Source organism: Telmatherina bonti (genome assembly GCF_933228915.1).
Source record: "Telmatherina bonti genome assembly, chromosome: 21".
NCBI classification, from domain to species: Eukaryota; Metazoa; Chordata; class Actinopteri; order Atheriniformes; family Telmatherinidae; genus Telmatherina; species Telmatherina bonti.
The window spans coordinates 17,064,765-17,185,800 of NC_136630.1; the positions used below are offsets into that span (position 1 = coordinate 17,064,765).

At 38.6% G+C, this 121,036-nt stretch overlaps 9 protein-coding genes across 11 annotated transcripts; 5 read left to right on the forward strand and 4 right to left on the reverse strand.

Moving 5' to 3' along the window:
• Positions 1-2,549: 2,549 nt before the first annotated feature.
• On the forward strand, positions 2,550-5,318 carry LOC306771924 (progestin and adipoQ receptor family member 4-like; the record flags this gene model as incomplete). The annotated part of the gene is made up of 3 exons (XM_079261257.1): positions 2,550-2,982; positions 4,023-4,241; positions 4,885-5,318. The coding sequence occupies exons 1-3, from the start codon at positions 2,814-2,816 to the stop codon at positions 5,316-5,318; spliced, it is 822 nt and encodes a 273-aa protein (XP_079117383.1). The 5' UTR covers positions 2,550-2,813.
• Positions 5,319-5,518: 200 nt separating this feature from the next.
• Positions 5,519-12,927, reverse strand: pelo (pelota mRNA surveillance and ribosome rescue factor). Its single transcript, XM_079261481.1, has 13 exons — positions 12,613-12,927; positions 12,165-12,257; positions 11,374-11,524; positions 10,530-10,620; positions 9,931-10,094; positions 8,940-9,000; positions 8,532-8,693; positions 8,411-8,457; positions 7,959-8,032; positions 7,808-7,879; positions 7,477-7,551; positions 7,137-7,168; positions 5,519-6,216 (listed from the first exon to the last, which is right to left on the reverse strand). Exons 1-13 carry the CDS (start codon positions 12,651-12,653, stop codon positions 6,122-6,124), a joined length of 1,158 nt encoding a protein of 385 aa, XP_079117607.1. The 5' UTR covers positions 12,654-12,927; the 3' UTR covers positions 5,519-6,121.
• Positions 12,928-13,190: 263 nt separating this feature from the next.
• Positions 13,191-20,152, forward strand: ppp1cab (protein phosphatase 1, catalytic subunit, alpha isozyme b). The gene is made up of 7 exons (XM_079261482.1): positions 13,191-13,573; positions 14,638-14,769; positions 15,725-15,955; positions 16,595-16,699; positions 17,893-18,116; positions 18,867-19,001; positions 19,075-20,152. The coding sequence occupies exons 1-7, from the start codon at positions 13,519-13,521 to the stop codon at positions 19,168-19,170; spliced, it is 978 nt and encodes a 325-aa protein (XP_079117608.1). The 5' UTR covers positions 13,191-13,518; the 3' UTR covers positions 19,171-20,152.
• Positions 20,153-28,250: 8,098 nt separating this feature from the next.
• atp2a1l (ATPase sarcoplasmic/endoplasmic reticulum Ca2+ transporting 1, like) lies at positions 28,251-39,212 on the forward strand. The gene is made up of 23 exons (XM_079261014.1): positions 28,251-28,532; positions 29,308-29,325; positions 29,650-29,732; positions 30,723-30,827; positions 31,693-31,831; positions 32,625-32,705; positions 32,804-32,889; positions 32,986-33,283; positions 33,378-33,544; positions 33,639-33,727; positions 33,824-33,926; positions 34,014-34,145; positions 34,275-34,391; positions 34,471-34,689; positions 34,785-34,896; positions 35,153-35,376; positions 35,470-35,690; positions 35,796-35,998; positions 36,094-36,179; positions 36,265-36,398; positions 36,505-36,622; positions 36,777-36,894; positions 38,894-39,212. The coding sequence occupies exons 1-23, from the start codon at positions 28,415-28,417 to the stop codon at positions 38,911-38,913; spliced, it is 2,991 nt and encodes a 996-aa protein (XP_079117140.1). The 5' UTR covers positions 28,251-28,414; the 3' UTR covers positions 38,914-39,212.
• Positions 39,213-39,353: 141 nt separating this feature from the next.
• sult1st6 (sulfotransferase family 1, cytosolic sulfotransferase 6) lies at positions 39,354-50,509 on the reverse strand. The gene is made up of 7 exons (XM_079261015.1): positions 49,870-50,509; positions 48,971-49,099; positions 46,227-46,324; positions 45,883-46,009; positions 42,389-42,483; positions 40,636-40,816; positions 39,354-39,940 (listed from the first exon to the last, which is right to left on the reverse strand). Exons 1-7 carry the CDS (start codon positions 50,054-50,056, stop codon positions 39,828-39,830), a joined length of 930 nt encoding a protein of 309 aa, XP_079117141.1. The 5' UTR covers positions 50,057-50,509; the 3' UTR covers positions 39,354-39,827.
• A 9,196-nt stretch (positions 50,510-59,705) lies between these two features.
• LOC306771388 (tectonic-3-like) lies at positions 59,706-66,009 on the forward strand (the record flags this gene model as incomplete). Its single annotated transcript, XM_079260555.1, has 15 exons — positions 59,706-59,757; positions 60,091-60,333; positions 61,084-61,198; positions 61,287-61,384; positions 61,499-61,611; positions 61,719-61,827; positions 63,774-63,886; positions 63,960-63,998; positions 64,176-64,250; positions 64,339-64,458; positions 64,550-64,645; positions 64,753-64,856; positions 64,984-65,131; positions 65,537-65,671; positions 65,764-66,009. 15 exons carry the CDS (start codon positions 59,706-59,708, stop codon positions 66,007-66,009), a joined length of 1,806 nt encoding a protein of 601 aa, XP_079116681.1.
• A 215-nt stretch (positions 66,010-66,224) lies between these two features.
• mto1 (mitochondrial tRNA translation optimization 1) lies at positions 66,225-71,738 on the reverse strand. Its single transcript, XM_079260827.1, has 13 exons — positions 71,458-71,738; positions 70,161-70,363; positions 69,893-70,092; positions 69,685-69,802; positions 69,165-69,463; positions 68,943-69,055; positions 68,670-68,860; positions 68,375-68,505; positions 67,432-67,636; positions 67,058-67,226; positions 66,841-66,950; positions 66,521-66,678; positions 66,225-66,424 (listed from the first exon to the last, which is right to left on the reverse strand). Exons 2-13 carry the CDS (start codon positions 70,357-70,359, stop codon positions 66,254-66,256), a joined length of 2,064 nt encoding a protein of 687 aa, XP_079116953.1. The 5' UTR covers positions 70,360-70,363; positions 71,458-71,738; the 3' UTR covers positions 66,225-66,253.
• A 265-nt stretch (positions 71,739-72,003) lies between these two features.
• LOC306771730 (ataxin-2-like protein) lies at positions 72,004-86,310 on the forward strand. 2 transcript variants are annotated; one of them, XM_079261018.1, is made up of 24 exons: positions 72,004-72,199; positions 72,591-72,700; positions 73,467-73,506; positions 73,870-73,926; positions 74,393-74,464; positions 74,650-74,809; positions 75,905-76,026; positions 76,188-76,279; positions 77,063-77,311; positions 78,266-78,711; positions 78,784-78,870; positions 78,975-79,088; positions 79,346-79,426; positions 79,611-79,672; positions 80,412-80,752; positions 80,861-80,930; positions 81,128-81,262; positions 81,482-81,545; positions 81,751-81,932; positions 82,133-82,271; positions 82,615-82,724; positions 85,110-85,289; positions 85,431-85,599; positions 85,674-86,310. In XM_079261018.1, exons 2-24 carry the CDS (start codon positions 72,648-72,650, stop codon positions 85,721-85,723), a joined length of 3,075 nt encoding a protein of 1,024 aa, XP_079117144.1. In that variant the 5' UTR covers positions 72,004-72,199; positions 72,591-72,647; the 3' UTR covers positions 85,724-86,310. The 2 variants fall into 2 exon arrangements, with proteins under 2 accessions (XP_079117144.1, XP_079117143.1); XM_079261017.1 differs by having other exon boundaries at positions 72,004-72,700.
• An 84-nt stretch (positions 86,311-86,394) lies between these two features.
• Positions 86,395-93,314, reverse strand: adprh (ADP-ribosylarginine hydrolase). 2 transcript variants are annotated; one of them, XM_079261021.1, is made up of 9 exons: positions 92,938-93,314; positions 92,448-92,562; positions 92,182-92,290; positions 91,772-91,870; positions 91,592-91,697; positions 89,917-90,183; positions 89,362-89,576; positions 86,849-87,029; positions 86,395-86,665 (listed from the first exon to the last, which is right to left on the reverse strand). In XM_079261021.1, exons 1-8 carry the CDS (start codon positions 92,943-92,945, stop codon positions 86,881-86,883), a joined length of 1,068 nt encoding a protein of 355 aa, XP_079117147.1. In that variant the 5' UTR covers positions 92,946-93,314; the 3' UTR covers positions 86,395-86,665; positions 86,849-86,880. The 2 variants fall into 2 exon arrangements, with proteins under 2 accessions (XP_079117147.1, XP_079117146.1); XM_079261020.1 differs by having other exon boundaries at positions 86,446-87,029.
• Between the last annotated feature and the right edge of the window lie 27,722 nt (positions 93,315-121,036).

Consider the following 121,036-nt stretch of genomic DNA (forward strand, 5'->3'; position numbering starts at 1 on the left):
TCTGCATATACTGTTATCCAGAACTAACTGGGTCGCCATATCAGCCTCAACCTGGACATAATGCAAAGTCAACAGGAATTTATGGTGATTGACCAAAACTTCACAATCTTTTTACTGTCAATTTTTCATGTATCAAACTGAATGCGACATCTTCATGTGGTTTCCCACATTAGGAGGTGGTGAAGCTCCATATGCACCACAGACTGTTGGATTTGGGGGTGAAATAAAATCTGGAAAATATGGTACAGAATATCACATGTGTTTTAATTCTGCTCCATGGCTTTATCCTTCTGTATTTTTAAGAAGTTTCTTTAATCCCGTAACAGATAAGCAGGGACCTTACCAGTCACAGCTTCTTGGGTCTGAAAGTGAAGGTAAAGCTGGTGGGAAAATATGCTACTTAACAGTCTGGATAGTAATGTACAGGTAAATTGGACGTCTTTTTATGTGCCTTGTACAGATACAGCTGGGTTAACATACGAGTCTCAGCCTCTTGAGTCAGATTCAGCTGGAAAACCCTACGGTGAGTCAGGAAAATTGTTTTCTTTTTGGAAAATCCAAGAAATAGAAAGAATCCTCCTGCTAAGGTTTCTCCTCTCGTCTCCCAGTAAAGGGAGTGATGCCGACTCCTGCACTTGCAACTCAAGGCGAAGGGATGCCCATTGATAGATATGGTAAGTATACATATTTCTGCATGTTTATATGTTGAAGCTTGACTGCATTCAATTAAGTATTTATCTTTTATTTTCAGAAAATGTGGGCTACATAAATGGGCAAATACAGCCAGACGGTAAACTAAAAAATATTAATTAAAAGAGTGGAAAGTAAAGATAACATTTATTAAAAGTTTAGACATACAAACAATTTTTCCCCTTTCCTATCTAGCTGCTCTATTTCCTCCAGCACCCACTCCCAGTTCCACCTTGGCCTTCCCATCTGACCATGCAGAGTCTTTCACACCTGAGGGGTTACCTGCAGAGGGTGCTGAGGACTTATCTGACACGGAGGGCACAGCCAGTCTCCTTGAATCTGCACCTTCTACAGAAACACAGGGCGAATCTCAAGTACCTGAGCAACCTGATGACGTACACCAACTACCACGTCAGATCCATATTCAGCAACATCTCAAACTGCAATTCCATCCACAAGGTTAGTCCTGGAAGGGTTCAAATTAGTGTTGGACATGCAAGATTTTAACAAAGGAAGTAAAAACAGGAATTATATAAATAACCAGAAGCACTCTGAGAGCACAGAGCCCTGCCAAGTCATAGGATCTCTGAAAACACCCCTAAAAGGCCCAACAGCTCTCCCAGTTAAAAACACTCTTATGTGTACTTCAAGCTAATATTACTATCTATCCATCATCAGGATAGATGCTACATCTTTCGACTCTGTGACCCTGAAAACATACCCTTTGAAACCAAAATGAAGAACATGGCTATTAAGTTATTGAAGAATTGTGCATTTTCTATAATGGCCGCCATCTGGGTTAGCTGATGCCACCTTCTATCTATTAACTTTGCCAATGATTCTGGGCATTATGTGATAAATTAGACGTACAGACATCCAATCTCATCGGCATACAAATATTGTCGGCCAGTCGTGACATTCACTCATTTATTCATTCATTTTCCAAACTGCCTAATCCAATTCAAATATTTCGATGGTCTCATAATGCTGAATGTCTTTTCCTTTAGGAGCAAAGAACAGTAAATATGACTTAAATGGCTTTTTTGGGAACAGTGGCTATCAAGGTAAAAAAGACTGATCGAATATGAAATGTTTTCTGTGTACTTATTTCTCCGTTGCCATAGTCACTTTTCTTCCTTTTCCCTTACAGGTTAACTCTTCAGCAGGATCATTGGAGCCCAATTTCACCTTTAATTGGTGTTTGTTACTTCATTGTATATTTTTAATTTTCCTCTGTCAAATAGTGCTGGTAGGTTTATGTTTGTAAGTATATAGATTAAATATTTCAAGATTTTTAGTTCCCGTTTTCTGTTTCCCTGTGTACTTTTGTCCTGCACTTACTGTTCACTGTATGCGAAGAAATTGTTGGAGAAATGTAGTATATCTGACACATGGTCAATATTTTTTACTAAAGCGGTTATGTCAGGAAATCAAAATATTTCTTCAAAATATGGAAATAATAAATCAGTCTTATTTATTTTACATGGCAAAGGGTTTTTTACTACTTGATGCAACAATCTGTTTATTATTGTACAGTATTTGTTTGATTAAAACCACCAAAGAATCCCAAAATGTGTGTGATTTTATATATTTGGTATCTTCAGAATCGAAAAACCATGTTGTTTTTCCAGATTTTTAGATGTCTATGAAGGAATGTTTAAGAAAACCACCACATTAACTATCTAAATTCCCTGTCTATACTGACCACAGGAGACTTTCAGACAGGCTTGTATGCAAACTATTTCAGGTCAACAAAACAGGAATTACTTCTGTACCTTTATTCTGCATTAAATGAACCGTGAACTTTACGTGCAAGTTAGTAATTGGCAGTGACAAGGAGAAGCTGCAGTAGTGCACATGCTGTTTTGTCGGGATTACCCCAGATTAAGAATAAAAACTGTCTCCTGATTGGTCCTCTGTAAACCATGCCACTTAGTTCAGCTCAACAGGTTGCTTGCTTTGAATTTCACCTGTCCCATGATGGATCTCATGGCTAAGATTTGTTGGCCGGTCATGGACATAGCCATGTCGGAGAATCCCGAGTGTGGGATTTATTAGGATGTAAATGTAGATGTGGAACCTGTAGTGTCAAATAAATGTAAGTGCACTGGCTGCAGGAAATCATGACGATGCTTTACCAAGGACCGCGACTGCTGGACTTTGCGAAGACTCCGCCGCACCTGCAGTTCAACAAGTATGTCTTGACGGGTTACAGGCCTGTTTCCACAGCTCAGGAGTGCCTCAGGAGTCTTTTTTACATGCACAATGAGCTGGGGAACATTTATACCCACGGTGAGTACAGATATAACCATGGATTGTCTTTTCTTTCAAGAACTGCTCTTCCTTTAGTGCTTATTGGAGGAGAATTTCTATTCTGTAAACTAACGTTCATAGCACATCTGAATTATATTTAAAATATTTGTCTATCAAATCTAAAAACAAAGAGCTGTTGATCCTATTAAACAATATGAGGGACATACAAACAAAACAGGTCACCGCATGCCAACTACTCTCACTTATGCCTGGTTCCAAGAATCTTTGGCAAGACTGTAATGAGGAATGGGGTATTATCTGTAATCTGCCCAGGGAATCCCTGTGTTGGAAATATCTGACAGTTAACTGGGCCTTTAAAGGTGGTTGATGCTTTTCAAAAGTAAATTCCTGTGTTTATTGGCAGAAAATATTCTTGAAAATGCTTGTGCATGCACACATATTTGCAATTTAGAATTACTGTTAAATCATTAAAAATCGAGCCCTTCATGCTACATTTATAAACTGAAGCTATTTGGAATGATTTCAAGTCAGTAATAATAAAATGTTTGCCACAAAAACTGTAAAGCCTTGAACTTCTGAAGGCGTTTTCTTATTGTCCCATTTTCGCTTTCGGCTATCCCTTAAGTTCATTAAGTCTAACACTCTTAGTAAGGGGAAGTGAAGGGTATTAACATTGAAGTATTACACAAGTTCCTCAATGCATCCTCACTAACTACCACATTTCTTTGTTTTGGATTTTAAAAAATAATTTTAAAAAAAAGGAACAACTCTTTGACCATTCAATTGCTTTTTTGTTCTGCATCAGGAAATGTTTCAATACTGTATTGTGCAAAAATACCAGGCCTGAAAAATACCTAAAAAAAAAAAAAAAAAAAAAAAAAAGTTAAACCAGCAGCAGTCAAATCCAGTTGTAAGTTCATTTTAAGTCTCTATTTTTGTGTTAATAAACTCAAGTTGCACAGCTCTGAGCTGAAATGTAGATTTCAAACCTTTTTTTTTTTCTTAATCTATTCTACAATCTAATATAGTTCAATTTCTCCTCTTTCCTACCACCTCAGGCATTCCTTTCTTCCTTTTCTTGGTGCTCCTTCCTTTGAGTATCCCCTGGATGGAGGTGGAGTGCCCCTGGATTTGTGTTGTGCATTACCTGGCCTGCCTCTGCCCCACTGTTGGCTCAGTGGTCTACCATGTGTTTATGAACCATGTGGGAGGAGAACATGTGTATGACACCCTGCTCTCTCTGGACATGTTTGGAGTCTGCTTAGTTAACACACTGGGTATGTTGCAGAAAGAAAGTCAATGACTGAATTCTTACATTTCTTTAAACATGTATTGCTGAGTAATGTTGCAGGTTTACATGTAGCCAAGTCCACTGTTGATACTACCAGACATCAACTTTTCTTCTTCAGTTAGCTTTTAGTAATCTTAATAGTGGGATATGTTTAAAATTACTTATAATCAAAAGACTTAATCCACCATAAAGTCAGAGAGAGTTTGAGAATGATCGTAATGATTACAAAATCAATCTTGCTCTTGTCTGGATTCAGTCTAATCAAACCTATTAATTATTTAACCTGCAGTGGAGGAGGATGAGGCAGCACTTAGAAGCATTAGATAGGATCCATGCCTCAGCAGGTTTTGGCCAGTTAGAAAAAAAACAATGTGCATTTGGGTGGAAGGATTTTAAGAGAAGTCAGGTGGCTTTTGTTGGACAGATGAACAGCAGTAGAAAAGGGAACAGTATGTAACATATAAAAAGAATTCATTTAAGGTCTGAGTTCCAGAATAAAATGAATATCTCAGGTCTCTTTTAATGCTCAAGTCTTGAGCAAGTTAAGTTTCAAGGATGTCTCATAAATCTAGACCAGGAATATCATGAAATCAAAACAGTATCAATAACAAGATCCTTTCTCTCTGCAGGGGCGCTTCCAATCATTTACATCACCCTTCTTTGCTACCCCATGGTCCAACAGGCTGCCTTGCTAGCTTACATCGTCCTATCAGCCTATGGGATCTACTGTGCCACCACAGCCCGCACAAACGTCCTGCGCCTGCGTGCGTTCGTCTGGCAGGCTCTGTTTCGCTTCACCCTCTTTCTGTTCCGGGTTTACGGAACTGGGGTGGGCAGCCCAAACTCCCTGCGCCTCTTCGTCATCATGGACACTCTAGCCATACTGGGAGGACTAGTCAACATCATCCAGATTCCTGAGCGCTTCAGCCCGGGCCTGTTTGACAACTGGGGCAATAGCCACCAGATAATGCACGTAATGGTTATCTGTTCAATTATCTACCTGCACTGGGGCACGATGGAAGATTTAGCCTGGATTAAGAGCTACCAGTGTCCTGATGAGTGATGCCAATTCCATCTAGTCCACACGGGCTTACACTCAGCGCTGCCCTACAAGCAGGGATGGTGACTGAAAATGCACTTTAGTTCTAGCTGCTGTGAATAAACAAAAGTTTATAATTGATGCACTGCCGCAGAATAACAAACTGTGTAACTGTGGAACTCAGTTAACACTAAAAATAAAAAAACCTGAGCATACTTGATTCATAGTTTAACATGCAGTGGTTTTTGGATTGTATGATCCATCACCAAGAGTATGGAAATTAAATAAATATGTAATAAATTATATATTTTTGTATATTTGTCCAGCTTGCACTTAATTAATGTATGAATGCAATTGTTTATGTGAAAATGAGAAATGATAGCAGTGTTTGCATGACTCTGTTGTTTAATTGCAAGAAAAATAAGTTGTATATTTACACTTGAAAAATAAACAAAAAAAAAAATCACTGATGTTGCAGCCTATAAAGTTTATCATTTGGCAATGAACATTACATTCTTATTGTAAGATAGTTGTTGAAAATTTCTTTTATTTTTCATTCAAGCTTAACTTGCACCTCTGACAGACAAAGTCACCTCCAAGCCAAAACCATCAAAGCACCTAAAACTGCATCAAATTATGAGAAAGTATGGCCAAATTTCAAAAACAATTCATTTTAAAGAGGTGCAGATGTTGCACAGGTAGAATACCTCCACCACAGCCCAGTAGCATCATCATTTAATAATACAGAATCACTGCAGTGTTGTGTAATGGTGAACCTTCCTGCTCTTTTCTCCCCGCACGTTAAAAGTCCAGTCCACTCGTGTGGATTAGTCTTCATCTGAGCTGCTCTCCTCCTCACCCTCAGATAGGTCGGCGATAGGAAACCGTAAGATGGCAGCCACTCCACTCAGCTGAGTCAGTTCTGAGGAGGTGGAAGAAAAGTGAGAATAGGTTCTTAACATATTAAATAATTAGGAATAAAAACTGAGTCAGGCTATAGCTTAATGTCTGATGCTGAGTATCTTTAGTTGACAGAGCATAATGTTACTGTTCCTACACAGTTTCAAACCATTTTATATGGATATTCATGATATTGGAGATCTTTGGCATCACTTTTCATAAAAAGGTCCATTAAGCACTAAAAAAAAAAAAAAAAAAAAAAAAAAAGCCCTCATGAGTGACATTCTTAACATTATCACATCATGTTGTAATGTTTTTACATAATAGTACAGACAAACGTACTGCCTTAATCTGTTAAACTGATGATACTCAGTCATTTTCACATCAGTCACTTTACCAAGAATGGTTCTCTTCATTCACACATCCCAAAGAAAAAGTGACAGGAAAAGTCAGAGTGTAAGTGATATTTGCAATCAAATACACTCTCAATCTCTGTTTTGGTCTACAAACTGTGTCCATCTTCTGACCGGTGCTAAGAAAGTTAGATATGATGAATTGCAGAGCTGTTTCACTCTTGTGGATGAATATATGGCATTGTCAAGTCAAGTTTATTTATAAAATATATTTATAAACACTCTCAATTGACCAAAGTGTTGTATAAAATAAAGCAGACAAAATTCCTAAGTCAACATTAAAATAAAATAAACCAAAATATCTTATTAAAAAAAGAGACCAGGGAACCACAGAAAGGACACAAATGCAATAATATAATAAGACAAGAACATCATTAAGCTCCTTAAAGCCTGATGAAGCTGTACAATGATATAAAAAAAATGACTAGATGCATCTGGATCAACAATGAAATGCTGCTAATTGTGTTAATAAATAATTATGAAGTGTTTATAGAAGACATATCTTAAATTTAAGTGATGTGTAACTTACGTTCACCAGACACGTGAAGGCTTGAGAATATTCTACATAAAAAAGATTAAGAAAGAAAAATTTGTCTGAACATTTGGGAGATTTTTTTTTTCACAACTGCTCAAATAACATTCAAACCAATCATATGATGCATTTTTGCTGGCCATGAAACTGACTTAAAAACAAGCATTGAGTGAGACCCAGGATAAGTCTGGGCCATCACTGTGTTAGAAAAACATAAAGCTCAAAACATTTACACAAAAATGCTAACATACCATACATTTCTGTATTCACTAACTTGCATTTTATAAGGGCATCTTCCAAAAGTTTCAGCCTTCAAACACTCAATTTCCAAAGTTACCTGACATTGCCGCCGTTGTCTCTGACGTTGTCTACCAACCTAACATAGCGACTCCTCGTTGGAACATCCTGATGTCTGGACGCACATACAAACAGAAAGAGGTCAAATTCCAAATGGATTTAGTTGTTGGTTGTTGGATCACTACGAACTATGATGCATTCAACCACAGATGATTGATAAATCACATATTGAGCTCTAAAAACAACGTGTAATTCCATTCGTTTAATACTCTACATTTTTCTGATGGTTTTCTGCTGCAGATTAAAATTGTCTGTTTTAGTTAAATACAAATTTCAACACCAAACCGTTTAACCAATAGTTCTGCGTTTACCTAAACAATACATCACTTATCAGCAGGGTGTCGATGGCGAGGGCATCAGCAGCTTTCTCCACATGAGCAAGTCTGCAAAAATGTAAACATACCATTATTGTTACCTTTAAGTGTGAATAAGTGAGGCCTATCTTAATCCATCATCTCTCACCCGTAGAAAGCTCTGTCAGGCTCATGCTGAAGCATCTTATAGAAGTCTTCCAGGGCTTTTACCTCTCCAGCTGCCTGAAAGTTGCAGAAAAATGTTAGTTTAAACTATAACATGCGGAGTCACCGGGGGTCACAATATTTATGTGTAAATACATGATTCATAAAATTTGATACAATCAGTTGGTTTCTATTATAAGACATGTCTGAATTGGCTGGAAATTATGTGTATGTGAAGTGCCCTGTGACAACATTGTTGTGAAGTGGCGCTCTACAAATATAGCTGAATTTAATTGAATTGAATTAAATGCTGTGCATGGATTAATAAGCTTTGGGAATCATGTTCCTATCCACTGCCCACAGACACATTACAGGCACGAGAAAACAAATATCTTATTTACTTCACTTGGGATCATTTGATAACAAGAAGATGAATGAACCTGATTGTTTAGTCACCTTGGTATCAGAGAGCCTACTTGTCACTGTGGGATCACAAAGGATTTCTGCAAAGAACAAACATTTTACTAAGTTTTCAGCTTATGTGACTGTTTTACTCAAAGAGTGCAGATGTTCCTACCTTTGAGTGAATACTTATGACCTGATGAAGAGTGGACCAGCATGAATTTGGGACGATTTTCCAGCAGGACCTTGTTGTCCTGTCGCACCGCCTCTTTAAAGAGGTAAGTGATAAACTGGTCCTTCACAAACCCTGGACTGCCCACCAGGATGCATTTCACCACTTAAAGAAAATGAAGAAAAGACATAATTTAAACTTAAATTACATTGAATTTTATGTGATTTTCTTAAACAAAGACAAAACATAAAACTGAAACTAGTGAACCACAAAATGAACATAAAATGTTAGACAGCAAAAACTATAAATGCAAAAGTAGCAACAAATCATATTAGTAGAAGTAGGAGGTGCCAAGAGGAACATAACGTACATGTGTAAGTGTAATTGTGTGTGGCTACCATGTTGCCTTACCATCAAAATTGATGTGGCGAAGAATTGCTTGCATCACAGCCTCATAGAACCTCTCCAAAGCCTGAAAATGAAGAACTTTTTCATCAAAAAATGCACAGCAACCACATCATCTCATCTCCTCATTCAATTTTAATTACCCTAAAATATAAAATTAAAAAAACAACAGCACCTGTTTAAGTCCTATCATAATACTCTTACAATTAACCGTGTATGCTAGGATCTGGACTACATCGCTCTTTTAAGTACCGGTACTGAATATGTACAAAACTACCAGTCCAACATTCAGACACACCTGCCCGTGAAATTCAATGTGTGTTCAAACTTTTGACCTTCACGGTTCATTAATATCCATTTCAGTTTGACGGATTTCTTTTTACAACGACAGGAAAAAAGAAAACTGTCCATGATTTCAACAGATTAGTACACAAAGGAGCCAAAACATAACTTCATGTAACTCATATTAATACTGTTGGTAACTACAAGCAGACCACCTCCAGAAAATTTCCTCCCCGAAATTATGAATGTAATATCTATTAGATATTACGTTCATGTGGGTGTCATCGCCCACATAAACACCGTTCTTATAGAGATAAAAGCAATAAAGCTACAACTTGTGTTTTAATGTTGATTCACCTCCAACATTCTGGTAGACAAAGGATGACACACAATAGTTAAAATGACTGATGGTATAATCAATCATATTTATATCCCACTGTACACATTTAAATTGTTGCCAAATTAAACTAGCAACATTCTTTACTATCTATTATATTTCCTAATGCACAAAAACCCATATCATCCATATCTGCATCTATACACCATCAACATGATGACTCCAACCAGGCAGAGAAGTTGCATGACTTTCTGATGACATATAAACAAAAAAATATGTTGCTTTATCTGTACCTGTGAATTTTCATCAGGAATGATTTTAAGAAAAGCTGTCTATGCTTTTTAAATTTCCTCTCGTACACTGCTGCAGGCAGCTCACCTTTTCGTGCTGGGTGCAGCTTCCCTTTCTCTTACGAGGAATAGTGACTTCCACCTTGGCACGAAGTAGGGTCATGGCTGGGGTCACCAGCACCACGTTAGCCAGACCTTCCTGCATTACCACAGCTGCCACATCTGCCCTCTGGCTTGGATCACATGCCTGCTCTAAAGAGCAGACAATAGCACAAGAAATGGATCATCTGTGGCGGTTATGCACAACTTGTTATTTCATTTTTGTTTCTGAAGAAGTACTTAATATATATTAACATTTAATACCTACAATTACAGTGTGTCTTCCCTTAGGAAGTCCACTATTAAATCACTTCCTACTGCTAACTTATAAGCAGAAACTATGTGATACATCAAGGAAATAAATACTGAGTCTATGACAGCTAAGTGAACAGCTGCCAAAGATCACGACCTTCTGTCTGAAAAACAGTCAGTGTGATTCCTGTTTACAATTGTCAGTTATTGTACAAGTGCATGGTTTACCAAGAATGATGCAGACTGTGTACATCTTCTGTGACTTCCTCAACCAAATGAAACAAGTGGTTTCACTTGTGGTGTTATTTAGAGTTTAACTATAGTTAAACTGCTTACCGATTCGATCCAGCACAACGCTGTCCCAGCTCTTTTTGGCAAGAGTGAACTTCCTGTTAAGCTCAAGCTCAATAGTGTGGTAAGCCCCCATCTGCAGAATGAAAAACACATCATAACATCAGCTTTTATTTCCAGGCAGGCATCTGTTGTCATAGCAACATGAGACAAGACTACACTTTGGACTGGGCAACACACTGACTTATTTTTCACATTGTGAATGATTCCTCTCAGCTGTCGATTAAACAACACCAGCAACACTGATATTAAAAAAATGCTTGTCTGGTGTCTCAACAAAATTGCATGCTGTTGACATTGTCTGGAAGACAGCTGCATGAGTGAGATTTACCCATCAAATACAGTGAAATAGCAGAAGCAGCACTTCACAGTAACAACATAAGAAGGAAGAAAGGTTGCCAAACAGAGACCTCAGTTGCCAAAGTGTGCCACAAGCCCAACAATACAGTGACCTATACCGAACACCACGGTAGAAAATAAAGCCAGCCAAAATGCTTTTAATATGAGCTGCATTTTTTTTCTAAGTGTCTCAAGACACAGCACTGTGGGAAGAAATTTACAGAAACTTCTGTGTGTTATATAAGTAAAGACACAATACTCAGTGAAAATACTGCCTGTTTTAGGATACTACAAAGTTTAAATCACTGAACATTGAATATTTTTATAGCAATAACAATGCCTGATAATGATCCATAAAAGATTTAAACTTGTGAAATGGGAATACTGAAGAAACGCATGGTCATTTAACAAGATTGCATATAAACAAAAGAATACAGGACTACATATTCAGCATCAAATCCATATATAAAACGGCCATTATATTGCTGACCTTCACATACTGGTTCTCCTCAATGTTGGTGCCTTTAACTCTCAGCTGACAGGCCTGAGTGTCAAAGTCAATAGCCTCCACACTTAATGTCAGAGTCGTCCGAACTCTTGAACTACCCACGCTTCCTGTGGTAGACTCTGTCTGCACCTTTCTGCATGAACAGAAGCAAGGGCTTTAGTTTTGAGGGAGATGTTCAGTTATGCATTTTCAGTAGATCAGAACATAAAATCCAGTTACTCACAGGCAGAACAAATTAGATGCAAAGTTAGAAACCATCACAATCATAAACTGACAAAGAACAATGGGACTATGACAGTGCAATATAATAAAATTCTGCCTAATTTTTAATTATGTCTATGTTCCCAAGACTCTTTGGCACAAAAAAACAACAACAAAAAAAAAAACAAAAAGCCAAAACATAAAATACTTGTTAGTTATGTGCATTTTTTTATTGTTTTTCATTGATGTCATTACAACCTTCAAGTGAACAGTTAGCTCTATTACACTGTGGCAGAAAAGGGAAACAAGATAAAAACAGCAACAGCTAAACCTTTGTCAGTATCAGTTATGCAATTACTGTGGGGTGTGTACATAACTATGCATGAAATGTAAAATGGACAAATACCACTCTTTATCCAACAAGAAGAAACTAAACAGGATTTACAGGGGTTAAACAAGGGTCATACTGTGAGCTTTCAGAGTCAGATTATCACAAGCCCAACTTTCTTTATCAGCTATGTATACCCAACAAGGCTTCAACACACACCTCTGAGATAAAAATGCAATGTTACCTGATGGTTGAAGCTCTCAAGCTATCCCCCACTTGGAGCAGGTTATAGGTGTGCCACATATCCTCCGCCTCCTCTGGCACAAGAGTCACCTGACTGAAAAAGTGTGTACGCTTGTTCAGACAGCTTCTGCACCAGACCATACTTAGAAAACAAAGCTAAAATGCATATGCACGAAATCCATGTTCCATGTTTATTTGATGATACGCGTGCTGGAGTGATGCATAAGTATTCGTGTTCAAACAGCTAATGTGGGTATTGTCATTTACCTACTTTGGTGTGCATGTCCAGTCATGGAAACTATACAAATGTTGAATTTAAGTTTATCTATTAAGATTGACGCATACATATAAGCTCATATGTGGGAAAAACTACAACATGGTTGACATATACAGTCAGCTACAATACAGCATGCTGGTTAGCTTGCCATTAGCTATGATCACCCACTCACCCGGCATTATCTTTCTCAATGTCTTTATGAAGCAACTTCATTGTTGGGTGGGTATATGAAATAAACAGGAGTATTAGTGTATAATCAAAAGCCTGAAGTTTGACTGATTAATCGACATGGTTACTTTCTGTTAAAACGCTATTAATGCTAAGCTAAACCCATGTCTCAACTTTAGAATGAATCAGTCGGTTCGTGTTGCCAGGCGCTGAGACATTGCGTCATGCCAAAATACGTCGTCAATTCACTTCCGTGGGTGTCGCTTTACTGCGCAACAAATACAAAGCAACACAAACCAAAACATTTAATTGTATCTAAAGGCATGTAGCTTATCATGAATTGTTTAGGGACAAAAATATAAAATTCCCTGCGATAAACACTTGACACACATCCGAGAATGATTGCCCTTTTTTACAGTGAGATTTTGAGACGAATAAATGCTGACAGACGCTAATGACAGCCAATCCTAGAGGAGATTGTATGTCTGTAAACCCGTCTATTGGTGAAATCGACCAATGGCAACGCAGAAACAGCCAGACCACTTCCGTTCAACCTCGCTTTGCGCTAGCGCTCTTGCCTTTCTTTTTGTCGATGGCATGGCGCAAGTGGATACGGTAGAGACACTGTTGTAACGACTAAATACGAACATCCCAAAGTAAATCTAATGCAAAATCGTTAATTATTTAGAATTTCTGCAGCACATGTCAACCACCACATCTTCAACAATTCAGCTCCCACCCTCAAAAATTGAGGTTGCCGATTATTCCCCAAGGTTAGCTAGCTAGCGGGCTAACGATAGCCGATTAGCGCTAAACTAGTTGAGCTAACGGTAACTCGGTAGCCCATTAACACTCACTACTTTTGGATTTCGTACAAGTGATAAAAAGACGACCAGAACCGAGGAATAGTATGGCGGAAGCCGACAAGTTGAACATCGACTCGATCATACAACGCCTGCTGGAAGGTAAGACAGTATTTCGCCAGATACTTATGTACCGAGGTGCCATTTTAGCTAACGGGGAGGACGACGACTGCCGCCAGGGCTCAGATAGCGCGTATCAATCTTTACACATGTAGCTCAAGATTTTTATTTAATTGGTCAGTATCGTTTTCTATTTGGTCATTTTTCTCACTGTGGTAACATAATTATTATTCCCACATGGCTAAAGTATCGCTGAAATGGCTTATTTAATGTCTTAACACCGCACCGGAAAAAAATATACTTGCCATATTTGACACAGTGATGTTTGTATTTGACACTTGGACCGATGGGACGATGTCTGTCTCCAAAATATCTTTCCAAGGCTAACTTTTGCTACAAAATAAATGTCCTCTTCTCTCTCTTTGTTTCTTTCTGACTGTAAGTGAATCTTTGTACAGTTCGGCAACACTGAACTTCAACTGAGCTGCAAATGAAAATCTTATAGTCCACCTAATGCAGTGTGTAGTCATGAAGGGGTCCTGTGGGATTTGTTGTCATTCAGTGATCTTTATAGAGAATACTTAATGCAGCAGCTATTAGACAGTCATAAGTTGTTTCGATAACCACTAGATATAGATATGCGTTTTTATTCTTGCCTTTTTTTTTTCTTTGACTTTTGGACTTGAAAGATTTTACTTTAGATTTTCTTTTGACAAAAAATCTTTTTTATGTATAACTTGCTATCATTGGTGTTATACATCAATGATAAATGTGAAATACATCTAAATCTTTAAGTCAGATCTGTTTGTTTTAACAATGATTATGATGGCCCAGTTCATTCAAAGCATGTTATTGGACAGTGAGTTGTGTGCACAGCACTCTAATATGCATTGAATTTTGAAAGTGTTTTATATTTTTCTAGAGCTGACTTTTACAGCAAATTAAAATGTTTATAATTTTTCTGTTTGTCTCTTCCAAAAACTTCAAACTAAACCTCGGCATCTTTGCCCACTCTGTTGTAATTATTCATGCTTCTTAGAAAAGTAAAGTACATCATCTGCTCTCAACGAATTGTCACTTCTTTAACTTATTTTGTTTCCTCAAAGTGAAAGGTTCAAGACCTGGGAAAAATGTTCAGCTGACAGAGAATGAAATCCGTGGTCTCTGCCTCAAATCCCGAGAGATCTTCCTCAGCCAGCCAATCCTGCTTGAACTTGAGGCGCCCCTCAAGATTTGTGGTGAGATTTAGTTGTGTTCTTTGGAGTCGAGAGAATTTTAAATTGTGGTCACAAACTTGTAGTGATGGCTGCTGGAGCTTAGAAAAAAAAGGTGAGATGGCTTACATTCACATTGTGCTGCTAATTCAAATTTCCAAATTATAGTTAATTTTTAAAAAGACAAAAATACTAAATATTACATGCTACAAAACAGAATATGGTTTATGGCTGTCATCATAAAGATTTATGTAAATATAGGTATATATTTGGTGCTGCTGCCATTTAATGGTCAATATGCCATTCCTGAATTAAGAAACTGGACAAGTTTGTGAAATGTTTATATTACAGTGATTTCACACTATCATCATCTCTATAGGTTATGATAATAGGTTTCATGTAAAATAATACATCTTAATTCATGGGGTAAAGTAGTATTGATGCGCTAGCTTATGGTTTTTGGGTATGTGCCTCTAGCCAAGTCGCTTTACCCTTTGCTGTGATTTTCTTTTTTAACTCATCATGAATCACATCTTTAGCCAACTGTACTGTTTTCACTTTAAAATTAAATTGACTGGGAACATCAGATTGACCATGTTGTAGCCATTTACCCAACACTGTGACCTGCACTGTAGCATCGAGTGCATAATTGTGTCTGATTATATTAGGTCTGCTCATATTGCTCACAAAAGGAGACCCTATTTTGCCTGCACCACATTGCTCTTTTCATACTAATATAATAGCCTAATAAACTATTTCCTCCTTTTGATTTTCTTTGCAGCAGAAAATTGGTTAAAGTGACTCAACTTGTATTACATCCTCTTAAACTGAAGCTTGTAATTTTTCCATTTTCACTGTTTGTAGTAAGACACACTGTTGCAGAGAGACACACATTCACAATGTGCTCTGATACCTTTCAGGCCCTTCCTCAGTCTAACAGATGACCATAAACTAAGCCTAATTCTGCTTGTCTCTCCAGGTGACGTTCATGGGCAGTACTATGATCTTCTGCGGCTGTTTGAATATGGGGGCTTTCCACCTGAAAGCAATTACTTGTTCCTGGGCGACTATGTAGACAGAGGCAAGCAGTCTCTGGAGACCATTTGCCTGTTGCTGGCCTACAAGATCAAATACCCAGAAAACTTTTTTCTGCTGAGAGGAAACCATGAGTGCGCCTCAATTAACAGAATATACGGCTTTTATGATGAGTGTAAGTAATGTGGAATGCACACTGACATAAACTATAATCTTACAGTCTCACCACTCCCGTCTGGAGCTGTTTGAATAGACATGTCAGACATGCCCTAGACTTTGGTGTGGTCAAGATATTGTAAGGCGTTTCAATAATTGTTTTGATCTTTGTGTTTATGCTGAGTGTTACACGTATGCAATATTTGTTCCTGTGAAATTTATCTACACTCTAATAATGATAAATTATGTCTCTGGATTCTGTTAAACTTGACAGTGAAAGTAACTTTTCCATATTCTATTCTACAGTCATTAAGGAGACGCTTTTATCTGAAGCGACTTACATATAGAACAACACAAGCACAAAATCAAGCAGTAATGGACATCTTAGGAAGGTGCTATTGGACTGCTGCGAATCCAGTTGGACGCAAGTGTTGACATATTAAAAGCGTAATTAGATTAAGAAGCGCTTCAGTACAACTGGTCTTCTGGCTGAGGAGTGTGCTCAGGCTGTATGGGCTGCAATTAATCACATGCCTCTTCTGTTCAGAACCACGATCATGTAAAAGGTGTTTCTAATCTGGTACAATAGGTGCTGCTTGTTTTATGACTCCCAAGATAAGATTATTAGCAAGACATTGTGTTTTTTGTTGTGTCGTAGGTAAGAGGCGATACAACATAAAGCTGTGGAAGACTTTCACCGACTGCTTCAACTGTTTGCCCGTTGCGGCCATTGTTGATGAGAAGATCTTCTGTTGCCATGGAGGTATTCTCATCAAATACTTAATTTGGCTTGTATCCAGACTGCACACACAAATTCGTCTGCTCTGTCGTTTCTGTCAACATCATGGTCAAAGGACTGTATGAACAACTGTTTAGAAATCCTTTCTCCCTATTTGTGGACATAAAGGTACAACTTATCACAGTGGCCATAGCTTGGACTATTCAGGAGCATTTTAGTTGATTTTTCTGCAATGTATTTTGTGTCCACAAGTCTCATGAATTAATTGAGATGGTTTCAAACCATTGAACATGAAAAGAATTGTATAAGTAATCATAAAAAACTTCGCGTTTCATGTTAAAAAAGATTTTACGGTCAAATAATGTAATACAATTTTCAAAAGTTGTAAAAAAAAAAAACCACAAAAAAACTCATTATGCGACGAAATTTCTTTTTTTTAATCATCTCTCAGCTGTTCATTTTTTTATATTGTTATAGAGAAAATGGCACTGGTTTGAAAATGGACTCTAATGGTTCAGACAAAATGACACTTACAGTGAGCCACAGTCACAGCGTGTCTTTTGAGAACAGCTAGTCCAAATGTGTAAACAAGCACTGATAATCATGAGGGTAAATTCCACCTCCTGCTTCAAACATAAAAAGTTACATAAGTCTGAGCGCACGGAGTTGATATGGTGAGTTTGTGAGTCATTTATTGAGGTGAAGTAAAAGTTGCAATAAAGCCTCAACTGACATGCGAATGTAGTTGTCCAATATAAAGAATTTTTAAACATGAGAAAGATTAGCGAGACAGTATTTCTCCACTTTGTGAACTTTACTTTATTTGGCTTCCAGTAAAGAATGTTTTTCATAATTTCTTGCCATTGATGTTTTCAGTTTTTGTGTTATTAAAGATACTGGGACTTTCCATCAACTCTAAAAGAGCCAGTTATAACTGGTAAACGCGAAACAAAATAGACCAACAAGGCATAAAAAAGCCCCAATTTTTAAAAACCAGCCCCAAATACTGAGATTTTTTCCTTTGTAAATATGAAATATTTGGCATATCTGACATTACTGCAGGTATTTTCTTTCACGTCATACTGCTGTTTCTGTTTATTTATTTATTCATTGTAAAATGTTCTGACTTGCTGTCAACAAAGAACATCCAATGAACATTCATTATAGATGTTTAAACTCTGGTATCTTATGTTAAACCGTCCATTTATGTCCTTCAGGCCTGTCCCCTGACCTCCAGTCTATGGAGCAGGTGCGCAGGGTCATGCGACCCACGGATGTGCCTGACCAGGGCCTCCTCTGCGACCTGTTGTGGGCAGACCCGGATAAGGACGTGCTGGGCTGGGGCGAGAACGACCGTGGCGTTTCCTTCACTTTTGGTGCGGATGTGGTCACCAAGTTCCTCCACAAACATGACATGGACCTCATTTGTCGAGCCCATCAGGTCAGTTTGAGAACTTAATTCAGAGCTTAAAGGCTGTTGAAAAACAAACATATGTTGACTGGCAGGATTTGAATCTGGAAGTGATGGCTAATTGTTTTGGAGTTATCGTACCTATGAACCCTTGGAAGTTGAGGATGATGTTCAGCTTTACCCTCAAGTTGCAGTAAAGTTGTATTGTGTAGTTTTTAAGTAGATCAAATCATTTTAATTGCATTTTAGTTTGTGTAGACTCGTTTGAGGAGTAATGGTGCTTAGAGGGCTGTTTGCAAACTACTTTTTACAGCTGAAAGGGCATTTTTAAAACTTATGTTTAAATTGCTCTACAACATTCCTTAGTTATGACTCTTTGAAACAACGAACTCTTACCTTACAGGAAACGTGGGAGTTTACACCTAGCTAATATTTCAAGAAGAGTTTAGGGAAGTGCTCTTGGTGGAAGTACACGGACGAGAGCCGCAACTAAATTTCTGAGCATTGTTTTGTGCCAGCGTTTCTGCATAAATATAACTGATTATATTGTTAGACTGAAACAAGAAAAACATTTTAACAGTAATCTTAGTTTACTTTCGATCTCTTAAAAAAAATTCTTTCTTGCCAAGTGATTGAAGTGAACAGATGATGGCTTCTGTCATAATTGGTAATTACTACATTTATATTCAAGTCACATTAATTTCATAGTCAAAAAGTCTTCTGAAAAATGTCTGGATGTACTCTTCCTGAAGAAAATGTTGAGCTGCTGTACGTTTTCAGGTGGTTGAGGACGGATATGAGTTCTTTGCAAAGAGGCAGTTGGTTACACTCTTCTCAGCCCCAAACTACTGCGGGGAGTTTGACAACGCCGGCGCAATGATGAGTGTAGACGAGACCCTAATGTGCTCATTCCAGGTCAGCAGTCTGTGTAAATGATATCGCTTTGGTTTTTGTTCTTTGCTAATTCTGTTGTTGTTCCCCCGTCTAGATTCTGAAACCGGCAGACAAGAAGCTCTTCTATGGTGGTGGAGGAGGCATGGGCTCCGGCCGTCCAGTCACTCCTCCCAGGAAAGCTAAGAAATGACAGCAGTAGTTTGCCCTGGACCTCCAGCCCATCCCTCCTGCCCTCTCTACCTCTCTTCTCCTCTCTTTCACCAAACAGCCAGAAATCAAACCTTTACCCAGGGCTTTTTTTTCCTTTTTTATCTGTACTTCTTAAAACATTTAATGTAATGAATTGTCTGAGTGAGTGCGTGTGTGCGTGTGCAGGTGACAAACATGTCCTGTCTGCAGGTGAGCATTAAAATCATGTGTGCACGTGTACATTTTGTGCGAGAGTATTAGAGATTTATACTTTCCCCTTTTTCTGACCACTTTTCCCGTGGACAGGTAAATAACCACAGCATCAGTCTGTATAGTAATTTGACTGAAAGAGCATGTTTTGGGAGACGGTGGGGAGCTTGCTGACTTGATGGATTTGGCAGCAAACTCCTGCCTGCAGGTGTGCTTGTACCTAAGGAGGGGGGGGGGGAGTATTTTGTTTTCCCTGTCCTCTGTACTGTAAAATTTGAAAACAAAAGGTGTGTCTGTGCGCGTATGTGGTGTCTTGTCCATTTGAGTTAGTGTCTCAGTATCTTTGAACAGGGAGGAGTTGCACCTTTTCAAAGCAAGCTCACAAGCGCGCACACACATACACAAACACAAATTACTTCAGATTCATGAGCCAGAGCTGTAAAAACCCCATGCAGTTTAGGTTTGTACAGATTTGATTACTTGAAAGAGATTTTTTGTGAATTCGTTTTGTAGTCTTTCATCAAGTTGACCAATAAAGCGAGAATCTGAACTTTGTCTTATGTTTTTTTGCTAAACTTCTGTCCAGAAGTAAAGATGTTCTTCTTAATAACACAACTGTTTGTATGTTCCTCACATTACAATGAGTTACTTTTATCCCCTGAGATCTCCAGTAGGGGAGACCTCAAGTGTTTGCTATTATAAACGTGACAAAATTGTTGGTACATTTCGGGTCATTGAAAGAAAAAGTCATAATCATCACAGAAATAACTTGAATCTGACAAAAGCAATAATACAAACAATTTTATGAAATGTAACCAGTGAAAGTCAGACATTGCTTTTCAACCATGCTTCAACAGAATAAACTCATGAAACGCACCTGGACAAAAATGATGGTATCCTTAATATTTTGTTGCACAGCCTTTTGAGACAATAACTGCAATCAAACGTTTCCTGTATCTATCAATGAGACTCCTGCACCTCTCAGCAGGTATTTTGGTCCACTCTTGAGCAAACTGCTCCAGTTGTCTCATGTTTGAAGGCTACCTTTTCCAGACGGCATGTTTTGGCTCCTTCCAAAGATGCTCAATAGGATTTAGGTCATTCAATAATGAATCTTTATGGGATTGGTGTGGTTGCATTCTGTACCATTTAACGTTTAATACCTCAAATCATAGGACGATTTTCCACTTTGGTTTATTTTAATTAAGCTTTGTTCTGAACCAGGAAACATCTTTATTTTATTGTCTTTTATATATAAGCCCACAGCTGTAACTAAACTGTTGTTCAGTGTCTAAGCTGCTGTCCACATGGGGGTAGTGTTGAGTTCCTTTAACTCTGGATAAATGCTTATTAAACAAAAACGGAACAATTTTGTTAAGAAAATGCTTTACATTTTTTCTTAAGGCTCAACATTTAAGTGCTCCTTTAATTCAGTTCCCTACAGAACTGCGATGATCTGCTTTTTTAAATAAAAATATTTGATGTAGACATCACATCACCATCAGAAGGGTCGATATAATGTGCAATGTGTTTTGTTTTTTTTGCACATGGACTATTTGAAAACTGTTTTCAGTCTTTCTATATTTATCAATTAAGGTCTTGTGCCCTTCTTAGGCATTTCTTGCACTCGTTGCATTCATTCATCTTCCTGTCATGAACATCAAGACATGCTGTCCATCATCTTGCCTGCCTTTTAGAGGAACCAGGAGGTGACAAAGTGTATCGCTGATGAGGAGCGTACTTCAAACTTCTGTCTTAAAACACACACATAAATATATATATATATACTGTCTACTTTCTCTGTCAAGCACCATGACAGGATTAATGATTTCCTTGTCGCTTTAAATTTGGTATGATGGAGACTTGAGGTCACCCTTGGTGGTCACAATCTGTCAGTGAGTATGTGGTTTCAAGTTCTAACAGTGGTGCTTCTGTGGGATTATGTTTCTGAATTCTGTTGGTCAGGGAGTCTTGCGGACTGAAATGTGACCATGACTGATGTGTTAAGGTAGGTTTACTAGATTAAGTTGTGTTGAAAATGATCAAACTAAACTATATGAGTGAAGTGCGTCTTTGTGGCCACTGCAGTCACATCACTTACAGCCCAGAAATAGTCTTGGTTGGATAAGAGTAGCCTACTCAAAATAGACAAGACACTGAAGAAGTTGTATATTTTCTAGAGTTCATCTTTCAGATGATACCAAATACTGTACATACTCGTTCATACAGCTATGCTGGTCTGACATGGTAAGCCTTTTAATTTATGGCTGCTATTATGAAGCTCAAGAAGTGTTTGGTTTATGACACATCCGTCACAGTGTGTCAATTATGAAATATTAGTCACTAATTGTATGCAGGAGTTCCAGTAAATTTACTGTGAGGCTGACACTTGGGTCTGGAGTGCTTTCCACTTGAGGTCTTCATGATTTGTGGGCATGCTGAAATCAATCAAACAATTAATATAAATTATTTCTTAGAAAATAATCTAATAATCTAATTAGAAAATATAAAGAACATTTACAGCAGGGGTATCCAAAGTCGGTCCTCAAGGGCTGCTGTCCTGCAGGTCTTCAGTGTATTCCTGCTCCAACATGCCTGGCTTCCATTAAATGGATCCAACAGCCAATGAAGTTCTGCACAATGAGTGATTACTTGGAGTCAGGTGTGTTGGAGGAAGGATATATGGAAAACCTGCAGGATTGTAGCCCTGATTTATAGGATTCATCCATTTGGTTAATTCAAAGTAATAGTCTTTTTCTTATACATATTTAGAATAAATAAAATAAAAAGATAGGATGGTTGATGAATAAACAAAAAAAATCTACAGACATCTAGAAATTCTTGCCATTTTTCTGTATGCAGAAGATGACTGAACAACAGATTCCCCTTAAACTGTGTATTTTCAGTTTGGCACCCAAGTTAAATCAGCTTTTGCCAATAAATGAACACCCCCCCCCCCCCCCCCCCCCCCCCCCCCCCCCTTTAAAAGTGCGGAGCCAGCCAAGTAAGTGACACTCCAGTAAAATGAAAGGCACTTTTGATCAACAGGCTCACTTTCCTTTCAGCTCCCCTGAGACTTATAGAGCACAGTGTGTGGAATGGTGTGAACAACCAGGAACTCCTCAGTGCAGTATGCAAACTAATGACGCATGTCCTCCAACACTCCTTTTCTCCCAATAAGTGAAAGTTAGACCCACAAGCTCAAGCTGCGGGATGAGCGCTATGACATAAAGAAGCAGCAAAGCTGTTGTGGAGCCATGACCAGCAGCACGGTGTCACCTGCTCTATTTATATCTTGTGAGGAATTCTGGATTCAGAGACTCAGCTGCCACTTCTATTATTACTATTAGCTAATGCTGTAACAAGTACCCTGCTTATACCAACTCCTTTATCCATACCCTTACTACCCAGTACTAATTATGTCCTTACTGTTTGTACCGTTTGTATTAAATGTAATGTCACACAAGGGGCCTTTTGGTATGCTTTGCATTTTTATAAAAGGTAAAGATGGCAATAAATTGATCATTTCCAGATGTAAGCAGGTGCAGTTACTGCATTGAGCCTACTAAGTTTCATGAAGTTCTTGTGAAAGAAAGAAATGTGTCAGCTGTGCAGTGTACACCATGCACAGAACCACCTTCTTTGGGAGATCTTTACCTCCCCATTTTTAAAGGAACAAACGTCCCCTTGTCCCTTTCAATTTGCTTGCAGCATGCATGTCAGCAGAGACGGACTTAGTTGCATAAGATGTATACCGCTGCAGTACTTAACACTTGTACAGAGCCGGGAACATGCATAAAGTTCACAAGTGAAAGAGGGAGGGCTCCATGGACTGGAGTGGCACATGGTGATCCCTGAGCCTGGCAAGAGGGCGTGGCGTGTTAGCACCCCAGTCAGACCTGGAGGTGATGGGTGTCCCAGTTTGCATGGGCTTTAGCCATAGGAGTCCCTGCATGCACAAGCTTATACTTCAGGATAGACAGAGAGGGAAGATGGAGGGGAGCGACGGAGAAACCTTATCCTTCTGGGATATTGAGTTAAATGTCACTGCCGTAGCCTGAGGGAGACACTGACAGGCCGACCCCTATCACAGCCCCCAAATCTCAGAGGTCAGAACGGCTGTACAACAGCTGAGGCCTGGAGAACGACTGGGTGAAACAGAGAGGGGAGGCTGGCGGGACAGAACAAATCTAAAATGTTTTAGTATGTCTGGGAACACAAAAATTGATGTAACACTGACTGGGTGCCAAATATTTGTCGCCTTCAGTGGTACAAATAAAAAAGATTCACTTTGAGTTCTTCATGTTTGATGCATTCATACATTTATTCTAATACAAAAGATGCATTATATGTATGTATACATGTATAAGAACAAAGACTTGTCAAAAGAACACTCCTGCTTTACAAAACAACCCTGTTGTTCATCCATTCATTCATTTTCTATATCACTTAATCCAGTTCAGGGTTGCAAGGAAACTGGAGCCTATCCCAGCATTTAGGCAGGATACACCCTGGAACAGTTCATCGCAGAACCCTGTTGTTATTTTATATTAAACATTCAACAATGTCACACCACCCTGGTTTTCGGTTTTTATTCCACTCACATGCGGGATTTCTCCCTACACTGTATCTTTTGGACAAGAGCTCATCAGCAGGCCACATGGCAGGTGGCCAACAGCAGCTGAGTTGAAGCTTGAAGCTACCACAAAAAAAAAAAGTCCTATTTTAGAAGTGCTCTGTGGAGGAGCTGCACAAGCGCAGGTTTGTGTTATGACCAGGTTAATGCTGTGTACAGTGTAAATATGACCTCGTGGTCATGTTATATATCAACTATAAGTTTCTCTGCAAGTGAGCACAATGTTTCAGGTTTTAAGTGCAAGTAATGTACTTGCATGTGCATCACTCTAGAGCAGGGGTGTCAAACTCCAGTCCTCCAGGGCCGGTATCCGGTGGGTTTTTGTTGTTTCTCTCTTCCAACACAGCTGATTCAAATGGATCCAGAAACTTCTCATCAACCTATTTATTAATTTCAGTCAGGTATGTTGGAGCATGGAGACAACAAAAACCTGCAGGATACCGACCCTCGAGGACTGGAGTTTGACACCTGTGCGCCTGTGTGAGCCTATTAACTCTAAAAATAAATCATATAATTTGAAAATGATCTGTGCACTGGGATCCTCGCAACACATCTGATCCCATTATGAGTGCTGTGAAATAATGTAAAACATTATGGTCAGCTGCTATGGTGTCAGTTATAGAGGAATATGAGAAAAGTAGAAGTCCAATATCGGACAATGGTGTAAATATAGCTGAAAAGAAAGGATGGAGAGGCCAAGGAGTTCAGCTCACAGTTGTCATGACAACTTGATCTGATGGCAGTAAAAGCACTGCTAAAAACGTATAGGAATTTTTCTGCTTACTGCAGTGTCCCTAGTGGCCAAATTATGTACTTTTTCAGATGACCTCAAACGCTGATGCCAAGAAGTGCACACTCTCGGTTGGTTTGAACATTGCTGCCCAGATGTGACACATCTGAGAAGAATATTACTTAGACAATATCAAGCCCAGACACAGTGAGTGTTATTCCATTCAAGCTGCCTTAAAATGTTTAAAAGTTGGGGTAAAAAATTCCCCCAAAGTGATGTTTTTTCTTAAATCATGCTGTCTTGTTTTTGATTGTTAGAGCTCATCATACTGTGTGTGTATGGAGTATGATACAATATCCAATATACTAGATTAAAATGAAGCTGTCCCTTCTGCCAAAGTTTTCTGTAATTAGTTAAGTTATAATGATCCAGTTAGTCATTTTAAACTTGTTTAGATCATTATTGTCACAGAGGAAAAATTATATAATGTATACCATGTATCATGTATATAAAGGAATGTTTCACAACACCAAGTGCAAACAAATGATTTAGCATGTTTTAGTTAGCAGAGGCTACAGTTAGCCTTTCACTCTGACTACATAGTTTATATGTAGATACTTGACTACTCTTGTTAAGACATGAGGCCCCATAATCTTGTAGCTTTTGGAGGCTCTCTAAAATGTTAATGTAGTCATTTCTGCTGTAGATTTTAGTGTAAATTAATGGGTCATCAATGAAACGACCAATAAATGCTCACAAACAGTCTCTCTGACTGACTACAATTGTTTTAATTATTTATTATCTTCAGTGGTCAGTCATGACTTTAGAATCAGTGAAAGCTAATATACTTGAACAAAGGCTGTTTCTTAAACACTTGTCACCTAAACATTTTTACAAACAATGTAGTGGTAGTAGCTCCTTCCCCCAGCAGGACACCAAAGAGTATTGTAGAAACTCCTTGAGGTGTTCATTGGCATCCAAACAGTCAGATATTAACCTGAAGGAATCGTATGTTGTGCAGGGAGGTAGCCCCGATGTCTTCTGATGAGCCACGCCTCCTAAAGTGCACATTGTAGCACTGAGGCGAATGCTTGGTCTGCTGTATTGCTCCAAAGTACAAACTCTTTTCATGTGGACTTAGCTGAATAAAATATGGCCTTGACACTTCTTTCCTGTTAGGAAAGCAATAAAACTCTTACTGTAATCAGTTTGTTTTGCATTATTTGTTTGTTGACTATCTGGTCTGTGTTGGTCACAATTCAGGTGAGCGAGATACTCAGATGTGTCAGATGACTGACAGACAAAAGAGTTTAGGCATTTGAAAAAAACAACTTTAAATTAAATTGTTAATTAAGCATATAAAAGCAAAACAAAATGACAGACATTAAAACCTGTTCACATTGGTTCAATGAAGACTAAGTATGGAGACAACAATATCTTGCATAGTCTTGTGCACTGACTAACCTCCAGCAGATTTGAAATGTGCTCACGTGCCAATGTATGTAAAATTAAAAACATTAAAAAAAAACAAAAAAAAAACTTCTGTACTTAATTAGAAGCTAGTGCAGAGATGCAGGTGCAGCGGGTTTTTTCTGGTTAGTTGTCTGGCTGCAGAGCTTCGTACCAACTGCTGATGGGATAAAAGACACTAAAGGCCGAGTACAGATACTTGCATTAAACAAACCTCAGAGTGATTAAAGCTGCAATAACCTTTTTTCAAGTCATCACTGGGCAGACATTTTTAGTCTGTAAGTGTTTCTCAAATGTAAAACAATTACTTTTTTTTAAACCACTAAAGCTGCATGTCATGTTCAGGTTCATCAGATAGGACTCTGAAGTCCCTAGCACGGGTACTGGTACTGTGGTCTGGTTGACTCCTGGTGCAGATGGCTCCTGCGATGGGTTCCTTACCAGGTTCCTTACCAGGCTCATCTGTGCTCAGCAATAAATAACTAGGTAGGTGTATGCATCATGTTTCAGAGTAGTGTTGGAAATTGATGTTGTTTGGGTGTGTGTATGAGTATGTGCGTTTGAGTGTGAGAAGGGAGTGGCTGATGAATTGTCTTTGTTGTGTTTTTATATCATGTAAAGCACTTTGTGTTGCATTTTATCGTAGAAAAAGTACTTTATAAATAAAGTTTGATTTGATTTGATTTGATTTGATTTGATTTGATTTGATTTGATTTGATTTGATTTTATTTTATTTGATTTGATTAGCATGGACCTGTCATCAAACTGAACACATTGGTTTACCTGTCAGCAATTGATAAATGACTCAAGTCTGTAAATTGTATTTTGAGTAATTTAAGAAGTATTTCAACTTTTTTTCCATACTAAAAACAAGTTAATGTATGTTTTGACAGTGCAGCAAATATGTCCAGTTGTAGTGAGCTGTGACCACGGCTGTTTGTACAGCAATGCTAAAGCCCAGCAGGCTTTTTACAGCTCTTTAAACAAATAATAAATCAGAACAGATCTGCATGTAGCAATTTACACCTCACTTTTAAATTAAGTTTTCACCCACTGTGATCGGTGTGTTATTTTCAGAAAGACATATTCATTCCTCTGAAGTGACCACAAGAGGCCATTGTGCAACCCCGGATAGTGTATGCTGAAGGATCGTCTAACACACGTCGGTTTAAGCTTTGCCATATCTCCCTGATGCCTTGCCTTCCTCATAAAAATAAAGAAATAAAACCTGATCCTCCTGGTTCTGCAGCCGGGGCTTCTCCACTGTGGGGTAATATTGTGACACTCTGGCTGTCCTTTTGGCACTCCTCTACCCCCCTAGTGATCTCCAGTACACTCATTTTCAACTTTCCTCATCCACACATCTCTCTTATCTGGCTTTATTATGAGGTCTGTTGTCTCTGATATCTCTGTAAAACTTGAAATGCTCACACACTTCTCAGCGCACAAAAATCTGCTTTTTGTTTGCAGTGATGGAGAACTTTGTGTGTCTCCTGCTCGTTCTCCATGCCATATCAAAGATGCCTCCAGCTTATTCTTGTGCTAAATTGTCATGGTCTCCCTCCCTCTGCTTTGCGTGTAGCGTTCTCGTCTGTATCTGTCTCGGCCACCTTCCTCAGCAGAAACCAGTTGAGCCGTCACTCAATCCCCCCCCCCTTCCCAGTCCCCTTCTACCCCGTCCCTCTTGACGATCCCCTGTCTTACTCTCTCACCTTCTCCCTTCGTCTTATTCCACTGACTATGCATGTTCCAAAAACAGATCTCATTTTCATCTATGGTACACCCCCACCCCCCTTTTGCCCCCCCTCACTACCACTCTCCTGCAGTACCTCCTTTCCAAATCCAAGGCTTGTGCCCCCCCAGTTCCTGTCCAAGTCCACCATCTCACCTCCCCATTGCTCCACCTCGAACCCCACCCTCACCCCCTGCTCACCCCAACACCATGTCCGCCTATGCTGGAATTTGGAGGCATGTGTCAGTGGGGTGTCCCTCCCATCCTGAGCCCATCTGTAGTATAAAACCCTGAGCGTGTATGCGCTTATTCGCTCTTTCTGTCAGTCCAGCACTCCTTAATTAGAGAGTGCCACACTTCTAGGTGAGGGTGGTGGACCAAGGGTGAAAACAGCAGAGAACAACAAAGAAGTAAAAGAGCACGGATAGGCACGGTTAGTCGCCCAATCCCTTGTCTATCCAGAAAGGATGGAGAACTCACACACAAAGACCCCGGCAGAATGCCTGACTTACTTCGGGGTGAATGAGAACACTGGCCTCTCTCCCGACCAGTTCAAGAAGAACCTGGAGAAGTACGGCTACAATGGTGAGAGTCCGGGCATCGGGGATGGTGGGGGGGGTGGAATGCTCACACACTAACTGTTTGGGAAGTTGGCTACACTGAAAGCTTCTCGCTTGACTGTCAAAGAAACATCTCAGTGGTTACGGTCCACAAGATGGTCTCTGGAAGGGTTTTCCTGAGCTTCCAGAGAGGCTTGTTCAGCTGGGCTGATGCTGTTTAGGAGAGGAGTTGCAACAGCTGGTAGAAATGCAGAGAAATTGAGAAGCAGAGACTTTGAGGGCTTTGAGGAGCTATTTAAAGATAGCCAAAGAAGATGGTTGGAGAGCGAGAGAGACAGGTGATGGCTCAAGAAGCTTCCAGGGTAATGTATGGGGTAGGCATTGACAGGAGAGGTAGATAATTTTAGGAATGGTGAGATGGGAAGGTCCATAGATGGGTTATGACTAAATGATCAGTATGTGATTGCTGATCAATAACCCCTGGATTAGCAAACTGGGCTCTATTGCTAGATTGGCGATTTAAGCAGCCAGATTCTTGCTTTCTCAGTGATATTTCTTCATGAAGGATTTTGGGCCTTTGCTGGAAACCATGTCCAATACTAACACAGCACAGAGGCCTTTTTTATGAAAGCCATCCAGATCCAGTGCATAAAAGCAGCAGGAAGTTCAAGTTGTCACGCTTATCGTCTTATGATAAGAATTTCTTTTTGGAAAATCTCTCTGATGAACATAAACTAACCATGTTGTCTTCTGTCTTTCCATGTGTTATGTCCTCCACCTGCTTCACTTTTGAACCTCAGAGCTGCCCGCTGAGGAAGGTGAGTGTTCACCAGGGCGCATGTACAAAATGATGAAAACTGATTTGATGCCTTTCAAACTGGCTTCTTCTTTACAGTGAATTAATTTTTAAAAAAAACTCATGCAGGCTGCATTTTTACTATTTAATCCCCCCCAGCTATGACATCATCCTCCCCACTGGACACTTGTCAGTCAATCACTGGCAGCATATTTAGCATTAACTATACATGTTATCCTGCAAACGCATTCCTTTCAATTCACACCTTTTGCTGCTGATTTTGAATGAATTATATCCACTAATTTCTATGTAACATCTTATTTTTTCATATCTTTGTGTCACTCAGGCAAGAGCATCTGGGAGCTGATTATCGAGCAGTTTGAGGACCTGCTTGTCAGGATCTTGCTGCTGGCCGCCTGCATCTCTTTTGTAAGTATCATTAAATCACATTAATTTCATCAGGTGATCCTCGTGTGGTCCATGTACGATTGGTAGTAGATGTAACCGTAGCATCAAATTCCACTACAGCTTCAAGGGCACTTGCTCATGCAAAAATTGGTTATGAATACTTTCTTCATGTTTTTCATTCATAATCTCTGTTCACTTACTCACTTGAACTCATTTCATCACCACTTCCTTAATCTTGTGGCAGGTGATTAATATCATTCTAATTTAAAGCCCATTGTACAAAACCAGTCCAGTTATGACTTTATGGCCACTTTGTCAGGATACCTTCTCATCCCCCTGGAGGCCCTCCACCCCTCTATGTATTTTTGAAGACGACAACTTGAGAAGCGGAAAGACAGATTGCGAAGGCTTGAAGGAGGTGTATTAATTGCTGTGCCCAGTTTTCACTCCTTCGGCCAGCTGTCACGATGGCCTTAGAAGGCGAATATAGAGGAGCCAGTGAGAGATGGGGGTCAAGAAAGCATAGAGGGGATGAGGGAGTGAGGGTTTATTTTAAGAAAGCCTCAAGCTGAGGAGAGAAACTGAATCCTTCGGGAAAGGTCAGGCCTGAAGGAAGGAATGGAGGGCCTCCTCAGAAAGAGAGTCGAAGTCAGAAGGACAGAAGAGCTATGGGAACAAATCAATAACAATTATGTAATTATATTATGCGGTCATGCAAATGTATGAAAACAATGGGTATGAATACAGAACCTGGAGAGTCTGAGAAGAACACCTGCAAATGTGATTGTATAACATTCAGCTATGTTGAATGCCCTAATAAATGCATTTAAAACAAAAACTGGCTCATTATGATAACCAATACCACCCTTGAAATATAAACCTTATTATTCAGATGTTATACAGCTACTACTGCTTTTTAAGATCTCTTTTTATTCTGGCTCAGTTAAACAACTGAAATCTGTCAGTGTTGTCTCCACTACACTGGGTTATTATATACTATTCCATCCTCAGGTGCTGGCCTGGTTTGAGGAAGGCGAGGAGACCGTCACTGCCTTTGTGGAGCCTTTTGTCATCCTTCTTATCCTCATCGCTAATGCTGTTGTTGGAGTGTGGCAGGTCAGTGACACTGCACCGTTCATTAAGCAGTAACACATATCCATATCAGTGATGACAGCAAATATGCAGGTTCCAATTACTGCCTTGATTTCTGCCCAGACCTGAACGCTCAGCTGGATCACTATGAGACTCAAAATAGTCTGTGTGTTGTGCAAATCTTATTTTATCTTAGCTTAGCTTAGCCTATTTTATCTTAGCTTAGCTTATATTTTTAGACATAATGTCCCATGTATGTTAAGACTGGAGGCGTCAAATCATGCCAATAAGTGGTACTGCTGCCAGGCATCAGCCAGTGGGGGAACATTACATCATGTCCTTGCCAAGAATCTAAATCAGCTGCTTCATTCTTGTTTTTTTCATCTAAATAATTGGTTAAGCTGCTATTAGAAAATTCATGCTGCACACCTTAGATCATATTTTATCTCCAAAATACCAAACATGAACACTTGTTTTTGCAGGGACTCTAAATGAGATTTTCCACCTTCAACAGAAAGAATTATGCTTATTTAAATCAGAAAGAAAATCCGTCTTAAGTATTTATGGCAGCCCAAGATGGAAGAGTGCACATCAGATAACAGATGTGACCTACTCATGTATCATCACTAACTTGTACATCACTGTGTAATTGCTGTTTGTAATGACTCAAAGCCTCTTAGAGGACGTTGCCAGCAGCAGACCAAGGGCAAAAGGGGTATAGTTTACGTCCAAGCACTGATAAACAGCCGCGATTACATGCCGTCAGCATTCACATGTACACCTTTATCCCATTAAATGTGCCTGATTTTATTTACTTTAACTACATTTTCTTTGTTTTGACTTTTTTTTTTTTATTTTTACATTTTTGTATCTTGTGTGTGTGTTTCAGGAGCGTAATGCTGAAAGTGCCATTGAGGCTCTCAAGGAGTATGAGCCTGAAATGGGCAAGGTTTACCGTTCTGACAGAAAGAGTGTGCAGAGGATCAAGGCCAGAGAAATAGTCCCTGGAGACATTGTGGAGGTGTCCGGTAAGAACACATCTTCACTGCGTGGATTATGTGTTTTTATTAAGAAGGAACCTGTTCTGTAAAGATTCCTGCTGGTCACGGTCTGGTCCAAGACAAGCTGTAAGATTCTTCCAGCTCTGTTTAGCAGATCAAAGACAAAAGTACAGAAGTACAGTATGTCCCTCTTAGAGGCTGATGTCAGAGCCTGGTGTCTTTTAAAGGCTATGCAACTGAGGCAGGATGGGGAACAGCAACATGCTGACTGGAGAAACCACAAGTATAAATATCCTCACCAGTGCCTGCTGCACCTCTTCTCCCTTCCCTGCCATCGCCTACTCCTGTCCATTAGTTAGTGTACACCTGTTGGCTCTATAGCCAGCTGTCCCCAGACCTCCAGCCACATGTGCTTAACTCTCATTGGTCAAAGCTTGTGTCAATTAAAGCTCTCCACTATTACATGAGCCATAGTGTAAGATGTCCGAACATTTTAGTGCTTATTTTTGGGAGTTATTTATAGTTATCCTTAGTGGTGTAAGCTTTCAGAGAGGCTCCCCTCATGTTAAGACATGACTGGAGTTCTCTAGTGTAAAAATTGTAAAGATGTTTCTGCCAGCAGAGGTTTGAAATTTGATAAAGATTTGACAAAGCAACAAATTAAAATAAAATAATAATTTATTATATAAAGAAATGAAATGTAAAACTATTTTATTTACCCCTGATTTTGTTGTGTTTTGTGATACAAAGCTACAGAAGAAATTAGAGCACTAATGCACAAGTTATAATGGCTGAAGGCATTTTTTTGTAATCCCCACAGTTGGTGACAAAGTCCCTGCTGACATCAGGATTGTTTCCATCAAGTCCACCACCCTGCGTGTTGACCAGTCCATCCTTACTGGTAAGTTTTTCCAAAGAGAAAAAAAAACAGCCTATAGTTGTGTAATTGTCCAAACTTTGCAGAAAGTTTTAAGTAATGTTCGGTTTTCTCTTCCTCAGGTGAGTCCGTCAGTGTGATCAAGCACACTGAGTCTGTTCCCGACCCCAGAGCTGTCAACCAGGACAAGAAGAACATGCTTTTCTCTGTGAGTAGCATACCACTGCCTAATTTGTCAGCTGTGGTGTTGATGTTATCCCCTAACTTAATTTTTTTTTTATCTCCATTTATCTCCATGTAACAGGGTACCAACATCGCTGCTGGCAAGGCCATTGGTGTGGCTGTGGCCACCGGAGTCTCCACTGAGATTGGCAAAATCCGTGACCAGATGGCTGCCACTGAGCAGGAGAAGACTCCTCTGCAGGCCAAGCTGGATGAGTTCGGCGAGCAGCTGTCCAAGGTCATTTCCCTCATCTGTGTTGCCGTCTGGGCAATCAACATTGGCCACTTCAATGACCCCGTCCATGGAGGCTCATGGATCCGTGGTGCCGTCTACTACTTCAAGATCGCTGTCGCTCTGGCTGTGGCTGCCATCCCTGAGGGTGAGGGAGTGGAAAAAAGTGCCCTCATTATTCTCTTCTTCTCTGTTGCTTGTTTCTTTTAATTTATCATAAAATTCTGTCCGATTTCTCTCAGGTCTGCCCGCTGTCATCACCACCTGCCTGGCTCTTGGTACTCGTCGTATGGCCAAGAAGAACGCCATCGTCAGAAGCTTGCCCTCTGTGGAGACCCTGGGCTGCACCTCTGTCATCTGCTCTGACAAGACTGGCACCCTCACCACCAACCAGATGTGTGTGACCAAGGTGGGCATGCCAGCATAGAAGAATCACATGCAATTGGCTTTTTTTTTTTTCCTGACAGAGCCAGTAAAGAAAATCTCTGCTTTTTCTTTTGCAGATGTTCATTGTTAAGAACGTTGAAGGAGACCATGTCGACCTTGATGCCTTCGACATCTCTGGCTCCAAGTACACCCCAGAAGGCGAGGTGTAAGTTGGCTTTCTTTGCCCTCTACCATTGTTTATAAGCAATTCATATGCATATACAACCTCTGATTTGTTTGAAACGCCCATCTTTTCCATCAGTTCCCAGGGAGGTGGCAAGGTGAACTGCAGCCAGTACGATGGCCTTGTTGAGCTGGCAACCATCTGCGCCCTGTGCAACGACTCCTCTCTGGACTACAATGAGGTAAAACTCCCAGCTTCCCTTGCCCCACAGTGAAACCTCAGGCTCAAATCAAGTGTAAACCTGCTCTCCATGTAATTTTTTTTTCAGTCCAAAAAGATCTATGAGAAGGTTGGTGAAGCTACTGAGACTGCCCTGAGCTGCCTGGTTGAGAAGATGAATGTGTTCAACTCCAATGTGAAGAATCTGAGCAAGATCGAGAGAGCTAATGCTTGCTGCACTGTAAGTTCACTCTTGAATGAAAAGTATATTCATGATTAGGTTTTTATTAACACTTAACAGCATCTAAGGCTGACTTCTTGTTTCATAATAAGTCTAAATCCCCCCCTCCCTCTTTGTGACGTCCAACAGGTGATCAAGCAGCTTATGAAGAAGAACTTCACTCTGGAGTTCTCCCGTGACAGGAAGTCAATGTCTGTGTACTGCACTCCAGCCAAGGGAGATGGTGGCGCCAAAATGTTTGTTAAGGTCAGCTCTCTGTCTTTTCCCCGACATGTGCGAACCGGATTAAAAAACACACAAAATAATCGCGACGCTGTCTCCACAGGGTGCCCCCGAGGGTGTGATCGATAGGTGCGCATATGTGCGTGTTGGCACCACCCGTGTTCCCCTGACTAACTCCATCAAGGACAAGATCCTGTCTGTCATCAAGGACTGGGGTACTGGCCGTGACACTCTGCGTTGCTTGGCTCTTGCCACCCGTGACAGCCCACTGAAGCTGGAGGAGATGAACCTTGAAGACTCAACCAAGTTTGCCGATTATGAGGTGAGAATATAACATTCTGGTGAGTGTGACACTGAAACTTGTATCTGTAACTGCTGATTGGAAGGAACAAACCCATTTCCATCTCTTCTCCTCAGACTGACCTGACCTTTGTTGGCTGTGTGGGTATGCTGGATCCTCCTCGCAAGGAGGTCACTGGCTCCATTGAGCTGTGCAGAGCTGCTGGAATCCGTGTCATTATGATCACTGGTCAGTGTGTGTTAAATTATGTTGTAGAACATACTTTCCTTTTGACCATATAAAAATATTCGAGATTTTACTCATGCCTTTTTTATGACACTATTCCCATCATGTTTTACTTGTGTTTAATTCGGGCATCCTCCTTAAGTGTTTGACATTTCACTCTCACATTGTGTTAGATATTTGCTTTTCAACTCACTTTTCTAGCTTTCTTTTTTTTTTTTTTTTTTTTTTTTTACCAAACTTCTCTTTCTCTTCATGTCAGGTGACAACAAGGGAACCGCCATTGCTATCTGCCGTCGTATTGGCATCTTCTCTGAGGAAGAGGATGTTTCAGGCAAGGCCTACACTGGACGTGAGTTTGACGATCTCCCCTCCCACGAGCAGTCTGAGGCTGTGCGCAGGGCATGTTGCTTTGCCCGTGTGGAGCCAGCGCACAAGTCCAAGATTGTTGAGTTCCTGCAGGGTTATGATGACATTACTGCTATGGTAAGAGCTCTGCGGCCTTAGCTCATACCCAACACTTACTGTGGTGGTTTTTAAAGTATTCTACCAGGTATGTTTCATTTCCTCTTACTACAGACTGGTGATGGAGTGAACGATGCCCCTGCCCTGAAGAAGGCCGAGATCGGCATCGCCATGGGCTCTGGCACTGCCGTTGCCAAGTCTGCCTCTGAGATGGTCCTGGCTGACGACAACTTCTCTTCCATTGTGGCTGCTGTTGAGGAGGGCAGAGCTATCTACAACAACATGAAGCAGTTCATTCGCTACCTCATCTCCTCCAACGTTGGTGAGGTTGTCTGGTGAGTGGCCTTTCTGATCAAGACCCAAACACCCTCTTTCTCTTATTGCCAGCAGCTAACCTCAGCAATCCAATGCTTCTATTATTTCCTTTTTCACTCCCTCAGTATCTTCCTGACTGCTGCTCTGGGTCTGCCTGAAGCTCTGATCCCAGTCCAGCTGCTGTGGGTCAACCTGGTGACTGATGGTCTGCCTGCTACTGCTCTGGGCTTCAATCCCCCTGATCTGGACATCATGGGCAAGCCCCCACGTTCCCCCAAGGAGCCCCTGATCTCTGGCTGGCTGTTCTTCAGATACATGGCCATTGGTGGTAAGTAGGGCTATTGAGATTTTGTTTGGATTTTGTTGACTGGTAAGGTTGGTAAAACACTTGCCTGTACCATAACTGTTATCTGTCCCTTCAAGGATACGTCGGTGCTGCCACCGTCGGTGGTGCTGCCTGGTGGTTCCTCTATGACCATACTGGCCCCGCTGTCACCTACTACCAGCTGGTAAGAAGTTGTGCTGGTTCAAGTCTGCTTTCCACAAACGTCACTGTGTTCATTGAATAATCCCCCCACCACCTCCTCTATGCAGTCCCACTTCATGCAGTGCCACGATGAGAACGAGGACTTCGCCGGCATTGAATGCGAGATCTTTGAGGCTTCTCCTCCCATGACCATGGCCCTGTCTGTGCTGGTCACTATTGAGATGTGCAACGCTCTCAACAGGTAACAGTCCAAACACTTATAGTCACAGATTCAAAGAAAATCTGCTTTAGGTGATGAACAAATATCTGTTTTCTTACACAATAGATGTTTCTTTTTACTTTTCAAGCTTGTCTGAGAACCAGTCCCTGGTGCGCATGCCACCATGGAGCAACTTCTGGCTGCTTGCTGCCATGACCCTGTCCATGTCCCTGCACTTCATGATCATCTATGTTGACCCTCTGCCCGTAAGTCAATACATTCAGTTCAAATCAATATTATTTATGAGCTCATTGTTTTAGCCATTCAACCTAAATAATGTCCTGTGTAGTTTTTTTATGAAAATTTCAGAGGAATGTGAGATTTTCACCACATCTAATTTCCGCTCTCTTTCCTCCCCAGATGATCTTCAAGTTGACCCATCTGACCACAGAGCAGTGGATGATGGTCATGAAGCTTTCCCTCCCCGTCATCGGCATTGATGAGGTGTTGAAATTCGCTGCCCGCAACTACGTTGAGAGTAAGTGGCCTTAAACTTTTACATGCTCACTCTAACATCTTTTTAACAAAATAAAGAAGAATTACATTTCCGAAGCTAACACTTCAGTTTGGCCTCTACTTATTGATTAATTTATTAATGTAATCTTTTTAAAAAGTTTTCATTCAAAGTTTAACAAAGATAATCTTCATTTTGATCTGTCACTTTTTTATTACATCATTTTTAATTACTAAGTATAATGATGTTTTTCATTAGCCTGATCTGTGCCATTACTGTCACTTTTCTCTTTACATGATTAACTCACTTACCGCTATTTTGATTTCCAGAATAAATTCAATCAACCCACCATCCTTAGCCTGTAACTAAAGCAAGGTATTCCACAGCTCATGCTGTTAGTGGTATCGCTGCAAAGTTTGTATGTATGTTTTGTGTTTTTTTTCCTATTGTTCCACGTACAGCTTTGCTCTTCAGCGGGTTTCTACCTGTTATCAGACTCATGCTGATGTGAAGCTGAAGGGTCTCCCAACTCATTAACGTAATTGGAGAATTAATTTTAAATTGCAAATGGACAAAGGGAGATCTCAGAGCACTGCTGTCTGTGTGTGATGTCCTCCTGTTAATTGTTATTTTTGTTTTGTGACATTATGCAGGTGAGTTTATCACCTTTGAGACGCCGCTGTCAGCGTTCTCTTCACAGTGTCTGCCTTTGGTTATTTATGTCTGCAGCAGGAGATGCCTGTCCAACAAAAATAGGACACTAAATAGAGGGATTGCCCGCTGGCATCCCTTCTGTTTAGCATTTATCAGCGGCTTCTGAAACATGTAGTAAGAGGTTTATAGCATTAAAATGTAGGCAAACAAAATTATTAGTAAATTTTCATCTATGAAATTTACATAAGAAGGTAAGCAGACATGACAACATAACATAATTAAAATAACATAACATAAAGTTACTGAAAAACGACCCAAATGTTTATCTTAACCCATAAAGACCCAACCCATGAAAAATTGATCAGATAAGTCTCATATCTTGAATATAAAGTTTTTATTTTTCCCTTTAACAAAATTTAAATAAAAAAAAACATTTTTATGAATTGACATTGACAAAAATTTATAGTGTCATATTGTGTTCCACAGGATTTTGAGCAAAGTTTGTACCATGAATTGATGCCAAATGTCTCAGTAATTGTATGTATCATATACAGGTTTTTATGGGTTAAATTGAACATTATAATTTGCTATGAACAATATACTACATGTTTTTATGCAGCTTATAAATGATAGAAGGACTTGCAACCATGTTGAATAGTATTGTCTTAATGTGCTCTTCATGTCCATGTGTCAATATACGTTTTCTTTTTTTTTATATCTATGTCCTCTGTTTTTAAAATTCATGCCTGGTCAAGCTACAGAATCCTACACATATGCAGTTTGTTAAGTTACAAAGTATTAATTTAGATGATTTAGATAACTTTTTAGCCGTCGGTTTAATTATGTGGTCTTTCATGACAACCAGCCTCCAAACAAAATAAATAAAAACTTATTCACCTAAATGCTAAATTATATGAAAAAAAAACTTACATTAAATATGTCTGTCATTAATAAGAATAAGGAGCTCAGAATTTGTCAGACATGTAAAATTAAATTAAAAATAGCCGACAAATTTTTTATTTCCCACAGTTCTGTCTAATGTTTGTGTGCATATTTAACTGTGCAGTAATTCTTTAAGTATTTTTGCTTTTGGTTTACATTTCAAACATAAAAAACACAATTTTTATTATAGTATACTGAGAACTTCTCTTTTAAATTACAGACTAAACTCATGCTGGTATTATTTCAAGATTTGGTGAAATTTATAAAGCTTTGACTTGGCATCAATCACTTGTTTGCTCAGGATGGTTGTAAGGGTCGACCCCTTTATTTGTATTAAGTGTCTCTGTGTCACCTTCCACTGTGAGCCAAATCCCATCGTTTACAACACCCTCCTTTCTCTGACACATCTGTTTTCTCTCCTTATCAGGCACAGAAGTTCATAAATAGAGATGTAGAAGAAGAGGATCTTAAGGGTTGAAGAGAAGAGGGGGAGAAGAGAGAGAAGTCACAACCAAAGAGGGGAGCCATAGAGAGCCAACCAATAGAAGAGAGGGGAGAAAACACAGGAAAATATGAAAAAAACAATAAAACTTGACAATAATCTACAGAAAAAAAGCCTCTACATAGAGAAGGAGATTGAATTAAAATGATGGGAACTATTCCTGCTGATAAAGTATTAAAATATTTAAGATTTTATTCTAAGAGATAAAGTATGTATTAAAGGTGATTTTTTTTTGTTAACCTTGGACTTTCTCAGCTGTTGTGTTTTTGTGTCTTCTGTCCATTTTCATATGATTGACTTTCCAGCTCATTACTTTTATTTTAGTCTTTGTTGCTCGTGTCTCGTGCAGCCTCCCTGCTTTAGCTGGGCTCTGTACAGTGTGGTGTAGGGTTACAAAATGACTTCTTATGGGCAGAAAAACACCACATGCCTCCAGCTGCCAGCGCTCCATAGGCACCATTCAGTCAGCCGACTCTGTTGGAAGTCTCATAACATAAAATGGGCATGTCCACTCAGTCACAACACTTCTGGTCTTATTTATTGTTTACGTGATAAGCTCTAATAAAGTGATGATTAAAATACCCATCTACTTGCATTGTGGAGCATAGTTTTATTGATTTTTTTTACACACATGTTTTGATGATTTCCTTTATATAGAAAGTGCAGTGATTACAGTGTTTATATTCAAACATAAGTAAAGGTTTGATTTTTTTTTTTTCCTTTTCTTTTTTTGACATTGTTCATTTTGGTTTTTTAGCTCGTTCCAAGTATTCTGACAGTGTTTCTGCTGTTTGAGTGTTGCACAGTGTCAGTTCATCAGCCTTTGGTTTGCAGTGTTTTTTGGAAAACACAAAATCCTTTAGATGAGACTCCTAAAAGGTATGTTGACATCTTTCATCTGCTTTTCATAGTCTTCGTCGAATATCTTTGACTGCTCAGGTGAGAAATGGTTTTTCCAGTCGCCTACTTCACCTGCACATGGAGAAACACACAAAACAAAACAGCATTAAGATGGTAAATTTTCCCTAAGCCGGTAATGTTGAACATTTGACTACAGTCTATGCTGGGCACACATAAATTTGGTTTAAAAGATTAATAGTTTAATTCAAAGAAAAAGTTAATCTTCTCATCTGAGATGCAGTCAGTTTATTTTTTACTTCATTTTCAGCAAATATACATTGATATAGACAAGGAGCAGAAGTTATGCTAAGCTAACTGCTTCCTTTCTCTATTACTGGGGTTTTTAAAATGCAAAGGTGGTCTTCTTGGGGCATCCAAAGAGGCTCGATAAATGTAGATGAAATATGACATTTGGTAAACTTAAATATTTGTGGTATCTTTAAAAACTCAGGATATACTACTTTTTGGTAAATTTTAGTGACTTTCCTAAAATCAGAAACTAATACACCCTTATGATTGATTATTGATGTATTTTGGTCAGGATATGTCATCAATAATATGTTGTCACCAGTATGAAATTGCATCCAGGATGTTATCATAACCAAGGAAAAAAGTGAAGTGATTCAGGTGGCTTTTTGCACCCAAACTCCTCATTGAGACGACTCATGGCACCTCTAGGGGGTGCCATTGTAGTGTACTGACTTATTGGAGAAACACAATCTAAGGGCCTCCTAATAATATTTGAGACTGGGAGCTGATTTATGCACCTTTTCTCATGAAGGGTGAGATAGACTGATCAAACACAGGTGATGGGATGCAGGAATAATTCGCCATTGGGTTCTCCTTCATGTTCTTAAAGGATGTGAGCTCCACGATTTTGCTGATGATCTCATCAGAGACTGACAGGTCCAGATACTTCATGATGCGAACGACTTCACGACGAGGATTCTGTGGAGACAAATATGATGCTTGGAATTTATTTTAAATGACACACAGCTGAAACATAAAGTCAACACAAGTGCCACAAAAGCGATGTTCAAGTATGTCATTATAAGATCCGGTAAAAGAAAAGATGGCAACAAATCAGAAAATAAGTCAATTCTAGAGAATCTAGCGTCAAGTCATTTTTTAAATGCTGTTGAAACTGTAAATAATATATTCACAGCAAATCAAATGATATTATATTCAAATCAAATCAAAATGCTTACAAAATACATATAAATTTGGTTATGTCTTATAAAGACAAGAGAGAAAGCTGTTGTTTCTGTTAAGGTGTTTTAATACTATTCTAGTAAGCCATTTGTAAAATTTATATACTGCAAATAGTCATAAAATGACACATGGAAGAAGAATACTCTCAAGATTGCAAAGAATAAGGTTGAAGTAAAGGAATTACTTCTGGATTCTGTTTAAAAGCAACACTGCATAAATTTCAAGCATCAAAACTGTACTTCTGACTTATTTTGGTGGAAGGTGGAACCCTAACATTCAAAATCTTGGGGTCACCATTGCTCTTCATCATCCAGATGCTGAGAAACTACATTTCACAATGTTTTGTTTCTTTTTCCCCAGCTGGGGCATCACGGGACAACTGCATCTACAGCACATGTTTCACAAGCCAGCAACTGGATATCAGCACACTGCCTGTTCTGGGCATGCACCATGAGTGATTCAGCAAAGAAACAGAGGAGGACCTTTTCACAGAAAATAGGGGAACGAAAGAGAGAAAGTGAGACAGCAAGAGATAAAGCAAGAGTTATTATAAGACTTATTTACGACTTAATTATAAGTCTTTTTCTGGCTGGAGAGAGATCCAAGAAGAGAGAGGATACATGTTGGATGCAGAATCAGCATTTGTTGGGTATGCCAAAGTGCAATAATCAATAAATTCAGTAATGCCGCTTTAAGTTGGAGGGGGGATGTTTGAGTAATGGCAAGAACCAATAAAAGTGCATTATTGAGATGAAAAGCTGGAGAAGCAGAGATAATTCAGGATAGGCAACATCTGGAAAATAAGTTAAACACCTGAAGTTCTCTTCAGATAAAACTCAAAGATGATGAACAAAAAAATCCTCACAGTGAAGGCAATATGAAGTATTTTAACCCTGAGTCTAGATGCATCATGTTTGTTGCATCAGGGGTGACTCGGCACCAATCTGCTAATTAAGTCTGATATGTGTCAGATATGTTGCAGCAAGAAAACTCCTCACAGTTGCAGGACTGCAGCCCTTAAAGACCGGAGGTGCCCAACCCTGTGTTTGATGCTGAGTGGACTGTTTGTGATGGTTGCCATCTTGAACTTGACCACTAGATGCCAGTAAAGGTTACAAAAGGAACATCGATTAAAGTTTTATAACATAAAAAGCCCACAATCTTTCAGAAGAACTAATGTTTCCTAATTTCATTTAATTTATTATTTTGCTAATTGTAATTGTTCCATGAGAACAAAAGAGAAGTTAAAAGTTTGTGCTTATAACTATTTGGAGATGTACAATGTACCTTGCCAACATTCAAATTTACCTCTTTCATGTCCTCATAGAAGAGGTAAAGGATGTTCTTCTTCTCTTTCTCCATCCAGTAGCCTTTGACATGATCATACCAGGAACCCCATGACACTGTCAAGAGAGACAGCAAACTTCAAACATGAAAACAAATTTAGGTAAAATGTTATAAGGTTCATACAAACTGTGACTACTGAGGCTGGATGGTTAAGGTTGGCAGGTGAACGTGTTTATGTTCCGTTTTCTAATTTTACAGCATTTTATAGTGCTGTTTATGGATAAGTCAATAACTTTTAGGTTGTCAGGCTTGGAAGATAATTCATTTTATTTCATGTTTATTGTGCATGGCCGTTGCTTAACTCCTTTGCCAGGAAGTTTTCATAATGAGAAGTTCAATTATTTACTTTTGAAGACAAAGATGCAGGAAACAGCTGAATCTGTTTGCAACTAAACCGAAAATAACACCAACTTGCAACTTAATGGATTGTTACAATAATCAGTCCTTACTGACTAATTACTGACTCTACTGACTTTTGACTGCTGATGTGATTGGCTGATTGGAATATGAAAACACTTTGCTATAATTAACATGCTAATGTCCTAAGTTGTTGGGTTTACATTTCCGCAATCCAATTTATACTACGGTATGTTACAGACCCTTTAATCTACAATAGAAAAACCTTCTGGTCATCAGGATGGAGTCTATTTTCTTTCCTGAGTCATTCTATTTTACAGTCATTCGGCAGACGCTTCTATCCAAAGCGACTTACATATGATAAGTGATCAATTAACCTAACACTTGCATTGTGGGTGGGAGAAAGCCAGAGTACCTGAGAGGAGCCATGCCCACACAGCCATGCTACCAGAGTCAGAATTAAATGTGGAGAGGCTGTGTTGAGCTTTTACGCTCTGCACATGTGGAAAAACACTCATAAAACGGCAGGTTTGCTGAAACTCTCAGGTATTTTAAATCATAATTAAAAAATTTTAATTTGCCTTGTAAAATCCTTTTTTTTGTTACAAACTAACATTTATTTCTTGCATTTTTCTTATTTTATTTGAGATTTTTCTATTTCACTTTCATTTCTTTCATTATTTAAAAAAACATTGTTTTCAGAGTACTTTTTGATGCTTCTTCTGCACACTACTGTATCTGAATTATCTTGAACTTAAAATGTGCTATATATATCAGGCCCTGTGACGGTGTTTTCTCATCAGAAACTGGTTTAATTCAACTAAACAAACTGTGTTTGAGGGTCCCACAATTCATACATTACATTAGACAAGACAAGCTCGTTTGAATGGCACATTTCATATATAAGCGCATTTTAAGTGCTTTATATACAAACACTAAAAGCATTATAGCAGGACATGAAAAAGACCATTAAAACAAACTTTAAAAAGAAATAAAAGCATTTAAGGACAACTTTCACATCCATCTAGAGTTATGCTTCCTTTTACCTCAGAACCTTAAGCTAATATTTTTCTTATATACACTTTCTAAGTGCTGTCTATGATCCTCGTTCATTTTGCATGTGTAATTATTGTTGGCGATTTCAACATCCATGTTGACAACACTCAGAACAAAGGAACTAAAAACCTGAGTAACAGTCTGGACAACTTTGGGCTGACTCAGCATAACACAGAGCCCACATTTACAATAAAGGACACACACTAGACTTGCTGATTTTAAACGTTTGGACATTTCTAAGGTTTCTGTGTATAATGTGGGCCTTTCTGGTCATTAGTGTGTTTTCTTTTAGAGTAGGACCCCTGTTCTCACATGTTTCAACTGAGGTAATCACAACATAGTGTATAACTGAAAACACAAAAGAGATGTTTAACCAGGATTTTTCTTAAACATCTACCCTGTAAGAGGGTCAGATCAATGAGATGATCTCTAGTTTCAGCTCTAAAACATCAAAGGTTTTGAATACTATTGCTCCCCTAGTTGGTATATTGATTTTAACAGTGTCTATACAGATCTTCTTAGAAAAATCAATTTGACACCTGCAGCTAAATCAGAATTCTTCTGGTAGAGTTCTCACTAAAACCAAGATCTGAGGTCTTTACACTGGCTCCCTGTCCATTAGAGAATAGACTTCAAAGTTCTTTTGCTGGTCTATCAAGCTGCTAAGGGTTCAGGATCAAAATAAATCAGGGAACTCTTGACCCAGAATGAATCTACTAGACTCCTCGGGTCCTCTCAATCTGGTCTTTTATCAGTTCCTCGAGTCAGAATGAGACGCGGAAAAGCTGCACTCAGCTTCTATGCCCCACATGTCTGGAACAAACTCCCAGAAAGCCTCAGATCAGCTGGAACCGTTTATTTAAATCCAGGTTAAAGACCCACCTGCTCTCAGCTGCATTTCAGTAGTTTTTAGCAGTAGGTTTTATTTTAAGTTATTTTATGTTTGTTTTAAGTCCAAATCATCATGTTTCTTTTAAGCTGGAACTGATCGTGATTTTACACGTCTTTATCTAACTGTATTTGTTGCAGCCTGGAAATAATAATGCATTATTAACATCAAATTCAGATGTCGTTCAGGAGTGTTATGGACATTTTGTTTTCTTCCTTCATGTCATGTGAGGAGTTCTTGTTATGTTTAGTTATTGTGTACTACTGCTGGGACGTGTGGGGACTGGTGGACAAAAGTACGTCCTGCGTGTGTGCGACGTATGTCTGTGGTTGCTATGTGTATCGTGGTCGCGTTGCATGTCCTGGCTGCCTCAAAAGGATCCAAAGATCTAAAAGATACATGCAGCACGGGGTGAATAAAGTTTCCAAAATCGAGACAGTTTTCTGTCTATTTCAAGGGTGCAACATATTTCCTTTTCCTTTCTTTCTTGTTTCTATTTTAAATTATGCTTCTTACGTTCTAATGTTTTAATGTCTCCGTAAAGCACTTTGAATCACCCTGTATGTGAATTGTGCTATGAAGATAAACTTGCCTTGCCTGTTTGTGCCAGAATTCAGCAGCTTTAGGTAAAAATAAACACATGTCAGTCTGTAGCAGCATAAATAGTTTCAGATTTTTAAGTCTATTTTGAGAAGTTGTCATTTATACAATATTAAACAAACAATATCTAAGCCAAAATATATCTCAATGCATCTAATGCAGTAAAGCAGGTTCAGCTGGTTTACTTATGACAGAACAACAATGGAAAAAACGGTTAAACCCAATGAAAGTAAAATTCCTGCTGTAATTCCTTGAGGGGTGTTTTCTTCTCACTGGTATTTGTGGCACTCCACAGCCATGCAGGGTGCTGCTAATCTCATCACACCCGCTGAAGCATATTCAGTTTTCTCAGGGGTGAAAACACTTTGATATATGAGAAAGGAGGTGTTGTGGATTCCACAAGTTACCAGTCATTATTATAACCTGCATAGACTGCTCCAGACAGGCAATGTTAATGTGGAAACATGTATGTTGTGTGTTGGTTCAGTTACAACTATAGGCTAGTTTGACCCATTGTAATAGGACACGGAAGAATGTAATTTAATCTACTTACACTCTCCTCGCATAAACTTGTGGACGTAGCCCTCAAAAGGCCCTGGCTCTGGCTGGGTCTTATTCATAAGGTCGAAGTAGTAGTAGCTCACCAGATTGTCTTTGGCATTTCTTGCCACGTAGATAGCCTATGCGCGTGATCGAGAGGAACATAGAAAGAGATAATAAACAATAAACTTAGCAGGTCATTTGATGGGGCAGTTAATGTTTGACATTGTGTTGCTAGTTTCTTACCCCAATTACCCACAATGTTTTTTGAACCTTCACCCCACCAATGCAGATTTACTGCCCAGTGAGAAGAAACCAAATACACTCCCGCAATTTCACTGTTAAACCACGTCTTACCTTGCATTTGTTTTCCCAAAATCCTGTTGGCACCAACTGGAAAGGAAGATGTGTCTTGATGACTCTTGGAGGATCCATTTTTTTTAGAAGATCGAGACCTAAAACATAAGTTTAGAAATGCCAGAAATGAATTATTTAAAAGTCTGGCACTATGCAAAAAGACAGAGCACCCTGTGCAACCTTTGCATGACACATTTTTCTTTGGTTTCAGCAACATAACAGAACATCAGCTGTCCAAAGGGCCCTGGCATGAAGTTGAGGCGATAATTTGTGTTAAACTGCATTGCCAACACCAAATGCAGAAAATGCAAGGACAAGTATGTGGCAAGTCATTTGTAGCATCACAGTGAAGGAGAATAACCACCGTGTTTCAGAAAGACAGTCATTAAATTTGTGCTTAACTTTTTCTCAGTGTTTGGTTTAAGATCATTTACACTTGCCCTAGTTCAGTGGTGTTCAGTTCTGGCCCTTTAGGGTCACAATCCTGCAGTTTTTCAATGTTTCCCTGCTCCAACACACTTGTCTAAAATGAATGAGTCATTGTGCAGGACTTCATGGCCCGAAGTCAGGTGTGTTGAAGCAGGGAACACTGAATACCTGCAGGACAGCAGCTGTTGCAGGACTAACTTTGGCTATCACTGTCCTAGTAATAGTAAATAGTAAAAACTGACACTTTTGAAGATTTAACTCCTCAGTTTGCTTATAGTTGGATATAGATTATTGTATAAACATTAGTCATTTAGTTTGACTTTGCAAATAGACTTCAAACTTTTGTTTAAGAAAACAAAATCAGACAAGTAAGACATCTTCAATTCAATAATTAACAAGTGACAGCCATGTGGTTGTAATCTCAGCTGTTAAAAAAGGCACACAAAATTCCCATAACCATTGATCCTCGTTTGCAACCATTCCCATGTTGTTTTCAGTTTTGACATTAAAAACTAGATGCATGGAAACGATATTATTATTATAAACGATATATAAACAATTCATCTTCTTTTAACTGTTATAGGGCTAATGGGGCATGGGTGAGGGTGGTTGTGGGTGGGTGAAATGGGATGTGTATGTGTGTTACTGTTTTATCTATTTTGATGTAAATTGTTTTATAATGTAAAGAACTTTGTATTGTTTTTAAGCACGGAAAGGGCCATACAAAAAAAGTTTGATTTGATTTGATTTGATTAAGTCCCACTTAGCAGATTTAGTTTTTCTAGTCTAAGCCAGACAAGAGATCTGCTCGAATGGTTTATTATGAATATATCAACATTGCAATGATGTCACATTGTAAGAGAAAATAAAAAAAAAAAAAAAACCTACCACTTGTAAAAGGTTATGTAGTATAGGTAATATATATTGAGTAAATTAGTATTCAAAGGGAAATATTGAAGTATTAGGAGTGTGTGAAGTGGAGACACAAAGGAGTCTTAATATTCGATCATTTTGTATGAATGGAAAGGAGATGATTTTCTTGATACTATATCTTGTGGTCACAACATTTAAAAGGAGGGTAAATTAGTTGAATCCATTTATGTAAATGAATATGCAGACAGGCCCTGTGATGGACTGGCAACTTGTTCAGGGTGTATCCTGCCTCTCACCTGATAATTGTTGGGATAGGCTCTAGCTTCCATTAAAAAAATGAATGAATGAATGAATGAATGAATGAATATGCAGACAAGAAAGTGAGTGTAAACTGCCTGTCATGCTATCTTTCATTTAATCTTTTCACTTTTTTTTTAGTCTTAATCATTAAGTGACATTTCAAATGATATATTGATAGACTATTATAATATGTAATAGAAAGTTAGGGAAACAATAAGTATTTATTGTCTTTAATGTCTGTAGTTTTACTGTTGCAGAGCCACATCGAGTGGCTTGATTCTTGTTATTTTCTCTTTTCCAGACCTCTTGAAAATCCCTCCATCTATTTGTCCTTCCTCTTATGATATTTTAAACAATGTCACAGAAAAGTGCTCAGAAAAAGATGGAGGAGGTGAGTTTTTGATGATTCCACTTTAGTATAAACATAGCCATTCATAATCATGTGTGATGCTGACACATAAGTGTTTATGTTAAGCACCACGAACAGCTTCTAAGCACTAGTTCCAACAGACTGAAAGTGGAAAAAAAAACTATTTTATGAATCTTTTTTTTCCTCAGAAAATGCTTTTAAGAACATTCTCACACTTTATTATCTTGTCAAAAACTAGAAATACTTTTGTTTAATCAGGGCGTCGGGGGCCTTTAGAAAACAGTTGTGTTATTAAGTAGATATTTGTATTTGAGGATACAGTAAATCATTTTATACAGTCATCTTTAAGGTTTCACTCTCCCTGTTCACCTTCTTATGTAAATTAGGAAAAAGGAAAAGACAACCAAATGCAGAATTTTAAGGCTTCAAAATAGTAGATTAGAAATCAGTGTGAAATGTCTCATCACAGGAAGTAGTCCCAACAATTTATCTGCCTTACAACGCACTGTATTTTGAGCTTTCATTTATATTTGCACAAAATTCTTTCAAGAATATTAGCAAAGTGTTTTTGGAGTCTTGCATATTGACCATTTTCGGGCTGCAGGAAATATTTATGGGTTAATACCTCCTTGACCCTGATTACTGAGGAATAAACAAGCTCCTATGTAAACAACGTTTCCAGGAATTGTATTATTGTTTTGACAAGCAGTAAGTCCGAATATGAAAATCAAAACATTCAAGGAAATTGCACCACAGGCAGAAGAACACACACCTGAGGGAATCGGGGGTGGGGAGCAGATCTCTAGGAAGGGACTGCGGACGGGTGTGGGAGCTCTTCTACAGGCCTCAGCATCTCCATTGTGCAACAGCAGGTCAATTATCTCTTGGGTCCATGTGGTCCCTAATGTACAGACACAGACACGAAACGGAAGAAAATCATTCTTTCAAGTGCACTATTACCTTCCCTTCTAGCAGAGGAGAAAACTTCCAAATCAGTCATTTTCATTCTGTGAACATTTGCCAGCATCTGTTATGAATTACACAGACCACTCTGGGGAAATGATCCTACAGGATATTGCAACAGCAAGAAAACATTCTAGCAAAACTGAGGGGGGAAAAAAAACCCCACACACACTCGCTTCATGACATGTCCAGAGTGCACATAGTGTTCATTGAACATATTTATAGTCTGTACATTGGATGCTTATAAAGCTGTAAGTATGCATAATGACAAACTCTTGTGTTCCTAATTTTTAAAAACATTGTCCTCTGTTTTTTGTTATTTTGTTATCAATTTCTGCTCCTTTCTAAGTTATACAGACCAACTGGTACAACTGCTTCTCTTATTCTAAAACTCTTTACTATCCACTAGTGAAAGAAGTAAAATAAGCAATACTTCCCACTGTGGCTGTATTACAACCATGTTTCACATATTATGCATATTTTATCATATATATATTTGTGAAACCTCCATAGGGATGATGAAAAGTACAGGGAGATGTCATTAAACTTCAGCTAATATACTTTTCTTAACACACTACAACACAAAAAATACTTTTAAATGATTTTTTTCTTTAAAAAACATTCAACACATGTGACACCTATATCTACAATCTGTTCCTGACCCTGAGATTTACTGGTGCAGAGCTACATCCGGGGGCAGATGATTACCTGCTTTGGGGTAGGTGGCAATGAGGAGGTCTGATGGGTCAGGGCGAAAAGCCCAGATGGAGTCCCAGTTGTAGGCGATATGGCACATGAGAGGAACTCCTCTGATGTGGATGAGAGGAAAGCGAGTGATGGAGGAGCTGGCCTTCTCAATGGCCTCTTTGTAGGACAATTCTTCTCCTTCTGACATTACTGACAGCGTTAAAAGTTCCCTTAAGGAAATCAAACTCCAGAGACCACAGTTAGACTGTAAAAGAGCTCCAGAAAGGCCAGTTTGGTGGTTCCTCCTAACGTCCTGACTGCAGCAGCGTGATTCTCACTTCTGGCTTTGTCAACGTTCACGTCTGATTTGCTTCTGTAAACCCTAAATTCCAGCTGTCAGGAAATTCCAGACAAAACGTCCAGCCGTGAGTCGCCGCGTATACTTCCTGGTCACTCTGCCATTATCTCCTCCTCGTATTGTTACCTGCCTTCCAGGAAGAGTTCCTCTGAATTTCTGTTGGTTTTCGGCGTGAGTCCTCCCCCAAAATCTAAAATCAAAAAACAAGAATCTGTCAGAAGACTCAAAAGGACAAAAACAGTCCTTGTTAAATCTCTGCTGAAGTCTGAGTGCGTCAGTCTCTCTGTGTTTACGTTTGCTCTCTTTCTATCTTTGTAACCTGAGTGCTTGTACCAGGTTCTTATCTTTCTGCAATCACTGGTACTTGTACAGCCGGACCAACACTAAAGTGCCCTTATGTAACATTCCCAGTTACGTATGAATCCCACTTTTGCTCACAACTTTCTTAAATACCTCCTCTGTAATTTGAGGAAGGGACAAGGGAGGGTCTTGAAGGAGCCACTGAGAGGTGAGCTATAGGCACAAGAGATGGATTAACATTTAATCTGATTACTTGAAAACATTTCTCATCTAACATGCATTTTTACTCTGTACATTTGTTTTTCTGGCTGTTTTTCTAAAGCAAACAATACTTGTGTCACAAGATGGATCTTTAATGTAAGCCAATACCCATAACAAATAAAACAAATCTCTATTCCTTTATGAGAAATGGGAGGTATTTTGGAATTGCCCAAATAAAACACACCTTCGGACCCTTTTCAAGTCAAAAGTCTATTCATTTCAGGTATTTCTGCAAAGAGGAAACATTGTTGCAGACATGCAGCAGGAACAGTAAGCTGGACATCTTCAGGACTCTGCAGGCTCGGTTTAGTGTTTTTAGCCAGAAACGACTGCTTAGACTTTAAAGTCCAGGATTTCCATGTTTATATTCGGTCAGCAGTAGAAACAATATTTTTACAAACAATAAGCTAAAGTCAACAACTGTATGAAGAGCACACAATGTGAGCTTTAAATTATACAACTATGCTGTGTTTAGAGGTTAGTTCACTGCAAGCAGGACATTTCATTTCAGTGGATTTTATTTAAAGGATGGGAAAAAAAAAAAACACAAAAATTTTAATTCAGGTAGGAGTAAAATTTCTCTGGTGGTTTGGTTTGGTAATTCAGAAAAAACACAATGCAAACATTCACTTCTCATCACACACATCAAAGCAGTGTTTCAAAATCACTTATCGACAATGCTCTAAACGATGGAGAATTTCCTTTAATTATTGACTAAATAAATCAAAGGAGCAGATAAAAGCACCACTCCATTTAAAGGGGTGCTATTATGGTATTTGGAGTTTTCTGAGCTTTCTACAGTGTTACAGTGTTGAATCCTCATCAGACATGTAAACAACACTGTTTTTTATCACCTAAACGCATGTTTGAGTTTGAGTTTGAGTTCCAGCACTCTCTCCGTTCGGTTTCCATGGCGACGAAATACGTGTCGTTTTAGAGAGTTTTTTCTACTTGGAAATCCTTGTGACGTCCCGGGGAATAAGGTTTGGTGATTGGTTACCTTCTACTGGTTAACAAGGGCATGTACAAATACATCAGGCGGGTGGAAAACATCGGATAAAGTTATTTCAAATGATGGCCGGTGAGTTTACCAAAGAGAGACATCCTGCTGCATTCCTTGCTGTGGGTTGCTGTTTTCCACGTCGTTTTCAGGGTCTGATTCAGGTTCCAACATGTAGGGCTGTATGCTATGTGTTGTCATTGTATTTTGGTTTTTTTTATTGAGTTCATATTAGCCTAATCCTGTTTATGATATGTTACAATGACGGAGAAAGCAGGTGCGGTGCGCGCTCCCGATGTAGTGCAGAGGTGGGAGGCGGGGCTTAATGCGGAAGAGTCTCAATCCACTAATTTTGCCCACAGGCTGATCTGACAGCCTACGGAGAGGGTCGGTCTGAAGTAAATAGAGCGATTTGTGACAATAACTCGATCAATCCCAGCCCTTCTGGTCTCAGAAATAAAAATAAATTAGCCTGAAATGCACATAATAGTTCCACTTTCAGCATTTCTCTGCATCTGTGCATATTGGACAGGTTAGACTTTGCTATATCTGTCCTGTGCAGGTTGGGCAGGTTTATCCTGACTGCATCCATGCATGTTGGACATGTTGGACCTGACTGTGTGTTGGACAGGTTTGACTTTGCTAGACTGTTGCACACCTTAAAAAGAGAGTGCTCAGTTCGTCAGAGTTCATATTTTACTAAACTAAAACCTCTAAGTATAGGCTATAGTTATATAAATGTAAATAGCAATATAAATTATATATAAATTGAATAATAATATTTAATTGTCTGTATTTTGCATGATATAATACAAAATTAACTTTTAGCTTAAAGTATAAACTGCTAATAGAAAAGGCAGATGTGACATCAATGCAGCTTTCTCTTCCATTTTGGAGGTATCTAGCTACTGTTTAGGCCAACACTTTTCAGGTTTGTCCCACGCGCATCTAAAACATGCAGAAAAGAAACACCCTTACGGTGATAAGCTGACAAGAGAGGTGAAGAGTTATTACAATGCAGAAACACCAGTTATTAATAACTTAGATCTGCAGAACAATAAACAAGGGTTTAAACATTGCATAAAAGTTGGTTTCAGTCTCAGACTTTACCTTGTGTTTGGTGGAAGTTCCTACACCATGAACTCAAAAACTACCAATTACTAAACGTACAAGCAGCCATTTTACAAACGAATGAATCAAAACCTGAAAGTTCAGCTGGTGGCTACATTTACAATGTCTAATTGATTATATATATATATGTTAAATCAACATTTATTGTTCTGGTATTTTAATACCTGAAATCAAATATTTTATGTGTTCATGTGTGTGAATTTATTTATTTTACCAATAAAACAATGATGAACAATAAGATATATACAACAACTTTACTGGGTCTAATGGGGGATCTACTCTGAAACATCTGAAAGGGAACAGTCCTGAATGTTGTGACCAAATTTCCAACAGAACAACACTGGGACTCAGAAACAGAGAACACTAAACATCACAATCTAGTGGACAAAAGTAACATTTTTCCTGAACTTGACAGTCTACTTTAATCATTTAGCCTATTTATGAATTACTAGTTAAAGCACCTCAGTTTCATTCAACTAAATGCACGGATAAATCGAACCAAGGTGAACTACAACCTGCTAGCCTAACCTAGACTGACGTGTTATGTTCCTTTCAAACAATGCTGGTAAATAGTGTCAAGTTATCTTAAACGTATCAGAGTAAAACATTTATGTTTTAATGCCATTAAACAATTCAGGTTTAATATTCTCTGACTGTCTGGAATGAAACAGAGTGTTGTTGATGAAAATAGGGGGTCTAAAACGGCAGGACCAGGACTCTGGGTCTGAATACTAGACATTCTCCTGGTCTGCAGACGTGTGGTTCTTGTTCTGACAGCATTTGTGTTGTCAGTCTTTGACTTTCAACTTTGTTCTGACTCCGTTACCCCTAGCGTGCAAGCTGGAAAGAGTGATAAAAGGTCTTGTGTGCTCAAGACTTCCTTCAGATCAGATTAGATAAGAGGCTCTACGGTATCTAAATGTATAAATGTTCACAAAACCGGTGTTCTTGTTCTGACAGCATTTGTGTTGTCAGTCTTTGACTTTCAACTTCGTTCTGACTCCGTTACCCCTTGCGTGCAAGCTGGAAAGAGTGATAAAAGGTCTTGTGTGCTCAAGACTTCCTTCAGATCAGATTAGATAAGAGGCTCTACGGTATCTAAATGTATAAATGTTCACAAAACCGGTTTCACACCCCCTTTGTTAAACAGAAAACAAATTTAGTTAATCAGAAACAACAACAAAAAAACAGTTTTGCACAGAACAAAGCAACCTTTGACTTTCTGGACAAGTTGGATTCTTTGGAAATGTTTGCAGGAATCTTTTCATGTATTTTCCTGACAAAACATATTTTCTTTCAGTGGCAATGATTTCAGTAACATTTTCTTCTTTTTATATCATGCCTTGTTTTTTATTTTGTTTGTACTCTTAGAATTTTGTATTGATATTTCTGCAAAGATTTTGTATGTACAACCATGTAACAACACACACTAGTTTGGTATACACACACATAGTAATGGTCTAAACAGCGGTTGCTGATTGGTGTCTCTGTTTTGGCCGTGTGTTAGACTGGCAACTTGTCCAGGGTCTATCCAGCTTCTCGCCTGCTAATAGGCTCTAACCCAAACCCACTGCTCTGATCTGGACTAAGCGGTGTAGAAAATAAATGAATGAAAATGGTTGAGCAACAGAAATTTGACCTCATGTCTGTAGTAAATCTGACATTTTAAATGGTTAGTGTGCTAAATTTTGTCTTTTCTCTCTTTCTCTCTCCTTAGTGTAGCAGAAAAGGCCCTCCATTGGTGCTGGGGTGGAACTACAAGGTCTAACTGGGGGCTACTGCCCCCTTTTTTTAGAATCTGACAACTCCATGCCTGCATAAAAACCCTGAAAGGGTTGTTGCTACAGCATGTGGTATGCTAGCCTCTAATCAGTTCAGTCGTGTTTGCATTTTGTGGTTTCAAAACCACCCCCCCCTCCACCCACCACACAGTCTGAATCCCTGATAGATCATCAATTCCATTCAAGCCAATAGAAATTAAATGTGTTAAACTTGCCTTGAGAATAACCTTATGCTTGGGTCCAACTCTCTTTGTGACATGAACAAAGTGTCTGCTGACAGTCGGGTTTTAAAACGTCTGTTAATCGCTTGCCGACAGTGACTCAATCACGTGTGATTTACTGGAGCATATCTCCCCAGGTAAGTTTGATTACAATAAACACAAAAGCATTTTATAAAAAGTTTAGTTATGGAAGAAAAAAGGTTTGAGAGGCCAAAACAGATAATAAGCCATGCTGTTTCCTAGAGCTGTGACGATTTGCTTTTGTCCTGATTCGATTCAATTCCAATGTTTTTAGGTGCCGCTTCGATTTAAATCGCGATTCTCATAATTCAGATTTTTGTCGATTAAAAACAAAAACATTGTATAAAACTTTTTTTATACTCGTCCCTTTTCTTGATTTCAATTAGGAAAAAAAAACCAGTAGCCAGATCATCATTCTTCTGCTATAATGCCCAAAAAGAAAAGTAAAATGATCAATAACAATTATAAAAATGACAAAATATTTTATATTGGATTTTTTTTTTTTTTTAAAGATTTTTTAACAAAAAAAATCTATTTTAAAATTATGAAACAAAAAATCCCAATTTTTGTTTTTTTTTTATTTGATTTTCCACCACTACTGTTTCCAGTGGTGTTGTTTTGTCTAAATTTCTGTCTGTTAGTAACATAACTCAAAACGTTATGGACAGATTTTGATCAAATTTTCAGAAAATGTCAGAAATGGAATGAGGAACAATGGGGACGATCTGGATCACTGCCTTAATCTTAATCTTAGCAAATATTTCCTAGAATCATTGGCAAAAAAAGAAAAAAAAAGTTTGTTTTAGGGGCTAAAGCTTTAGTGATAGCTCCATGTGATCATTATAAACAATAAGGTAAATCACTTAAAATACTTTACATCCCGACTATCAGATTGGGAAAATAACAAATTGGTTTGGATAAATAATAAATTATCTAAGCAGTTATCTCAATATAACTGCTGATGACTTCTGCATATTTAAATAAGTTCTGGTGTCATGCTTTTTAAAAGTGGAGACAATTCCTGATTGTTGGAGCAGGAAAAAGATAAGCAGGAAGGTCGGAGTTAAAGACGGCTTCTGACAGAGAAACACGTGTAGAACTGAAGATGAGGAAGGAAATGTGAGTTTCAGATTCAGAAGAGAGACAGAAGCAGAGAGTGCAGAGGAAGAGGATGAAGGCTGATGGCAGAGTCAGAGAATCCATCCTTTATTACAATGCAGTGACATTAGATGTTACGCAACAGAATGTTTTCAATAAAGTCTACAGGTGTGTTATAAGGTCAGATATATGAAGCATGATTAATGTAACAAGTTTATCTTATCAGTAATTATGATCAAACAAAATATAATGCAAATTAGAGAAACATTATTAGATTATTCTAATTGTCGTTTTACATAAATACAGTAATGATTGTCTGAGCAATCTAGTTGCCATCAGTGCAGCAAAAGTGTCAGATTTAGAGTATGTGAGATGTTTTCCTTTATGTAACAATAAATATAATATTTAAAACGTTTACAAATAATACCTAATATCTTTCCTGCTTATATATCAGGGAGAAATATTTCTTCTATCCAACTGAAATCCACAAGATCGGCCGACATGTTGACATGGAAGCCGGGTAAAGTGATCTTATCTGTCGTATCTTACATGATGGAAAGATTATGAAAAAATGTGTTTTGACATAATATTTCTGTACAACAGAATTGTGCCTTTTACTTTCAAACAGTAAAAAATGTGTTTGTTTACTCTTTTTCTTGATTTATATTGCCATCTAGTTGTCAGTTGCTTCATTATTTTCTTATCATAAAATAACATCAGAACTCTTACAATATATAAATTGACAGGGGAGGTAACATTGCAATTGCATGAAATGATATAATACTAGGACTGGTTATTCACAGTTGTGTGTTAATTGTATATACCACTGGTATAAAAAAATCTTTATTTATACTAGTCCCATAGAAAGGGCACAGTCTCATTTGCAAGGGAGACCTGTTACGGACAGATAAAAACATTTAATTATACTGTGGGACGATTATCACTGTGAAGTAATCGATGGAAATTTGAACGATGAAGATTTCAGTTATGTTTAATTTTGATACAATAAAAAGGTATAAAAATGGAGCTGAAAGTGTGTGCATTTAACTGACCTACTTCATACAGCTGTCTAATTTATTTATTATTTAACAGTGTCACCACATGTGAGAGAAAAAAAAGAAAGAAAAAAAATCAACCGCATGCACAAGCATAGGCAAACAGCAAAAGCTGACCTGGCACTGGACGGACCGCTGCGACTGAAGAACATGCTTTTAGCACCTTTTGTGAAGCCTCAACCATGTCGAAATGCAATTCTCTGTCCGGGCAATGATCACAGGACTCAGAACAGTGAACACAAAGAGACAATAAATATACAAAAACACTAAAATGATCAAATGGAAACACATAAACCTGAGTTCATTTCACACTTGAAATATATTTTTATGCTTAAGCAGTGTGTTTGAATCCGATGTAAAGTATATCCTACCAGTGTTGACGTTTCTGACAAGTCTTCCACAGAAAAATGAGTAAGACACAAGGATAAAGCTACACACAATCCTTCAGGATAACATCAAAGCTACTAGAAACACAGCTGAGGAGGAACAAACTGCGTTTCTGTTCTTTTTTAAATGTTTTTTTTTTATTTTTTTTTATTTTTTTACCTTTTTTATCCAGATGTATGTTGATTGAGTGAAGCATGGTTCTTCCCACATTATCTGATTTTCATCTGTGCAGTTCCACCTTGAGATTGTGGATATCTCCAATACAAGGTCACATTTCTTTCTCCTGGCTTCTTGCAGTCCGGCTCCAACAGGGCATGACTGCATTTCTGCAAAGGAAACAGCAGTCAAACGAGATCCATCAATAAATAATTTGTGTGGAACCATTAAAGATTAAAGGACAGAGTAATCATGAATAAACTTGAGATGAGGGCCTTGCTATTCATTTCCCCAGTGACACATCTAGAACAAGCACGGAAGCTAAAAACATACAATCATGGTGCAGGCGAGTGGCTCTGTGTCCTTCACCTTTAACAGACATGCATCCTGCTTGTGGTGAGCCGCACCTAACCACAAGGTCTCCTTTTGTGTCCGACATTTTAGCCAATCAAATTTCACATCCACAATTTAAATGGCGATATTCATTATTAGATTATTCTTCCTTTTTTAAGTCAGCTTTCAATTTTCCATTTACTTGTTTTTATATTATATTATCTAAAATACTGAACTGTATAAGTTGTTACTGGCAGAACCACCACTCGTGAAATGATTTTTCTTAATCCAGCAGCTGTTCAAACTGGGATGGAGGCCACTGGGATGGGAGGACAAGTAGCCACTGCAGGCATAAAAGACAACATCAGGGTAAAAAATAATAATATTAATAATAAGATAAATAAACATGATTTCTTTCAATTAAAATGAAAATGAAAAAATAAACATACATTTTTGCCATTTCCATCAAGCTTGGAGAAAACAGAAACAATAAACTGGGAACATTTTGTTTTTAAAGAAAAGTAATATTTAACCAATCCAATTTAGAGTTCTGATACTGGCAGGATCAACCCTTTTTAAATGTATCATTGTATGTCCTTTGCACCATTCCCAAAAGAAACTGTGTAACTTTTTAAAAGAGTTTTTTTTTTTTTTAAAGGACATTTCTACAGGTTTATAATATTTTTATTAATGACACACAAACATAAGAAACAAACATAAGAAACAAATCTTTCTCTATAGCTGTTTTGCTCCAATTTCCTTTAAAAAAAAAAAAAAAAAAAAAGCGCAGAGTATAACTAAAAAAAGGAGACACAAAGATGAGGTAGAATTTACTGTCACATGAAAAGTATCCCAAAATGTGTTTTCTGTAGTCCTAACAAGTGGTCTGCCAAGACAGAGCAGCCTTTGTCTTCAGCAACCTCCTGATTTTACAAATAAAAGACTGGCTCATCTTTTTCTGCTTGAACAAAAGAAGCACTTCATCAGTGTTTACCAGTGCTATGTCTTCTGATGCTGTAGGAGCAGAAAAGAAGCTCCACCAGCATGAGGTTTGAAAGGTGAACTGGGGTTGGCGGTTTTATTGCAAGATCTGAGGGCACAGACAGCCCAGAGTATTTGCTTCTACCACTGTTAAACCATTTACTCAGAGGTGTGTTTCTGTTATTTAACCGACACTTATTTTCACTAAAGTAAAAATGATAAACAATTATCTGCACAAATCAGCTTGTTGTCAAGTTCCATACAATAACGCCATTAATAATTATCAGGAGTTTGAAGAAAAGAAACATCTAAAACCTGCAGGACAATGACTCTAAATTACTGGGGTTTGAGATCCCTAAATCATATTTCTCAGTATGTCTGTAATAGTCTTTTTGTAGTTTGTGGGTTGCATATGCAGATGAGTTATTATGAAAATCCCTGTTTGTCATAGCTGATGCGACTTTTGATGAGTTGCTGTTTTTCTGACATCAGAAGACATTGTTCCTGACTTTAAAGAAATAAAAAAAATAAAAACACACAAACCAAAGTACAAAGAGGAAAGTAACATGGGGAAAAACACTCCATAACAAAATTTGAAATACTTAGATGCGCTTACCCATTTTATAATTGCCTTTTTTTCAGTGGTTTGTTATTTGCTTGATTTGCTTGATTTGGTTCCTAACTTTCTTTATTAACTCCCAGATATTTATTTTATATGCCGCTTAATCCAATTCAGGGTTCCGAGATTTCCAAATAAATCTTTATATTTTAGTGATGGAACTTAATGAGCTGAAATATGTGCGTCTCCTTTACGTCCTTTACGATAGTGGGCCTTAGAACCGGAAGTCTGTAAGACAACTTCCTTAGTAACGAGACGCTTGCTATTTACTATGTTGCTAAATGTTTCTTTAAGAAACGTTTTTTGATAAGTTCGAATGAATTTAACCTCATTTTATTTTAATGAATGTAAATTAGTTTTAGGTAGACATCGAATAACATATTAAAGACAACTACAAGGTTGACAGTAGCTAGTAGCTAACCAGCAAGCCCTCGAGGTGTTCACAGCACAATGTTTGTGTTGTCAAAATGATTTTTTGCAGCTTGTGCTCCATTAATGTATTTATTATACTTTTTGGGTGTTTGACTCACGCTACCATAGATTTAGGAGGTACTTCTACAATTGACTCCAACCCAACAAAAGGTGAGCCTTTCAGCTCAGCCACCCCATCTCCGGCAGTTCCGGGGACCGGGGACTCCACGGCCGATGGACGCACTGAGGATGTCACTCGGTTTCCCACTCTGGGATCCACGGAAACCGCGACGCTGTCCGTATCTGAAGAGCCCATTACAGTGTTTACAGAGACCCCTGCAACTACAGTCCAGACTGTGAAGTCTGCAGAGGGTAATTTACACCTGAAGTTCAACTTTACTAGTAAAAACATGTCTTGGAAAGAGTTTTTCCTTTTCTTTAACAACAACAACCTTTAGCAGAACTCATGTCTTTTAACATTGTTTTGATGGGTTTAAAAGTTTCAGAAACACATTAATCTGAACTAATTGTTCACGTATTTATTGACAACCAGAGATTCAGGGCTCACAGTTTAGTTGCAATTAGATTATTCTCCATATCCCTGATGCTTGTGGTTCAGTACACAGTCTTACCATTAGATTGCTTATTTTCTGTTGTGTCTTTATGTTTGCTTGATATTTAATGCAGTACATTAGAGGAACATTTATTGGTTTCTTACATGTCAATTCTGTAACCACCTGTAACTATAAAACAAGCAGCCCTTGGATACAAACATGCAGATCTACCTTCCCTTTCATGCAACTAAGAACAAAAAAGACTTAAATGTGTTAATATTTGTTTTTCACCTCATACTGGTCATATTTTTGCATCTCTCCTTTTTAATATGCCGTAACATGGTGTTTTTAAATTAGGAGTTCATTATTCTGAATTAAATTGTTATTATCATTCAGTAAATAGCTGTTACTTTGGCTGTTTCCTTGCCCCAATTATGTTTCTGTGTTGATGTTGTTTTAATCCAGTGAAGAAATATGATAGAAACAAAAGAAAAAGAAATAGTAATGCAATTTCTGTTATCATATTATATTTTATTGTGACATTAAATCTTCTCTGTTATCTCCTCAGGTTGTCTCTGCAATCTAACCCCTGATTTTTGTGACATTGGCTGCTGCTGTGACACAACTGATTGTGATATTGCAAATTTAAGCACTGTCTTCACTGGATGTCCACAACCAACGATGTATGTCTTTTTCATATCTTGCTCACTTGTTAGCACATAAACCTCACATCTTTCGCTTTTAAGGAAGCTTTTTTTTTTTGTTTTACAGATCAGGAGTTTGTACTGAGAAATGGCTTGTGTTCAGAGCCAATGTGGATGCATCTCTTCTCACTGTGACTGATTCCTTGTTTTGTGTCCTGCCTGAAGGTAAATTACTGGATAAGTTACTGAATAGGTAACACACCATAGCAGTGAATTAATAAGAAATACATGTAGCTATCCATGAATGTTGTTAAAATATTAATGCTAATCTCCCAACAGATGAACAACCAAAGTCTCTTCCAAAACTACCTCAGTTTCCCGCTCCAGGGGACTCGTATCACTTTTCACCACCAGAACATGCATACATCAGGCACACCAGAGATTTTTACAGGGTAATCAGATATATGGTGCTTTCAAAATATATGAAATATTCTCACAAATTTTTTCTCAACTCATAGATTATAAAGTGAAGAATTTATGTCGCAACACTCTTTTATAGGTTGATGATGCCATCCAGACATATTTCTCCAACTCCACTGTGAAGAGTGTCCTCCGCCAGCCTTCTCCGGGGGCTGTTTCTGCATTTTGCATCAACCGCAACCCTGCAAGTAAGGTCAAATCACATGAAAAGTCAAATGTAAAAGCTGCTGAGTAACACAGTGTGCTGAATTTTTCCCCAAGCAAATTTCAGATGCTGTCCTGCTAAGTACTTTTGTGTCAGTGACTTTCATCTGAACAAGCAGGTCTCATCACCGCAATTTAAGTGAAACTAGAATGTACAATGAAAACATTTTAAACAAGGTTTTACCAGAAACTGTTTTTGTCTCCCTCAAAGTATCTTGTAAACATTTAGAAACCTCTGGTTAAGATTTCCTCTACAGAGAAAAGAAAAGCAAGTAAAAGCTGACCTGATTTCCAAAAAGCATGAAGTCGAAGCAGACACTTTTCTTTAATATTTTAAGCACAACTACTTTTTTATTTCTGTCTTTTATAAGTTCAAAATAACACAAGAATAAATGGTCCTAAAACAAACATTTGAGCATGATGTTGAAGGGAACTGTGCGGGTCATGGCAATACTTATCACTGTTTCTAGGTCGCTTCTAGATTTTTAGCTGTTTTGACATGTCGTAGATGTTATTTTCAATCTCTTCTTCCAGAGTTTACGGATACAAATTGAACCCATGTAAAAACAAACCAAAAGTATTATTAATAATCTATCTTGTGAAATGCTGGAAAGGTGTTCTTGTCATTAAATTGTGTTTCATTGATCTTCATACATTTTTGGTATATACATTTGTTCATTGTGGCTAAAGTCTATTGTTTTCCCCTCGTCTTCTGCTGTTCCTAGTTTGTATCTCCCTTACAGACGGAGAAAACTACTACCTCCACGTACAGTTGTGCTCATATATATTCATCCCCTTTCATTAAAGAAAAGGCTGAATTTCCAACAGTCACTCAAATAACTGGAGACTTAAAAAAGAAACAATAACTAAAAATTTGCTAAATATAATTTAGTAATATGAGACACTATTTTTTCATTTAACTGAGTTGAAGAAAGAAAAAACAAACAAACAAACAAATTGGTCCTGGACAAATTAGAGCACTTTTCTGTTGAACAGTGGGACAAAATACCTGTCAACAGGTGCAGAAGTCTGACTGAGAGGAACAGAAAACACCTGACTTTAGCAGAAACATTAAAGGATTGTTCAACAAAATATTAGTTTATGAGTGATGTAATATGTAATAAATTATCTCGTTTGTTTGCTCTTTAAAAAAAAAAAATTCTATTTAACCAGAATTAGAAAATAATGTAATGATTTTCATAAAATTTTTATTCATTATTACTTTAGTCAATTTCAGCTTTTTTTTTTTTTTTTTTACAGGCAGCTGTTTTTTTCTTTCTTGAATGAAAGGGTATGAATAAATATGAGCACAACTGTATATTTTCTCTACTGATTTTCTCTTTCTCTGTGGACATCAGCAAATTTAATTTTCAGAGTGGCATACAGCCTCTTAGTTTATGACTGCCTATTTGTTGGAGCGGTTTTAAAGTGTAAGAGATCCTGTAAATCTTTGAAATGTGCATTTCCAGGACTTTCTTCACACTTACTGTGGACAAGCCTTAACCCTAACCAGCTGATTAAAATCTGACACACTGGGAAAAGCTTTCTATGGTCTCTTCTTATGGTTTATATGTGCTGCATCCTCTCTGTTTTCATCTGATTCTGAGATTGAATAAAAAAAAAGACAAATATTAAATTATCAAATCCACTTACAACTTTATAAATAATGCTTTAGTTATCCTTGGTTTTGGCCATGAGTTAATTTTTTACTCATCTCACAGCTGCAGAAAGTTTGAGTAAGAATTTGCATGTTGCCAACATTTCCAGCTGATCCTGAACATTCAGTCAGTTCTGTTAAAAACTCTGATTTTATTTCTTTTTTGTTCTTTTCCCTCTCTTATTTTTTAAGTGAATATAATATATTGTGAGTACAAACATTTAACTGATAAATTGCCTCTTCTTATTACTTTGTGTTTCTCTCTTCTTGTAGAGTTTTTGAGGTCTACATCTCTGTCTTGTACTCGGAGTGTGACTAGTCAGTCATGCACCACAGATCCAGGCCTGAATGCCCAGTCTTACTTCTCTGACCTGAGTCTGCTTAAGGTCAGCAAGTACATAAGCACTATCAGTAATCACAGCAAGCAGGCTGACATTTGTTTTCCTTTTTTTCTTACAGATTCCAACGGCCGAGACAGTGATCTCATCAGATTTCCTGGTCAGTCCGTAACAGATTGTAAATGCATCAAAGAGCCAAACCTAAGCCAAAGATTTCTAGGACAGCTTTTATGTTGCACTTTTATGCACTAGGATATCAATAATAGTATATGATCAATCCCTATCTTTAACAATAGAAAGGATTGAGCATAAAGTTTCCTGTTGTAACTGTTTTCAGATCCCAATAACTCCACCAGCTGACTGGCCTGCACCAACCCGTCTGAACAACTCCTGTATAAATGTTGTGAAAAGGGTGAGTAGTCGTACAAATGAGTCTGAAACTGCATTTAAACACATGATGAAATATCAAACCTCACTCTGATTTTCCGTATTTCTTGCAGGTGGAGTTTTCCATCAGTTACACAGGAAGGGGTGAGCTCACATACGCATTGATCAACATAGACTTGGCTGATGCAGCTCTTGATCAGCTGTTGCTGCAGACACACACTGTCAATTTCCAGGTACACCATTAAAGCTAAATATTGTGTCTATGAAACAAAATAAACTGTGATATCAAATAATGAGAGTAATGTTATGAATGTCTTTGTGTAGCTGGCCACACCAAGACCCACACTAGGACCAATGCCTGCTGTCGGCCTTAAAGTGGGATCTGCCATCATTGGTCGCGTTGATGGAAAAGTGCAGCCTGTATCTTTAATTATAAATTAGAAACTTCTCTTTTAGATGTTATGTTTAGCTTTATCTGTTCATCTTTTAATCAACAACGCATCATGATTCCTTAGCAGTGAAAAAAGCTAACGTCACTTGGTTTATCACAAAGTGGGGAGTGCTCCTCTGATCTCAACCTACGAGCACAGATACGCTTCACACATAACACCATCACTGGCTGTACACTTAGGTGTGTGGACTCTGATTTTGTTCTGACTCTATCAACATGTTGGGGTTGTTGATAATCAATCCTTGCATTTATTTAGTATTCCATATTTCACATGCTTCTTTTTCATTTCTCCCCGTGTGCCTTATAGATCCCAGGCTGAGAACTGTACGGAGCTGCGCTCTCAGATTTACAGAATATTACAAGGACTTTCTGCTCCTGATGTGATGGCCATGAACTCGGGTTCTGACCCAGACTGGACAAGAGTAATCTTACAGGAGTGTCCCAGCCGTCTGGAGGTACACTTAGAATAGGAGTTTGAAGTTATTTAAGTTGTTGTACTTTAATCACAACTTTTTTTGTTGTTGAGTACAGCAAGGCATAAATACCACTAAGTTAACCAAAGACTTGTTTAAAAGACCTGTTTAAACCATTATTGCCTCAGTGGCTTCCAGTGCTTCAATGCCAGTTTGTTTTCTTCCTTTGGTTTTTTGCTCTAAATAAATTAAATTTAAATCGGTTTCAGAAAGAATGTAAATAAATGTAATATGTTTCATGGAACAGTCAGCGCAGCACAACCAGCAACCATGATTGCGGGCTACAAGCTGAATAAAGGACTGCAGTGATGTTACACTGATATAACCTACCTGTGCACCCCGAGTCTGCATCCAAGGTACCATTTTAATTTCTGTTTCCCCTCTCAGGAAACATGTGAAACGGGCTGCATCCTCCCACATTCTCTCACTATCAAAGTGCTGTGGGCTCGTCAGGGTTTCATTGATTTTTCCCAGAACTACATCCTGGGAGCTAAATACCAGTTCCAGTGTCAAAATGTCAAGGTAATGAAATGCACGTATTCTGAAGACATCTTCACACATTACTTTGCCTTTCTGTAAGTTTTATTGAGTACATCATTTCTTTTTCCTTCTAGTGTCCTCTGTTGTCCTCTGTTGTCCTGACATCAAAAGTTGCATTTGCTGAAACCACAGTATACCCAGACCCCCCCAGAGGCTTGCCTCAGCCTCACTGGAAGTTTCCATTTGGGTTCTTCACCGGGGGCACCGCTGAGCTGGATGGCCACTTCGTTACAAGCGGCTGTAGCACTGAGAGGGTCAAATGGAGTTTAATGCTGTTCACAGTCATGTCGCTAACAGGATTAGAATTCTTCACTATTTAGCTTGTTAAGTAACAGTGGACCAGTGGGGTGTTTTACCATTAGAAGACTTGTTCATATGACAAAAATATAAATGGATGTATTATAGTTTGATTTTTAGTGAACTTTTTTTTTTTTTTTTCCAATAAAAAATTTGATTAATTGAAAGGAAGATACTGGTCTGTATCATTCTAAAAATACCAATATTTATTTATTATATTGCTCATTTTACAGGAATACATACATTTTGACACTAGGAGGCCTTCTGTCAGTGAGGTAAAACTGCATTATTTACACACAGTTTCTCTTCTTTTTCCTGATTTTTGTCCTGTTGGCTCCTGTGCGTTATTCTTTCCTTTCTGTCTGTTATTTGGATGTAGTTAAATAGACTGACGATTGCAGCAGGAGTCACGCCTTCCAGGCGAGTAGCTGCACCCAGCTGAGGGAAATGATAGAAGCATAATTAGGTTATATGAGACAAATGTAATCATTTCATATCGAAAACATGATAAAATACTGCAGAGTGCAGACTCACAGTGCTTGGTCGAACTTTGTCCAGGATCTCTCTGACTTCCTTAGACAGAGACACCGGTAGGGAGAAATAATCTATGTCTTGCGGCAGAAACATGTTCTCTTCCTTTTGAATTCTCTCCATTTCCTTCTTGCTTAGGTCGCAGTGAGGTTTGTACACAGCTACAGGTGGACAGGAGAAACGTTTTACTGAGAACGAATGAGCTTCAACAGCCACAATAAGGATACAACGTGTTGAGGCAATGAAAGAGAATAACTGGGCTTTGAGACTGAGTTTATCGTAGGAATTCTTGCTCCTGTAAAACACCCAAAGCCCGTTTTTACCCTCAATCTTTAGTCTTTGTGAGAATTCCATGTAAGGTGAAAGGCAATCCGAGAAGACAGATGCCAACATTTCAAAGGAAGCATCTTTGTACTGCAGCATGTCCATCCCACTGAAAAACAAAGCACAAAACAATCAAATATTTCAGCTGTGCTCTGAAATGAAAGCTTTTTAACTTGAAGTTTCTACACCTGTGCTTCCAGTGACATGGTAACTCACGTTAATGTGCTATTCTTCGATTCGCTGACATGAATGTGAGGCAGCTTTGTCCTCCAGATGGTAGTGGACAGAGTGAGAGCCTCTAGAGCTGCCATCGCATCCTGAAGACTGTTTTTTACTCTTAAAGCCTCCTGGTAGCGCAAAGAGGAAACACATCCCACCTCAAAGCCTGACAGAGAGAGAGAGGTCATAAGAGGAGGAAACACTGAAAGAAAGTACAACCTGTAAGAGCAAGCATAACTTCAAATGTAGAGGAGTGTACCGGTAAGTAAATACATTCTTCGTTTCATTCAGATACACCAATAAGTTCAATAACTTGCACCACTGAATTAAGAATAACGTGATAAAAAACAGCAAGTTGTGGAATGAAGTACCTTTTGGCGTAAGGCGGAGGTCAGCATTGTCCGGCCTCAGAGAGGTTCGAAACTCAGCCCGGCTGGTGAACATGCGGTAAGGTTCTGTAACGCCTCGACTCACCAGATCATCAATGAGAACTCCAATGTAGCTCTCTGTCCGAGACAAAGACACCAGAGGCATGGAGAGGGCCCTGCGCGCAGCATTCACTCCAGCCCACAAGCCCTGCAAAGACACGAGCAGCGTTTTCCTGCAGGGTTTAATTGCTGTTCTGTAAAGATCTGGTTCTGTGTAAATATAGGGAAAAAAAGATAAAATCTGACAATTGTGCTTGTCTTGCAAAAATCATATGTATTAAACAACAAAATGTTTATTCTGTGACTCCTGGTGTTTCATGAAACATTTTTAGTTGATAAATGGCTCAGAAAATTGTTATAAAAATGCTCCAGTAAAAGAGCGGGTTGGGAATGAAATATCTGGCTTTTATATACTTTTTTAGCCCAGTTTTTACAATTAGGCAACATTTTTGCAAGTAAAATGAAGGAAAGTAGATTAACTGATTGGCATTGAGAAAATTAAATAACTAAATAAACAGCTGTTGTGGCTGACAGCTTGAGCACATATTTAATTTCACTTAACTAATTTCTCTGGTAACAGAAATCATACATGTCCTGATAATCCTTTTAATCCCCTCTGCTAAGCTCTGATTGGTTTCTTTATTTCTCCAGCAAACGGTAAAGCTGGACTGCAGAACTATTTGCATACTGGCAGCAGATTGGTGGCCAGTAACAGACCTGTATCCCAGTTTTGCTAACTCTACATGTGTCTGGTCAGTGCTTTTAGATGTGTGTGTGTGTGTGTGTGTAAATATATACATATATATACATTATATTATAAAGGCAAATCAGAAGATGCTTTGACCCACGATTATTTTATGATCCTTAGTTTAAAAACAGCAGCTACCTGTGCAGCGGCTTCTTCGTACCCTGTTGTTCCGTTGATCTGACCGGCCAGAAAGAGACCTTGAGCGCTTTTTACTTGTAATGCAGGGCTCAGCTGAGTGGGACACACAAAATCATACTGCACACCATAACCTGCAGACCCAGAAAACAAACAGCCACTGTGACATGTGACAGTCAGATTCATAAACTAATACAGGAAGTAAATTTCTCCCTGAGACTGAACTGAAGAGGAATGGGACTGTTTTAATTTCCTGATTTTTACTTCTACTGTGTATATCAGAGAGGATTCGGCGTACCAGGTGTATAGATTTCAGCTCTGTGCATGCAGGGGATTTCTCTGATGAGGCGGAGCTGCATGTCAGGGGGCATGGTCATGGACAGACCCTGCGGATACAGAAGGTCAGAGGTCATCCCCTCAGGCTCCAGCCACACCTGGTGACTCCTGCCTGGAAAGCGCAACACCCTTGACTCGATAGATGGACAGTACCTGTGAGGGACAAGCAGTGAGTTGCTCCTCAGAAAGCAGAGGACAAGATCAAGCATCGGCAGTACACAATATGTGTTTGTACCTTGGACCTTTGGTGTCTTGCTGTATGTGACAGTTGAGATGAAGAGTCTCCGTCACCACTCTCTCCACACCAGGAGTAGTATATGTCAGGTGACAAGGCAGCTGCTCCTCAGGCTACAGGGAGTTGAGTTAAAAGAACCATTTATGCAGAAAATAACCTTACATGTGCTGATAATAAATATTTACAGACTTAACAATGAAAAAAATCATTTTAATAAACTACCTTGCAGCGTGTTTGGGTATTCATGAAGCTAAATGGAGTTGGGTGACTGTCGGGGAGGTGAAGCTGGGCCAGTGATAGGTCTACTGAGTCCTTCACAATCCTAGGAGGAGTCCCAGTCCTCAGTCTACCGACCTTCAGCCCCAGCCTCTCCCTCAGCATCTGGGACAAGCCTGTACTTGATGGAGCATCTCCAATCCGACCTCCAGGGGATGAAGTTTGGCCCACAAAGAGGGAACCAGACAAGAAGGTACCAGTGGTGAGAACCACTGAACTGGCCAAAATCGGGTGGCTACCATTGGCTGATATTTAAAGAAGTAAAAAAGCATAAAGTGAATGAAAAACATCTTCTTTTTACTCATCATTCTGCAAACTTCGGTATGTGCGTTTAAATCACTGGATCAGATTTTAAAAGCTGGCATCAGATGCAAAAGTCAAGTTTAAGAACAAATTGAAGTTATTGGCAGGGATTTAGTAAAATGCTTAAATTATATACACTGATTTGATAGAGGATAATTCTTACCCAAACGTATTCCAGTAACTCTGTGTTGTCCAGGCTCCTCCGGGTTTTGCTCTGCTACCATCAGCTCCTCCACTGAACCCTCCAACATCATCAGCCTGGGAGTGGACAGCAGCTCAGACTGCACAGAGAGCAGCAGGCAGACCCACAGTCAGTCAAAGATATCTAATTCATTCCCTGACAAAAATTCATGCACGTGCGTGTGAGACACCTGTATGAATTCCCGGTAGCGCTGACGGTCCAGCTGGGCTCTTGGGCCCCACACAGCGGGCCCTTTTCTACGATTCAGTATAGAGAAATGGATTCCAGCCCAGTCTCCAGCTCGCCCACACAGCCCATCCAGAGCATCTATCTCCTTCACAAGCTGGCCTTTACCTACTCCTCCCAGAGACGGGTTACAGGACAGGGCGCCTGCAGAAACGTTATGTGGTCAGCTTTGGATTTCATTTTTTCACTAGTAAAGTGTTTCTTCTGCTTACCAACTGTTTGGATTTTCTGTGTGACCAGCAGTGTCTCAGCTCCCACCCTGGCTGCTGCAGCCGCTGCTTCGGTCCCTGCATGACCTCCACCAACCACAATGACATCATACTGCTGTCTGGTGAGGTGGCTGATGCGCCTGGAAACCAGCAAGAGAAAACTCTGCACAGGCGGAAGTGTCTTTGTCAGCATGTGAGACATATACCTGTAAAAATGAGAAGTTCAGAAGAAGTTTGAACATAATTACTTTTGCTGTAGCTCCATACCATCCATTGTGTACTTATTCTCATGAGATCACATTTGGGTAATACATACAATATGACTTTCAAAGTCACCAAATAATCTGAGAACAGTTAATGATGACCTGTTTATGATGGATTCCTGTATTAGCTTAAAACTACAATTGCAAGTATGGTTCATTTCCTTTTACATCACTCACAAAACAATTGGAATATCCAGTTTGTTAAATTAACATTCACAGGTTACCTTAATTTGCCTCTATAATTTTGAGCAGCTGTACAGCATTTCAATGTTAAAGTAATCGCACAACATGGTGTTCACTAACAAAAGGATTAAAAGCAAAAAATAAAAATAAAAAATGTCTGATTTAAACACAGCTGGTATCCTAACAGTCATCTTTGATGCTAATGTTTAGTCATTTTTAGACCAAGGCAACACCAAACACATAAGTTATTGAGATCTTTACATTTTATATAAGACTTTCTTTTTGGTAAATTGCCTCAAGAAATTACCATTGAATAATTCTACTTCAATGTCCTACATTTGCGATGCAATATAAGTGAAGTATGAACTTTTTACTTTTTTTTTCTTTTTATATATCCCACCTAAAAGTTAAATATCCCTAACTTTCTGTGAGTACCGTATGTGGAGACTATCAGAAAGTAAAGGGCATGAGCGATGTGATGTCCTGAATATGGTAAATGTGGACTTATGCATAAACCTTCGGGACTGTTTCCAGTGTTGAAGGATACTTCTTGTCAACATTTTCTGTACAAAGTAGCTTCATTTAGCTCTGCCACTGAAAATTTATGAGCTTGTTAATTATCCATATCAATGCAGACTTATTCAGAAAAAAATCAACCACAGTTGATTATAGTAATATAAGTTTATAGTAATATAAGCTGGCATATATCTAAAGGAGATCAAAACAACATTAGTGACAACATGATCACTAATTACATTCCATCTCTGAATTTATCCATTTTACTTTACATTGGTGTGAATGTACACCCTGCTGATCCAGTGCAAATAGTCATCTTAAACATGAAAAGCACTTACAGTTTGTTTGGTAGAAGATAGGTGAAGGATTCTGTTTATTTTCCAAGATGATGACAACAAAAACTGACATTCAGACAGATGACGATCCACGGACAAATTATAAAACTGAAGCTATGTAACAAATGCTCTTTACGGAGGCTGCCATGTTGTTTGTAGCTCAAAGCCGTAATAACCAGTGTAAAGCCGCACTCAGAAAACTAAGCCTGTTTTTCTGACTACTAAAGTAACGATAAATCATGAAATAACTAATATTGAGCAGGACTTGAACAACGAAAGTAAATTTGGGGTGACAAAAATGGAATTAATAAATATCAGTTATTATTTGTCTGTCAATAAATATTGTGTTTTGTGCGGTTAATGCCACGTGTACAGTCGACACCTTTCATTATTATACATATATATGTGAGATACATTAGCATCCATCAAATATCAATTTCAGATCGCAACTTCTTCCACGTACGCGCGCTCATTGCTAAGTGAAAAGCGCACGCTCACGTAAGGTCTCCCTCCCCCTTCCACCCGGTTTCTACTCAGCCGCGCGCGGATTGAGTCAAGCGAGACTACCGAAAGGTGGTGTTGACCGACCGCAGCAGGTTTTCAGTAAGAAACCTGAAACTTTCAACCTTCTAAGGGAACTGACAATAAGTCAAAGTCCTTAGTTTTTAACGGAGGAGTCAGCGGCGCCAGAGTTAAGGAGACAAGACAAGGGAGGAGAGTAAATCCCGGAGGGAAAGCGCCCGAAGTGAGCTTGAGGATCAAAGCTAATGCTAAGTTAGCCAGCTAATGCTAAATCATCACACGGAAACTAGTGTCCTTTCATCAGTTACTTATTTTGACGTAACATATTGGATTAAAAGTAGATAGTCTGGGGAAATCTGTCAAGTTGTACGAGATATTTAATTTAATTATCGAGGGGTTTGTGTTAACATTTTAGGCCACAAGCGACTGGTTTACATTTGCTACAGTAGCCGGTCTTTTTGAGGTTATACCGGTTCTGCGCTCAGTAGGACTGTTCGTATTGCTGAAGGTAGTTGTCTTGTAAAGCAGTTTGACTTCTGGAGGTTTTAGTTTTAATAACTTAGCTAACAGTTGGTACTGTCTAAGCCTTGTGCTTCGCAATGCTGAAACAACAGCAGCAACCCGGCTCAGGCGGGAGAAAGGCGTCTAACGGAACATCGGCCCCCGGCGGTATGTCTTCCCCAGTCAGCGGCATCAACAGTGGCAGCAGGACACCGGCTGGAAGGTAAGCAAATGGGTGTCTTGTTGTTAGGACAGTCCGGGGATTACACGGTGCCTGAAAGGCCTACCGGTTAGAGCACTATACTCCAAGTGGGCGTGTCTCGGGGATAGGGTATTCGTTAAAACCAATGAGATCGACTTATTTTTGATTGACAACGCGTGTAGACCAATGAGAGTGATCTATTTGTACTTAGCCTCATCAACGAGGCGGGTCTAACTGGTGAAAAGCAAGAAGCAGCAAATCAGTATTGGGGTGATACGAAGTTTTTCTGGCGTCAGGAATGTATAAAGACAAATGCTAACAAATGTTATTTATCAGTGTTTTCTTGTAAACAAAAGTTTGAAAAAAAAGAAATTTTAAGCGATACTGCAGAGATTTATGAGCCGCACGATGTGTTGACTTTATTTTGACATGACCGTAGACGTTTGTCTTTGTGGCTTCGCCTTTGTTTTGGAAATCTCAGCTAGTAGCGATAAAAATGAGCATATATGAATTTATTATAAACATATTGACCTGGATGTATTTATAATTTGCTTGAAAGAATAAAGCTCACAACCGATATAATAATCCTAAAGAGATCGGTTTGGTTATCTTTCAGTTTTGCTGGTAATAAGCGGCAGGTGGAAACTTAGAGCTCTAAGGAAAGCTTTTCATAGACTCTTTGCTTTGTGTGTGTGTGTGTGTGTGTGTGTGTGTGTGTGTCATGACATTGACGTGACAGGCTTTGAAAACAAATTGTTCTCGGGTTAAATGGTCAAATTTCTTACAGGAATCGAACTTCTTCAAAGCCGACATTCCAGTCATCTCCTGTGAGTATCCCTTTACAGAAGAAATGCAGCAAATAAAATGGCTTTCAAGACATATATTAACGACTATAAATGGAAAATCCTTGTGATATTTTTGAAGATTAATTTTAAGATGATCAGCAGGTTGAACATGAAGTCAGTAAAATGTTTAATTATAAATACGCCTGCTGAATAAAAGAGGTATTCAGAAGTTTTTTCAATGCAGTGTGTGCTTTTACATGAAGGATAAACTTTTCCTAACAACTTTGTTACTTAGCAAACCTTGTTTTTGCTGCTGTTGTTGTTGAACTTTCTGTGCAACTGTGTTTTTCTACATGTGTCCATGAAACTTTGTCTTAATGTGTGTATGTATTTTCCTTTGTATAGGTGTTTGAGGGTGTGTACAACAATGCCAGAATGCTTCATTTCCTCACAGCTGTGGTGGTGAGTCATGTGTCCCGTTGTCGGTATTCCTTCTAGACCATGATAGTTCCAGAAAAACTGCTTGCCTCAGCCCTTTTCCAAATATTATGTATTCAGAGTTGTTACGTTACATATTTTATCCTACTGGTAATGGTTGCTTTTTATGTCAAAGGTAACTTTTAAAAAGTAGAGTTTATATAAACATGACACTAATTAAACAAAACAGTTATCTACAGTAACTTACTATTGAAAAATCAAATCAAAGGACAATGTAGAGTTCAGTGTCCTCAACATGTCCTCAACACGTTGACCTGTAAAGCTTAGGATCAAACTTACAAAGTCTATATAGGGTACCGCTGCCCCACCCTGTAGCAGACTTGCTCCAGATATGAAACGAAGTCACAGTTTTGGATCTAATTTATTCAGAAAACAATTTGTTGCTTTGCTGGTCAAATAAATTAATGTATTTTTCTTTTCTATCTTTCAGGGGTCTACTTGTGACATAAGAGTAAAGAATGGGAATGTGTTTGAAGGCATATTCAAAACTCTCAGTTCCCGGGTAAGACACATATACTGATTACAGACATGGACATCTTTCTGTCAGTTTTTTAACATACTGTAAATAACTGTGTAACACTAAGCTCAGGTGAATTTAGAATATGATCTGAATTTAGTTGCTTAAAACCTGCCATGCAGGTTCACATAGTCATCAAATTCTAGTTATTCCTGATGTCTGTTCCTTAGTGTGAGCTGGCTGTGGATGCTGTACACAAGCGTAATGAGGAAGGGAACTCGCCATCAGCTCCGCCAAGAAGAGAGGAAATTACAGACACCATGATATTCAGTCCTTCAGATCTGGTGACAATGATCTGCAGAGATGTTGACCTCAACTATGCCACCAGAGGTATGAATATGGATACATTCCTCAAATGCTTGCAGTGCATGAGGACAGAAAGTTCCTCTTGATTTACAGCATTAGGTTGTTTCTATGTTTAGAGAATCACTTATTCATTGCTAATAATTTTTCAAACGCTCTAAAGGAAGATGTACATAATGATCTTTTAAGCGCTTGAGCAGTCAGCAGGATTTTCTCTCTTATGCCAGGCGGACACTGTGCCATTTTAGAAATCTGACTGTCGGGGAAATGCTCCCACTGCACGACCGGGTTTGTCCCTGTACTCTGTTTGAACCTACGACATGTGTACTCATACTGTACGACTCTTGTCAGCCACGATTATTGACAACCACAACTACTTGTCGGCGTCAGTCGGTGTGTGACGGCACGACGTGCTCGAGTGTGAACAACGAAAAACAAAGGTTCCTAGTTCCTATGACAACAAGATGGCGAGCAGGCAGCAAGTTGTTGCAGTTGTGTGCGCTGTCTTGCGGCTGAAACGAAAAAAAAAAAAAAAAGAAAACCTTGTGTTCTCTCCATAGCTCTACTAATCTCTCTTCTAAAGGCTGTGTCCACCGCACACATCTGAAGTTGGGGTTGCCTGTCATTTAAAGCTCCACCGGTGTCTTCTGCGCAGGTGCGCACGTAGAATCGTGACGTAACACCACTCACACTGTACGAGTGACGGCGAAAATTTCTGACATGCCAGAAGTTTGATCGGGAGGTCGCAGCATCATCGTTAGAACGTAGCAGCAATTAATCCTTCCTCGTGAGTGTTCTCACACTGTACGCCTCACGACCTCCCGACCGGACATCCCGATGCTACGATGTTTCCACGATGACGCAGTGTGGTCTGCGACAGCAAAATCATGATGAAATCGCCTCGAAATCACACAGTGTCCACCCAGCATTAAGTGTTACCGATGCTTGACTGGTATGAGTTTTCCCCTCATTATTGGAGGCATGTATAATTTGAAGTCTTTCCTTTTCTACAGAATGATTTAAAGAAGGCTGCAGTCGGGCTCATGTGCAGTCTAAAAGCAGATCTTGAAATAATTTGGGGTCTTTTCTTAAAGGTATGACTATCTCTGTTTTTGACTATAGACACCTTTACGGACACAGCCATCACCTCTAGTCGCATCAATGGAGAACATAAGGAGAAGGTTTTACAGAGGTGGGAGGGAGGAGACAGCAATGGAGAGAGTTATGATCTGGACAACGATGCAGTAAGTTCAGTACTTTTAAATAGGTAGAGAAAATCGACCATGAAATGACACAAAATGTTTTATTTGCACACAGCCTTTTCTTTAACGCTTGTCCTCCATTATGCTTTTTTGCATTGATGACTAATCTCTGAAATAATTAACCCTTATGTTTATTTCCTCAGTCTAATGGCTGGGATGCTAATGAGATGTTCCGTTTCAATGAAGTGAAATATGGAGTCACATCAACATACGATTCCAGCCTCTCCATGTATACGTAAGTTGCCATGATTTACTCTGTAGAGAAGTTACCAAGAAACTTTTAGAAGTCAGAATTTCTAATAGCAGTGTCATATAATTTATGTCACAAAATTCTGTGATAGAAATTATCCAGTTGTAAATCCCCCTTTTTTATTTAATGTTTTTAACTTTTCCTTTGTGGATTTTTATGGGATAGAAAATATACATAGAGTGGGTGACTGTAAGAGGTCAAAAGGCTTATAGAATGACAGAATACAGAGGTTTGTACTATTTAGTGTATTTTATTAAAATGTTGTTTGATCAGAACATTTTGCTGTTATAGCTGTAATTAAAACTAAAAAAGCAGGACCTGTAGAGGATATTATGGTTTACTCTTAAAATTATATATATATTTTAAATATGTACATACAAAACATAAAAAAACTGTTTTTTAGTGTAGCCATCTTTTTCACCTTAACCCTTTAGAGGGCACTCAACAAACTACCTTGAAATTTGAAATTTTAACCTAAAATTGTCCTGGTATGTACCAAGACCTCCATTCTGTTACGTCAACAAACAAAATAGTTTCATCCTGAATATGAAAGAAAAGGAAGTCATCAAAAATAGTCACTTGCCACATAAAGGGTTAAAGTGTTTACATTTTTAACTGTATGACATAAACTAGCACACACACAAAGATGCATCTAAATGTATTGGGGGGTGTTTTTAGGTTAATCATTTGAAGAAAAAAAAAAAAGAAGTAAAAAAATTTAATTTTTTTGCATTCTCTTCCTGATAAATTTTCTCTCCTGTCTTGTAGTGTTCCACTGGAAAGAGGGAACTCTGAGGTGTATCGGCAGAGGGAGGCGCGTGCGGCACGCCTGGCTAGTGAGATTGAATCAAGCCCCCAGTATCGCCATCGTGTAAACCTTGAAAATGAAGAGGGCAAAAGTGAGGAGGATAAGTTCAGCGCTGTCGTCAGGGAAGGCAATGATCGTGAAAGGGGTCGGGAAAGCCCCCGTGACAGAGAGCGGGAAAGAGGCAGAGACAGTCCAGGAGCCAGCACCAGGTGAGTGTAGCTGCACACATGGGAATAGTGTCGGTCAGTAAAAAGATTCTGTTTGCAACTTTTCTGGCCACCAGTGATTAAGAATCATTTAATTGCGATCTGAAAAATGTAAAAGGCTGTAAATATCAAGATTTAAGTATGTTTACTTGTAAAAGCTACACAAATAAATTGGTTTGAACAGTTTCATCTAGATGTGGATAGTTTTGGTGTTCGAATTGAAATGGAGTTTTAAAACAGATGTTACAGTTTTTGTCGTGTCTTTTCTCAACATTATGGCTTTATCAACATATTCTGAACTTTGAACAAGTGCTAGCAGAAGAGTTGAATGTTAAAGCTCTGTCATAAGCTTCCAAATTAGAGGTTACAGAACAGTTTAATAGCTCGCCAGTGTTTCAGTCTTGTTGTTTAAAAATGATTCAAGTACCTAGACTCCATTTGTTTAGGCTGATCGTGGGATGACGCAAACAGCTTCAGGCAGCTGCAAAATGTAAATAACACAAAATTGTGTGAACTACTAAATTAGTGTTAAAACTGGTGCTGTTTTATGACTTATTTCAACTCCATATTCAATCAACTTCAGCTTTATTTGTATAACTCCACTTCACAACAATGTCATCTCAGTGCACTTTACACTAAGGGATAACTAGAATAACCCTAACCATAAGATTTATTAAAAAAAAAGAAAAAAAGAGAGAGATCCTAACCTTAAGGGTAGAAAGGGTCTCTGCCTCCCAAACTGGTTTAGCTTCCCATCATACTTAGACACACTGAGAGCCCCAAATAAACTTGCAGTCTGAGAGCGAAGTGCTCACTTTGGAATATATGGAACTATGAGATCTTTAATATACAATGGAGGTTTGTCATGGAGAGCTTTATATGTTCGGAGAAGAATTTTATATTTTTGTAAAAGTGATTTTATTAAAACACGTTTCATGGGTTTTGTCTTTTTTTCAGAGAGGGCAAGTACATTCCACTACCTCAGCGTCAGAGGGAGATGAACCGAGAACGAGCTGAAAGAGGGCCTGGTGGGCCTGTATCGCACAGTCGTCTAAGTGGGGGTTACCGCTCCACCCCTCCATCCTCTTCTTCCTCCTCCCCCAGACCCCCACTGCCTTCAGCTTCTGGAAATCAGCCTGGAGCCTCCCCTTCAGAAAGGAGTAGCCCTCTGTCAGGTCGGGGTGGCTCCTTTGGTTCCCATCACCCACAAGGAAGCCCTAGCCCAGGCTCGGGTCCTGCAAGTCCCTACACACCTGCTTCTCCTGGTGGACAAGCGCCCACCCCTGCGTCTGCCTCTGCTGCCACATCCCCAGCCAGCCCCCCTACTCCACAAGGACATGCAGTGCCTCATTCCCACTCCCTCCCACACTCGCTGTCTGACACTGGCAGATCTGTTAATGGAGGTAAGAGTTGTGCAATGTTCAAGCTGTTTTGTCACCTGTACCTGTTGCTAAGGCCAGTTGTTTGTCTTTCAGTCTCTGCTCGAACATCTCCTAAAGCCCAAAGACCACCACAATCAAGCAGAACAAACCGCACTCAAAACTCGCACCCTCAATCCACAGGTATTATCTGTAGCCAGATCACTCGGTATCAGTGTCTAGTTTTTCTTTTATTTTATTGATAAAACTTGCATAATCACTCATTTAAATCTTTTATGTCCTTGCAGCTACGCGTTCCCCTAAATCAGGCTCTTCTCAGGATAAGCCTTATCTGGACACTTCATCTGTCTCCTTGCCTGTCCAGAAGACTTCTGGCCCTGCCCCTCTCTTCCCTGTAGATGGTACTGTCTTTCATCTTACCTTCTGTTTTTTACATTTGTTGATGAGACTGTAATTGTTTTTACCTTGTCATGATTACTCTAGAGGAAAGAATTGTTGATTTGTATGAAAAGATTTTCCATCTTTGACATTATTATCTATGAATGTCTTTCACTAAGGAATTGTTGCAGATGGTTAGAATCAAACTGCATCAAAGACTGGGATTTTGATGAATGAATAATGCTCCAAAAAATGTATTTTCTATTTGTCCTCTTTACAGTGAATGAGATTCTTGGTGCTGCTGCAAAAGAACGTTCTGCAGAGAGTCCGAGTAGCACAGAGGATAACAAGAGCAACAAAGGTCTGTCATGAAAGTCTTTATTCTGGTATAGGTTAAATCCTTGTATGTATGACTATAAAAGAATAAAATCAAACCACCATCTGCTTGTGCAGAGTTAGAGGCTTTTGACATTCCTGCCATGCTTACTTGGTTATTTCATTGTAATAATTGTTTTTTTTTTTCTTTCTTCTATTTCCACTATTAGCTCCCTCAGTTCAGCAGAGGTCGCAGATTGAAGAGCTGAGGAAATTTGGCAAAGAATTCAGGGTAAGAGTTCAGCTTTCTTTTAGTGGTCCAAAATAAGAAAATCTTGGCCTGTCAGGAAGCAATGACATTGGCAGGGATTTGTCTTTACTTAACTTCTTCATTACCACTGGATGCTGATAAAATGTACTACTGGATTGCCGGCAATTCAATAGTAATGAAGAGGTTAAGTAAACATCTGATAACAGTGTTACTCTCATCAATATTCTTCACTTGGCACTTAGTTGTAAGAATTTTTTTTATCTAAATTTTTTTGTGTCCATTGATTACTCTGGACGTGTGGTAATTACACAAAGTACCTCCCACTTGTTCAACAGCTGAAGTAAATAAATAGTGTTGTGACATTTAAAACATTTCTGTCTTTTGTGTGTTATCTGGTCTGTGATAACGCACTGTCCTAAAGCAAATTGTCCTAAATGGCTCAAGATACTCAGAAACAAATATTGTTTTTCAGTATCTACAATAACTAAATGATGCCTAAAGTGCCAGTAAACCAGCTATCACTCCTCAGTCACGGTATTCTCTAAATTTAACTTACAAGAAGGGGAGCTTCCTAATAATAGTGTCTGTGTTAAAAATGACTGTGAGTAAAATGTGCAGTTTTCAGTTTTATTGGAAAGAAATGGCAATCAGTATTATTGAATACTGAAATTCAACTTAGTTTATTTATCCCCCATTTTTAATGTTGTTACTGTTAACTCTGAAGTCTGTAATTTTCACTGTCACAACCTCTGTTTTGTAGCTCCAGCCAAGTGGAGGCAGCTCTAGCTCACCGACTTCTCCAGCAGCAGCAACCCCTCCGACAGTGGGCGAGGCTGCCCAGTCCAGTGCAGCCAAGTCCACGCCGTCAGATTCAGAGCCCAAACCCCTGCCTCCAGCTTCCAGTCCTTCTCAGCCTCAACCTCAGCCCTCACCAGCTCCCACTGAGGATGCAAACAAGGATGCTGCAACCACACCAAGTCCTGTAGCAACTGCAGCACCGCTTTCAGACAGGCAATCACCAGCCACCCCTCAGCCAGCTAGGACACCAGGAAGTGAAGATGCCAGGTCGGAGACAACAGAGCGGACAGAAGGCGTAGCAGAGTGAGTTTTCAAAGAGGATATATATTTCTCCTTGTAAACAAAATTGGATTTTTCTCACATATCATCATTATTATTTATCAATGTAACAATTCTTTCTCTATCCTTTAGTCAAGTGAAGAAATCAACATTAAACCCAAATGCAAAAGAGTTTAATCCAATCAAACCTCAAATGCCCATGGTAAGCCAGTTTATTCCCACTGAATCCTCTAAAGGTTTGAAGTAAAAACAAATATCGTGAAGTTTCAGTATTGCAGCAGGAAACACGTTTGAACTTTATTGACACAAAGGAAAACATGTTTATTACATGAATATCAGCACGTAGGAATCTCCTTTCTTAAGGGCGAGATTTATTGACCTCCTGTTGCTATCACACAGACAAAGCCCAACACCGCGCCCACCCCACCTCGGCCAACCCCTCCAAGCCCGGTGGTGCTGCAGCACCCTGGTGGACAAGGACAGCTCTTCAATCCTCCCTACCTCTCCTTCGTCTCACAGATCCACCCTGTGCAGGTATGCAAACTAAACCCAAAAATCATCATATTCTTCCAGGAAATGTGAAAGTTGTTTTTTTTTTTTTTTTTGTGCATAAATATTGGAAAAGGATTGACTGATGAATGTTAAATTGATGTTGATCAATCAAATAGGACTGTTTCTTAAGTTCTTATTTAGTAAATTTTATTATATAGAAAATGTTCTGCTTGAGCTGACCTGTTAATCCCTTTTTTTCAGCCCCAGCCGATGTACCAGTACACCATGTCCCCAGTCAGCCAAGGGAAATACCCCAGGACCAAAGGTAACTGCAGGCTGTTTTTTGTTTTCCTTTCTACTAATTCACATTTTGACTTAAAACAAAGAATCCGTGCACATTGCTGTCTGTGCATAACACCAGAACAACAATTAAAAAGCTAAATTAATTTTAAAGCCAGCAAATTATGACAAAAATAAGGCGGCTTGTCTTTTAGTTTTCTGTGGTCTTAATGATTCCTTCCTCTCTCCAGGCTCAGTAGTGGCTTCTCGCTCTGATCATGGTACTTCAGCAGCACCCATGTTGCAAGCTGCAGCATCAGCGGCTGGGGCTCCTCTGGTTGCATCTCCTTATCCTCAGTCCTACCTTCAGTACAACCCACAGCAGTATGGCCAGCAGCAAGTTATTCCGGCCATGACTCCATATCCAGGACAGGTAGCGCATCTGAGCTGGAACACTGTTACGCTACCTTGAAATTGTTTGCATATTTAAAGTTGTAAATAAAATCATTTGTCGGTTTTGCTTTACTTTTTTTTTTTTTTCTATAAGCTTATTTCCAAACAGATGTCACTCACATATTGATAGAAGGCTAATATGTTAAATGGCTCATTTCTCCCATTTCTCCTCCTCCACAGCCAATGTACCCCATGCTGCAGGGTGGAGCCAGAATGATAGGTCAAGGTGCTGGTCCTCATCCACAAGCCCTTGGACCAGGTGGCCCTCAATTTCAAACACAGGGAGATGGATCTCAGGGGCCACAGCAAGGCATCTATGGTAAGTGATGATGGATCCTAAAGTCAAAATAAATACAATGAGTGGGAAGTCCAAAAATACATCATTATAACCTGAAACAACATAGGTTTGGATTTTCAAACATGGAGGTGATGCATATTTCATGTCAATATTTTTAAGATGCACAAACTATTACAAATTTTAAAATAAATGATAAACATGATGGAAAGGTCTGAAATCCCTAGAAAAAAGTAACCTGCAGTTTCATTTAAAGGAAACCTTCAAAATCTTAAATAATAACAGCTAGAAATGAACTACCGGTACTTAACAACAAGCTTTTCAGTTCCAAGTAAATTCTTTTTCCAATTCAATCTTTTCTTTGTAGCTCCGCAGTCATTCTCTCATCACACGGGCGCAGTTCATCAACCTCAGCCCTCCAGTACCCCAACAGGCAACCAACCTCCACCACAGCATGCTGCACCCAGCCCTGGACAGGTAACATAACCCCAGAGTACACCTGGACTACAATCTGATCTGTAAAGTGTTGCTTAATATAAGATCACACTAAACAATCTCACTTTAACATTTTATATATTTATTATTTAAAAAAAAAAAAAAAAGTTAGGAAAGGCTGTCAAAGGTAATGCGTTATTAATGCATTAACTCGGCAGAAATGAACACAGAATGGGTCTTTGTAGCTTTAAAGATCTGAAAGTTGCTTCTCTGGATAAATCTCTGTTAGTTTTTTTTTTTTTTTAACTACTTTTGAAGCTTTTAAAATGGAACTATTATGTGCATTTCAGGCTAATTTATTTTTATTTCTGAGCCCAGAAGGGCTGGGATTGATCGAGTTACTGTCTCAAATCGCTTTATCTACTTCAGACCGACCCTCTCCGTAGGCTGTCAGATCAGCCTGTGGGCAAAACGAGTGGATTGAGACTCTTCCGCATTAAGCCCTGCCTCCTGCCACTGCACTACATCGGGAGCGCGCACCGCAACTGCTTTCGCCATCATTGTAACGTCTCATAAACAGAAGGATTAGACTAATATGAACTCAATAAAAAAAACAAAATACAATGTCAACACATACCATACAGCCCTACATGTTGGAACCTGAATCAGACCCTGAAAACGAAGTGGAAAACAGCAACCCACAGCAACGAATGCAGCAGGATGTCTCTCTTTGGTAAACTCACCAGCCATCGTTGGAAATAACTTTATCCCACGTTTTCCACCTGCCTGATGTATTTGTACATGCCCTTGTTAACCAGTAGAAGGTAACCAATCACCAAACCTTATTCTCCGGGACGTCACAAGGATTTCCAAGTAGAAAAAACTCTCTAAAACGACGCATTTTTCGTTGCCATGGAAACCGAACGGAGAGAGTGCTGGAACTCAAACTCAAACATGTGTTTAGATGATAAAAAACAGTGCCGTTCACATGTCTGATGAGGATTCAACACTGTAACACTGTAGAAAGCTCAGAAAACTCCAAATACCATAATAGCACCCCTTTGTTACCACTCAACATGTGTTGCGTCTCAAATAGCAGCTGCTGCACTGTGCAGATCATCAGTGAACCGGCCTCTGATGACAGTCTGTGATGGACAGTTTCTGTTAAGACTGGCTGTGTTAAATAATCTGTGCACAGGAGTTGTGTTGTCACGGGACTCGGTACGACGGTACCAAGTCAGAACCAGTATTATGGCTCTGTCGTAGGTACCTGTATTTTTATATACCGGAGGTACCGGAAGGTGTTTGTCTGCCAGTTGAACCAGCTATGTAGAAAAAACTAAATAACTTAAGCAACATGTGATGGCTTGCCACGAAGTCTGGTCACTGTTCATCGCTGAACAATTTTCCATAACTTAATCTGACGAAAAAACACGCTGGACAGAAAAGTGATTTAATAAATGTCCTGATGAAACTTCTTATTCAGCGTTGCTGCAAATATGCTTAAAGTTCAGATTTCCGATAATGTGTTGATGTTAAAAAACCTAGAAAGAATAGTAAATCTTTTTTTATTTTTTTTGCCGTAATATAACTTATAAATGTATACAGTGATGTTAAATTCAGCCGGTTCAGCTGAATGAGCGGTTTGCACAGCGTTCACAATTTAACACTACAGCAAGACAAATACTGTGATTTTTTTTCCTTGATGGAGAGCATGTGATTCACCTCCTGGCAGAGTTTAGAAGGTTATTTGTGTCGGATTTTCAGATGGTAGGTCATTTTTCCCGATGCGTGCTCTGTACGTAGTGCTAGCAAAGGAGCACGCTTATTTTAAAAATGTCTTGATAATTCTACACGCAGAAACCTTTCAGCAGCTGATCCGGATAAACCGAAGAAGCTAAAAATGGTGCTAGAGCCCTGCAAAATATTCAATCCTGTTTAAATGTTTGTTTCTTAATGAAGATGATGTCAGGCGTGCTATGCCCGTGAGTGTCTGCAAAAGGGTTTTGTGTGCATGTATGGTAAATTTAGAGATAAAAACAAAATCCGTGATTAATATGAGATTAATTAAATCAAGATATGAGATTAATTGCGATTAAAAATTTTAATTGATTGACGGCACTATGTATATATAATTTTTTGAGGGCAAAATATCTGTGTTGTACTCACTGTACAGAATGATAAATTGTATGCAGTTATTGGAAATATGATCAACTAAAGCTTACATTTTATATTTGGAAAAACATCCCCAGAATTTGTTCAGAGTAGAATAATCTGATATTTTCCTCTGATAAATTTAGGCATTATCCAACAAGTATCTTTAAAGTAAAGAAAAATGTAGTTTGAACAAAAGTTTTGGTCGCTTTCACAATTCAGCATCTCTTGTAAGACACAGCTATAGTTTGACAGACTGATCTCTTCTTCCAGAACGCCCAGTCAGGCCCACAGGCTCAGTCCTTGTACCATTCAGGTCCCTTGTCAGCACCAACACCACCTAACATGCCTCCAGGCCACACATCTCCACAGGGCTCTTATCCCATTCAGGGCTACAGCATCCACAGCCACCAGGGAATCCCATCAACATACCCCCTGGGGCAGATAGCACAGGTATGGCTCTTATTGTTGCTGTCTTGGCATAAATACAGTATTTTTAATCAGACTGTGTTGATGTATGGAGGCACTGAATGCAACTGTAGTCATTTTAACTTTGCCTTTATCTGTGTGTATTTTTTTGTTTTACCCCACCAGGCCCACGTACAGGGACCTATGTCAGGTCCTCACCACTCAGGGAGCCACGGTCAGCCCCAGTTAGTAATGTTGCCACCTCCTCAGCAGGGTCCTGGTGGTGTGCACCAGCACCCACAGCATGGACCTCAGCAAGGAGCACACCAGCACTTTTACATAGGACCCCCACAAGGTATGACCTGCACAAAGCTGAATCTGACACTTGTTTTAAATGTAGGTTTACAGTTTTTGTTTTCCTTTCCACAGCAATGCAAGTACAAACACATCCAGCTTCATTCCATCCGGCTGGAAACTAAATCCCTCTGCCTCATGATCTCCCGAACTGTTCCTCCTGCCTGCTGCACATTGGGCCCAGGAAGAAAACAAACTGAAATCATTCAGAGGAGAAATGCGAGGAAAATTCTCCCAGCACCTTACTGTTCTGCTGTAATATTGTTCATCAGTACAACACCGTTTCAGCCCCAGACGAGGAGGACCTTTTAATGATAATGATGAAGATGAGAGGACAGCAGCAGCGTCCAAACCACTCCTGCTGCTGAGCTTTTCCCTCCAACTTCTTCCCATTTCTTTTCACACGAGGCACCTTGCTGGGAAAACCAGTGGGAGAGTGAAAAACAGATGGAGAAACAGCAGCAGGCTTTTTCCACAAATGTGTTTTAAGCCTTGTGAGGTTTCCCAAGAACCATGAAACAAACGGGAAACTCGGGACTATTACGGGATTCTCATGAGGACAGCTTGAAGGGAGGGGGTTGTGAAAAGGAGAGGGGTTTTTTTTGTTTTTTTTTTAGCAAATAATTTTTAACTCCAACTAGTAGTTAAACCACCCCTTTCCCTCCCATCGCTCCTGTAGGAAATTTAATTAATAAAAATGGACAAGAAAAAAAGGAGAAAAAAAAAAGACCAAAAAATAAAGTTTAACTCAATTACAAAGATTTGTTCATTAAATTTATTGTATTAATAATCGTGCATGTCTTGCAATTAGTAAGTATTCCTGCTCTGCATGAGTTATGAGACAGAAATGTCCTTTTTCATTAGGCTTCTGCAAGAACACTTCAGTTAAAACTGACTGCTCTTCGCCACCATCAGGTTTGACAAAATGAAGTAATTGCCTCCTTGGGGACATTTTATATCTCTCACACTCATTAGCTTGGGTTCATTCTGCTTGTTGGTTTGAAACATTCACTAGGGGGACCCCTCGGCACACCAGCCTGACTGCCATCGTCATGAGGCACGCTGTCCTGAAATGGCAGGAATGACTCTTTAGGTTAGTGGGACAGTGTTTCTCCTTCAGGCAAAAATGACGACACATTTCATTTCGTGGCTCAATGACAGATCAATGTACTACTGAGCATGTTTGCTAGTTCTACATCAGTAGGACAGACTGGCCTAGTTTCCATTCACTACAGCATATTGGAACACACCAAGTCAGGGCTGCAGGTTTGTCACTTTTTAATCAGTGTGACAGGGTGAAGAGCTGCTCGGCGCAGCACTCCAGTCGGTCACGGTACTCCAGGTTGCTATAGTTGCCTTCAGGGACCCCCGTGGTGCCATGGAGGAGACCCCAGCAGCAGCAGGCGATCACAGCAGTGCTGTCACTGTCACCTGGAAGACATTGTAGAGAGAAACAGCTGGTGTGCTGCATGTCTTGATGTAAAATACACTGTGTCATAATGACTAAAGCTCATGTGAGTGAAAGGGTGTGACTTCAGGTTTTGCAGATGAGCACAGGCTTTTATGACTTTTTTAAGATACTCTTAACATGCTTTAAATGCAAAAACTGTATGATACATTTTCTTTATATACCTGCTAAGCAAGTCAATTAGTCAAATCATACAGGTTGAAGGAACAGCATTACACTATCCTGCAGGCTGTACTTCTGATTGAATCAAGGTTGTCTGGCCTATGTGACGACAAATAAGCTATCGGTAACAAAATATTCAACTCATTTAAAGTTAACGTCTGTTAGCGTCTGCAGATGTTATCCTGCAAAAGGAAAAACGAAGCTGCTCATTTTTGTTCTGAATGCAGCAGCATCAGCGTGAATCTGTCTACACAGGCCTCATGGTTCTATTCAGGGTAAATAAAGTTGATACAACCTGCATCTACTACTACCGGCCTGCGGCCAAAGCATGGCATTTATCAACTTGTGCTTTTGTGTAGAAAAATGTGTAAATTTAAGCACATTTTTCAATGCATATTCACAAAAGCTAATGGTAATACAAAGGAACTGCAATATTTCTGCAGGGGTCACAGTGATGTCAGCATGGTATTACTTGGTTGATACAATTAAAAAAATAAATTTAAAAAAAGTAGCTTAATTGGTTCCTACACTTTAAAAAAAAAAAAAAAAAAAAAAAGACCTGATTTGACGGTACCTGTCCATCACTGAGCCGCTTTACACCATCTGTGCTGGATGAGTCTTTTCTCCACACCAAACCACATTCATTTCTCATGAATCATTCAAAACCAATGAAAGGGAAATGCCATAATGATGCTGGGAATGTGTGTAAAACTGACATCACACCAAGTCTCGTTCATCTCAAACATTTATTTTGCATTACTTTGATATCAGATGATTTAATCATTTCTCCTTTCAGAGATCCCTCCATGACCCCAAATTATTTACTGCTCATTTCTGTCTGCGGCGTTTGCTTATTCATCATTAATTTTTTACGCAGCATATTGTTTTAGATTATTGTGAAATATTTATATCCTGCAAATGAGCTTCAGAGGTATTTTTTCAAATGAATTTTTACTGAGCTTTAAACAGATGATTAGTTTATCTGAAACTCAAACTGGGAAAAAATAATATTTCCATCACTGAGGAGAAACAAGCAATTTCAGTGTGACTTCTATTTTTCTATATATGGTAAAATTAGGGCATTTCTGAATGCAAATTGCCAATAATGAGCACAAGCATGGTTATTAGGAACTGGTAGGATTTATCAACAGACAGTACATACCAGTGTGCTGACACAAGTTTGATCTTGTGTAAGAATTTATAACATTTTCTATGTACAGTTGATAAATGAGGCTGCTGGAGACCAGTTTGTTTTTATCATTCCACTCAAGAGACATAAACCAGTGAGTCTTCTTGCCAGTATAAAAAGGGCTAAACTGGGTCAACGGTTACTATATCTGTTCATGTCAAGAAAGTCTTTACATTCTAATAAAGAGAAACATTGAAAACTTCATGTAATGAAAAATAGATGCCTTTTAATATCAAATACAATTTTTAGTTAAATATTAAGCATGCTTTAGCTGCATGCTTGAGCTGCATGCTTTAATGCTATGTAATATTAATGCTTCGATTTCTATTGCTTTCAATCAATATCTATGTTCAGGGTGCAAGCTGACTCACCCACAGTTAAAGTTACCCAGTTAAGTTGTTGTAAAATCTGAAGTCTATTTTAATTAGTTTAGTGAGACTTGTCACAAAGAGACAGTTTCTACAGGCTTAATTCAACGTCAGTTTATAATAAATAGGATCTATTGATTATAGGGGAGAAAACTTCACAGCTACAGGAGAGCCAGATCATCATTAAAGTAAAGCATTTGAAATTAGTAGGGTCTGCATCACCAATATGAAGATGGGTGCCTAGCATGGCGTCACACTTCTGAGATGGCAATAAATGGGGCAACAATGAAACTTTCAGCAGCTTGACTCTGCACTAACATCTGGATCATTCATTATTTGTACCATCTGCATGAACTTGACTTGTTATTTCTTTAACATTTGTCTTCATCATTGATTAAATAACCTGGGAAAATAACCTGGTTATGACAAATATTCACTCAAACACACAAAAAAATAAGTTTAATACTAAAGTATGAACAAGGCTGGGGATGGATTTTTCTAAATAGGTACATTTATGAAAGATTAATTAGGAAATACTTTCTTGAAAGCACACTTTTCTTCAACTGAACCACTGACCTCCATGGAAGCCTGCTCTGCTCATCAGTTCCTCCCAGTCTGAGCCTGCTCCCAGCAAAGCATCATATGCTATCATTGGAGCATCATGGCCGCTCCGACCTGCCCATCCATACAGACTGAAGCTCTTGTAGGCCTCATCCCTCTCAGCCGGGCCATAAGCAGAGGGCCAAATCACAGGTCCCACTCCATTGGAGAGACCCCTCGTATCCAGGTACCTGTGCACAGTTTTATTGTCTTTTAGGAGACTGTGATATCACAGATTAAAAGACTTTTTTTTTTAACCTACATTAACCTGCTGAACTCAGAGGCTGCCCAATCAAAGAGATAGGTAAGTAATCAATTACTCCATCAGTCTTATCTCTGCCACAGGCTGTGGTTTAGAATACAAATGACATCCCGCACGACACTGAGGGGCATTTTACAAAGTCGCAGCACCATCTGTTAACCTTGAAGTTTACATAGGTTACTAGAAGCTGCTGATGCTGCAAACCTAAATCGCCATGCCGTGGCCGCCACGTGACAGCTGAAAAAAAGCCCCATTTCAGCAGCTCTTACCACTGCCATTTATCACTGAAGTAGTCCCAGTCTCTCTCCGTCTCTTCCACAGCGTAGCCTCGACCCTGAACAAACATTTTTGCGATTGGACAAGCCTCGTTGATCAGGCCCAAACCCCAAGTAGTGATTGGCCTGCGCTGGATGGCATACGAGGTGAAAAGGGCCGATGCTACAGCTCCCAGGAAACCAGTGGGGTGAGGATGGGTCATTCTGCCTGTCTCCACAGCAGCACCCACCAATGACAACACCTGGTCAGGCCTTGGATACCTGGTGTTGATGAATAACAAAAGTCATCTTCAGAGTTATTCATTTTCAACAGACTATATAAAGTTTTAAGTTAACTTTTTTTTTTTTTTTAAAATCCCTACATTTGCCATTTTATACAACAGTGATGTTAATGACTCAAGAAAATGTCCAGCATTATGAAAACAGCTGGGCACCAGAAATATTTATTTCATTTCTGTTTTGCAAGTTCTAAAAAACAGTAACAAACAGTAAACACAGTTACACGCAGAGTGGCTGTCTGACATGCACCAGATAAGTTAGGAGTTATTTTGGATTCTGACCTTAACTGTGCCCTGTGGAGTTTTCCCCAGGTTTACCAAAACATATTATGCACAGTCTGTGCATGAGCTCAAACAGTTTCATCTCTGTGCATAAAGCATGTCTAAATATTTGGTTTAAATTTAGCATTGTTTTATCCACGTTTACCAGCGCACAGCTTTTTTTCCTCCTACCTGCCTTTTCGGCATAGGCGCAGAGAAAATATCTAAGAACATATCCACACACACACGCATATTATATATGTTACTCATACATATATATATATATATATATATATATATATATATATATATATATATATGTATGTATATGTAAATATTCTGTTTCCAGACCAGATTTAAAAGTTTTGCATCTTGTAGAAACTTGGACAGGTTTCTGTTTACATTAAATGTATTGCATCGTCTTAAAGAGCAATCACTGCTGGATCATGATTATCATTATGCCTTGTTCTTCATCACTGATGACATTTTTCTCAGGATGTCAGCACACACAAAAGGAAACAATTATTCATTATCTTCATTCATAGAGCTCCTCTCTAGCTTTCAAGCGGTGTCGGGTCTCTATTGACATTCATATTTTTGCCAAATGTGGAGAATATGGAAAAAAAAAACTTGAAGAGTCAAATGACTCTACATGTTGCATGAAACTTTAATAAAATTTCAGCATGAATTCTAGAGGAGTATAGAAATCTGCACTGACTGGTTTAATAAATTAAATGTTCATTCTTTTTCTGTCTGCCTGATAGCCAAGATTTGTCTTTATCCATAAAAAAAAAAAAAAAAAAATCAAATCCTCAATGTGAATAAGATGAACGGCTCTTTTAAGTATGCATATCATATTATTAGACAACAGAACTCAGTTTTCCAATAATTTCCAGGAGATGGTGTCAATTTGTAATTTTCTGTGCAATCAAACAACCTATTGAGTAAAAGTTTCAGGATGACTAGTTTCATCATTAATTTTGGTACCCTGCAGAAAAGCAATTCATACAATCTATTAACAGAATAAAAAATGAGACCAAACTCATCAAGTGCTCTGGCAACAGAGAGACGAATCAAAATTGAACACAAGACAGCTTTCACAAGTAAGCATTGTCAGGTAAATGACTCACCTAAGGCCAATGCACATGGACCTCATGGCCGCTCCACAGCCTGTGCCCTCAGGGTTATACGGCACTCTGTAGCCACCTTCCTGTCCAGGCTTGAGTTGGGAAATGCCTAAAAGAATATGTTAGTTACACCTTTAGTGTTGCAACAAGTAGAAATGACACAGTTTCATAAACAAAACTTACCCAGAATGCTGGAAGGCCCTGGTTTCCTCCCCTCCATGTCCTTCATCCCCTCCACATAACGAGCAGCCACCTCATGAAGGAGATCTTCCCCCACTTTCCCTGTGAGGGAGACGACTTGTTCAAACCGCAGGCTTTAAAAATGAATCTGATTTGTGCACATGGTTGTTTGCCTTATCACTGCAAAGGTCAAGCTGAATTTCCGCCTTTCTCTTTGCACTTGTGTTCAGCTGTAATAGAGCAGCAAATCAAGGCAAGACTGGAAATTAGATTTAACCTTTGGCTGGCGCGTTTGAAGAGGAGTGTGTGACGTGTTGTGTTCTGATGAGGTCTGATCAATCCAATCAAACTGTCATTTGAAAGAAAACAAGCAAAGAGCTGGAAGCCCAGCTTGAGAGAGATTTTGACCTCACCAGTTGCCAGTCCTTCAGCTGTTGCCAAATGCAGAACTGTGTCGTCGCTCACCGGCCAATCTGGAAGCTCAGCCTTTATGTTCTTCAGGCCACCAAGCTCCTGCAACTCCTGCAGAGCCAGAACGGACAGAGGAACATTTTGAACTAGGGGATTTTTACTAAACATTTTAAATAAAAACTGTTTGAATTGGAGGTAAACTCCTCATCTTTGACATCAATCTGGCAAATCAAAAGGTCCCACTTTGCTGTGGTAGAACCGCACTGACCTGATGAATAGCTGGTCCAGACTCATTGTACTCCCACAGCTGGTTCCTGTAGCCCAGAGCATCACCCGCACCACTCAGCAACATGGCAGCCTTATAGTGCTCCACTGTGGCTGTTCTGCTTGGATAAAGAGACTATTTGTGTAGGTTATATTCTGCTGTGTCCTTTTAAACCATAAATCATATGACTTCAGAGGAACTCTGCATCAGTTCTCTTTGGAAACATCAACTAAAGTTTAACAGCATTCCGTTAGAAAGCAAATGCATTTTGCACTAAAAAAAAAAAAAAAAAAAAAAAAAACTTTTTAAAACTGGTGTCATAAATGACCCTGGCACACGAAATGTGAGCAGATATATGAACATGTCTTTGATATTGTGTTCTGTTAGAATAAACAGCAGCATATAAGTGTGTCAGTCGTAATAAAAAGTCACTTTCCAAGTTAATTTTAAGAGTAATTTGGTAAAACCTTTAACCATACAGCTGCAGGCTCACCGGTCCATTGCAGCGCGTCGTATCCACAAACCAGTCGTCCCGAGGCGGCCACTCTCATGAGTAAACACCGGGGCTGCTAACCAAACGCCAACACGCCCCCTGCTAGCCACAAGCTACAACCAGCAGCAGGCTGCAGGGTTGTAATTAGCAGCTTGGTCCAAAGTCATATAGACAGAGAGATAGAGAGAGAAATAATGGCGACCAGCCTGGCGTCCCACCGCTTACAACCAGAGCTGCAGCAGACTTCCAGGCTAAAATAAGACCCAGCGAGCAGTAACCCAAGTTGGGACGGCTGTTCTCCAGCTGACCGGACGGGAACTTGAAACAAATGTCAAATGTTTCTGAAACAGCGCTGTAATCACTGACGACGTGCTTCTCCTGCCATTCACACACCTGCAACATGCTAAATACTGCAACAGAGGAAGGATAGATAAGAAGATAAATACGAGAGATGTTCCTCTAAATCAATTCATCATCACTGTTAGAAAAGTAATAATGCACTAAAAAAACAAAACTTTCATGTAATTTTATTAGTTTGTTTTAACCTTTTATATATACTGTAATGCTGGCGTGTTTCGTACAGGTTTGATTAAAATATATTCGTATTTAAAGGTGATCTTTCTTGAAAATAAGATAACCTAAAATAACGAGCCACCAATTTCTCCAAAGATATTTGCAGATATAATTGCACTGATAAATTTTTAGACCAAGTCGTCAACATACTAATTCTGATTGGCAAATTCCATATTCATAAGTCCAAATATAAGAACCCATCCCATTCCCCCAAATCTATATCTTTCTCGCTGAACTAAATGCTTATTTATGAAAAGCATTCTTCCACTTTTAGCATTTAATGATAAATTATCTAGTTGTTCTTCCACTTTTAGCATTTAATGATAAATTATCTAGTTGTTTAAGTAAACTAAACATATTCCTTATACCTGATAATGCAATTTAACTGCCAACTTTTGTTAGTATCTATTTATTCTCTCATTTCAATATATTTATCTTTTATTTTCATATAATCTTGTTTGTAAAATGTGTTCACGCTGACTTCATGTCATACATGTTTATACATGTTAGTACATTTTATTACTTGCAATTAAAAGAAAAAAAATGTTTAAAAAATCTCCAACACACTTTTTCATCTGCCTTACAACTACATGGTAAATAAAAAAAAATTTTTTTTTAGTTAAAGTTATATTTACTTGAAAAAAAATAAAATGGAACCTGAAAATAAGATAATGTCCTCTGTGGCACGTTTCTTTGAGGATTTTGAGGACTGGCAAACGGAGGACATGCAGATCAGTAGCTGCCGATAAGTAATGTTCCATTTAAAAAACATTTCTATAAGATCACCTGTGTGTCAGCACTTCATAAGTGTGTGAACATTTCTAAGTGCTTGTTAGAAAGATTTAAAGACATGCAGCTACTTAACTTCAAGATCTGAAACCGTGAAGATAAGAAACACTGGAGTTTTCTGTCCTGCACAACTAGTAATGCATTTGTTATTGTAGTCTGATAAATGGGTATAATAGTGTGGGGGGGGGGTCATCAGGTATACAGCACCTGTTCAACAGCATATTTATTCATGCAACACTTGTGGGGAGAAATATTCACCTTTAAATCTGAATCCTTGAAACTGGTTGGCAACTTCACACAGCCACATCAACATTCATCAGTAACTCCTGAGTACTAAAGGATATAACATGTCTGAAAACCTGTATAAGGTGCAGTACACACTGCTGCTTATAACATAGTTCACCATATTTCTGATTAACTTTTCCTAAACACACTATTTGTTGGATGAACTGTGTTTTCCATCATTGCTGCCAGAATGAAAGTAATTTTTGTTGCTGAAGGAAGATTTGACAAACAACTACTGAGTCCTAGTCTTTCCAAACTAGATCTGTTTGGATTATACAATAACCATGTGTGGAAGAGTTATAGCAAACACTATTTCTATACATCTTTGTTTTTAAAGCAAACAGTTTGAGCTGCCAATCCAAGTCTGAATACCACTACTTTAATAAGTCATGTAAAAGCATTTTTAACTAACTGACCTACAACTATTAAAGCAGTTCTTATGCTCATTTGTTATGTGAGAGTGTAGCTGCTGACCCCAGACTGTGACCTTATGACAGTATATATGTATCATCCAAGCCCACACTCACAGTTCCCAGTGTCTGCCCTATGTTTAGTCAAACATTGTCCACTGAGTAATATCAATGACATCTTTGGTTTTAGTAATATTACTTAAATTTTGAGTTAAAATTTTTTTTTTTTTAAAATTGGTACGGGCTGAATCAGGAAAAAATGTAGCTAATGTCTCATTCATATTTATGTTCTGCTTGTCCTCTTCCCATACTTACAATTCATAAATTTAGTAATATCAGCTGTCACTTTTCTAGGCGCACATTGCTAAATACCCTGATCCTGTGTTAGAAACTTTATTAACGTATGACAACATTTAATCATATGTATTAGTGCAAGTAGTGTTTAATACCACAGTAAATCCAAGGTATGTGTTTCAAAATCAAGTGAATTACTTATATAAACTTCATCTTACAAACACCACAACATAAAGAGGACGTTGTTGAATACTTCAACTAATAATGTACAGAACAGAAAAAAGCCATCATACTATAATTAAAACACTGCTGGACAGTCACGATCTGGAGCAGGCAGACCACCAGCCTGTCGAATGGCTCTTCTTTGTCCAGGTTTCTAAAACTACTGGACAGGTGCATCCAGACCAAGGTTGGCCCCGGTGGTCCTTTTGGATCACATCTTCTCAACTTGTACTTGGCCATTAGCAGTTCTTATTTTAATCCCATTAAATAAAATATAAAATGTATTTCAATTTAAAACTACTTTATTAATTATACTGATCTCATACTTCTGTCAGGGGTGCTTTACAAATGTACAACTTTTGTCTTTTCCTCTGGACTCCTGGAGCCAATATATCATCTACTCTGAAGTGCTGGATGGCGGACGAGCGTCTGCCTGCGATAACCGCGACCATCAACGCACAAGGAGGATGGCTCAATCGACGATTCAGAAGGAAAGAGCAACGCTGTTGTGCATTATTTTGCTTCTAAGCGGCGACGTGCACGTAAATCCCGGGCCTATGGTCCTACGACAGCGGCCGGTAACTACAGCTCTCTCAGCACCTGGAATTAGCACCTCACACGCCTGCTGCACAACGCAGCACGGTGACAACTCTGCAAACGGCATGATTAAAGCGGCGATCAACGGTGCCTGCGCATGCAAGTACAATCTGGACGCACTACAGTCTGTTGTTGCATCTAAACAGCGCAAAACAAAACTTTTCCAAACTGTAAACATGCGTCTGTCCTGTGGAACCCACGTAACAAACCGAAAGGAGTATTTGGTGGACATATAAACATTAATGGTATAAAATCAAAAGCGGATCAATTGCAACATCTACTTATTGACTCAAATCTGGACTACCTATGTATTACGGAGCCTAAACTTAAGCCCACGTCATCGGCATCTGTTTTTACTATCGAATTTATCATCATTGCAAAATTCTTACTAAATATAGTATTTTAAGTTTTGAGAATTGTATTAGATATTCTAATCTATGCTTATTGTTTAGGATCATTCATGGCACTGTTGCTCCACCACTGAAGACTTTTATCCCTCTATGTTCTGAAGTTTCTTCTCGAGACACTCGGACATCTCTCCGGGGCGAGTGCTAGATAAGAAAACTCAACTCTGCTTTTGGAAGATCAGCATTCTCTTATGTTGCAATGAACCAATGGAACAAGTTACCTACGGAGCTTTTGAAATGTACAAATTTTAGTGAGTTTTCACACTTGCTGAAACGATGGCAGCTCTCGGCTCAATCTTGTACCCATTACTGATTACTTCGAATGCGCTATGGTGGCAGCCTTGTTTGTAGAGGCTATGGTTAATAATTGGAAGCTTATTGTATGTAATGTTGGGAATTTTTTTATGTGTTGTGTTTTTATAACCTTGAAGTATCCCAACGCATCTTCAGCCTGCTCTGGGACTACAGGTGGAAATTAGCACTTGTGCTATAACCTGGCATGACGCATCTTTCCCTGCGGGGTTAATGTTGTTTGTGCACTGTCCCATGGATCAAATAAATAAATAAATTAAATGAAATATAAATAACAGCATCATTACATCAAACAATCACAACTGCTATATCCTTAAAACATTTGCTGCATATAATAGTACTGATAATAATAAATGTCTCAAGTTTCATTGTGAGATTATTATTTCTAATTACTAATATAATTTCTTTAATTTCTTAGTGAAAATGACGGAGAGAGGAGATGGAGAGCACAACAGAGAGAATCGTTAAGTATTTGGCTCATCATACTGACATAAACTTCATAACTTACTTCTATGCCATTTTCCCCAAAGCAAAGCAAACTGATTTATGGTAAAAACCTGCAAACTGTATTTTAACAAGATTCTTTAAACTGATCTTGCAGGCCCAAACCTTCACCTTCGTCTTTTTCATCTTTGGGATCCGCCAGCAGATGTAATCTTTGAAGGATTATTGGAGTGGCTGGATGTTATTCTGCATGGGCAAGAAGAGGAACCAGTCTTCTTGCTTTTAGTGGGAGTTGTACACGAAGTACATGTCGATGATCATGTCCAGATCAATACAAACAAAACATTGCCAATGTTGAAAATATTCCAAATATTGACAATGTTGATGTCATCATTGGTAACGTGCCCGATAATGGCCAAGCTGACAATCCCAACAATCTGCACACTGACAATGGCAATATTGCCATAGACAATCCCAATGTTGGTAATGCTGGTGACAATGAAAATGCAGAAGAAAGTAGTGTTGTGGTGGAAGTTGCTTTTGCAGTCCATCATGATGTAGAGGAAGATTAAGAGTCTCTGCCTTGAGTGCCAAGAAAAAAAGAAGACGAAGGATGATGAGCAAGATCTTGAAAACCCTTTAAAGATCCTTTCCCTGCTCCATCAAGACAAAGATCAGGAGAAGAGGAAGAGTATGAGGAGAGAAGCGGCAAAAACTCAAAGCAGTGTTAAATGCTTGCGGACTATCCTAACACTGTTGCAATCAGATCTCCCCATAATCTTACTTATTCTAGCAGTAGAACTGATCTTGATGAAAAGGGGAAAAAATAAGATTTCAACCAGCAGGTGAAAGAGGAGAAGGACCCACAACTTCTGCCTGAAATGTAACCCAGAGAAGACAATGATTATATGGATCCCAAAAAAACCCAACAATGGATGAAAAGAAGACACCGTCAATGAAAACCAACAGCCTGTTGATGTGCTCTTGACCCAGCAGTTCCAGCTGTTGTGCAGAAAAGTCTCTTTAATGTTTCATGATGATGTACGTGGCTCCTGGCTCCTGGCTCCCAGCAATTCAGTTAAGGATGTTGCCTCACCAGTGTCTGTCCCAAGCATACCACATATTAACTCAAAGACTCAGACTTGAGGTTCACATCTCATCTTTTAAGCGTTGACAAGTAACCACTGATGACAGATTGAACTCAAATTTGTTTGTCTGACACATCCAACATTTGTTATGATGATAAAATGCTGTAGTGTGAACTTGCCTTTACCTTAGGCGCAATGTAGCTTGTTTTCATGGTGTGGGCGTGACACACAACTAAGGATAAAGGAATGATTAGTAAGTGAATAATCACAAGGTTTCTTCCTCCATGAAGAGTTTTTTCTTGTGGGTGCAAAATGAATTTTGGACACTTTTATTTATTTTTGTTTTCTATTCTCTGCAAAATGAAATGAAATTACATCTGTTTGCAATATGTTTGAAAATAGATTTTATTACTGTGTTTATGTGTGTATAATATTAGACAAGTACAACTAAACAAATAGTCTAGTTGTGAAAGTTTATGATATGAAAAAAGTAGATATCCAGTTCACGTCACTTTAGATTTAATTGCATCGAACTAATTCACAACAAAGTCGTCTCAAGGTACTTTCAAAGACAGTCTCAGACATTGTACGTCAGCTCTAATACAAAAAAAAAACCAAAGCCATTATCAACATTAGTCTAATATACAATAATTAAGTTTATATGAACTAATTCATAAAAGACTAATTGTCTAGTGAAGGGAACCGATGGATTGCATCAAATTGCTACGATTCAGTTCCCCATGCTGAGCATGCAGAGGACTGCAGGCAATCAAAGAAAGGCAGAAAAAGAATTTAGTTTTAAAATGAAGTAAAAAACTTCCAGTAAAACTAGATTCATGAAGGATGACCATCTGCCTTAAATGGTTGGAGATGGAGAGGGTGGGAAAGAGGGGTCAAGAAGTGCATATTCATTGTCTGCTGAGAAAGAAAAAGGGAGACAAGCTAATGACCACAATAATGTCAGTTATTTACACATGCTGGGTATTTATACCCAGTACAGCTTAACAAAAGGTCCTACACGCTATAAGATATTTAGAGAAAGAAAAAATTAAGGTAAACAATAGAGCAGGGTTATGTCAGCCATTTGAAAGAAATATTGGTGATTAAAGAAATAGATGAAACTAAAAAAGATTTTTAGTAAAGATGAAGCTAGTTATCTCGGTAAGCTAGTGCAATGAGATGAAGCTTCTTTGTTTATTTGCCTTTTGGATAAACATTTTCAGACTGGCAGCGCTAAAGCTCATAACTATATTACATCATTTATATTGCATCTTATTGGTGCACAAGTCAACACGATCTGCTGAACTTTGCAGCTGAGTTACTTCAACTTTATGCACTGAAATCAGTCAAGTCTTCAGAAAAATACAATGCATTTAATATTTCTCAAAATTAATGGAACAAACATTTTTTAAATGTTTCAGTTTTTGATAGGTTCAATCAGTTATTTTATTTAGCCGAGTCATGTATTTTTTTCCAATCAGGTCTGTTTCCAAAACAACACAAGTGTAAAATGTCCAAACTTCATTTGGTGCATTTGTGAAAGAAATGGAAAGTTTTAAGAAAAAAAATGATAACAGGTTGAAATCGTACAGTCAAAAGGTAAAAAAAATTAAGAATTAAATGGGCTGCTGTTTTATGTGTTCTTCTGGAGACAGATTTTGTGTTTTTAACCATTTGATGTGTTGTTTCCATTACAGTGAATGCCTATTTAAAGGCCGTTTTCTAGTACATTTATAAGGGAGGATGGTATATTTACAAATTTGCCACATAAGTGTTCAATTGGAGTCACCCAACACATTGCCACTCACTGAAGAATAAACAAATACAATATCAAATGTCAAATATACACATATAACAAGTTCCAGCAAATTTAGAACTGAACTAAACATACATACTTACATGCAAATAGAGATGCATACACACACAAAGGAAAATTAAATGCAATTCTATGACCAATCAACCAGTGTCATATTGAGGGAAGAGGCTCATCCTAAATATATATAAAGAAAATTTCAATTTAAAATACACCTTTGTATTGCAGACCATTCACCCACAAATGATTCCATTTTCATTTTTAGTCCCGCTGCATTGTTCCATATAATACACTTCTTTTAACGTGTTCTTCCACCGTGTAGCACAGGGAGGCTGCAGCTTGAGCCAGAAGATAGTAATAATTCTTTTTATTAGAAATTAAAAGTAATATTCTTAGTAAGAGAGGGTTACAATTTAATTGTAAAGCATTAGGGAAAATTCCCAATACTATAAAACCAGGCTCTAGAGGTACTTCTACATCTAGACATGTACAAACATGACATGAAATCTGGCAATGTGGCTCTTTCTTGAAGGTTCCCTTTCACTTTAATAATATTATTGTTGGGAAATCAGCAGCTAAACAGTTTACTCTGGTCCTCGCTCTCCTGCAGTATTTTCCAGTTTTTTAGGCTTTGCAATAGATAGCATAACATTGTTCATGTTAATTGTCAATAAACACTTGGCACTGCTTTGTCAGTCATGGAACGAACCATAAACTGATCAACACAAAACATCTCTTAGTGGCTTTGGTCTTTATTGAGCCAGAGCCTCAAAAAAACCCGTGGGGGTCCAGGGACCTCAGGTTGGGAACCACAACTAGCACAAATTAGTCACATTAAACCTTGCAGGGAAGTGCCTTAGAGCCTGTTTGGTGAAAATAACTTTCGACGAATACACAACGACATTCTGTCTGCTTTGACATCCCTGTTTCCTGAACATACACAGTGGCTCAGCACTGTTAATGACCAAGACACCTTAGTCTTTGTTTCTCATACTTTAGATAAATTCTCAAGGGTCTTAAGGCTACACTGGAATAACAATGTTTGCTTAAACAAAGAAATCCACAATCTCTAATGAGCTGTTTACACATAATATAAGGTTGTCACAGAACAAAAAGACAAATAGATAAGATTTTATTCTGTAAACTAGCATCGAAAATAGATTGAATTGAACTTTTTCTGGAAATACTTTGTTTACACAGAGGCTACATTGTTTGAAGTGATAAATCTTTTACATATATGTGACGATAAAGCCTCAAATATCTAAAAACCGAACACTATAGACAGGATGTAATGTAAATGAAAGCGAGAAAGTGCATATTTATGAAAAGTAAATGCAAATGAGTAGCATCAGGATGTCCTCACTTGTTTCACAAAGATGAGCTATTCTGAGAAGAGCAGTGTTGTGGTGAAAGGTAGGCGTAATTTCCTGAAGCGTTTTTCTCTCTGAACCGAATCAGTTTGTCAGAGACAGTGCTCCTATGTCTTTAGTGATGAATCATGGAGGGGGTGGGATGGATGGTCCATGATGGAGAGCTTTTCAGTGACCTCTTGTCTCTCTGACTCAAACGTTTCCAGGTTCTGTTCAATGGTTTTTCCAGCTTTCTAAATACAGTAAGTCTGCAGCAGTGAATATACATTACATTCTGTAGTGGAAATGTTTTTAGAAGCAGGGTTATACATCTATTTACTTCCTCAGTATTTAGTATCACAAGAGTTTTATAGTTACTGTAAGTGAGAGGGATATGAAAAGTGATGATGGTAATAGAAATCCTGAGCCCAATGAGCCCTTTCACAGACTATCTAAGTTTATATAAGCAGGCCGTTGGAGGACTTTGGCTTTAGTCATGTAGGAGATTAACCTCATTCTGGCGCCTCATAGTTAAATGTTATAAGAAGATGGCAGAAAAAAACAAATGAGTCACAGTATTTCACAAGAGAATAAGTTAAAATTAATGTTTAACTAGGATGATGTTGTACTTGAGGCAAAAATATTTCACTGGGATTTAGGCACAATTCGTACATGCTTGATGCAGAGACTAAACTGTCAGATCTGTATCACAGCTTCTGCAACAGGCAGCAAATTCCCAACAAATGCCATTGTTCCACCAGAGGAATCTGTCCCTAAACTGCACTGTTACTAAGCATCCGTACTGTTTACATGCTAATGAGCAAAACGTGTCTGTTTGTATTTGACCAAAAGCTATGAATTGAGGATGGAAGGAAGAAAGTGAAGAGAAAGTTCTCCTGCAGAGATAAAGTAAAAGTGCTTCATCCTGAATCCAGCTCTAGTTGATAGACGAAGCTTTCCACATTGCTTGGAAGCTTTTCCTGCCACAGGGTGGCACAGTTTCACTGCAACATCAGCTCCATAACAGACTTGATGACCAGCGCTGGCAGGTGGTGGATAATGATTGCAGACAGTGATTCCCCATGGCTGAGCCACATGGTCGGTCTTCACTACCAGACGACTGTCATCAAAAGGGAAGTAGATTGAAGATGTGAGGTATCACAAGGGAGACTGCCTGGCGGCTATTTGTCACATGAATTGTCAGAGGCCATAAAGGACGACAATAGGCAGAGACTGAGAGAACCACAGTGAGGAAATAAAAACAAATGGTCCATGTGCAGATATGCTCGGTTGGATTGTGGCGGTGTCTTCAGTTTAAGACTGTAGGCAGAGTAATGTTGTAGCTGAAGGACGCTCTTGTATTGAGCTCTTACTAGATGTGTTTGAGAAATGCAGAATATTCAGAAACATCTCACACCAAAGCTGTTTTCCTCTAAATGAAAGTGTTTTTAAACCTGGTTCTAGACTACTTAAGAAAACGATCAAATGCTGCACAGTTTCTTTGAATTATAGTAAAAATGTAGTGATTTATTATTCTGCAGAAGTTTGGACCTTGAAAAGAAAATCCGTTGCCCTCAAGCCGGCTTGACCAGAACGGGTTTTTCTGCTTAGTTTTCTCCAGTTTTTAATTAAATTCTGTTTGATATTTTTAGTGTAAGTGACTATTATGACAGCCTAATAAAAAGAGTTGACCAGGCCATTTGGCCTACACTGACACATTTAGAGTGATGTAGATAAATGTGGACTGTCCATGACCCTTTCCCAAATACAAAAACAAAACGAAAAACAAAAACATATTTCTGTACCCCTGAAAGAACCTCAGACGCAGCTGGGAATAAGTAATTAACTACCCCTTTCTGCGCAGTTTCCAAACCAAATAGCATCAAAGATATCCACCGCTCGCCACTGCTAATTAACAAGCCAGAGACATTTCTCCTCATGTGATTATTATGTTTTTTAAATTGCCCCCTCTGGCACTGTTGAGCTCCAGTTAGCAGTGCTGCTCCACCACAGGGGTGGTTAGTTTAGTTCTGTTTGGCGACAGGCAGAAGGTACAGTCAGCTTGACTAAGCCTGACAAACTGGCTCCCAGGTTGCCTCTTAGGGGTGAGGGATGGAGTGGAGTGGAAGTCACATGGGTGTCAGGCTGAAGTGTTGGCAGCGTCAGGCTATTTGAAAAGAGGATGGCAGATGCAGCCTTAAAAATTGAAGATATATTTTTTTTCTTCCTGCCAATCACTCCCTGCTTCACTCATAAAAGCATCCTTATGTAATGAATTATTCTCACTATTTCCTTAACGTACGTCTAAATACATCATCATCAAAGCCATAAAACCATTAACTGATTAACAGTGTATTTGACTCACATTAAACTCCCATCTTAATTACTGAGGGGTTTAGTCACTAAACGTAAATGAGCACAATATTCTGTCTCATCAAAGTTTTTCTTTGTCACTTTGTTGGATGTAAATATTCAGATGTTGGCAGTTAAAGAACCAGACACTTTGACATAATCTGGTTTTTTTTTGTGTTATTTGGGAATTACAAACTGAATAATCAACAAAATGGTAATAATGATACAATCCGGTAGATATTTACACATGGTGGCTGGAAGCAGAAAATGTTTGGGTTTGCCATATTTTTTAAAATAAGCATTATGTAACTATGAGTCCTCTGGATGATTATCTTTATCTTATTTTGTTTTTGCTGTTATTTTTATATATTGTATATGTTTTCATAATTTCTGTTTCTGTTGTCAATAAATAAAATATTGTATAACACTTAATGAGGAAAAAAATGGCATAACCACCGGCCTGCATTGGTAAAACAGAGTGTTCAGAACAGATTACATAACATTGTTATCGTTGACTTTTAAAGGTTTTTTTCTTTTTTTCTTTTCTTGACGAGACAGATTTGAAAAATGAAGATGACTGATGTGATCAGATTGCTTCGCACGCTCACTCACAAAAACATTTACTGACAAAGACATCTGGTTTCCATAATTCTTTCATGAGTCTTTTGATGTATTTCAGATACTGATGTACTACCAAATTAGGAATGACAAAGTTACTGTTACACCTCACACAAATGTCAGAATGATATGCAAGAACCAAAAATGCAGTGGCTTATCTAGAAAAAAAATGTAATGGGGCAGCAAAAGCAAGACGGCCAGTGTCTACCTTGATTCACATCTTAATAAACATGATCAACCACCAGTCAGAACTGGGGTTCGTTTAGGACTCCCAACTCCGAACTTGTTCATCTTTTTTTTACAGCTGTGAAATTGTAACTTATTGAGGTAAAGATTACTTTTCAGGCCTGCGGGTTTGATTTTAAGCATGACTTTTCTCCTTTCCTATCCTTGCTTTTATCAGTGCACTTTGGAAACAGAGTGAAAGAGGAGATATTTTGGCATCCCTCTCTGCTGTTGTGGCTTTAATCTAACACCCCAGACCCTCCGGTCGATCTGCCCATGTCAGAAATGGCATTAATGGTGACTGCAGGGTCCCATGACAGTTGCAGAGTAGAAGTCTACATCAGTACGTCGGTAAGATTCACTGTTGTCACTCTCTTTCTCAGATGCTCTCTCTAAAAGAAACACCCCTCGCAACCTCCTCGACTGACACCCCTATAAAAACCTTCACCCCCGCCCCACCCACACTGGGCCACAATACCCAAGTGCTATGAGAGGTTCCAGCGTTGCCTAGCAACTGGCTGGTGGAGATTTAACAGTTTAACTGTTTATAAGGGTGTCACCGTGTTTAGATGTGCATGTGTGTGAAAATTTGAGAATGTATGGATGGCGTGGGGGGGTGCAGGTCATCTGTGGTCATTTCAAGTCATCTCTGAATAATATGTGAATGAGTTTACAAGCACAACGCATTACTTGAGTGTAAATATGGGTCAGAAGAAATGTACTGCGCCCAAACTTTCCACGCCTGAGTAAAGTAGGTATTCCTGGATAAATTAAAGTGCCGGTTTCTGAGGAGATCATTCCACAGTAAAAGTTGGTCTTTCTTAAAATGTCAGCAGGGCTCTCAGGTCTCATGCACGTCCGTGAGACTCTTGCAGTTTACGCTTTTCTCACAGTGTCACCCCACACATCAATTTTCTCATACCAGACTTTGCTGCATTTTAGACCCATTCTGGTCAAAATAATGACTTTGGACAAACATCATGTAGTACTTGGAATACATCTGTCTAGAATCCACTGCTTCTTTAAAGCAGTACTTCCTATAAGACAATCTCTCTTCTTCTCTCAGGGGACTCATCATTGTACATGTAAATAAAGCTAAAACCAAAGCAGAGATGTTGCCTTTACATTAACTGGACATTATTTTGCTGCATGATGCTGCAGTTATGACATTTTATAGGAATTTATCCTGATATAAAAAGTAAAGGTAAATTTCATAGCTAGGGTACAACCACATCAAACCACTGCCTGGCCTCTCACTATCTCTGGCTGGCAGGAGTGGTCCAGCAGAGAGGATACTTATTTTCCAAAAACATTATAATATTGCTTTTAAAGTACAAAAAAAACCATTTTGTTTTCATGTAGTTCCGACAAATCTTTATCCGTAAAGGTACAGTTCTCATCTTGGGTTTATCCCTAAACTTGATCATTAGAATATAAGTAAATAATAAAGACAATGCAAAACTTGGGACCAGCATTTTCAGAGGCATTGCTTGGTCTTGATAATTTAAATGAAAAAAAAAAAGGATTTTAAGGTTATGTTTTCTCTTTGTCTTGATTCTTTACCAGTAAGTTGAATCTTTTTGTTTATCATTTAACCGTTCAAATTGTTAATGTAATCTGTGGATGCAGGGACTATAAATGTTTGCAGGGAACATTTTATGTTATATTCATGTCTTTGTATTGAGGTACAGATTCTCAGAGAATGCATGCCAGTCTTTTCCTAATGAAAGTGCAGCAGTCTGATGTTTTTCAATAAACTCTTCATCCCAGAGACATTTCTGAAGCAGATGTGAGAAAGGTGTGCCTGATGTATGAAATCAATATCCCAACACAGCCAGAGCAACTTCAATTTCATCGGTGATGATTTTTCCAGACGATTCCATTTGTTCTTCAGCCCCCCCCCCCTTTTTTATTCCTTATTTTCTCTTTGATTCAAAATTTCCAAAGATATAAAGACGTATATTTATCAAATAATCACAGTAAGCTCTGATAAAATGGATGAGAATCTTTCTGTATTGATCAGATTCTATTATTAGTTCCTTTCTCACTCTTATTTTCTCATTTCTGTTTGTCTTGTTCCATTTCATAAGCCATTAACTCCACTCTTACACACTTCTGCAGCTCTGCAGCCAAATGATGAATATTAAAACATTATGAAACCAACATTTTCCGTCAAGACAACGTTATGAATGTCTCACAATCATGTTTTACATGATCAGGACATTTGTGTTCCAATAAGCCTTTTTTTTGCATGTGCTTCAGCACATTTCCTTTGTGCAACTAAATTAATTGTATCTGTTCATTTTTCAAACATCAATGTCAAAAAGTTTTTCAGTTATAAAATCATATGGCAAGAGATATGAAATAAAAACCAAAATAGTTGCAAACACTGCTACTGCATAATGGTTTTACAGCATGTGAACTCAAAACCATCATCAGACCAGAATGATGCATGCTAAAATACCCTTTTCATCCTATGTGAATATCATTGTACTTTTAATAGAATTCTGTTTTCATGTGTCTTGCTGCATTTTTCCCGAGGCTGTACGAATGCACTTGTGAGTGAAAACAAGAAAACAAGCTGATTCCATGCTCTTATTTAAAGAGGACATTCCAATGCTTGCTGACACAGCGTCTTGTCAAAATGCATTTTGTAAACAAGCATATAAAGAGCTCTGCAAGATTAAAATGATGCACAATACTGATGTGCAAAAATAAAGACGTTTTTGGATTGAAGTTTTCCACAGTTTTGTACCAAGTTGTGGAAACATTTTTGTCAGTAAACTGCTTTCTGTCGTAGTCTCAGATTGTTTTAATTGCAGGTTTATGTATTATATTTTCTAATTTTATTTTTCTAATTTCATTGGGTTTTGTGTTGGATTTTGTGTAATTTATCTTAATGATCTGTTTTCCTTTATTTAGTTATTGTGATTTGTATTTTTGTGTGTGTCTGTGTGTGTGTCTGAGCCTTGAGCTGCACCTGGATTGTCCAGTCATTTACTCACTACACAGAAGTCAGGATATCAGGGGATATGGGCACATAGCTGCTAATGCACTGTGGATACTGCCTGTATACACCAGTGTTTTGACATCATGTGACAGATATTCACAGTTACATGTCACATAAACAATTGCCAACAGGATAGGCACAAGCCAAATCTGTGGTGATAGACAGCTCAAATTGGCTGTTTATGAAGACAGCATGTTGTGATAAGCATCTACTTCCTCAACATTGCTGTAATGCTTTGATACAGTTCTGTGAACACTCAGAACATTTTTAATTGCACTGAATCTACCTACACAAACACTGGCTGCAGGGATAACAATGCAATTATCTTCAGTAAACTAATAATGGGCCAATTAATCATCCACAATTTGCTAATAAATATCTCAAAACAAAACAGTTGTTGTACTGTTGATAAGTTAAAGTTTGCATGGAAATATTTTCATATTCAGCTGCCTTTGAGCTTAAAGCATGTTAGTTGTTCAGAATGAAAAACACAAGTTTCAAATAGGATTTGTGTGCATACGCAGCAAACATAAAACCGCTGAGAAAATATGCCTTATTTAATTGTACAGGATTCACTTTTTTTAGGGTTACATATTGTAGAGTGAAAAGTAAAGTTCCAGTCAGACTCAGACATCACATGTAAACAATCCTGGCTTCCATCAAACGTGAAGCTCACACATGTGTACACCAATGTGTGTCCGAATGTCCATGTCCACACTATTCCCTACATAGTGCCATGTATGATGGTCACGCCGTTTTCCAGGGTTGTCCGAATGTCCAGACAGAAAAAAGTAGTGCACTCAAAATTACCCACACTGCATCTTGAAAAGCAGTGAGTATCGATGGTCATTGGATGGGTCAGTATAGACCAAAATGCATTGTGTGCAGGATCTCAAAGTGACATAAACGTCAAGCAGGTTAGAAATACAAAATAAGACAGTAACACGTTTTTACACAAGTTTGGATTGGATTTGGAATGACACATGGTGGTTGCTGTGGTGACAGCCAGTAGTCATGTGATCACGTGAGTAAAATAGCCAGAATGCACAGAATGAGTGCACTATATAGTAGGGGAGGGAAAATCAAATCAAAAAATCGAAAATTGGGATTTATTTTGCTTCACAATTTTAAAATAGATTTTTTTTGTTTAAAAAAATTAATTTTTCCCAAATAAATAAAAATAATCCATGATAAAATTTTTTGTCATTTTTATTGTTTGTATTGATCTTTTTACTTGTGTCCTTGGGCATTACAGCAGCAGAATGATGGTTTCATGCATAGTTTTATACATTTTTTTTTTGTTTTTAATTAACAAATATCAGCAATATCAAAGAATTGTAAGAATTGTAATTTAACACCCAAAAAACTGGAATCGAATCAAATCGAATCGGGACGAAAGCATATCCTCACAGCCCTACTATATTGCCTGCTGTGAAGTGTATTTCAGTACACATCTACTGAAAATCCATTGTTACAGTGATTAATGTGTTCTTGTGAAAACAAACACATACACAATGAAATCCAGAAAAGATCTGACATTTCCCTGCACAAGTGAAGAAAATGGTGATTTGTCCAAACCAAATGAGAAAGCTCCTTTAAGGTCTACTTCATGTCTCATTCCCGACATTGCAAGATCAGGCGACGACCTTTTATGCATGTAAATGTGGTCTAACTAACAAGATGCTCAAAATCTGAGTAGATGTTGTAAATGTCACATGGTCATCCAGGGAACTGTCTAAGCTAACTGTGCATTATATATTAACAATTATTTCTGCGGGTTACATAAGCCAGACTGACCCCTGTCTCCAACTCAATGAGTGTGGTAGTTTATTTTCAACAATAGTGAGCAGCTTCTGTACACTTATTTTGGTGACCTTTCTGTGTAGAGTTTGCATTTGTCCTTGTGTATGTGTGTATGTGTGGGTTCTCTCTGGGTACTCCTGCTTTCTCCCACTGCTCAAAAATGTGCATGTTAGATTTACTGATCTCTAAATTCTCGTTTTGAATTGAATTTTAACCTGAATGGTTTTTTTAAAATCTCTCTGCACTGGCCCTGTGATGGACAAGCAACCTGTCAAGGGTATACCCCGTCTCCTGCCTGTTCATTGTTGGGATAAGCTCCAACTTCCCCACAACCCTGAACTGGACCAAGCGATATTAATGAATGAATGGTTGGAAACTGGCTAAGACCTCACGTAGTCCACTATCTGGGCAATTAAAAGACAGGCTTGGTGTCTGATGGATGTTACACCCAAAGTAGAGTTTAGTATGTTCCTAACTTGCTAATTCACTGCTTTTACCTGTCAAAGAAGCTTATTTTACACTGATCTGCCTCCAGATTGTTTTCTTTCGTGTCCTCTTCTTACAATAATCCCACATCAAACTTTTGCAAAGGTTGAATCAAGCTGAAAGAAAAAGAATTTAAACAAACAAACAAATAAACAAACATTAAAAAAAAAAAGGCTTAATTTCTCTCTGCACAATAACTACAAGGCATTAGAGATTATGACTTACTCATATCTAGCCTGAAAGACCAACACCATGGAAATCAGGTTCATTCATCAAGGACTCTTTTCTTCTTTTCAAGAAAGATTACAAAACATTTAATTGATCTTTAGTTCTTTGCAAAGTTTTCTATATCAAAATGTTGTTATAAATTCCTGTGGAAGCAAAACAAATCAGTTTATTGACATAATTTGTGGTGGGGGTAGAGTTAAGGCCAGAGAGAAGATAGGCAGGATCCAGGAAGGAGCAGACAGCCGGAGAAAAACAATGTTTATTCAATGAACTGAGTTCATAAAGTTAAAAAAAAAAAAGGAACTGTGGCAGTGCCGGGGATAAAACACATGCTCGGGGAGGGTTTCCCAGTCTGGACATGGAATTCCTCCATCCAAAACAGATACTTTAGAACAAAATCTGTGTATAGCAGATGTTGTACTACTTGGCAAGGCAATGAGTGGACTGCAGACTGAAGCTTTAGATGGCTTATTGTTGATCTGCAGTGCATGAGTCAAATCTCCTGTTAGCATCACCATCACGCCTGGCAGGAAGTCCCAGAGCCACAAAGGAAGCAAAACAAAAAAAGAGATGTGAAGAAAAACATGACTGCTGACAGGCAAAGGGCAAACCTTTGAAGATAAGCTGAAGAAGGTTTACCAGAGATGTTAAAACAGCCAGAATGTTTTGTTCATGTGGGCTCCAGGTTTCTTCACTTTCCTCCTTGGTCTTAGTTTCCTTAGTGCTCATGTAGTTCAGACACAATTAAACATAGATAAGTCTAGATGAATAGGAAAGGCGAAAACAACAAGACTTTGTATAAACATTTATTAGAGATGATGTGTCGTGGCTGGTAGCGCAACACAGAAATGAATGCCATGTCTCTTGGCCTTTGAATGTCAGTCAGCTACCACAAAGCATAACAACCACCAAAATGCCTGAAGCTTAGACACTGGGGTGTAGAAGTAGCACGGCAGATGTAGCTCTCATTGATGTATTTCTTTCCAGAGAAAGTGGGACAGATAAAGCTCTGTGTCAGAGATGCAAACCAACGAGGTGTCCATGCCTCCTCATAAACATACTAATTACATCCTGGATGTGGTTGTGGCAACAGCAGCACTGGAATCTGGCAGCCTTTCATAACCTGCAAGTAATGCACAATATTAATCCCATTTGTACATTATTACTGACTTTTGTACAATCAGCAATCTGAAAAAAACCAAATAGATACTTTTACAGCTAATTTCTGTTGTACAACAACTGCTGTGTCAGAAATGTATTTCAGAAATCTGACTGAATTATCATCAGCTCTGATGAAGTCTCACTGAGCGCCATGTTGCCTCAGTCAGTGTCGCACTGCAGTACATACTGTACATAAACATAAGGTTAGTCTGGTCTGGTCTAGTCTGGATTTAAATGTGCTTTTTCCATTTACGACTGTCTTTGAGTCTTTAACAATTGTTAAAAGTACAAAAGCATAACTCATAATCTCTTCTTACATTTACTTTTGTATTTTTATATATCCAACATAAAGAAATATCCGAATTTAAATTTTACGTCACTTTCTAAGTTTTAGTGTGTCAGCAGTGTTACTTAGAAGTTACACATAATCTGCACTTCAACCTCTATGTAAACAAAGGCTTTCCTACCTGATTATCTTGGATTGGATTTCAGTAGCCAGATGCACCACACACACACACACACACCTAAGTGCAAGTGTTGGAACACATGGTTATTGTCTGTTAGGGGTTTATGTTTAATAAAACAGCTGTGGTCCAGTCACTAACGGTTGCCAGGTTTGGTTGGAGAATTGACTAATTTAACCACATTTTCCCCAACAACGTATCATATGTGGGGACCTGAATTTAATCATGATGCCAGTCTATCTCAGTCTCAACACCTGGAGATGAACCCGTGCAGTTGAGTCTGTGATCAGATCTCATTCACACCAGACTTGGGATGAATTATAGCATCTGTCCTACCAGATTTTAGCCATGTTTGCGGCAAAAGATTTTTGTCATCCGTGGATGGGTCCAGTTCTGAAAGCTCATTTTTCATTTATTCAAGCAGCTTTTGTCTGGCCTCTGTCCTGTTCCCATTTCCCACCTGACCTGGGCTGAGCCAGGTCAGTCATAATCATCATTTGGCTTGGGCTTTATCGTGACAGCTCCATTGTAAAGAGAAGTGCTGCTGAAGCTGACTGTTTGGTACAACATCTCAGATACGGTTGCTTTGATTCCTGTCAGACATGCACGCTAATGGCCCTTGGAAACTGCAACTCAACTAAGATGTTTCAGATTCTTTTACTTTGCCAAGCAGGTCCAGAACAACCAAGGTGTATGAAAGTGATTTAAAGCCATATATGGCAACAACTAACAATGATATTGCACACTTAGAAAATCCAAGTATTTGAGCTGTTACAGAATAAATAACAATGAAGGCATATTTATTTTGGTTGAACTGAAATTGCCAAACTAAATGTGTGTCTTCCTTCAGGGGACAGAAGTTGGGTCATTTCCAGCTGAGAGACATTTATCAGCAGAGCTCACCAATCCCATCACTATGCCCCATGAAAATGAAACCAGTGAATAAAATAATTCATCTCACATGTATTACTGCAGAGCAGAAGTGTTTAAAAATCCCATTAAAACAGATCTCCCATCAGCTCGGTAATTTCAGAGCTTTTGTTTCCGACTACTAATGGTAACACATCATTTAGATTTTACTGTCTGATTAAATAATCGCTGGGACTTCAGTCAAGTGGGGAAGATATGAAGCTATTACCTTCCACAAAGGCTGGTTAATAATCTTTAACAGCAGCTGCACTTCAGTCATTTCCTCAGTTTAGTGAGAAAATTGCTCGACTGAAACAATCTGTCAGGATCTTTTAAGGTTTTGTCACAGCTCTTGATGCATGCCAAGATTTTGATCCAAATTATTTGCAGTTTCACCTTTGATTTGCAATTGTGACACTTCTGCTTGTATATTGTTGTCTGTTCTGTTCCTACCTCTGAGCTTTGATACATATTTACATCAACAGGCAGAGGGAGCTGCTGACGTAAATGCATTCACATGCCTTTGTTGTAAGGAGACATGAAATCCAACGACATAATAAAGTTTGAGTGGACATGCACATTAAGTCAGAAGGCTCATAAGACACTGCACACTCATCTGTACATGTCACAGTCTCTCATGTACTCATTTTTAACTTGTTCTTTGCCCACCATGAGTGGTCCGGCAGCTCATTTCCATAGTGCAACCAAGGCTGCTTGCTGGGTGAATCTGAGGTCAAACATCTCTCCAGTGTCCGTTTCTCATTTTGCAGCATGTTTCCTTTTTTGAAAAATTTTCTTTTATTTAAGCAAATTTTAGCGGTGTGCTCTTTCCATCCACTAGACACATCTTTACCCACATGAGAGCACATATAACAATGTCTTCCTCCTGTCATGATGTAAAGCTCCATAGGGGACGAGAATAGAAAGGAATAATAAGGTAACTGGGACGACACTCAGGACAATTTGCTGAGAGTTAAGGCACATCCTATATGGAGAGCTCATATAATGTAGATACTCAGATCAGAGATTCAAGCACCCAACTGTCTCCGTTAATTGCTTTTCCGTCTTGGCTGGACTTCTGAAGACAATATTAAGTGTGCTTATTCATAATTTAACAAGCCAACATGTGACTGAAGCAAAAAATTCAAAACCAGATTCTTAAGTAGTGAAAATCAGCTTGTTTTATAAAAGTTCTTTTGACAATAACATCCCCTGTTTATTATCCTCCAACTTCAATCTTTGCTATTCAGATGCAGTATCTTATTTAATTTATTATTCTTTGTTTGTTTCCTGTGCTTGGACTAAAAAAAACAGTAGTATGTGTCCACACAGTCAGACTTTATTTTATTTGTGACATGAAGGGTCTTTTAAATGACACCATTTCCATTTCACACATTTGCAGGAAAATAATTCAGTGACTGGTCTGCATGGATGATGACACTGAACCAAAGTTATTACTTTGCTTTCTACTTGCACACTGTAACTGTAATGCTTTCTAATATATTTTTTTTATTATGTTCTGCATAGCTTTGTATTCATTTCATTGTAGCCTGGCAGCTGGTTCTACAGCGACATGTTGCAGCGGCTGTGTTGCTGATATTAAAGCTGCAGCTGCATCACCAATTCCATGTCTGGTTTGAACAGATAATTTATCTCCTTTTCGTTCATCTTTAGGGGGCAAATATATGTTGAACCACAGTTAAAAGAAAAAAACTAAACACTTGTGTGTTTTATTATTTTCCTTCTTTATATGTACATGTATTAGCTAAATCATGCCTGCACTTATCTGACATGCGAAGGTGGATATTTCTCTTAGTACATAAAAAAGAAGTTGCTGTTTACATATACAGACACCACCACAGACAGCTGGCATTAGAGATAAGGATGCTGTCACACAAAGTGGAAAATAAGGCTTCCGAATTGCCAACATACAAAGCCTCATAGTTCATTACGATGTTTTTTTTTTTATTATTCTTATGAATTGTTGAAAATCTGATGTCCTTCATGTGTTTCCACATAACCTATGGTGTTCTTTTGATCAAATATGACTTTGTTTCCTGATATTTTAACAATGTCATAATGGGAAAATTTTGCAAGTTATTATGTTTGATTTTATGGTGCATGGCAAACTTTCAAAAATAATTTACCTATTTCTGAACATTTCTTATGAAGATCACTATCAATCAATCAATCAATCAATCAATCAATCAATCAAAGTTTATTTATATAGCACTTTTCATATAAAAGTAGCACAAAGTGCTTTACAAAATAAAGAGCAAAAACAAGTTTAAAAACACGCCTTCACATACAAAAACAGAGAATTTACCCAAAGTCTAACACATATACTCACTTTTCACATACACTCACATAAATAAAAAACATAAAACACTCTCATCAAACCAATCTTAGGGATCCAGATTGGCATACTAATCATGACTATAAAGGCTACCGCCTCAAAAAGAACAACACAAAAAAAACCATCAAATTCAATAAGAAAGGTAAATAATTTAAATGACAATCATAAAAGAAAAGTCTAAAAATGGAACTAATTAAAAGCCTGATTAAAAAGACGGGTCTTGAGCTGACTTTTAAAAACCTCAACAGTATCCATCATCCTCAGGTCCTCTGGCAGATTTTTCCTTAAATGTGGAGTATAAAAACAAAAAGTGAGTCTTTGTTAAAACGTTTGGAACTTGTAAAAGTCGCCTATTAGAGGACCTGAGGGCTCTGAATGGATCGTAGTACCTAAGGATATCCAATAAGTAAGACGGCTCAAGGCCGTTAAGAGTCTCAAAAACCAGGGGTAAGAGCTTAAAATTAACCCTGAAGCGAACTGGAAGCCAATACAGACTTTAGGATGGGGGTAATGTGGGCTCTCCCTATGGTCCCAGGAAGCAAACGTGCAGCAGAGTTCTGCAGCAACTGCAGAGGTGGTAAAGTTTTGCTGGGAGACCAGAAAGAAGAGTGTTACAATAATCCATCCTACAGGTGATGAAGATGTGGATGAGAATCTCTGCATCCGCCTGAGTGAGAAATGGTCAAACTCTGATAGTATTTTTCAGATGATATAAAGAAGTCTTTTTGACATTCTTAATGCAAATGGTAAACCTGAGTTTGGAGTCAAATATGACTCCGAGGTTACTACTTATACTGCTTGTTGTATCCACATTTCTAATCTCGTTGTTTAAAATGCAACATTGTCAGAAATACACTGAACAGCGTGCTGAATAAATTTGTCATTTGTAATTTACCACAGGTGAGTGTGTCTGCTTCTCTGTCTTTGCCTTATGATTGTAAAGTTTCATGGCCAGTGTGTCTCTTCCCAACTGATATTGATACTATATAGTATGCTGCTTTTGCCACTTTTTACTTGTCATTTATGTGGATTTTCAGCTTTTGGTGTGTGATTTAACATACTTAATATAACATTGCAAATGGTTCATGGTAATAATCGCAGTATCAGGTCACGTCATCTCAATCACATTGCATAAAGTCCTATGCAAAAAAAAAACCTGACACACAGTGTGATTAACTGTGCTGTAACTGCACCTTTTTATGGGAGTGGACTGGAATTATGCAGTCATGAAGACAATAAGCTTACAGGTATAGATGAATGAGCAATGGTCGACTTATAAAAACTACATCAGTAAGAAAAATCTGAAAAACAGTCCAAAGTCCAAAAGGCGTTGCAGATACACTTTGCAACAGCAAAGCATGAACTTTTGCTAACTTTTCTAATTGTTATAGACTGTCATAGAAAGCTCAATAAAACATGAACACAATGCAGTGTTGGTGGTGGCACAGTCTGTTATTTATCAGTTCTTTCTACTGTTTTCAGTTTGAGAAAAAATCCTTCTGAAGTCTCCAACAAATCAACATCCACTTACTGAATTACTAAAGCCTGTGTGTCTTTAATAATGGTAAATTACATAAAAAACAAAGTAGTCCTTGTAAATGGTGACAGATTGGTTTGTACAGATTATAACATGTTTTATATATTCTTTTAATAGTTTATCTGTCAAAAGTCCGCTGTTTGGTCGTTCCCGGCTACACAAGCACGATTTACCTGGTTATTTTTTCAGTTAGTGTTACAGACTATCTACAAAGAGTTTGCGGCAATTCTGTTTAATGTGCGAAATTATGATGACCAAAATGATACTGTAGAAAATACAGCTGCACAAGAATAATTCTGTTCCTGGCAACTCTTTTCATCACTGTTTTTGTCAAAACAGACTGACCTGAAATTCACTAAGAAGGCAAACTGCTGCTTGTAAATGCTAAGTTTGTTAGCTTTTTTCAAAACCAGCATATACTATTACAGTCAATTAGGTAAAGTTATATTTTAATGGCAGACTAAACTTTACATTTACTGCAGTGTTAAGTCAGAGTCAAAATCAACTTACATGAAATGGGGATTAGGACAGGAAAATAGTGATAGATAAAAAAAAAATCCCATTCTGGTAATTTGGAAGTAATTTAAAAATGTCTGATTTGGATGCTGAAAATAATGTAGAGTGCCTGGTGAGTCAACGGGCTTTACTTCTATAGACAAAAGAAGGGCAAAAAACACATACTAGTCATGCAATGATAACAATTATATATAGTAATAGCCTGAGGAAAATAAAATATATGGAATGAACAGTGTTTGTAGCTATTTGTGGCATATGTTGGCTCACTGTTTGTTAAGCCCACGGAAGCACCCTTGCCATGTGTGTTCAGGTGTTCACGATTAGTTTCTTGATGTCTTCTACTTAATTGAGATTTAATTAGCCCATTGAAAGATTATGAAGTAAATAGGTGGAACATAATATTACATATTAAGAGAAAATTACAGAGGCTGAAATACTAATAAATACATGCTGTAAATAGATCTGAGAGCACATAAAGCTGTGGCTCTTAACAGCTCTATTCACAGTACAGAAATAAAATCAGAATAGATATTCAGAATATCTGTCAGTCAGATATCAGAATAGATAATATATATAATAACTAATTATAACTTTAAAGAAAAACATCAATCCATCGATCAAGCACACTTTATTCATCCCCGATGGGAAATTCGAAGTTCACGTACAACCCTTCCAAGATTTACAGACAAACATCTAGTTTCTTAAGTTTATAAGAAGCAAGAGAGGAAAATCACGTAAAATTTAAATGAGTTAAGAGTTTGTTTTGGAGACCCAGGTGGATGGTGACACTATGTTGAACCATACTTTCAAATACATTCTATTTTGTGATAACTATATGGAGTCACATGCAACGAGTTTCACGACTCGCTGTAATGATAATAAATACATGCCTGCTGCAACACAAGGTAACAATTCAGGGTCATACAAAACACAGTATCAACTAACAGGTATGCTTATTGAACCAAAATCAGCCTATTTGTAGTGTTAGCTTCACATTCTTTATTGATTTGTGTAGCTTTGATCTGAGTGAAATGGGCACTACTCTACTCTTTATGTTGCTGTTACCATCTCAATCAAACTGATAGTTGACTAATGAAGTAAAAAGATATTAAATAAATAAAAAAATAATTCAGATATTGTTGGGTGACACTGTTTGAGTGTCACACTGAGACTGGTGAGAAAAACATTTGTGTCAGTGTTAGTCATCTGCGGGTAATAAGGCCAACTGGCTCGCTGATGTCATTTGTTCTTGTCAGAGCCATTGTGGACTCTGTTATGGTCAGCTGTTTTCAGTGAAGCACCAGCACGCGTCCCTGATATAATTGGTGTGGAGAGAGCACGTAAGGACTATGAATTTATAATGAGGATCTTTTCTGTTCTCATAAACAGGAGGCAGGAAAGTGGAGATATAATGCCGAGGAAAAGAGAAGAGGAGAGGGAGGGAAATGGAATAAAGCCCAAAAAGATGGTACAAAGACTGAAGGGTCTTTTGACAACGTTGGCAGAGCGGAGGCTCTAAATTGGAATGTGTGTGTGCGTCATTTGTGCATGTGGTTTTGAAAATGCGTGTGGCATGAGCTGTTTTCATGAAGGAGTCATCATTCTCTGGAGGCTTGGGTGTATTATTTTGCCATGTTAATGCATTCATGCATGTCTGTGCCATGGCATCAATTTTATGGTACTGGAACACATGTGAAGAGGCTTGTGTGTGTGTGTGTGTGTGTGTGTGTGTGTGTGTGTGTGTGTGTGTTTGTGTGTGTGTGTGTGTGTGTGTCTAAGTGTGAAGGAGACGAGGGGATATTGAGGGGGAGAGGGGGGGACATTAAAAAAAAAAAAAAAGACGACAAAAACTCCACTGAACAAAGACATCTAGCAATACTTGAGAACACACACACACACATATACACAGAAAATGGTAACGGCAAGTCTATTTGGCAGCCTGAGAGAAGCAACAGCTTCTTGGTTCCTGTGGAAAGTTTCACATTTCAAAGAAAAAGGCAGAAAAGGAAAGAGGCAAGTCAGATGAAAAAGGACGGAGACAACACCAATTTTGTCCTTTCTATAGACACTTAAGGGGAAATAGCATACTTCCTTTTGTCTATCACTGACTCAAGAACTATTAGCTTAATTATATGGAGGAACAGAGACTGCAGAGACTGTGTGTGTGTGTGTTTCAGAGTGGGGGGGCTTCAGAGAGAGAGACAATGAGATCTGGACACAGTTTGGAATTAACCTCAGCAGAAAGATGGAGATATTTAATTAGATGTGCCTTCTTTCCCCTGCCTCACTTAAATTAAACACAGAGTGTGTACTCGCCATTGTGAGGTTAATGACCTCTTAAAGTCACATTTCATAGGAAAGAAACCTGTTTCTGAAAATTTAAGTCATCAACTTTTTGGACTAAGACCTGGTTTTTATGACAATTAAAGTCATATTAAGTCATGTAATTGTGATGGAAACTTTACCTGCTTAATTAAGTTAAATAAGTAGGTTTGAACTAATCTGACACCTGAAATATAAACTGTTGATATAGTGAGTGGTTCAGGGACTCATAGGCCCAAACCTTTTGTTGATACCCGTCAAATGATCATATTCAGTCAAGTCCGGCAGTGCGACCAAACTAAACCTAATATCATGTCAAACCTCAGACATCACTGTGCAACACATTCTCACTTCCAGTTCATCACATGCTGCTCAGGAGCCCCTGGCATCACTTTTTATCATGCTAGAGAACCCTTAGCATAATTTCAAAGAGATGTGTTTGTAGCTGTGTCAAGGTAATTTGGACCAATCAGCATCCTGTATTCCCTGATATATGAGTATGATAGCAGTAAACAATAGCAACCTCTAGACAGACAAACATGCAAGTTGTTATCATCAGCTTTAATCAGATTTATTGACTCGGGTCATTTTAAACCATTTATCTGGCTTTCATAATTGGCAGGATCTATTTTTAATTTATTTTTTAAATTGTAACTTTCCTTCAAAATGACAGTGAGAAGGTATTTCAGGCACATTTTCAGTATCTGTTTTGCAGTGGATAAAGTTGCATGGCATCATAAGAAGGTGATGAAATAAGCCAGACTTTGTGGCCATAATGATTTAGTGAAGATGTTGTAGAAACAAGTGGAAACAGCCTTGAAGAAGTACAAATCAAGCCATCAGTAATAGATCATTTTTCTTTGTTTCTTTTTTTTTTTTTTAACGTTCTTTTTTATTACCTCCGCCAAGGAGGTTATGTTTTTCCCGGTGTTTATCTGTTTGTTTGTCTGTCTGTCTGTGTGCAACATAACTCAAAAGGTTATGGACGGATTCTCATGAAATTTTCAGGACTTGTTGGAAATGTGAAAATGAAGAACTGATTTAATTTTGGTGGTGATCCGGATCACTGTTTGGATCCAGGAACTTTTTAAAGGCCTTGGCAGAGGTTTGTGCTCTCTGAGTGCTTCTCTTGTTTTTACATGTGGATGTTATAAATAAGCTAATTGGCCAAACAAGCAAATTTTTAAATCTTTTTCTTGATTATTAATTGTTTTGATCAGTCTTTTCCATTACAATAAATAAAATTGTGCAATAACAAACAAATACACAAACACACAATAAAACACAACAATGACAGCAGAATTATTTTTTTAAAATAATTTCCACAGATAACTTCCAAAACTGATTTGTTTTACACACCACCCGATGCAGCAGCTTAATCTGCAATCTGCTGGGAAATGCTGACATCAGTAAAAATCCCAGATTGACTCAAACATGACTTCATGTCATTAAACTAAACTGTTATGTATGAAATTAATGAATGTGCTCAGACTGAAGCCGCTGTTACTGACATTTAAAAAGTTTCATCT

Excerpts from the sequence above, each read along its gene's own strand:
- ppp1cab (XM_079261482.1), top strand. The coding sequence starts at position 13,519 with ATGGCGGAAGCCGACAAGTTGAACATCGACTCGATCATACAACGCCTG. Across the intron at positions 13,574-14,637 it reads CATACAACGCCTGCTGGAAG|TGAAAGGTTCAAGACCTGGG; the intron begins GTAAGACAGTAT and ends GTTTCCTCAAAG. Across the intron at positions 16,700-17,892 it reads GATCTTCTGTTGCCATGGAG|GCCTGTCCCCTGACCTCCAG; the intron begins GTATTCTCATCA and ends TATGTCCTTCAG.
- sult1st6 (XM_079261015.1), bottom strand. The coding sequence starts at position 50,056 with ATGTCAGAAGGAGAAGAATTGTCCTACAAAGAGGCCATTGAGAAGGCC. Across the intron at positions 46,010-46,226 it reads TTTGGGAAAACAAATGCAAG|GCTATCTACGTGGCAAGAAA; the intron begins GTAAGACGTGGT and ends TCACGCGCATAG. Across the intron at positions 39,941-40,635 it reads CTCACCCTTCATGAGAAAAG|GTGAAGTAGGCGACTGGAAA; the intron begins GTGCATAAATCA and ends CTCCATGTGCAG.
- atp2a1l (XM_079261014.1), top strand. The coding sequence starts at position 28,415 with ATGGAGAACTCACACACAAAGACCCCGGCAGAATGCCTGACTTACTTC. Across the intron at positions 34,690-34,784 it reads CCAAGTTTGCCGATTATGAG|ACTGACCTGACCTTTGTTGG; the intron begins GTGAGAATATAA and ends TCTTCTCCTCAG. Across the intron at positions 35,691-35,795 it reads AACGTTGGTGAGGTTGTCTG|TATCTTCCTGACTGCTGCTC; the intron begins GTGAGTGGCCTT and ends TCACTCCCTCAG.
- LOC306771730 (XM_079261017.1), top strand. The coding sequence starts at position 72,576 with ATGCTGAAACAACAGCAGCAACCCGGCTCAGGCGGGAGAAAGGCGTCT. Across the intron at positions 74,465-74,649 it reads TCAAAACTCTCAGTTCCCGG|TGTGAGCTGGCTGTGGATGC; the intron begins GTAAGACACATA and ends TCTGTTCCTTAG. Across the intron at positions 85,600-85,673 it reads TTACATAGGACCCCCACAAG|CAATGCAAGTACAAACACAT; the intron begins GTATGACCTGCA and ends TCCTTTCCACAG.
- adprh (XM_079261021.1), bottom strand. Across the intron at positions 91,871-92,181 it reads AGCTGAAGGACTGGCAACTG|GGAAAGTGGGGGAAGATCTC; the intron begins GTGAGGTCAAAA and ends TCTCCCTCACAG. Across the intron at positions 90,184-91,591 it reads TCCATGTGCATTGGCCTTAG|GTATCCAAGGCCTGACCAGG; the intron begins GTGAGTCATTTA and ends CATCAACACCAG.
- mto1 (XM_079260827.1), bottom strand. The coding sequence starts at position 70,359 with ATGTCTCACATGCTGACAAAGACACTTCCGCCTGTGCAGAGTTTTCTC. Across the intron at positions 68,861-68,942 it reads CAAGACACCAAAGGTCCAAG|GTACTGTCCATCTATCGAGT; the intron begins GTACAAACACAT and ends TGTCCCTCACAG. Across the intron at positions 68,506-68,669 it reads AGCTGAAATCTATACACCTG|GTTATGGTGTGCAGTATGAT; the intron begins GTACGCCGAATC and ends CTGGGTCTGCAG.
- pelo (XM_079261481.1), bottom strand. The coding sequence starts at position 12,653 with ATGAAGTTGCTTCATAAAGACATTGAGAAAGATAATGCCGG. Across the intron at positions 7,552-7,807 it reads ATAAGTGATGTATTGTTTAG|ACATCAGGATGTTCCAACGA; the intron begins GTAAACGCAGAA and ends ATGTGCGTCCAG. Across the intron at positions 6,217-7,136 it reads CCTTCACGTGTCTGGTGAAC|AACTGACTCAGCTGAGTGGA; the intron begins GTAAGTTACACA and ends CCACCTCCTCAG.